The 144,179-nt window shown below is 43.3% G+C and overlaps 1 protein-coding gene across 1 annotated transcript; it reads right to left on the reverse strand.

Annotated features, from left to right (window-relative positions):
• Positions 1 to 10,413: 10,413 nt before the first annotated feature.
• On the reverse strand, positions 10,414 to 119,827 carry LOC144817805 (uncharacterized). Its single transcript, XM_078674634.1, has 5 exons — positions 119,626 to 119,827; positions 83,506 to 83,592; positions 14,205 to 14,714; positions 12,268 to 12,937; positions 10,414 to 11,694 (listed from the first exon to the last, which is right to left on the reverse strand). Exons 2-4 carry the CDS (start codon positions 83,549 to 83,551, stop codon positions 12,417 to 12,419), a joined length of 1,077 nt encoding a protein of 358 aa, XP_078530760.1. The 5' UTR covers positions 83,552 to 83,592; positions 119,626 to 119,827; the 3' UTR covers positions 10,414 to 11,694; positions 12,268 to 12,416.
• Positions 119,828 to 144,179: the final 24,352 nt, after the last annotated feature.

Genomic DNA, 144,179 nt, shown 5'->3' on the forward strand with positions numbered 1-144,179 from the left:
CCAACTCAATTTGAAGCTTTAGTTGAGTGGGAAGATGAGATGTATCAGTTACAAAGAGAAGCTAGTGGAATTAAAAGACCTTCTAAAAATCCATCATGGAAAAGAGAAACTCATGAAGATAGATTACGAATGTGGAGACAGGGAAACATGAGTGAAGGATTGTATTTAATTCATGAAATGGTAATGGGTTCTCCTACAGGGAAATTTATGGAAAGTGAATCTGAGGATGCAATTATGGAAGAAATATATACAACTGCTAGAAATAAACAGTCTAATCAGCCTTTGAGACCTCCTAGACCATGGTCTACTCCGGTGGTTTCTACTGAAACTTCACCGAGTGCACCTCCAATTAATGAAGCTCCTAAACTTTATCCAAATAATTGTGAAATCACTGAAACTCCTAGAAGACCAGAATTTGAGAATGCTCGAAATGAGGGTAGACATTTTTCAATGACTCCAAGGGCAAGGGAACCTCCAAAAGATTATACTAGAGAAACAAGAAATGTTGATGAGGTTGATTATAATGAATACTTAAGGTCTAAAGAAGAATTAATCAAAAGAATGACAAAAAGCATGGAAGCTGTTACAGTTCCAGTAACAATAGGTCCTGTTCAGCCTGTATTTGATCAAAGAAATACAAACAAAACTGGATTAACTATTCCTTTAAATACAGAAATTCAAAAACCTGCTGAAAAATTTTATTCAGACTTGACAGAATTAAACACTTCTAGATCGAGAATGCCTGATTTAACCTTTAATGAAGATTTATCTCCAAAAACACCAATGGGTGCTATGTCAGATGTAGGAAGTCCTGAAGTCAGGGTAACTACACCAAAGCTTGATGTGGCCAAATTAAAAGCAAATATTGAAGAACTAATAATTGGAACAATTGGCCCAGATAGTTTAAATTACTATCGGGATGATGAACTATTATTCATTTGCAAAAGTATTCAATGGAAAACGAAAAATAAATATGATCAATTAGAGGATCTAGCTGCAGAACTTGAAATCGATGTGAGTAAACAAAAGAATTTTGCAAAACATTACAGATTAGATTTCTCAGAAAGCGACATTGAGAGTTTGAACTCAATGGGAAGAATAGTTCACATTAAAGATTTAATTGTCTATATCAAAAAGCTAGGAGAACTGAACAAATGGAGAGTGAAATGGACTAAAAGGAAGGAAGATGAAAGGTTAGAAAAATTGTCAAAACAATTTCCAATGAGAGAAGTTGCAGGTGGAGGATATGTTCATGTCCCATGGTCGAGACAAGACATTCTGTTATTCACAAATGATTTTCCTAAATTAAGAGAGAAACCTGTTGAGTGGTACAGGCAAGTCGATAGATTTATCAAAGTGTCAAAAGTTCTGTGGATTGATTTGGATGGATTTTTTGACATTGTTGTTCCATCTGATCTTTGGACAGAATGTAAAATATCTATTAGTTGGCCAAAAACAGAACCTGAGCGAATCAAAGAAACAGGTGCCCCAAATCCACTCGTAATGGATTTTTACGAGAAAGTAATTGTGTGGATGAAAAACAAAATTCCACCCAAGGAAGTTGATTGGGTTAAAATAGAAAGAACAGAGCAGGAAACAAAAGAATCAGTTCATTCTTTTTATGAAAGACTACTGTTAATCTTTAAACAATACAGTGGTTATGAAAAATTAGATGAGAAAGACATGAGTCATTTTATCTATAGATTTGTTTATGGTCTAAAACCTGAAATTGGAGAAATGATCAGAACTAGCATTGTCGGATGGCAAGCACTATCTATTGATGATATTCTGAGAAAGGCAAAATATTGTAGCGATGAATTAGAAGTAAAACAGAAAAAGCTGAAGGAGAAAGCCATGTGGGCTCAGGTAAAGGTGGCTGAGCAACAGATTGCCAGCATGGGAAATAAGAACACTAATTTTGTTCAAACTGGAAATACGAACCAGATACAAGGAAAGTTTAAAGGTAATAATTTCCAAAAGAAATTTAGCCCAAAGATAGAAGAGCTGAAACAAAGATTACCTTGTTTTAATTGTGGCGAAATTGGACATTGGAGGGACGAGTGTCCTCATCCTCCTAGAAATTTAAAGAATCCCTTATTGAATCCACAGATGCAGAATGGTGTTAACGTGCAGCAACAGCTACAGATGCAACAGGGGTTAAATGAATTTAATATTCAGCGACAGTTACAACAACAGCAACAACAACAGGTGAATAATCGTCAAGACCAATTGCCACAACCACCTTTTCCGAATTGTGGGGGAGTTCAAAAATATAATCCAAACGTGGGATTTCAGGGATGTGAACAGGTAATAAAACCACAAAAACAGCAAAAGCAGCAAAGGGTTCAAATGCAAAATGCTTCACAACAGTTTTTATTAACAGAAAGCCAAGACAGTGATTCTGATGATTATTGCTGACGGTGCCCGAGAGAGGAGGAAGAGTGTGTTGTTGGAGCCACTCTTGAGGTTGACCAGTCTGGTCCTTATGTAAACGGGAAAGTTAATGATGTAGACATCACTTTTCTAGTGGACACTGGTGCTACCCGTTCTACTGTTAGATCAGTGGAAATTGAAAACCTACCTCTCTCTGGGGATACCATCCAAGTTGTCGGAGTAAGTAATCAGCAAATTAAAACAGACTTAACTGATCCAGTACCAGTTGAAATTGGAAATTACAGAGACAAACACAGATTTGTGGTTTGTAATAGTAGTCCAGTAAATCTATTAGGTAGAGACATCCTATGTAAAATGAATTGCAGAATATATTGTTCTCCTGAAGGAGTTGAATTACAAACAATGGAGGAAGATGGTTTGTATAGAATGACAATGATGATGATGGAAGCAGAAGAAACAAAATTGTTTCCTGCATTTGAAGAAAAAGATTTACCTGAAGAGCTAAAAGAAACAGTGAAATCTGAAATATGGGATTTTACTGGGAATGAGATGGGTCTGATGAAAAACGTAGATCCTGTTAAAATTGCATTGAAGCAGGGAATAGAATTTCCAAACACTCCACAGTATAAAATGAAAACAGAGACAATTGAAGGTATTACACCTGTAGTTGAAAAATTAATCAAGCAAGGTGTATTGGAAGAAATGAAGAGTAGCTCTTGTAATTCACCAATTATGGGAGTTAAAAAGGCTAACGGAACATTTAGGATCGTACAAGATCTGAGAAAGGTTAATCAAATTGTTATTCCATGTTGTCCTGTGGTTCCAAATCCAGCAGTGATTCTATTTCAGATTCCATATGATGCTGAATGGTACACAGTCATTGACCTTTGCAATGCATTCTTTACTGTTCCTCTACACCCAGACAGTTATGAAATCTTTGCTTTCAGATTCCAAGGTAAGACCCTTGGATGGACAAGAATCCCTCAGGGCTATACAGAAAGTCCTTCAATCTTTAACGAACTGTTAAAAAGATCATTAGAAGATTTAGACTTACCAGGTAGGTCTACGCTGGTGCAGTATATTGATGATTTGTTAATAGCTGCAAAGACAAGAGAAAATTGTGTAACAGACACAATAATTCTGTTAAATCGCCTTGCAGAAGAAGGACATAAAGTGTCCCCAGCAAAACTACAGTTTTGCAAACAAGAAGTGAAATATCTTGGTCACAGAATTGCAAAAGGAAAAAGACAAGTAACAATAGAGAGAATAAAAATGATTCAAGCAATGTTACCGCCAAGAACACAAAGACAGGTCAGAATGTTCTTAGGAATGGTAGGTTACTGTCGACAATGGATAAGTGGATTTTCAGTAATTGCGAAACCACTACAAAGACTGACCAAATCAGATGTAAAAGATCCAATTATTCTCAATGATGTTGAGATGGAATCTTTTGAAAACTTGAAAAAGAGCTTATGCCAAGCTCCTGCTTTGGGTATGCCAAATTATGAGAAAGATTTTGAACTGTATTGCAGTGAGAGAGAAGGATGTGCATTATCTGTGTTAATTCAGAGACATGGAAACCTAAAGAAACCTATTGCATATTTCTCTGCAGTTCTTGATCCAATTGCAAAAGCATTACCAGGTTGTTTAAAAGCAGTTGCAGCTACAAGTATCAGTCTTGAACAAAGTGAAGGAATCATTATGGGATTTCCTGTGAAAGTTTTTGTGCCTCATTCAGTTGAAATATTACTGACAAGAGGTAAGACTCAACATTTAACAAGTAGCAGATTGACAAAGTATGAGAAAATCATACTGGGAGCAGATAATGTTTCGATTTCAAGATGTTTGAATCTGAATCCTTCTACATTACTGCCTGATTCTGAAATTGTTAATGACATTGAGACAGAACATGAATGTTTAGATGTCATGGAATTCTGCACGAAACCAAGAAAAGACATCAAAGACAGACCTTTGCCTGAATCGGATTTTGTCTACTTTGTAGATGGCTCATGCTTAAGATCCGAAGGTGGTGTCTTGAAAGCTTCATACTCAGTTTGTACAGTCGAAAACATTAAAGAAGCATCATGTCTTGAAGGAGTTCGTTCAGCACAAGTGGCTGAATTGATTGCTTTAATTCGTGCATGTGAAGTATCAAAAGATATAAGAGTTACCATCATTACTGATAGTCAGTATGGATACGGAGTTGTGCATGATTATGGACAACTCTGGTCACAGAGAGGATACATGACATCAACAGGATCACCAATTAAAAATGCAGTTTTCATTAGAAGACTAATTGAAGCAATACAATTGCCAAAAGAAATTGCCATAGTCAAGTGTGCAGCGCACACTAGAGGAACTGATTATATTTCCAAAGGAAATGCCTTCGCAGATGAAACAGCAAAGTACTGCGCAAGGAAAAATTATTCTTACAATCGGAATAGAAGTACAGAAACTGATTCAAATTCATTAATGCTAACAACTGTTGTAGAAACATGGAATGAGATTAGAGATTTACAAAACGAAGCAGATGATGAAGAAAAAGACCAGTGGTTAAGATCAGATTGTAGACAACGTGATGAAGATGGAGTGTGGGTTTACAAAGATGGGAGAGTAGTTTTACCAAATTGCATGATTTCTGACATGGCCAGATTATATCATGGTCCTGCACATTTAGGAAGAGATTCCATGGTCAGACTTTTTAGAGAAACATGGTTCAATACCAAATTTAGAACCATTGCAGAATCTTTTTGTCAAAGGTGTTTATCATGCCAACAAATGAATCCAAACAGAAAATCAGTGGTGGGGACAGGAATAATTGGTCGAGAGGGTGGTCCCTTTACCAGGTTACAAATAGATTTCATTGAAATGCCCTTACACAACTGTTTGAAATATGTACTTGTAATTGTATGCTTATTCTCAAGGTGGGTAGAGGCTTTTCCTACACGACATTGTGATTCAATTACAGTAGCAAAACTAATGCTCAGAGAAATCATCCCAAGGTACGGTTTTCCAGTCACTATTGAGAGTGATGGAGGAAGCCATTTTGATAACAAACTGTTGAAGTTAATTTGCGAAGCTATGAGTATTGAGCAGAAAATACACTGTGCATACAGACCAGAGGCATCAGGTGTAGTTGAACAAATAAATGGAACTATCAAAAACAGAATTGGAAAAATGTGTCTAGAGACAGGAGTGAAGTGGACAGATGCTCTTCCACTTGTTTTGATGTCAATAAGAAGTACACCAGATAAAAAGACAGGTTTGAGTCCTCATGAAATTTTGATGGGAAGAGTTATGAGGCAAGCTTTTGTACCTGTAGGTAAACTGTTGAGCATAAATGACAGTGCAATTTTGGATTACTGTAAAAGGTTATCTGATATGGTAACTTCTGTGTCTAATCAGGTGGGAACTGAAGCACAATCAAATGACAAAGTTTTGACACATGATCTGAGACCTGGAGACTGGGTCAGAACGAAAGTACATCGGAGGAGGAATTGTCTATCTCCCAGATGGCAGAAACCTAGGCAGGTAATCTTGATCACTACTAATGCTGTAAAGTGCAGAGGATTGAAGCGCTGGATTCATCCAAGTCATACTATTCCAATACCAACTCCTGAGAATTCTGATGTTGAAAGTGATACCACAGATGACTCTGATTCTGAAGCAGAAGACAGAACAGAAGGTGAAGTAATTCCAGATTCTGAAGATCGACAAGAAAGTCGACATCTGGAAACTGTGCCAGTGAATGGAAATCTGACAAGAAAAGACTTAGAAATAATTGAAATAGATTCTGAAGGTGAAGAGAATCTGTTAAAAGGAAAGATAACTGAGGATTCGGTTGTCTATATTGAAGACAGAGAAGCTGAACCAAAAGAAGTTTCAGACCAGGAGAGTATCGAAAGGCAGAGAACAAGCTCTGAAGTAAGGAACAAAATTCCGAAATCTGGGAAACTAGAGGTAATTGAGGAAGAGGAGGAGAACGAATTACCGAGTACCAGTGATGGAAGACAAAGTGAAGTTCCTGAAGGAGTGAAATTGCCGTATAGAGAAGTTCCTGAGTCAATTGAAATTTCAGACTACGAAACTGAGGAAAGTGACGTGGAAGGTGGAAGTGAAAGCAGAAAGAAAAGGACTTGGAAATCTGAATCGAATAATTCTGAACCAAAGAAAAAGTACGTGAGAAAAGCAGACTACTGGCCTGGTGGAAGATTGAGAGTCAGATTGATTAAAAAGCCAATAGAACAAGTTGAAGAAATCAGTAGTCAAAAGAGTCCTGGAAAAGAGGTTGGAGTTGGAAGGAAAATAGAAGTGATATCGAGAAAAGGGAAGAGAATAATTAGACCAAACCAGAAATACAAGTCTCCTGAGTGGACTTACTTAGTAATTCCACCTGTTATAGACATATATGATAGTAGTGAAGAAGAAAACGAAATCCAAGAAATTAGTGACAATGATTGAAGTACAAATTTATTAAATTGGCATAAGGCTGAAGAAATCCTGTTAGTTGACACAAGGTCGAAGAAAACTGTCTAGTAGAAGAAAACTTATGTATGACATAAGGTCGAAGAAATCTTGTTTAGGGTTATAAAAGAAAAATATATTTTAAAAGGGGGGTGTATATAAATTTTAAAATTTATTTTTATTTTAATTTTTTTGAGACCAAAACTAACCTAAAAATGCCTTACATTAAGGAGAGCACTTCAAAATGCTCTGTTTTTAAAAGATGCTGTAAGATGACTCTGGTGTGTCTGCTCATTTTAGTTCTGCTCTGGTTGGTACTAGCTGTGATTATACCTTTAGAAATGAATAGAGAATTACACAAAGTTAACTTAACAAGCAAAGCTCTGGTTAGCCAAACTAAACATAGTGCATCTGCAAAAGTAATTGATCATCAGCCTAACATTCATCAAGATAAATCAATAGGTGATTTTTCAAGCAATACTTTCACAAAGCTTTTGAGTGAATATGTAAAGGTAATGGATGCAAAGGATTGTTATGTATGCGTTAAGTTACCCGCTTCTGTTTCTGAGGGAGTAACATATAATATGCTTCCTCTCACTTATGCTGTTACATGTAGTGTATTAACTAGTTTATTTTATCAAACTGGTCGTTTAGAATATTACTATTCAAATTATGATGAGATTTTTGCTAATATCAAGATTGATAATGCTTTAAATAAGCATAAGAAAGCTAAACAATTGAGAGAATATTTCCTTGTTACTAACGAACTCACTTATGAGTATGCTTACAAGAATAATCTAACATGTAAATTAAGTGCTGAAGGAAAGAAATTTTTGAATATGGTTGAGGAGAGAAGAGCAATTTATAAGAGAAATGAATTAGTCAAGCAGACTAAGTCATCCTTCTGGCAAAAAGAGGATGAGAAACTAAATGGCAAAATGCTTGAAAATATTGCAATTCACATAGACAAACCTGTTAGTGGAAAGCTTTGCATTAGAAGAGATAACACACTTTTTGATAATTATTTTGTAGGTGCAAGCAACTGTGAAGATACTTATCAAATTATGGGAGGTTGGGGATTTAAAGGTGGAAAAGATCCTATCTTTCCTGGAATTTATTTTGTTTGTGGTGACAAAGCCTACTACAACCTTCCAGACCATTGGTATGGAACTTGTTATGTGGGAATTGTTTTTCCTAAAGTGTTTCATGTTGACAGAGATTCAGAAGGATTATTTAAAATTCATAATTATGTAAATAGAGCTAAAAGAGAAACTTTTACTGAAGTTCTGGGAGATATTTTCCAAGCTGTAATACCTTTTGTTGGTATAACCCTAAATGCAGGGAGAATCAGAAAATTGTCCACTATAGTTGATAGATTATCAACTGACACTGCTGATGGATTTCAATTAGTGAATGTTGAAGTTATTGCTATTAGATCCATGGTAATTCAAGACCGTCTTGCTTTAGACATACTCTTAGCAAAAGAGGGAGGAGTCTGTGGCATTTTACATGTCCAACATTGCTGTACATATATACCGGATGAAAGTAAAAATATTGAAATGTATATTAAGAATATTACACAAATGCATTCTGAAATAATTCCTTTAGAAGAAGAAGATTTTACTGGGAAACTTTCAAATAGGTTTCAAGCAATTAAAAACTGGTTTCATAATATCGGAAGTTCAATTCTTGGCAAGATTCTGGCACCTTTGATTATAATTATATTTATTTTTATTTTGACTAAAGTAGGTTGTCTGTTGCATAAAAGAAAGAAGCATTTAAGAGAAAAGAAGAGAATTTATAAACTCAGAAAAGAAGAGGAAAGGGAGATTGAGTTGCAGGAGTTACATAGAGAGCGTCATGTTAATTGCAAGGATTATGCTGAAACAGACTTTTAGGTTTACTAATACAAATGAATTTGAATCGATTTCTTATAAATTAAATTTACCAAAATTTTGAGTGCTGGTGTGGTGATTTGTTAATCACCAGATGAGGGAGTTGATGGAGCGAGATAGAAAACAAAATTTTGTTTAAACTTGCAAAGTCACATTTCCATAACATGAATAAAATTATTAATGATTTGTGATATGTCGTGCTAATACAACCTAGATTAAACTTTACACGTGGGGGGACTAACATGTGTGCTCATAAACGTGCATAAATGTTGCATCTTTTTGTTCGTGCAAAATAATAAAATAATTTATTGTTTTCGTTTTTGTCATTACTAACTGCTGCATATTTAAAATAAGCATGTGCTTGTTTTGCTTTTTTTTGTCTGTGTGATGTCATTTCTACTATTCTAGGTGCATATGGGTCTCATTGAAAATCGGAGACTGGTAAATATAAACGCTGCTTTATTTGTTTGCAATGGCTAGGTAACATTTTGATTAATCGGGTGGGTTAATTAATTAGTAAACCATGGGGTGGATACAGAATATACTTTATTTCTTACATTAATACTTTTCTTGTGTTTGTTTTATACTAGAAATCATAAGTTGCCTGCTTTTGAGGCCTAGCTATTTGAGCCGCAAAATGAGAGTTGAACTATAATTCTGCAGAAAGTCACGAGACGCCCATTCTGAATTAAAACGTTTATTGAAGCTGCATCCACAAAGCAAAAACTGATGAGCTGACATCATTCTGTCGGACATGGCCAAGGTCGAAAGTGAACTTTTTGTCAGTCCTTAACTTGGCATCCGCGGAAGTTGCACTGTAAGACTATGGAAGCTGCGAGGATGACTTAAAACAAAGTTGCAATCGCAGGAAGCCTCTGGCTTCACGTGGAAGAGACAATGGTCTTTGTAAGACATGATCTTGTGGAACTTTTTAAGAATCGGGTGACATGTCACTTGTCACTCTCAGCCAATGGGACGTCGAGTATTTCTGAAAACTTTCCTTTGCTAGTTTAGTTAGCGTAGAAAGGTATAAAAAGTCATGCCCTTAGGGTTGGGCTGGCTGCTGCTTTCTGACTTTCCGATGAGGGTGATGTGCTGCTGGACTTTGCGTGGAGCACGTAAGAATCCTCAAAGAACTTTACTTTAATTTCTGTCTATTTAGCTCAGTTAGGGAAATAGGTTTAAGAAATGCTAAACTTTATATAATTTCTTTAAATTGATTCAATTGCTTAATTTGTATTTTTCTTATTTCTTACTATCATGCTTGCTTTATTGCAAATAATTTTCATTTATAAAACTTACAACATATATACTATTATTTAGAAAATAAAATCTTACTTTTAACAAACAAGCTGGTCTTGGTTATTTAGAAGTATAGGTTACCTTTAGCTAGATCACGTCGCCTATGGTGGTCGTTTAAATGGTTGGGTTTTATTCTAATGACAATATTCTTTCTGCAAATGTATAAAATGTTTATAGTTTGTAAATAATGTGTATATAGATTTATTCTGACCACCTGATTCAGTAGGCCCAAAAATATATCAGGTTCATAAATGGGTCCATGTATAGTTTAGAATTTTGTTTATAGGTTATGAAATTGGGTAGCGTAGTTTATGATATATTTTCTATAGCCCGCTGGATCAGTAGCTTTACCAAGTGAGATTAAGGCTTGGTGTATTTCCTTCATCACATTCCTGTAAAGTTCCTTCTGACATTCCTGCAGTAGCCTCCACTCCTCTTGGGATAAACAAGCAGAAGGATCAAGGAATGCAACCGATAGTGGGTGTATGCTTCTCCAGTGATCTCTGTCTGTGAGTAGGTACAGTCCAGGGGTTATCTGTGGCAGTGATCAGGTGCAGGTCAGTTGTGATCCCTTGCTTTGAGCAGGTACAGTTCAGAGGTGATCCAATGCAGAGACCAGGTACTCTGCAGGTGTGATGTATGGCGGTGACCAGATACAGGCGAGGTGTGATCTCTGACAGGGAGGCAATGCTGAGTACTCTCCTTTGAGAGAGCGTTGATGAAGGATGAGGCTAAGAAAGTATTGGGCATATTTATGCAGATGTTATGTCGTCCTTGTGCACGCAAGGGGCCACAAGGGCAATGCAAAATCTATGTAGGATTTATCAACCCATTCCAGGTCAATTTGTGTGGCCGCGAGTGGCTTGATACCACAAGAGTAATGAAATGCAGAACAAATTGCTGTGTTGCATTACTCTGCACCAGAGAGGCATTCCATGGGTGGACTGTGGGTGTTCCCGCAAATCCACCCATAGATTTTGACGAATTCCCAGATATACTATTAGTGCAGATCTGGGAATGCGTCCATAGGCTATCCCTCCCCAAGTGAAGCATAACAAGGAGAAATATATTTTTTTCGATATATCTTTATTTCTTTATATCTTAATTCGCTTTATTACTTCCTCTTTCTTTGTGAGCTGCATTCTGCAGCACACATAGAAAGAGGAATATGCCTTAAGAGATTGTTTTTGTGCAGGAAGGTGACCCTTTCTGGACAAAAACAACCCTGCTTACAATGCAGGCACTCTTGCACAATGGTGCAAGAGTGCCTGTGTTGGCGCGGGGCAGCACATTGTGCGTCAGCACCAGGAACTGACAGGAATGCACCAAATATTGTTAAGAATGGCGCATTCCTACACATTTACTTATCACGCAGCACAGGGCAGCAAGGTCACTTGCTGCGTGATATCTACATAAATATGCATGTATATTCATAAGAAATGGCTTTGAGCAAGTTGAGTATGATGGTGAGATCTGAGAGATAAGGCTTTGAAAGTTTGGGTGTTAGAGATGAAGCAGGGTTGGTGTTGTCAATGTGCTGTTCGATCTTCTGTATTCTTGATCTGAGAAGAGGTTGATAGTATTGTACTTTTCTGTGTAGTGAGAGTGGGTGGGTCTTACGGGGGGAGGCGATGAAGTCCTTGGGCCTCATTTATGAAAAGTGACGCATCGCTGCGTGAAAACAGCGATGCGTCACTTTTCATTGCGTCCTCCTTGCGACACCAATGATGCGTCATATTTAATGTATGACGCATCATGTCGCAAGGACTTACAGATACGTCAGTATTTCTGACGCATCTGTAAGCGCAAAAGTGACGCATTGCTGGAGTGTGTCACAAAAGTGACGCAACTCCAGCAATGAGTCCTTTCACATCGGGAAAGCCCCATGTGAAAGGGCTTGCGTCAATCTTACGCCTGCTGTGAGGCAGGCGCAAGATTTTGATGCAACAGCATCCTAAAAGTGACGCAGTGAAATCTCATAGATTTCACTGCGTCACTATTACGAGGCTTTTTGCGGGGGAACGCCCCCTCTGCATACATTATACCTGACGCAGGTATAATGTGGCGCAGGGGTTTAAAAAGTGACGCATCTACCTAGATGCGTCACTTTTTAAATATGGCGCAACAAGGCGCATTTTGTGCGCCGCTGGTGCGTCACAAAAAGTGACGCACCGGCGGCGCAAAACTGACGCAAGGCCTCATAAATAAGGGCTTGATTTTATGACATATCTAGGCTAAAGGGCCAGGTCGGCTAAGGGAACATTCACAACTAAGGAGGGATGAGAGCTCCACTCAAAGGTATAGCACAGTGGAATGTAAGAAAAAAAGCAGATTACATAGTGTGCCACACTGCAGAGAAAGTTATATGAAATCCAGAAACGCGCTTTTTTCAGACTCTACAGCTAACTTAATCCTACGGTTAGCCTCTTCCAGCTTGCCTATGATGGTCGGTAACCTAGCAGTGATAAGCAGCTGGTAATCGCTACTACTTTCAATCAGGGGACGGATAGCCACTACAATTTCATTCAAGACTGGCAGCAGATCATCGAGCGTCTCCGCGAGCCCCATCAACATGTTGGCCGCACTGGCCTTCCCAGCCAAGCTGCTCAGGAAACTAGTGCATCTTCTCAACGGGATGAGGAAATTCACGACCTTTTGTCGCAGAGCATTTTCCTGGCTTATGTCCCGCTGATTGTTTTGAATGCGCACATCGTTAGTCCAAAATTCGTTTATCGTCGAAGAGATTTCCTCTCTGGTGGACTGATGCTGCCGATCATACTGGTTCACAGCGTACTGCAGATTGTAAACACTTTGTCTAGCTTCATTAACTGCATGTTGAGCGTCTTGCGTAGCTTTTACTGCATCAACAATCATTTGAGCACCTAACAAAAATAGAAAAAAGACTACATTTTGTATTGTGACACTGTAACACTGAAGTGTGTAAATACATGTAAAATTATGAGATTATTCAGAATATGCATTACTAGTGGAAAAAGCATATCATTGCAAATCACCTTTTCAATTTGGCTATAAGAAAACTTCTGAACAGGATTATATGGTTTGGTAGAAGGATCACATGCTAACTTGTGTTATTTAGAAAAAAACTATCCATATCTTCAAAACAATTAAAACAACACAGCAGCTTTGGTTCAATCAAACCCGGTGTAAATAGTTTAGGGGACTCGGAGGACATGAGTGAGGGTAGGGTGTTTTTGTGTGTGCCGCATGCAAATGTCACATGCACTTTTGATTTTAGTCTATAGTCGACATGGCTCAGCTGATATTTCAATATATGTCGAACGTCGAGCTTGCATGGATTACCAGTAAGCGAAACTTAGCTTTTGGGAGAATTTGTGTCTATCTGTAGTCATATCTGGACATTTGGTATTCATGTTTTGTGTTCTCTGATTGTGTTTGTGATTGAGTGTGTGTTGCAGCCATGCCTCCTTTTGTGTATGTATCTATGTGTGTGAGCATAGCGAGCTTCAGCGAATATATCTTCCAATCAGATGTGCCTGCCTATGTGGTTGTGTGTTTGATAGATACCAAGGGTAAGACATACAATGATTTTGTGTGTGGTTTGTGTTACTGTTTTAACGCAGACATGGCACAATATTCTTGTTGTCATTAATAAAGTGACGCAAATGGCAATTTGCGCTGGTTTCTGATCAAAAGTAACGCAGTGCAACGCAATGTGCTGCCTTGAGTTCCTTTGCATCAAGGGGCTGTTCCCTGGATGGTGCACGTGCATTCCCGTGCATCCACCTGTGAATTTTAAAGTAAATCTATATCTGGTAAAACTTGAGAAGGAGAAAACTCCTCCTTGCACAAAAACGATGTTGACCACGATGCGCTTACTCTTGCACTATGTCCCAAGGGTGTCTACGTTAGCTTATGGCTGCAGAAAGTGTACCAGCAAATGGGGAGAGAATCACCACACAAATTCTTTGTCGAAACAATACACTTCTGTATTCCCAGCTGACACACCGCAGCACAGTGCAGCAACTTTACTTGCTGGCCTGTGTTGTGTAAAACTTTGTAAATCTGAGTCTACGTGATTATCTGTGTCTTGCATATGGATATGTGATATGAATGTGGGTGTGTTGTTTCTTTTGTCAAGATTCAAAAAGATGAAAGAACAATATATACCTATAAATGGCCCAACAAAAGGTATAAACAGATGGCCCACTGCCTTGCCAATTGAGTCCTCTGCCTCTCGCTTTTTTTGGAATGCTCTGTTCAGGTCATCGTTTGCATTGTCGAGAGCGCGCTCGGCCGCGTACAGCTGTTGTCTGGCGAGGGACGCCTGCTCGTTCAGTCCGGAGAGTTGCACGTTAAGACGTTGTTGCCGATCTTCTAGATTCCTCTGTGCATCATTCAGACGGTTTATCATGTTTAAGCGCTCTTCCGCATTTTCGCTCAAAGCTTTCACTTGTGCCAGGGATGACTCCTCTGCCTTCGACAGACTTTTCTCGGATGCCTCTAGGAGTTGGTGGACATTTTCAATGCCTTGCTGAAGGTCGGTGCTGGCCAGCAAGGTATCAGCAACAGACGCCAAGGAATTTAAGCCATCCACAAAGGGCGGCAGAACTGCCTGTTTATAACTCTCTTCTGTGACAGGAATGACAGCAAGAGTGTGTCCTGGAAATAGAACTGGACCTTAAAGGGGAAGGAGAGAAGAATGAAGGTTAGAGACCTCTTCAGGAGGAGGCAGGTGTGTTTTCCATTACATGTAGATGTGAGGATACAAAATACAAGCACACATATTGTATAAAACTTGACCATATTTTACGAGAAACAAAGCTGAGGGCCTGATTTAAAGTTCAGTAAACAGTAAGGCCCATTTCAAATGGATATCAGTGCAACGCTAAATCAGGCCCACGACTTTTCTGGTTTCTAATCAGTGTTGGAAATGCAGAGAATGCATCAGGATCACGGGTTTGGCAGCCATTACGAGCTGGGTCGGCCAGCCCCGGTGAAATATAGGGACTTTATCCTGGTGACAACACCAGGACACATTCAGCGGAGCAGCACTTTATGGGGCAGATTTATGTTAACTGGCGCATCCCCAGGGATGCGCCAGTTAATGTGCGCCACAGTGCGCCACTGCTCCGCCACCCATGGTGCGCCGAATTTACAATGCGGCGCACCATGGGGCATTGCGCATTGCTGGACGCGCGACGCAGCTCCAGTAAGGCTCGGGGGGTGCCCTATCTGACCAATGCTGCATCAAGACCTACGCCTGCTTCAAGCAGGCGCAGGCTTTTGACGCAGCATTGGCCTGAAAGTGACTGAGTGAAATCTTATAGATTTCACTCAGCCACTTTTGCGAGGCTCAAATGCCCCGGAACGGCCACCCTGCGCCGGAACGCCCACAAGCGGCGCAGGGCTTTACAACGTGACGCATCTGCCTAGATGCGTCACGTTGTAAATCGTTCGTAGGGATGCGCCACATTTACGCCGCCTTGCGTGACGCAACAGCGGCATAAACGTGGCGCAAGGGCCTCATAAATCTGCCCCAGAGTGCTTTGCATTTAGCGCATCAACATGTAGGGCGGGGGGGGAGAGGGGGGGGCAGGGGTGGACTCTTGATTTCAGTTCCACTCCAAAGGGACAAATCCTTTATATGGCGGCTTCCTCCTGGCTGAAGGCTAGCTGGAGCCCTACCATCTTCATGCCAGCAAGCAAACACAACCCCCTATCAACTTGTCACATAAAACTATGAATTTGGGGGACGTTTTGGATTTTCTAGGCTCGATGTGGAAGTAACGGATGCACTGCAAGAATGCCATAAAGCATTTATATGGCAATTACTAATATTTATTTATAGCACTCAAAATAAATTATTTTTTGCAACAATGCAATAACAGAACACCCATAATAGTTTTTCCAGTTCAAAACCATTAAATAGCATAATCACTGCATGACTGCAAATGACATCACATGATCTTTGCCCTAATGAAAACATCACGGTAAATCACATGACAAGACACGCAACACTAATCAGAGCAAAAAAGCCTTATGGTTGCAACTCCAAGGACATCTTGTGATCCACATACATGACCTTTCAGCACTGCAACCATCCTTTACTCACAAACACACATCTTCATCATCACCACACCTTAGTAATATATTACATTCAGTGAGTAACTCCAGGGAAACTTATTATTATTATTATAAGACATCCATTTCAGAAGACGGCGAAGCTTTTGTAGACGTTATGGTCATTTTGTTGTCCTACCCAGAGACTTATTTTATCCCCTTAATCATCTCACTATATGAATTCCTCAAAAGCAGTAGGATAAATGAATTATTTGGTAGGGTTTAGTATGTAGTAATGGCTGTAGTCTGTGTCCCAAATCAATAAATTGTGCAGGTACTTGGGAGTGAAAGTGGGAAACTAGCAGTGCAGCCTTATTCTCACATTCTAAGCCAAACCCTGTTTTAATTAACATAAAATACATTCAATACACTTGTGTAGTACTCTCCATATGGTGGATTGTACGAAGATCTTTGTGTCTAGGTCTTAATATGACCTAACATCTAATTACTTCAACAAATGAAGCATTTGGGAAAGCATACTCTCACTGGAACTAATAATTGTGATGTCTGACTACAAGTTGAGGCATTATTTATCACCCCTGATAAATAATGACACCCTGGGGTATATTATTTTTTGGGTGGGATGAATACCTATTATTAGTTTATGGAAAATAACATGCAGATGTTGGTGTTTAACATACCAAAATCTGCATGATATGGTAAATACCATATATTTGCCACTGTTGAATTTCAGAAGGTTTGACCAGTCGACATTTAACAAATGTTGGGTTATTTCACGCATTCAATAATGATCGCATCTGTTATATAAAACCAAACTTGTTCTTCCGACCCGTGCGTAAACAGGGGTATATTCACAGAACATAATTAGCAACTCAACTAGTAATCAGTCCGATAGTCTGGGAATGCTTACTGCTTCATTTTCTGTTTTGCAATTCCTGATTTCCAGTCTCACTCAGGCCTAACTCTAGTTTTGCAGTCATTTCTAGAGACTGGGGGTGGTATCACACGAGGGGGCAATGGCAGTGCTAATTTAAGAGATGGTATCTGCAACACAGTTTGACACAGTCTCCCAACCCAACCCATCCTCATCCAACATCTACATGACATATGAATCCAAAGACATGCACTCCCATGAACCTGCTCCTTCCTGACTTGAAGAGCTCAGTCAGTCAGAATGGCACCGTGCACTTCAGTAGCCCGCAACCTTTCATGTGGAGGTCTGCAAGGATCCTTCCTGAGCCTGCCCCCTCTTCAATGCATACATGATGCCTCGAGCCAGCATCATCATCTGCTCTCATGACATCAATGTCCTCCCCTAGGCCGTTAACATGCAACTCATTCTTCTCAAGGACAAGACCCTCCTGGTGGTCAACAGAGCTATAATGACACCCCCAACCTTGCCAAGAACCACGGGATCGTCATCAACAACAAACTCAACATGACTGCCCAAGTCAAGGATTGAGGCGGGGATTCAGGATACAAGAGATCTATACCAGTAGGGTGTCTAATCCCATATGACACACTAATAGAAGAAGACGGGTTACACCCAAGTCATTTCTCACTACATTGCTAGCTATTGGCTGCCCTTGCTTCCAAATGGGGAATTTAACCAATGGGCTCCAACCCATCTCACCATACAGTATTTGCAGATAATTGGGCGAGGAGGATACCTCACGCAATGGTTTGCTGCTTTGCTGAGACAACACACTGCAGTCAAATTGGCACAGCATCGGCTCCACTGGGAGGGAGACTTACACCATCTGCTCACGGATCCCGAATGGGCCTCAGTGCTGGAGAACCCTGTGCACATCCCAGGAATGTACGCCTATGCCAAATACAGTATTACATCACATAAAGAGCATATCTCACACCCGCTTGTCCCTGTTGCTGCCTCATTGATGCAGATCTACTGCACATGTTATGGGTATGCCCCAACCCGCATAGGTACTGGATTGAGGTAGCAGATACTCTTAGCCAATGCACAGACAATTCTCTTCCATTTAAATGGAAAATCTACATATTGCATATTTATCGTAGAAGCCTGAAACATAAAGTGACTTCTAGGTTTTTTTGATCTGAGATTTATCACCAGGAGATGGAAGGCTCCTGATCCCCCTCATATACTAGCGTGGAGATGCTCCTTGCTGGCGTGGGCTAAGGCTGAGAGTTTTGCACCCTGGGTATCCTCGAGACCCCACTTGCTGCAAGTTGGGACACAGTTTTACCCGAGCTGCAAAAAATACACAATACAAACACAGAGGCTTTACCCTCAGCTAATGCCACTGCGTAGGAGCACACCAGGCGGGTGAACCAAGGAACACTCCGGTTTTTTATAACACAATCAATTGTTATGTTTTAAGTTGTCCTTGTTATATTATTACCCGCCTCTCCAGTTCACAGACCACTACACAGAGAGAGCTAACATAACAGACATGTATCAGGCACTCAGGCACAGCAGAGCCTCCATGAGCACCAGCGATTAATGTTCAAGACTCAAATACACACTGCAGTCAGAAATGTGATTAAATCTTAAATGTTGATGTATATTCAATATAAATGTACCTACTAAATAGCCACTATCAAAAGGAATGTATACTGTGTATGTCTGTCCTGATTAAGAAAACCTAATAAAACAGATAAAAAAAATGTCTGCCTAAGTCAATGCCATCACCACCTCATGCTTGCCTATCCTGAAGGTGCTGAAGAAGGTTTTCAACTCCGCCATCCGCCCAGGATGGGGCATCGCCATCGCCCATAAAAGCACCCTCCGCATGATGACCACCGGCCCGGATAACACTACGACCCTCATGGAGCACCTCCACTTCCAGATCCAAATCAAACCTCAAACGACTCTCCGTGGAGCCCTCATCTACAGGCCTCCCCGTTCCCGTGCTCCTTTCACTGACACCACCACCGACCTCATCACACCCCACCCCCTCGCCTCCACAGATTGCATCCTACTCGGAGACCTACATTTCCACCTAGGCAATCACAATGACCCCAGCACCACCTCCCTCTTACAGAATCTCGCCAACATAGGACTAAAGCAGCTAGTCAATTCCCCCATGCACACAGTGGGGCGCAATCTCTACCCCGTTTTCACAGAAGGAAACAGCGCCTTCTACAGCCCCACCACAGAACTCTACTGGACAGACCACCACTTCAGCGACTTCTCCTTCAAAAAAACCACAGTACACGAGCACGCCCACTGCCTCCCCCTTAGAAGCTGGAACAAAGCTCACCTCTGCGCTCATCAGCACCCCACCACTGACTATGCCAGACACTAATGCTGCAACATGCAACCTCGACCGCAGGATCACAAACTGCACCAACACACTCGCCCCCTCAAGAAAGCCACAGGGCAACACAGCATGAAACCAAGCTGGTTCACCCCTGCCCTCCAAGAATCCAATTGCTCCTGCCAACGACTCAACAACAAAAAAAACTCAGAAACATGCGCCGCCTACAGAGCAGCCTCCGCAGCATACGACCAACTCATCAAATCCACAAAGAAGAAATACCTCCAAGACAGAATCCTCACCAAAGCTGAATAACACCAAATAAGTCTTCTCCATCATCAAGGAATAGGCCAAGCCCTGCAGCAAAACAACAGGCGTCCCACCCTGCCAAGACCTTTGCAACAGATTCAGCACCTTATTTCACCTCAAGATTAAGATGATCTATGACAACTTCGATAACCAAGACCTCCACAACACTCCAGCTCCCCCCTAGTAATGCCACCCAACAGGTCCTGCTCAATTGGACCCCACTCATGACAGAAGACACCTTAAAGATAAGGAAGAACATCCACTCCCGAGCACCCTCAGACATCTGCCCATCCCACTTCTTCCACAGTGCCGCCATGGCCATCATGCCGGAACTACGCCGGACGATCAACTGCTCCCTCGCGACTGCCACATTCCCTGACAAATGGACACATGCCAAAGTCAACCCACTCCTGAAGAATCCCTCCGATGAGATGAGACAGACCTTGAAAACTTCACCCTGATCTCCCTGCTTCCATTTACAGCCAAGGTCATAGAAACAGCCATCAACACCCAGCCAGCAAACTTCATCAAAGCTAACAATGTCCTGGTCATCTCCCAATCCAGATTTCATATCAACCACAGCACAGAGACTGCCCTACTTGCCGCCACAACGACATTCACTCCCCCCTCAACCAGGGCCGAACTGCAGCCCGGTGCCCGCTATGGCCAGTCCGGCTCTGGCCCTCATCCTCCTGAACCTCTCGGCTGCCTTCGAAACCATATCCCACCACACACTAGCCACCAGACTCCACGATGCTGGCATCCGCAGAAAGGCCCTCGAATGAATATGCTAATTTTTCACCAGCAGATCTCAGCGAGTCAGACTCCCACCTACCTCCCATAACCAACAGAGACCAACTGTGGAATGCCCCAGGGATCCTCCCTCAGCCTCTCCTTCTTCAACATCTACATGGCCCCACTTGCAACCACTGTTAGAAATCATGGCTCAATATTGTCTCCTACGTCAACGACACCCAGATTATCCTCTCCCTCACCAACGAACCCAACATCACCAGACACAACTTCCAAGAACGGATGAAAGCTGTTGTCACCTGGATGAAGAATAACTTCCTGAAATTCATTTCAGAGAAAACAGAAGTCCTCATACTTGGCTCCACATCCTCTGCATGGGACAACTCATGGTTGCCCCCTGCCCTCGGAAACACCCCACCCCAATGGAGCACGCTTGAAACCTCTTCATCATACTAGATGCGTCGCTCACAATGAACCGCCAGATCAATGCCGTATCCACGGCCTGCTTCAACACCCTCTGCATATTTCGGAAAACGTTCAGATGGACCCCATCCGAATCCAAAAAAACTGTCATGCACACTCTCATCAGTAGTGGACTGGTCTATGGCAACGCTCTCTTCACCAGAATCAACAAGAAACTACTTTGCAAACTCCAGAACGTCCAGAATACCACTGCCAGACTGATCCTAGACATCCCTCGTCACAGCCACATCACCCAACACCTCTGTGATCTCCACTGGCTCCTTATCGAAACAAGAATAATGTTCAAACTCCTCTCTCAAGCAGAAAAGGCCATCCACAACACAGGACCAACATACCTGAACAACCGCCTCTCCTTCCATGTACCCAAAAGACATCTCAGATCAGCTGACCTCTCTCTGGCCACCAGACCACGCATCTACAAGACCAGAACAGCAGGGAAGTCCTTCTCCTACCCAGCTGCTAAGGCCTGTAATGACTTCCCCCTCCACCTCCGGCAAGCCCACACACTGATCTAGTTCAGGAAGGACCTCAAGACCTGGCTCTTCGGATGACCCCAGAACACAACGGAGCCGACTCCCCTACCCCTAGTGCCTTGAGACCCTTGATGGTGAGTAGTTGCACTTTACCAACCTCTGCTGGATTAATTGATTGAAATGGCTCCGAAGCGGCAGATAGAAAAACGTCACACATGCCCTTGTCATAAGTAAGTTGGATAAAGGGAACACCCTCTTTGCGAGGATCATCATAAAACTCACCAGAAAAACTAGAAGCCAATTAGAACGTGGCAGCCAGAGAGCCTGGAAGCCAGACTTACTCTCAACCTCACATGCCACACTCACATCACACCACACTTGAATATACAAACAAGAACAATTCAAACTCCTCACCCTACATAATACTAGTCCACATACCTCAACAATTGTGACTGCTTGCACAAACCTTCATTCGTTTGGGCTCCTACTTGCACACATCCCACGCTTATGGGAAACCAAATGTGCCTGTTGAACCTTCTCCTCCATCACTCCTAAGGCATGGAGCCATCTGCAGCTACACATAGGTGCCTCCTCGTCTCTTCTTGAAATTTTGCAAACCATCCCACTAGACCCTGGGATAAGCTAGACTCATACCTGCTCACCGCCAAGATACCCTTTTGGGTGATAGTAGCTTCAAAATTCGCATAACAAAGCATAATATAACCTATAGGTTTGGCCTGACTGATGTTTTAAATATTTAAAGACCTGGAGCAGGGCTGCTTTACCACTAGTGGTGGTTGCTTGTCATGAGAACTTTAAAGGGAGGTGCACTAAGCTGGAAATGTCACATCATTTCTTTTCTTATCTAAAATGAGCAGCAAGACATAACACAAGAAGGTAGACAAAACAACACGATTAAAGCATAACAGAGTGAAATGCAGTCAAAGCACAATCCAACTCAACAACTACAGTACAGCAACTCAACAAAATCACCTTGTTATAATTCAGCATACAGCAGCATCACAAAAATAATAGAACACAATACAACAACAATCAATCAATCAATCAATCAATCAATCAATCAAAGCATTTATATAGCGCGCTACTCACCCGGAGGGTCTCAAGGCGCTGGGGGGGGTCCGCTACTGCTCGAACAGCCAGGTCTTGAGCTGCTTCCTGAAGGCGAGGTGGTCCTGGGTCAGGCGGAGGCGGGTCGGAAGGGAGTTCTAAGTCTTGGCGGCCAGGTAGGAAAAGGACCTTCCTCCTGTGGTGGCTCTTCGGATGCGGGGGACGGTGGCGAGGGCGTGGCTGGTCGATCGAAGCTGGCGTTTGGGAGCGTAGAAGTTGAGGCGGCTGTTGAGGTATCCTGGGCCTTGGTTGTGTAGGGCTTTGTGTGCGTGGGTGAGGAGCCGGAAGGTGATTCTCTTGTTGACCGGGAGCCAGTGCAGGTCTCTCAGGTGTCCGGAGATGTGGCTGCGGCGGGGGATGTCCAGGATGAGTCGTGCTGAGGTGTTCTGGATCCGCTGGAGTCTCTTCTGGAGTTTGGCGGTGGTTCCGGCGTAGAGGGAGTTGCCGTAGTCCAGACGGCTGGTGACGAGGGCCTGGGTGACCGTCTTCCTGGTGTCGGAGGGGATCCATCGGAAGATCTTGCGTAGCATGCGCAGGATGTTGAAGCACGACGAGGAGACGGCGTTGACTTGTCTGGTCATGGAGAGGGAGGAGTCCAGGATGAAGCCCAGGTTGCGTGCGTGGTCTGTTGGTTTGGGTGCGCTGCCCAGGGCGGGGGGCCACCAGGAGTCGTCCCAGGCGGAGGGTGAGGATCCTAGGATGAGGACTTCCGTCTTGTCTGAGTTCAGTTTCAGGCGGCTGTTCGTCATCCATTTGGCCACGTCTGTCATCCCTTCGTGCAGGTTGGCTCTGGCGGTGGTGGGGTCGTTGGTGAGGGAGAGGATCAGCTGGGTGTCGTCGGCGTAGGAGATGATGCTGAGGTTGGTCTGGCGTGCGATGGCTGCGAGGGGGCTCATGTAGACGTTGAAGAGTGTTGGGCTGAGCGAGAAGCCTTGAGGAACGCCGCAGATGACTTCGGTGGCCTCCGATCTGAACGGGGGGAGGCGGACTCTCTGTGTCCTTCCGTCGAGGAAGGAGATGATCCACTCCAGTGCCTTCTCCTGGATTCCGACGTTGCTGAGGCGCTGTACTAGGGTACGGTGGCAGACGGTGTCGAAGGCCGCGGAGAGGTCCAGGAGGATGAGGGCCGCCGTTTCTCCGTTGTCGAGCAGGGCTCGGATGTCATCGGTAGCTGCGATCAGGGCGGTCTCGGTGCTGTGGTTGGCCCGGAAGCCAGACTGCGAGAGGTCGAGGGAGCCGTTCGTCTCAAGGAAGGCGGCCAGTTGCTTGATATAACAGATATATACCCAAGCGTTCCTGTGACACATTACCATCAACAGAGCCAGGTAAAATGTTTAAAATGTGTTTGTACCAAGAACTGGATTAACTTTCCAAGAATCGTTCAAAAGGCCTATTCGGTCATCACTGTCTTCTAGATTGCCAGGGGAGCCAGAAAAGGGTGATATGTGTGCACTCACAAAGTACTTTCAAAAGATGTGTGCATACATCCAATATTGGCAAAGAGAAGTGTGTCTGTGAGAATCATAAACCTCCAGCTTGATGTGATAGGGTGAGGACCAGACAGAGGGGGAAGCTTATATGAAGTTTTTGTTTTGGAGGGCAGTGTGAGTGGGCACAATGTCCCTGTAGGTTCTTTGCAAAGTCACATTATGAATGAGAAGTTGTTTAGGGTGTTGAAGCCGAAACCTTTATCCCAATATATCTGATAAGCCCTTTTTAGTTAAAAAACAAGGAACTAAGGGGCATATTTATAAGAGGCTTGCTCTGGCCTTATGTCACGTGGTTAGATGCAAGACGGGAGCAAGTACTTAAATCATATGTAAAAAAGGATGCATCTGCACAAATGTGTAGTTTTTACAGTTTGCATGCAGCATAAGGTGTGCTGAATCCATCCGCTTCACCCAGGAAATAATAGGTCACATAGTGATGAAGGAAATTTATCACAGTGTAATTACCACAAACAAATCTTATGGTCAAGAAGTGGTGTAAAAACTCAAGGCCAACAAGTACGGATTCATCAACATTGAAATTACACATACATACATTTTCTGACTTGAATTTTACTGGACAGGTCTGTTGGACCAAGTTAGTCTTCCAAACATAATTAGGTATCATGCAGAAAAGGAGGACACATTTCTATTCCTGTGTTAATCTAAGTTCATCCTAATAACCTACCATGGTGAAAATAATACTGAAGGATGGTCATTCCAAACTGAAATAATCATGACACGTGTCAAACAAGAGAACCTTTTAATAAGCAATTTCACATTAAATTTTGTAACAAACAATGCAAATATAAGGCCCTGGCATACCATGTAGGCAACCAAGCACACCACTGTTGAAATTATGCCAGATTTATTTGTGAGTGCCAAACTTACTGTCACTATTCCAACCCAACGATCTCAATATGACTGCAAGAGACTCCCATCTACATTTGGAGATATTTTACACACATAGGGGCATATTACCAACAAGTAGCGATATTTATCGCTAAATAGGCTTAGCGACGATTTTTTTATCGCTGCCTATCACTGGATATGTTAGCGGAGAAAACATGCTATTAGCAACGTTTTTTTCCATTGTGCTAAAATATCCAGCGATAGCGGCGAAATGCGTGAATATCGCTGAGAATACAGCGATATTCACACATTAGTGACGAAATGCTCTTAGCCATGTTATCCACCTCCCATTGGATAACATGGCTAAGAACTGGTCTGGGCAGTTGTTAGTATTTGGAGATATTTGCGTTAAGCGCGAATATTTACAACGCTTCGCCTGCCTTGCTAATAGGCGATAGCGACGTTAGCGACTGCTTTCAGTGGCTAATTGGTTGGGTACGCCCACTTTGCATGTCATTAGTGATAAACATCGCTGACATGCAAAGTGGGCCCAAAACCGCTCGCTAACGCCTTAAACCTGTCGCTAACATCAGTTAGCGACAGCTTGCTAATAGGGCGATAGAATTATCGTCGCTTAGCGGGCGAAAACGGCTGCTAAATTGGCGATAATTGCCTATCACCCCCCTTGGTAATATGCCCCATAGTCCCCAATTTACACTTAGCAGAAAAAATAGACACATTTTCTTATATTGCCAAACGTCTGTCGAAACACATTAACTCTCATGTTGATGTGTTGTATCCCTTAAATGTGTACAATATATAAAACTATACAATATATAAAACAAAAAGTGCAACAAACATGTAAAGCAATGTTCTACAAAACATATCAGTGTCAATTAAATCAAAATGTGTTTCATACTGCCTGCATACAAATGTTACATAGGTAGTTCTGTTGAAGGCACAAAGAATACGCTCATTGACTTATGATGTTGTCTATTTCCAGGTGACCAGGGAAATGGTTTGCAGCCATGGCTGACGACTCCAGACACTAATCCACAGACAGAGAAGCAGAAGAAGTACAACACAGCTCTGTCCAAAACCTGCAATGTGGTGGAGTACATGTTTGGGGTACTCATGTCCCTCTTTAGGTGCCTCAACAAGTCAGGTGGCAGACTGCTCTATACACCTACCATGGTATGCAAAATAACATTAGTTTGTGCAGTTTTGCACAATATATGTGAAAGGACCCATGTCCCATGGGACTATGAGGGGGCAATTTCACATGAGCATGAAGAGGCAAGAGACTCTGAGGGGGAGATATCCATAATATGTCAGGTCAGCAGAGACGGACCAAATTGTTGATGATTTTTTTAACCAGTAAAATGGAAATGAGGTCAATAATGACAGAAACTATGTCAACTTCTCATGTATTAAAATATTTCTTTGGAACTCATCAATTGTTCTGTGTATGTGTGAATGTCAGTGTGTCTATATAGTCACCAAATTTTGTCAACTAGATGTAGGCGTCAACATGTACACTTTGTATAACTTAGCTGTTGATAAATATATCTCCAACTCAGAACAAATCAAAACAGCAAGTCAACTGTCTTGCTGTATTTTGCTGCATCAAAGTTTGTTAAATGTGGCACTCAGTGTATTATGGTTCACAAATCTCCCAATAAGTCATTCCCTGAGGCAATCCTCAAATTAATGTCTGTTTCACATACGGACTAGCAGGCAGAGTGACAGCACTTTGCTAGTACATATGTTGCAGCAGATTCCATCACAGATCATGGAAGACATATCCCATGGCCAAAGGCATAGCCTCAGATGTAGATGTCAAAATGACATTTGTAAAAAATCATTCATGCAGGTTTAGGGATCCACAAAACAGCACACATGTAACACTTTTCCAGGGCTAATTGATGTGAATACTACATTTGCCCACACTTGATAAAATACACATTTACCATGAATTGCACAGCAATGCGAGGAGGCTCAAAGGCACGTAGCAAAACATAATAAACTGCTGAAATAGAAATGCATGGGATCTTTAGGAAACAAAAGACAACGGAGATGTTTGCCAACCATCACATTAGAGATGGGTAATGTATGAAGCATGTATGTCAAAATGCAATCACAAATTGTTCTAGATGTACACAATGTAACTGAATATATAGTGCAATGATGGTGTTAGGTAATGCCTTTCCCTTGCATGGTAGGATTTGTGTACCCGTCACATGTCCTGAATGCCTTTAGAGGACAATGAATATGCATGTGTGCCATGACATAGGCCAGTGTCATGAATTGCTGGAGGGCCACGCAAAGACCTACTCTCTTAGTTGTTGTACTCTACTGCTTTTGCCAGGGTCAAAACAGAGCAAACGTGGGGGTGGCAGCATACTATGTAGTGATCAGTTGTAGTAAACATGACCATTCAACCCTGAGTCACTGCAGTGAGGCCTACAGGCTCACTCACCTCTTTTAAAGTTCTGCTACTGTGTGTTTAACTCACCCCTGGCCAACATCAGGTTGATCTGGAAGTGTGTGTGTGGGACAAAATCATGGGCAAAATTCATGTGCCTGTGCAGGACATACATAACATATAGTTTGAAGTTTGCAAAAGTATGCACATGGTGAATGTGTATGTCCCGGTAGCATGTGTTCAAAGTGGCATAAACTAGTACAGTACGACTGCAGTACTGAACAGTGTGCACAGACTGAGTGTGTGTGCTGCATGTAAGTAAGCTAGTGGTAGCATGATAAATGAGGATTGCAGTAATGGTCACCGAGGGCCTCATTTATGAAAAGTGTTGCTTCGCTGTGGTAAAACACATTGCACCCTACTTGCGCCACCGTGGATGCGCTGTATTTACTGTATAGCGCTCCATGTCGCAAGGATTAACAGATACAGGAATTGTGGAATATCAGTTGGCACAAAAATGCTGCGTTGCTGGAGTGTGTCTGGAAACAGATGTGACTCCAGCAATGTGTCATTTCACATGGGGCAAGCCCCATGTGAAAAGGTCTGAGGATTTCATGCAGTGAGGCCATAGAAATGGCACAGTGAAATCTCATAGACTGCAACACTTCTACGAGGCTTTTCTGCGCTGGAATGCCCACCCTGCATACATTATACCTTATGCAGATATAATGTAGCCAAGGGTTTGCAAAGTGACACATCTGACTAAATATCTGTAAATATGGTACAGTGTGGTGCATTTTTTACGTCACCGCTGCGTCACAAAAAGTGAGGCAAAGCCGATCTAAGGGCCTCATAAATAAGCCCCTGAATGTGCTGTGACCGTACCATAGGTACAGATGTGCCTACCCTGCTACATAACATGGAGGGCCTTGCTTTCATTTGTGGGTAAGACATGACTGTCTGAGGGAAACATGAGGATTAGATGAATTCCATCAGATGGAGTGCAATAGCCCAGCAAAGCTGGAAGCTGGATGGACCCTACATTGGAGTATGGGAGAGCCAGCCTGTCAATGTGCTTCCCTAAGTGAGTGACGAATCCTAGATACATCACAAAGAAGGAGCCTGGATACTTCACAGGGAAAGAGAGATTGGGCTGAACAGCGAATTTAAAAAAATGGGACAGAGGGCCCAGGATCAACCTTTTAATGCACATATGACTGTGGCAGACATCCAGGTGTACCCTGTGAATTAGGGACTTCCTCTTTAGGAAAGTAGGATCTGCTTTTCATGGTTACCGCCACTTTTTGCTGGATGTTATACTGTTTTTGAATAGTCTGAATGGGATCTGCTAATCAGGACCACAGTCTATCTGCTTTCTCCCTAAACTGTTGTGGTAAGTACCTAGGTACATCCCAGATTGGATACTGGGGTAACCTTGTCAGGCCCTTGTATATGGCACACATGTACCCAGGGCCAGAGGTCCCCCATGGGCTAAAGCATGTATTACGCTGCCCATGGGATACCAGCCAAATTAAATCTTCAGGCCTGCTATTGCAGCATGTGTAATGTGGTGCTATCACCCCTTTCTAAAGATATAGAGTTCCTGGGGCATATGTACAAGCCCCTATCGGCACAGGAACGTCACTTTTTGTGACGTTCCCGTGGCGATAGGGGCCTTGCCTTATGTACATGGCAGTGTTAAGCCACTTAGCATGGCTCAACGCTGCCTTGTACATAAGTTACCCTTTCACGCTATGTTTAGAGTGAAAGGGGCGTGCAGTGGGAGTTGCAGTGGGCGTTCCACCACAGCACCCATTGTATTTGACGCTGTCCCCTATGTACAAGGGTGGCGTACATAGGAGGCAGCACCAAAATTAAGACCAGGAAAATCCTGGTCTTAAGTTGGCGAAACGAGAAGAAATGCATTATTTCTCATCATTTTTTCCATGTGTACTGCCTTGTGCAGCACACATGGAAAAAGCAAAATGCCATGATTTGTTTATGTACAGGAAGGTGTCCATTCCTGTACATAAAGAAACCTTTAAAAAATGATTTCAGGTACTCTTCTCCAGAACCCATGAGTTAGTTCCTACAAACAATTTACTCTTCCTCTAGCAGCGGCTCCTTTCTGAGGTCCTCCATTGGGTTTGACTACAGTTTCCCACACCTCTTCAGTCCAGTGCACCCAGCTTCCCTGGGGCAGGTAACGTCGGTATCAGGATATCCACAGGTGTGGTGACTTACAAACTTGCTGTCTTCCATGGGTTGGCTTCAGAATCCATTGAGAAGGGCTCTTAACTTGTAATATTCCTACTGCGACTTGCTTGTAGAACTGTACGGAGTCCACAGTAATGTTCTCACACTGCACGCGTCCTCCATGGGGCATCTAGTTACTTACTTTGGATGGCTCCTGGGGGTTCCTGGGGGTCCCAGCGATTGTTCTTATACTACCTCCTTGATATATGGTTTGGTCCTCCCTGTTGCCCACTGGTTTTTTGTGCTATTTACTGACATTTCTTGCTTAAGTATTTATGAATATTGTGTTATCTCCTTGGGGGAGATACTATTAAGGGGCTAGTTGGTGTACTATAGTAAATACATATTTTTATACATACTGGTTCTCTTTTCATTTAACCAATACTATAAGATACTGGTAAAACAAGCTGCTTTACACTCCTTCAAGACTAAGCCTGAAGGCTGCTGTTCTCCACAGCTACCACTTGGACAGCTTTCTAAGGTTATCTTGGGCCTGTTATATCACCATAAGGTTTGTTTGGACTGTTCCAAGGTGCCCACTTTAATCAGTGTACAGCATATACCAGGCCAAATTCTCACATCCTCGAATTGATAGTGTATCTGGAGTAGATTGAAAATAGGGTAAGTATGCGAATGATTCTATTAAGTGTGAATGTTGGGTCTGAAACATAGAGAAGGATGTCATCAGCATAAAGGCAGATTCTATCCTCCCGATCAGCTTTTCACCGGAGTGCTCAAACCAGGGGATCCTGACTGATCCACTCTGTCAGGGGCTCCAAGATGATCGCAAATATTAGGGGCAAAAGTGGACATCCCTGTTGGGTGCCATGATAGAGCCAGAAGGGATTAGACACACCACCATTAACTGTCACTTGGGCCTATGTGTCTGAGTAAAGAAACCCTAGCCAAACCAATTACTGAGGGCCAAAGCCCATTCTATGTAGAACCCCAAACATATGTGGCCACTCAACCGTGGCAAAGGCCATCCTCGCATCAAGTGACAGGACTAGAGCACATTCCCGCAGATCTACAATGTGGCCCAACATGCCATGAGGATGGCTGGAGATTATAAGCGGTATTTCGACCTGGCATGAAGCTGGATTGATCAGGGTGAAAAAGTGTTCTAATAACATTAACTAGGCGAGAGGCCAAACCTTTGGCCAGGATTTTTCTTCGGCATTCAGTAGTGAAATCAGCCTGGAGAAAAAACAGTCTTCAGGTGGTCTGCCATCTTTGTGGATGACAACTGTATTGGTAAGTCTCTATTCATAGGGACGTATACAATTATCGCAACTTTCTTTGAATGTACAAAGCAGGTAGGGAGCTTGTAGGAAGGTGGAACCTGACTACATAGTTACCCCCAATTATTTTGGGGTGTTTTGCTGATTTTTGACTTTAGTCTGGCTGGGACCCTGCCATTCAGTGCCCCAGCCTAACTGCTTTCTCTCTAAGTTGATTGCCTGTAGTTTAGGTACACTCCAGATTGGATTCTGTCCCTGGTATATGGTACACTAGGTACCCAGAGCACGGGTACCCCAGAGGCCTACCAGGGGCTGCAGCATGTATTATGGCACCCCTAGGAAGCATTCCAAAATGACACCACAGGTCTGCTACTGCAGCCTGTGTAAGGTGGTGTATGCACCCCTTACCCAGATATAGGTTTCCTATATTTACCATAAACTACACATACAAACCTATCAGTCACCCCTATGGCAGGCCTTATCGATCCTGAAGGCAGGGTGCATGGTTTTATTTGAGAGGGTGACCATGCATGAGCAGAGTACCCCTACAGCCTTTGGAATCATTCCTCTGGGGTTGTTAGTGGTGCAGCCTGACCATATATTTTTAAATGCATTATATCCTTGTGGTAAAATGCAAGTATGGAATGGCTGCACAGAAACATGTCGTATTTGGTGTCAAACACCTTGGAATCATGCCTCCACCCAGGACTCGATGGGAGGCATGATTCCTCCCTTCCACTGAGACATGTGTGGGCAACTGGGTCACCTGCTACCAGCATTCTATAGCCCTGGCATCAGAAAATGGATGCTGCTGCCACAGACACAAGTCTAGCCTCCTGCTGCTGACCGAAACTCTGGCAGGGGAGGCCTGGACAATAGGTTTCTTGTCAGAGGGAGGTGTTAACACATCCCAGACAGGCTTTAGTGTATTGGTGCTGGGTGTGGGCACTGTCTTAGCACCTGAAAGTCTGCACTGGGGCCACACTTGGTGTCCCTGTGCATATCCCATTTCAAACCGGTTGCAGGGGCTGCCTGCCCCTGCTCTGGCATGAAAATAAGTGGTACAAAAGGGGGTGGTGATGGATGGACCATCTGAATCAATCAAACACTCACACCCAAACAACAGATCTGGGTTTATTCCATAACCGTTCTTTAGCCCACTCTTGCCACCCCAGTTCAGACATGGCAATATGCAAATCAGTCTGACCCTGTGCCTCATGGGAACAGTCCAGCCCGAACTGCCAAGCCATGCCTTCCCTGGGCCAGAAACAAGCTTCCGAGGACCGGTTTCTGGCATTTCAGCCGTCTTCAGCCCGCCTTGCTTGAATCCAGTGGCAAAGTGAGCAAGGGACTCACGTCTGAGCATACCCTGCCAACTTATGGCGAACAAAGTGGTACAAAAGGGGGTGGTGAATGACGGAGCATCTGAACCAATCAAACACTCACACCGAGTCAACAGATCTGGGTTTAATACATCACCGTTCTTTAGCCCACTCTGCCACCCCAGTTCAGACATGGCAATATGCAAATCAGTCTGACCCTGTGCCTCATGGGAACAGTCCAGCCCGAACTGCCAAACCATGCCTTTCCGTGGACCAGAAACAAGCTGCCGAGGACCGGTTTCTGGCATTTCAGCCGTCTTCAACCCAGGTTGCTTGATTCCAGTGGCAAAGTGAGCAAGGGACTCACGTCTGAGCATACCCTGCCAACTTATGGCGAACAAAGTGGTGCAAAAGGAGGTGGTGATGGACGGAGCATCTGAACCAGTCAAACACTCACACCCAGTGAACAGATCTGGGTTTAATCCATCACCGTTCTTTATCCCAGTCTGCCACCCCAGTTCAGACATGGCAATATGCAAATCAGTCTGACCCTGTGCCTCAAGGCATGAAACTAGGCAAAGGGAATGGGTGTAGCCACCCCTCTTCCCCGACTCTCCCATAGGTGGGTCCCCAGAGTAAGTCCAACCCCTTCCTTGGGTATAAGTATGGAACCACTGGCAACAGGAATTCAGATTACACCTGGATGAAACTCTGCTATGAAATCCTAGAACTTCGATGCTCTACATCACGATTAGAGGACAGAAGAATCTCCCTCTGGGTCAAGGAGTGACTCCCCTGCTTGGCAGGCACCAAAGAAGCAATCGTGGGTCTTCAAAGTTCCCGCTGGACTCCGAAGTACCTACAACCCAGGAGGTGAATTTTCAGATGACTCAGAGGCCGACACAAATCCCCAGCAAAGCTGAGACCCACAGCCATCGTGAGTGATGTGGAACCAGAACTCCTGGACACCATGGACGTTTGAAGTAGCAACAGCTCCCCGGCTTTCTGCGAGGCTGTGCTTTGGGTTACTTATAGCTCTGACCCGAGCAGCTCTTACCCGGAAGATTGTGGACCTACACTCCTCAAGTGTTATGTGTGCCTACTTTTCATAATTGCTCTCGGGGTGCCTTCATGATCCCTTTTCTCTCGACTTGCAGTTCCCTGCGAAGGATATCTTTGATTTGAATGGGCTTCCCTTGTTCCTCCTGGCCTGCCCTGACTCCCATTTGAAGAAGGAGTCCCCTGGACGTTGCTGGTCTTCACCAAAGCCGATTTTCTTCTAAATGCGTGGGTTGTGTTAGGCAAGGCTTGTTTTCTCCGACATGTTAGGTTTTACCTCAGCACTCGACCTTTCTGAGTGAGACAGCTCGCCTGCACATCTTGACCATCCCTGACGCTCCTGACCCTCGTGGCAGTGGAGTGAAGCACCACTTTTCTTTACCTGATGTACCCGACATCGGTGAGCATATGCCTATTGTGCCCCTGGTCACTGGCTAGTAGTGACCCAGACTCTGTTCCCTCTGCTTTCAGGTTCTTCACATCCTAGATCTAGGCTTGGATCTCTTCAGACACTTCTTCCTTCCACGGCATCAGAACTTTTCCACAGATTGCCATTGAAAACAACAACGCGACCCAACACCGTTTGACACCTATGCACTCGGCTTCCCTCGGTGAGGTAACTCGAGTACTCCAGTGCTCCCGTGGATGTGGGTAATAGAACCCCTTAAGTCTGAAGGGGTTTTCTCAAAAAACTAAGTGTCCTTAATCTGTAATTTTCCAACCGCGACTTTCCCCATTGAAGTTAACAGTGATTCGCGGCTGTGTTCCCACACTGCGCGCGTCCCCCGTGGGTCCCCTGTGTCACTACCTGGGGTGGTTCCTTGTGGTCCAAGCACTTCTACAGGCTCTAGGCCTTGTGTCTAGTTAAGTTGTGGTTCTTATGCCATTATTTTGATATATGGTTTGGTATGCCCCTAGGGCTCAAAATATATATGCTAACTTATTGTGATTTCTTTTGATTGTAATTGTGTACCTTTAACTTCTAATCTCATAAAGAGATTAGTACAGAGTGTTTAGCAATAAATACATTTTTTTTATGTATATACCTTGTGTGGTCTCCTTTCATTTAGTCACTCAGAGATTATAGACTGGTAAAACAAGCTGCTTTACATTCCTTCTTGACTTAGCCTTAAGGCTGCTCTCCATAGCTACCACTAGGATAGCTTTCAATAAAGGTTGTCTTTAACCTATCATCAATAAGAGTTGAATTGTACTGGTGCAAGGTGCCCACTTTAACTAGTGGACAGCATATACCAGGCCAACTTCTCACAGAGTTTTTTCATAGCCATTAGTTTATGAAGTTCTATGGGAATCTCATTAGGTATGTCCCGGATTGCTCGCACTGTCTCCTCTGTCATTTTATCTTCTAGGAGGTTCCTATCAGTAGTTGACAGGCTAGGGAGAGGAATATCAGCCAGCATGTTGTGGTAGGCTTCTGCCGGGGCGGCACCCACCGGGGACTATAAGTAGGCATAGTACTCAGAGAAAGCCCTTGTTACCTCCTGTTTCCCACTTACCGCTGCTGGTCTATACTTTCAGGACCCACCTGTTAGCCTTTTCATGGCCTTCAAGCCACGCAGGTAGCTTCACTACTTTGTCTACAATCTCGTAAATGCGGTGTTCAGTCGCTCGGTGACTATTCCTGGCAGCATCGGATACCATTTTGCGGTATTCCCAATGTTTTACGTGTATCATGTGTTGTATGACATCATATAGCTGGGCGACCAGTTTGGGCCAATCAGTGATTTCACATTCTAGTGTCTCAATTCTGTGCCCTTTTGTCTTTCTTGTGCCCTGAGATGAGTGAGAGGGCTTGTCCCTTTATGAATGTTTTAAAGGCCTCCCAGAGGGTTTGCACTGCGACCACTAATTGCTAATTTTCAGCAAAATATTTGTCAGTAGTGACTTGGAAATTCTCCCAAATGCGGAGTACCACAAAAAAACAGAGATTGAGTGTGATTTCACAGCAAGTTTGTTGGGGAGGCATGCCAAACACTTCCCATATTGTCAAGTGGTCAGACATGTCTCTTGCCAAGTGTGGATTTCATGGAAATGGGGGGGGAGGGGGGGGGGGTGTATTGCACCAATCTGCAGATGTAATCAATCCTTAACAGCAAGTTTGTTGAGGAGGCATGCCATACACTGCCCATATTGCCAAGTGGTCAGACATGTCTCTTCCTAAGTGTGGAATTTGTGGAAATGGGGGTGGGGGGTATTGCACCAATCTGCAGATGTAATCAATCCGTTGATTGACTCCTGTGTGCCCCTGAGTAGAATGTGTATGGCTGTGCAGGTTGTAGGAGCGCCACACATCCATGAGGCCACACACTACAAGGAAGACTGCCAGTGGGTGACGAGTAGTGGGCTTCAGTCTGGGTAGCAAACAGTCCAGCTCCTCACTGAGGGCGAAGTTAAAGCTGCCTCCCATCAACAAAAGGCCATCTTGCAGACAGAGAAGCAATGTACTTAAGTCAGAGAAAAAATATATTGGAGGGGTGGAGGTGTATAGACTGATATTATGTTGACCTACTTGTTTTCCCACAACCCCAAGATCACTACGTACCGGCCCTGAGTATCTTGCCATGTGTGCTGAGTACTCAGTGGTAATGTTTTGCGCACTAGGATACCCACCCCTCTCAATCCAGTGGTGGAACACGAGTGTGCAACCATCCTGTATCCCCAACAGTCCAAAGCCCAACAGAAGTTTCCCATAATATGGGTCACTTGAAAAAGGACTATATCCAGGGAATGTGTATTGATGTATTGCAAAATGACCCCATGTTTAATTCTATCTCCCAGCCCGTTAACGTTCCAGGAGAGCAACCTAAGAAGTGAGTCTGACATTGGGCTAGACATGGTCAAGGGGCAGAAGTATAGTACCACTTCCAAAAGCTGTGAGGGTGGTGAATGGAGGAGGGGATGGTCCCTCAGGGGGAGAGGTATCAGCATTGGTAGCAGTCTGTGAATAAAGCAAAAAGAAAATGTAATCATTACATAAACAGGTAGAACAATCCCAATACAAACCCGCCTCCCTGCCTGGCGGAATTTAAACTATCTGCCTCCCAACTCTGTGGAGCGTCTGTCACCCCATAACAGCAGACTAACTATAGGTGGCTTTGCTCTGTGCCCAGCAATTATCCAACCACATCCCCAGTAAAGGAAATGTTTTACAGTTAGTGATTGGTGTCCCCTGCATCTGTAGTATGAGGACAGGACCTCTATCAGCAATTTCTGCCAACACAACACCATGGTCAGACAAGTTCAAGGGTTCATCTACCATGCTGGAGTCTGTTGCCTAAAGCTGCAAGTATTGTAGTTGTAGATTGTCGGGAGTCAAGAGTCTAGTTCCTGTTGATTATCACAGTGCTGTTGCAGGTGTTCAGTTTTGTCGTTGTTCTCTGGAGTGTTGATGTTTCGCCGTCTCTGACTTATTCGATGTTGTGAATGGGAACCTGCCACCGCTCTCCAATCATCTAACCAGTACCGTGCCCCTGTAGGATCAGTGAAATACCATGTCTTATCATCTGCCACTTTTCTTAGTTTAGCCGGGAAGACCATTGAGGACTTTATATTACGTTGTTGTAAGGCTTTATTGACTTCCAAAGAGCTACGTCGTATTTCTTGTACATTTAACATGAATTGGGAAACAAGTAACAGTGGTATTGCCATAGGTTACTGTAGGAGCACTGCGAGCCTCCCGCAAGATGACATCATGGTCCCGATAGTTGAATATTCATGCTATCAGAGGACGGGGAGTTGCACCTGGTTTGGGCAGTGTGCCCAGAATTCAACTGAGAAACAATTTGAAAGGCCCCTAGGTTGCAGCACCTTCAGTATTAGGGCTTGCTGCTGGTCTCTACGGGATGCTAATAACATGAAGACAGTTGTGACTCAAACACCTTCAAAGTCCTCCCCTCGATCCTCCATGGTCTGGGTCCTCATGTGTAGATCTTTGACTTGGGATTTCAGGGTTGAGTTTTCTGTCTGCAGCGCAGCAAGCAAGTCCTCCACTTCTGACATCCTGGCCACCATTTTTTAGAGATCTGGTCTAACCAGCATAATCTCTGTACTCACTATATCAATTTTATACTCAAAAGAGAAGCAGACCTCCTGTATTGCTTTCATAATGTCATGTAGTGTCAGCGATTCTCTCTCTGGGGATGTTGGATCAGTCTGAGGTTGAGTCTTTTGGGGCTCTGTTGAGGAGGCAATGTTTTTAGGCACAGCATATTTGTAAACTTTGGTTGGGTGCTTAAAGAGGTTACCTTTACCAAGACCTTGGTTGTGTGAGGTAAGGTAGCTGTGGATAGATACAGTGCAGTCTGGTGGTTACAGCAAGGGGAAGGGGGCATTTGTTATGGTACTCACCATCGCCTACCTGGGGGTAGCTAGTGGTGCCCTGCTGAATGTCGGATTTCCATGCTTGACCCCATTGGGTCCACAAGACTGGCAATCGCAGCAGGTTAGGGGGTCTACCACACTGTGAAGTGGTAGCAAAATAGGTAGTTACAGTTGAAGGCCACTTCTAAGGCTCCCCAGCTTTGGAGGGTAGATGGCTGTCCAGTGTCAAACAAGTTGCTTGGTGAGTCAGGGGCAGTGGATGATGGTGGCCAGCCGGGGTCTAGGCAGTCATTGGGACTCAGGCCCCTTGTCTGGCTGGCAACAATGACTTTCTAGCCCACTATGTCTACCACAAGGCCCTCAACTTTACTGGTAATTCTCTCTGTTTGGTCTAAATGTTTATGCAGCACTATGAGGCTGCATATTGAAGTTTGGGGAAGTGTTAAATAGTCCAGAGAGAATAGTCTAGACCTCTCGTCACAGTGCATAAGTATCTGTCAGTTAATCCCAAACCTGGAAATGCCGTTAATGGCTGTTAGGAGAAGCCAGATCTCACTAAACTGGGCCTGGAATTTACCACTGGACACAGTGTAGGTGGCTAGCTCGCAGTTGTCAGGGAGCAGTGGGCAGCCTCTGGATAATGCATGCAATGGCCAACTCAGGATCTAAGAGAAGCCTGCTCATCCAGCTTCTCTGTGGGTATCATAGCTAGAGATCCAAGCACCATAGTCACAGCTCTTGCCAAGCTGATGGCAGGAGGAAAGACGAAGGTAGCATCACTTGTAGCGGGAGCGTTGGCCAGCCACTAGAGAATAGGATGGGTGAACGCCTCAGGGATTGAATAAAGGTTTGACCACTCTGCGCATCTGCAGGCATCGTGGCCTGGATCACAAACAGTGCAGCAGCAGCTGTGGCTGAGCTGGGGGTGGAGGGAAATGGACAAAGTATCACTTGCAGCAGGTGTGTGCAGCTGGCTTTAATGCGATCGGACACACAGTGTTGGAGCACTGCAGTCGCCCGGGCACGACGACTGGCCAAGCTGGGTTTGCCGGCCTTTACTGATCTCCCTCCATCACTAATAATCAATCACAACTCCTTACCAGTGCTCTGCAGAGCAGGTATATTACTGCATGCTATCGCCAGTTACTCCGGTAGTAGGAAAGACGGGAATTCACTCAGATGTTACCCTGACTCTCACTCAATCGCCACTGCCAGTCACATACTAGAGGCCATGGCTTGCATCTCACCTCATAGACCTCATGTTGATGTGCTGTACAGAAGAGTCACAGGACAGTTAAAACAGCTCTCCAGGTTTGTTTTGCGGCATAGTCTCTGATTATGTTATGTTATGTTATGTTATGTTATGTTATGTTATGTTATGTTAATAACACTTCTGTAGCGCACAGCTGCCCCAGCCAAGGGGCGTCCCGGCGCTTCAGGAAGAGTACCCAGACACAACACAACAGAGCAGGATGGAAGCACAAAGAACAGAAACCTAAGAACTATGAGGGAACAAATGCGTTTTGATAGCCCTCCTAAATTTCAGCAGCTCATCAATTTCACGAATGTAAAACGGAAGAGAGTTCCACAGTTTTGCGGCCAAGACCCGGAAGGAGCGACCTCCCGCTCTACATAGTCTAAACCGTGGGACCATAGCCAGGTTTTGGCCCAGAGATCTCAGAGGGCGCGAGGGCACATAGGGCCTCAGAAGATTGTCAAGAATCCGGGGAGAGGCCATCTTGAGGATCTTAAAAGAGAGGCACAAGGTCTTGAAGTGAATTCTCTGTGCCATAGGCAACCAATGTAGGGAACGGATGGTACTCTCAGCAAAACAGAACCTCGGTAGTCCCGCCAGGGCTCTGGCTGCAGCGTTCTGAATACGTTGCATCCGGGCGATTTCAGCCTGGTTGGCCCCTAATAATAGTGAGCTGGCATAATCGAGCCGGGATAGTATGGATGCTTGTATAATCAGCTGCCTAGTCGAGGCATCAAAGAACCTCAAAATGGGTATCAGCCCTCTTAGGATGCCAAAACAGGTGGCCGCTACTTTCTTTGTGTGGCCACAAAAACTGAGGGCAGGATCTTACCAAACCCCCAAGTTTTTGACCTCTGAGACTGGAACAGGGGTTGTCCCTAGCTCAGGGGGCCACCACATGTCACCCCAAAGATCCCGTTCGCTTGCCCTATCATGACCTCCGTTTTTTTGGCATTAAGCTGGAGACAGTTGGAATTCATCCAGCTAGCCACTGCCAAGAGTCCATCCCGAAATCTGGGGGCATCAAGGTCTGAGTCCCCATTCAAGGCGACCGCCAGCTGCATGTCGTCAGCATAGGAGACCATAGTCATACCCCATTGCTTGACGACAGCAGCCAGCGGCCTCACATATTAATTAAATTATGCGTGTATGCATTTCTGGGTATGGATAAATCATAAACGCACTTACTCACATTTAAAATGGTGGGATTTTACATTTTAATATATATACACCAGTAGTGGTATTTGTGGGTGATCTATGGAATGGATTTGTACCAACGTAGGTGAGCACAAGCGAATTCAAATTGGTTGGTATTAACAGACATGTGACAAGGACATTTCCACCCTCAATATACCTGACATACATCTTTACCCTGAATGTATTAAGTGTGCACATTTCCACACTGGATGTGGTTAGAATTTAACTCCTGATAAAGGCAGGAACACATTGTACTATGGTTAGGAATGTATGGTGAATATTTTCAACATTGGTAGGGTCTCAGGGGAAACAGATCCTCTATTGAAAAGAATTGATGGAAATGCACATATAGGTCATATGTGAAGTACATTTTGGTATTGTTGTTTCCCAAGGTAGGCTCAGAAAATGTCTTAAGCATGTTGCTTAAGTTTATTTTTTAATCTGTTTATAAATTATGCAAAATGTTTGCAGATTAAAGCAACGCAGAGCATTACACTGTTTTGCACGCATATGAATATACCTGCAAAAACATGAAAAGACAAGAGGTGTTTGGCAAAACAGGATCAAGTTGGTTTAATTAAACGCAGCAGCCAGGAGAGCATCAACAGAGTTGTGTCTTAAGACAGTCTCAATGAATAGCAGTTTTGTCCGGTAATACATACAGTTGATGAGGTAAAATAAATGATTACACATTCTTGTAAAGCATGTAGATACAGGCCTAGTCAATCAATCAATCAGAACATTTGTAAAGCGCAATACTCACCCACGAGGGTCCCATGGTGCTGGGGAGGGGGAGGGGGAAGGGAGCTGCTACTCCTCGAATAGCCAGGTCTTGAGTAGTCTCCTGAAGCTTAGCAGGTCATGGATATGCCGTTGGAGGATGGGGAGGGTGTTCAAGGTTTTGGCGGTGAGGTGGGAGAACAATCTACTGCCGGTGGTTGCTCTTCGAATGCGGGGGATGGTGGTGAAGGCTAGGTCATAGGAGCGGAGCTGGTGGTTCGGGGTGTAGAAGGTGAGTCGTCTGTTGTGGTATGCTGGTCCAGTGTTGTGGAGTGCCTTTTGAGCGTGGGTGAGGAACTTGAAGGTGATCCTCTTATTGACGGGAAGACAATGCAGGTCTCTCAGGTGGGGTGTGATGTGGCTGTGGCGAGGGATGTCGGGGATCAATTGTGCAAAGGCGTTCTGTATGCGTTGGAGTCGTTTCAGGAGTCTGGCCGAGGCTCCTGCGTAGTGCGTGTTTCTGTAGTCCAGCCTGCCGCTGACGAGGGCCTGGGTGACCGTTCTTCTTGTTTTGGCGGGGATCCACCTGTAGATTTTGCAGAGCATGCAGAGGGTGTTGAAGCAGGAGGACCAGACCGCGTTGACTTGCTTGATCATGGAGAGTGATGAGTTGAGGATGAACCCCAGGTTGCGTGCGTGATCGGTGGGTGTTGGTGCTGCTCCCAATGTGGTCGGCCACCATGAGTCATACCAGGCCGAGGGGGTGGAGCCGAGGATGAGGACCTCCGTCTTGTCCGAGTTTAGCTTCTGATGGCTGTTCTTCATCCACTCAGCAATGACTTTCATTCCATTGCGAAGGTTGGTTTTGGCAGTGAGGGGGTCCTTGGTGAGGGAGAGAGAGCATCAGCTGGGTGTCGTCGGCGTAGAAGAGGATATTGAGGTTGTGCAGGCGGGCGACGTGGGAGAGCGGGGTCATGTAGATGTTGAACAATGTCGGGCTGAGGGATGATCCTTGGGGTACGCCGCAGATGATCTTGGTGGCTTCGGATCAGAAAGGGGGGAGGCAGACGCTCTGGGTTCTGCAGGAGAGGAAGGAGGTGGTCCATTCCAGAGCCTTGTCTCGGATCCCTGCATTGTGGAGGCATGTGCGTAGGGTGTAGTGGCAGACAGTGTCGAAGGCGGCTGATAGGTCCTGGAGGATGAGGGCTGCGGTTTCGCTGTTGTCCAGCAGGGCCCTGATGTCAACTTGGCGGCGATGAGGGCAGTTTTGGTACTGTGGTTGCTGCAGAACCTGGACTGGGAGGGGTCTAGGATGCTTTTCTCCTCGAGGTAGTGCGTCAGTTGTCCATTGACGTTCTTCTCGATGACCTTCGACAGGAACAGGAGTAGGGAGATAGGTCGGAAGTTCTTGAGGTCCTTCAGATCGGCCTTGGGATTTTTGAGTAAGGCATTGATCTAGGTCTGCTTCCAACTATCCGGGAAGGTCGCGGTCTTAAAGGAGATGTTGATGGCCTTGCGGAGATGGGGTGTCATGGTGGCGCTGGCTTTGTTAAAGATGTAGTGTGAGCATGGGTCTGACGGAGAGCCGGAGTGGATGGAGTTCTGATTTTGATGGTGTCGTCATCGTTTATGTTGGTCCAGGTGAGCAGGGGACCGATGTGGGTGGTGGCCGTGGGGTCAGAGGTCTCAGTGGCTGTCAGGTCGGTCCGGTTGTTCAAGCTATCGTGGATGTCTGCGATCTTGCAGTGGATGAAAGGTAGCAAGGGAGTCACACAAGTATTGCTATGGTGGGATGTCGTTGGTGATGGAGCTGGGGTTGGAGAGTTCCTTCACGATGTTGAAGAGCTCTTTACTGTTGTGCGCGTTGTTGACTAGGCAGTCCTTGAAGGAGGCCCTTTTTGCAGATCTGATGAGATAATGGTGTCTGCGGGTGAGGTTCTTGTGTACTGCGTAGCTGCCCGGTGTCTGTTTGTGGTGCCATTTCTTTTCTAGTTTTCAGCAGGTTTGCTTGGAGGCCTGGAGGTCTGCGGTAAACCAGCTGGTTTTCTTGCTGGTGTGTCTGTTGGAGGGTTTCTTGATTGAGGCGAGAGTGTTGGTGCAGTAGTCGATCCACTGTCTGAGGTTGTGGGCGGCGGTGTCGGCGTTGGTGGCATTGGTGAGGTCGAAGGGTGGGATTTGAGTGAGGGTGATGTTTGCTCCAGCTGCGGCGGGGGATCTGCTGAGTGCGGTGATCCGTGGTGGGTTTCCAGGAGGTGAAGTGGGTTTAGAGATGGTCGGTCCAGTGGAGTTCGTGGTGTGGCTGAAGGTGACGTGGGAGCTTGTGGAGAAGATGGGGTCAAGCGTGTGACCGGCAGAGTGGGTGGGTGTTGTGATGAGCTGTCTGAGTCTGAGGTTGGCAAGGTTGTCCATCAGAGTGGTGGAGTTGGTGTAGTTGGTGTTCTCGAGATAGAAGTTCAGGGTCCCGAGGGGGATGTAGTCTGTGGAGGCAAGGGCGTGCGTACTGATGAAGTCGGCAATGGCGTAGTTGAACTGTGGCTGGGGGCCGGGATCGGTGTGTATCTGGAAGTGCAGGTTTTTGGCAGTGCTGCGGGTGTCATCGTTGATGGACGAGTCTCTGATGGTGTTCCTGTGGATGAAGGCGATTCCTCCTCCTGTTCCGTTGGTGTGGTCAGGAATGGCTATGGCGATGTTGAGTGCAGAGGAGGGGTTCATCCAGGTCTCTATCAGGAAGGCGACGTCTGGGGAGGTTGAGTCGAGTAGATCGCAGAGTTCGATGGAGTGTTTGCGGGCGGAGCGGGTGTTGAGTAGAATGCATCTGAGGTGGTTGTGTCCTTTCTCGGTGGGCGGTTTGGGGGCTCGGAGGCCAGTGAAGCTGCAACTCTGGCAGGAGAAGGGTCCATGGGTGCGCTTCGGGCGGCCAGGAAGCAGGTGTGTCTTTGTCCTGTGTTGAGTGCGTGGAGGGTGCTGGCATCGCAGCAGAGTCAGGCATTGTGGTGTTCGTGGAAACAGGGAGTTCATGGGTGCCAGGGGTTTTGGTGCTGGGCACGGTCCAGGAGCGGACGGGCACAGACGGGCTTGCCTTAGGCACGCCTGCTGCGCGTGGCCACACAGTGACCGCTATATAAGGGGAGGTGGGAGGGAGGAGCAGCTGGGAGGGGAGAGCGGGGAGGCGGGCCGCAGGGGACGCAGCAGCGGGAGAAAAAGGAGAATTAGAGCGGGCGGAGGGTACAGAAGGCAAAAGGGGACAAAACAATACAACAGTGGAAAACAGAAATAAAAGGAAGGGTACAGAAGCAAGAAGGGGACAACACAATACAACAGTGGAAAACAGAAAAAAAGGGAAAAATACAACTAGACACAATGCAGGAGCAGAAGCAAAATACAAAAGAGCTTTTGGCCTACCACTGGCCACCAGGGATGAGGTGCAGGTGGTAGCCTGCGGGTCGAGGTGGAACTTGAACTTCCAGCAGCGGCATCAGCGGGTTAGGGGGCACGGACACACAGGTGGTGCTGTGAGGTGTGAGGAGCGACCTGCCTGAAGCAAGGTCAAGGGTCATAAACCATAAATGCAACCATCCAATCAGGGGGGCACAGGTGGCAGTCGACCTCGGGTAGAGCAAATGTGTCCCACTGTGTAAGTGTCCAGATGTCGGGCATGGTGAGCGTGTGATCACTGTGTGTGGTATGCATGCTAACTACTGATTGGCTGAGTGTTTCCACTACATGTGGCATCTAACTTTGTGGTATCTTGAGAACGCGTGCCTTTGGCCGAATGTGTTTGGGGCCAAATTTCCTTGGACCTGTTTGTGGTGCAACTGCCTATCAGTGGGATCGATCAGGGTGTTCCCTGTTCACATGTTTGTCTTTGGGATAAGTGTAACCCACCAGTGATTTATCAATCGGTAGACTTGGGTTTGGGTCGCAGGTCCTTTCTGGCCACAAATCTCTGGCTCATGATTGATGGGGAGTTCATCTCGGATGAATGTGACAGCAATGACACAATCTCGTTATTGCATGTACATATAACATGGAGGCCATTGATTTAATATTTTCTGAAATTCTCATTATTATGTGTACATTTGTCATACCATACAACAACATTATTTTTACTGGTATTGACATTTCTATGTGTGCATAGAATATGGTGTACATTGGCATTGTATTTACTGGTATTGACGCTGTTATGCATGTATATATCATGGCGTGCATTTAAATCGTATTCTATATTAACAGCTTCCATGCAGTACCTTGCATCAATTAGGCGTTACATGGGTGCTGCATGTACTTTGAAGTAAACTCATATGTACATAGATATGTAAACATAGTTTTGTACCAAAATGGTGCGCCTATCTGAGGCTGGCATAATGAGGAGCAATAATATTTTTGTCCTTGGTTTTTTCTCTTTACATTCTGCAGCACATAAAAAGTGGAAATATCCTAAAGGTTAGTATTTTGCTGGAAAGTACCCCTTTCTGCCCAAGATCTATCCTGACCACTAGGTGTCACCTGGTGCAAGAAGCATTTTTGGCGTACCCCAAGTGACCCCCTTCTCCGATTCCTTCACTACCACCCTCACTATTACCTTCCAACAGTTCCCCTCATCTCCCCATAACACCTCTCTCACATACATTTAGTATTATAACGCTACTCATGCCGGTGTAGGTTGTCAGAGTGCTTTACATAGCACACACATTATACAGAGACAATGAATCATATGTGTGTAAATCAGTCTATAGAAAATATTACATACAACAAGGAGGATTACAAGGTGTAATAATCACATGTCATCCACTAGTAGGCAGTATATTTTGTGTTTGGTCTGGAGAAGCTCAAACTCAGATTTAAAATGTACCCTAGTGGTTGGGGTTGGCTTTGCTAATAAGTATATATTTACAATTTTTAGCTCCATCAGTATAATGAAAGACTGGGGAAAACATAATGTTCTAACGGATGTACGTTGTTACAACGCAGGTTGTAACAACGCATACCTTTACCACGTGGCTGCTACAACGCAAGTCGTTACCACGACTTGCGTTGGAGGGCGCGGATTTAGGATTTTTAGAATTTTACATTCCAACACCAGTCCCCGTAACAGTAGGGAAGGTGTTGAAATATACATTTATAAAATTCCTTTTCCCACAGCGCCCTCCAGCGCAAGTCATGGTAACGACTTGCATTGTAACGGCCGCGTGGTAAAGGTACCGCGTGGTAAAAACTTCGTGGTAAAGGTTGTTTACCGTTCTAACGCATACTATACAGTTTGCATGCAGCTGTTTAATGACATCTCATATGTCACTGTGCTGTATTAGGATTGTAATTTATGAACTGCAAGTAACAAAAGTATCTCTGGGACAAAAGCAGTAACGCGCACAAAATATAGTTCTTTGCAGCAGGCATATGAATCCTATGTGGTACTTTATGATGAGTCAAATCTGCCGCTAGACAAAACTCCTGTCTCTTATATCTTGGCATTTTCATTGTTGTCTGGAAACTGCTGGACACACTATAACTCTGCAGCAGGTGATTCTAAACTTATACGTTATTTCTGAACACACTGCCATTGCCCCAAACTCAGGACCAGGTGCAGCTTTACCAGTTGTATGACCTTAAAGTTGGCCCTGCTGACTGCAATGCAGGCCCCATTGTACCATGGCTTAAGAGTGCTTGAAAAGGTGTTAGCCAGCTCACTGAGAAAGCAGAACTATGACTTACCTACAAAGACTGTCTGCTCTCTCGAGTTGCCCCAATGCAGTGCAGCAACATTCCTTGCTGAGTTGCTTTGTGTCAATTCTTTGTAACAACATCCAGGACCTCTGCCAATCGGGATTCAGAAGCAACCACAGCCCCAAGACCGCTGTTCTCGCTGCTACAGATGACATCCGCACCCTCCTCGACTAAGGCAAGACTGCTGCCCTCATCCTCCTGGACCTCTCAGCCACCTTCAACACCGTCTCCCACCACACCCTCTGCACAGGACTCCACAGGACTTCACAACGCCAGCAAACGCTTCAAAGTCCTAGAATGGATCCTCTCCTTCCTCACCAGCCAAACGCAAGTCAGACTTCCACCATTCAAATCAGAACCCACAGAGATCAGCTGCGGTGTGCCTCAGGGATACACTGGAACCCCACCCTCTTCAACATCGACATGGCCCGCATGCAGCCATCATTAGAAGCCACAGACTCAACATTGTCTCCTAGGGTACTGGGGTCTGACAGTAAACCAAATAAGCCAATCATGGAATCCAATCAATATACACATTTTATACAGGGAGCACTTGCACTGTGGCACTGATTGGCAGTGGCACAGTGCTCAGAGCAGCTAACACCAACAAAACAGTAATAATAAGTGGAAGGGAGACCCACGGCCAGGTGCCAGGTCTAACATCAAGTATCACCACATTGTTTTCTGCTGAAGTGTTGAGGTTGTTTTTTCTCTTCAGACCTTTAGCTTGACTCACCTGATTGTTCGTTTTTTGTTCAGTGGCCTGTAAGAGATCCTCTTTCATTGAGAGGGTAATTGATCTCAACCAGGAATTTCCCAGGTCGTCCTGAAGTGCCTGTGCTGTAGATTTTATCCCCTGGGTTATTTCCTGTTTTGAGGTAACTCTAGGTGTGGAATGTGAAAGTTTTACCTCCTCCATATGTGTGTTAATTTTTGCTAAGTTTGATTTTGTCAGGTGATGATCCATTTGAAGATCTTACCAAGGAGGCAGAGCGTGTGGAAGCAGGAGGATAAAACTGCTTTGATTTGGCAGTTCGTTGAGAGTGAGGAGTGCAGGATGATTCCGAGGTTTTGTCCACGGTCCATGGCCATGGGTGGGATTCCAAGCACTGCGGGCCATCCAGAGTTGGCTCAGGTGGAGGGGAGGAGCCCAGGAGTAGGACTTCGGTCGTGTCTGACTTAAGTTTGTGACAGCTGCCTTTCATCCAGGTGGCGACTGCCTTCATCACATTGTGGAAGTTGCTGTTTCAGGGAGAGTGTTGTTTGCCTTCGAGACGGTGTTGAGTCTGTGGCTACTGATGATGGCTGCATGCGGGGCCATGTAGATGTTGAAGAGGGTGGGGCTCCAGTGGATCCCTGAGGCACACCGCAGCTGATCTCTGTGGGTTCTGATTTGAATGGTGGAAGTCTGACTTGCGTTCGGACGGTGAGGAAGGAGAGGATCCATTCTAGGACTTTGAAGTGGATGCTGGCGTTGTGGAGTCCTGTGCAGAGGGTGGGGTGGGAGACGGTGTTGAAGGTGGCTGAGAGGTCCAGGAAGATGAGGGCAGCAGTCTTGCCTCATTCGAGGAGGGTGCGGATGTCATCTGTAGCAGCGAGAACAGCAGTCTTGGGGCTGTGGTTGCTTCTGAATCCCAATTGGCAGAGGTCCTGGATGTTGTTACAAAGAATTGACACAAAGCAACTCAGAAAGGAATGTTGCTGCACTGCATTGGGGCAACTTGAGAGAGTAGACAGTCTTTGTAGGTAAGTTGTAGTTCTGCTTTCTCAGTGTGCTGGTGCGCTTTGAGCTAGCTAGCACCTTTTCAAGCACTCTTAAGCCATGGTGCAATGGTGCCTGCATTGCAGAGTACCCGAGAATGAGAGTGATAAATGGCAGAACGACGAAAGACATTCCCCCAAAGTTCACCGATCATGGAGCAAATGCACAATCCTTATTAGACTTCACAGTTGTCTCACTATCATTAATGCCATTCTTATCACAGTTCTAAATTGAATTTACCACCCTGAGTGATCACTCATATCAACATGCATATAATAGTCTAAACCCTCCAAAGCACAGTTTCTCCCCAATAATTGTCGGGAGCATACATTCAATCAACGTAAAGCGATTAAAGTGGACAAACAACACCCTCCAGGACCTGCACAGAACAATAAAGGAACTAGCAATGACCAGTTGAAACAAGAAAAACAACCTAATTGACACCTGAACCGAATTCACGCCAAAACCGACTTCATTAATGCTGGGTGACCACAGGCATAAGCCAAGAAAGGCCCATAACACATCACGTAAAATGCAAGAAATGAAAAGAGAATTAGGGAAAGCATTCAGGAAAATAAGATCAACTGACATTGATCAAACTGCATCGGAGTAAGTACTTCACCTGAGGAAGGAATGCAAAAATAATCATGGGAAGAAAAAAGTAATGGAAACTAGATATTCTGGACAATACTGCAGTTCAATGCAAAGCAAACCAACTCAAGTACCTTTTGGGACACAGTAAACAACCTGAACAGGCTAGCAAATGTAATGAACTTGAATGTCCAGGAGTAAGATTGGGCAGAATTCCAAAACAGGAGGTTCAATGGGGACACAACACTGGAATCATTCAACATCGCCACAACCAGGGAGTACTAACCAGTGACAACATGGGGCGGGGAACGAAATAACAGTATATCCCAGCACAATCAATGAAAGACACCAATGCTTTGCATGCAAATAAAACAAACTCGTTGAACTACTCAGCAGAAGAAGTAACCAACATAAACACAAAGGCAGAAGGAACGGTGCACCGGGACCAAACGGTATTCCCCAGGCCATTTTAGAATGAGACCTGTTTTTTTGGGAGGAACCATTTATCCATCGTATTAAAAGAAGTAGAACTATTAAGTTGCATGACACACAGTAGGCAGGGCTCAAATATCATGCCTGATCAGGTATATCCAACCCCCAAACTATAGACTCATAGCATTACTGGATGTAGAAGCAAAGTGCTACGCATCACTGATTCTAGCAGACCTCATTTACTGGTCCGACAAGCCCAACCTGATTCTGGCCAATCAGACAAGTTTCAGACAATGGACAGGAATGATTGCACATTCTTTTACACTTGCACTAAAGCGGACAATTATAAGAAAAAACTACACCTCTGCTTCATTGACTTAAAAGCAGACTTTGATAGTGTAGGTCGTCACATCCTGTGGGCAAACTAAGAAATTGGAACATTACTAATAGAATGCTGCGAGGAGTAATGTTATTTTATACCAATACTTGGATAAGAGTGAAGGTGGGTGACGGCTCCAGGATTTCAAGAACATTCACCACAACCAAGGGCCTGAAGCAGGGGTTAGTGCTGGCCCCACACCTGTTCATGTCCGATCTAACATCGCAGCTTGATCAGACCAACTCCCATCCACCACGCTTAGGAAAGCTAACCTTATCCCACCTTTCATATGCAGATGACCTAGTACTAATGAGTCTAACCCAAGTTGGCCTCCAGAGGTCACTGGCGGAAATGAATGAGTAGGTCACTACTAACAAGTTGGAATTTAACATATCAAAATCAAAAATCAAGCTGATTAGCAACCGCCAAAGCCCTTCCCGGAAAATCTGGTTAGAAAGAAAGCTAATTGAAGAAGCAACTAGCTACAAGTATTTGGGAGCCTACATTGACAGCAGAGTCAATCATAATGAACAGAAGGACTATATGTCAAAAAGAGCCATTGCACTTGCTTTTACTTTCAGCACACTGGCCCAAAAATTGGAGGGTCCATCTTACAAACCACTGCTATCGGCAATTGCAGCAAAAATGCTCCTAACGTTATGCTATGCTAGCACCGTCTTTCACGGAAAATACTCTGCATTCGTGAACAAGCGGAAGACCACAATATATAAACACGTCTTTCGACTGTCCCAGAATGTGGCAAAAGCTCAGGTGCACTTGGAATTTTGGTTGAAAATGAAACAATCGAGAGAATGTACACCCCAATAAAATGGTGGTACAAAATAAAACAAAATTCAGAACATTTCCCACTTACCAAAGCTCGATGGTCTAAAGTTGAAAACGCCAAAAAATCTATATAATACATTACTCGAAGGCCTTAGGTTTAAGCAGCACATTTGAGTTGTGGAATAAGAACTTTTCTTTTACAACTTTTAAACACATTTTAAATAAAGCCGCAAAATGTCACTCCCTGCTGTTAGATAAAAAAACTTTGGCCACAGATCACGTGCCTGGATGGTGATCAAAAATTATAAGAACTTAAAACTGGAAACTTACAAAACTCTTACATTCCCAGCACTCCTAAAGAAACAATTAATGGCACTTTGTTTCTGCCAGCTACCGTCAACAGTGTAGCAACCGAGGCGGAAGCAAAATGGATCAACAGCAAGCAGACTCTGCGGCAGCAAAAAAATTGATTTTATTCACCTGATTTGCATATGCCTCTATTTACACGCTGCACGCATCACTTTTATAAAAAAAAAAAATCATAACCAGAGGCAACAGGACTTGCAGGGCAGCCATTATACAAGGTCTTGACCCGTCAGACCCCCAAATGAACCGTAAACTCCTTAAATACCTCCTGGGGCCATGATTACTAACATTTGGCTCAACATAACTATAGGAAGGTGGAGTATTATGTGGTGATTCTGGTTAGGCTCACCATGCAATCATCTCACAAACCGCAAAGTTGGTCTTTGGGTTCACACTATTAAATCCTTAGCTCAGTCCTAGTAGAGTGGCAAAGAGCAGTCAGGCTTTACTAAAGGAACATGTGTTAAGCATTTCAGAGTACCACCATGAACGATAAGTAATTTACACAACTCAATAGAAACCCAACACCAATTTATCAAAATAATGTGTATTTTTCACCTTAATTTAGACACTAGAACCAAACAAGATAGCATTCATACAACCGGAGATATGGATTTTAGAAGCAATATAAATTCAGTGCACAATAATACAATTAAATGTTACAATTGCGGTCAATGCAAAAAACCACTAGTGACAATCAGTAACTTGCAGGTCGAGTTGCGTGGAACCCTTACAGGGTAAAGGTGATGTGGTCCCCAGGGCCAGGCTACCACAGTCAGTTCAAATTTACCAGGCCTGTAGAGACAGGGTGAGGAGATGTCCTGGCTGGCCCAATTGCTGAATGGGAGTCATAGGAGAGCTGCTTATACTGCTTACATGGTGTTGCTGAAAACAAGATGCAAAAACAGTACAGCGGGGCTGCTGCGGAAGTTGTATGAACATTGGATATATTTTCCTCTGGTTGCAGTGTCGAGTGAAGGAGTCAGTTACCAGACTAGCGACCAAAAATCCTTAGCAGAGTTAAAGAGAGCAGAAGGCTACTTCGACGTCTGGTGGTCCCGGGGAACACAATACCTGCCTGAAATTTCGTGGAAGGCAGAACTACAGTTCCCACAATGCATTAGACCATCTGATCCCTCAGAGGGCCTGATGGGTATTTATTCTTCAGATCCAAATCGTTGTTTAACCTGCAGTTTTCATTTATTTAATGCATTTTTATAAAGTGCGGACTTTACCTGAAGGAGTCAGAGTGCTGTACAATAGAACCAGTTACGTTACATAAGAGGACTGTTGCAGGAATGGAACAAAGAAAAGTAGCATGCCATAGAATCACAGCGACGCAGGCAAAAGGCACACCATCTCAAGCACAGCAAGCACAGACTGTACAAGCAAAAATAAGAATAAATGTGCCAAATTTTACAATGACTGAAGAACTTCCTGGCGAAAAATAGCAGGCCATAGAATCAAAACGATGCAGGCAAAAGGAACACAATTCAAACGCAGCAAGCACAGGATGTACAAACAAAAATATAAATATATGTGACAAATTAACAATGACTAAAGAACTTCCTGGCGGGGTCTGAGAAGGAGGGAATTAGTTCTGAAAGTGTCTTTGGAATAAAAGAGATTTGAGGTCCACTCTGCATGGAGGTGGTGGCACGGTTCGAAGGAGGAAGCGAGTTCCAGATTCTCCCCGCATTACCTGAGACCAATTTTGCCAACAATTTTTCCCTTTTGAAGGAGGGGGGTTCAAGAAGGAACTTTTCCGCATTCCGAGAAGGTCTTGAGCCTCCAGATAATTTCAGTTTCTTCGCCAGATAGCGAGGGGAGGAAGAGTGCAAAGCTTTGTGGGTGATGCACGCTGTTTTGTAGATAGCTCTAGCCTTGATGGCAAGCCATCGGAGAGAAGACAGGATAGGAGTGATGTGGTCATTTCGTGCCGACGACGACGACGACGGCTGAAATACCAGAAACCGGTCCCCGGAAGCTTGTTTCCTTCCCAGTATAAGAATTGGCTTGGTAGTTTGGTTTGCCCTGTTCCCATCATGCACTGGGACAGGAACAGACTAATTTGCATGTAGCCAGGTTCTGAGCTGGGATGGTGCAGTGAGCTAAAAAAAACGGTGATGGATCAAGCCCTGATCTTTGGACTGGGTAAGAGTGGTCTGCTTAATTCAGACACTCTGTTCATCACCACCCCCTTTTCTGAATCATTTTGTCCACCATAAGCGTCGAAGGGTATACTCAGATGTGAGTCCCTTGCTCATTGCACCATCAGGATTCAAGCAAGCCGGGCCGACGACGGCTGAAATGCCAGAAACCGGTCCCCGGAAGCTTGTTTCCTTCCCAGTATAAGAATTGGCTTGGTAGTTTGGTTTGCCCTGTTCCCATCATGCACTGGGACAGGAACAGACTAATCTGCATGTAGCCAGGATCTGAGCTGGGATGGTGCAGTGAGCTAAAAAACAGTGATGGATCAAGCCCTGATCTTTGGACTGGGTAAGAGTGGTCTTCTTAATTCAGACACTCTGTTCATCACCACCCCCTTTTCTGAATCATTTTGTCCACCATAAGCGTGGAAGGGTATACTCAGATGTGAGTCCCTTGCTCATTGCACCATCAGGATTCAAGCAAGCCGGGCCAACGACGGCTGAAATGCCAGAAACCGGTCCCCGGAAGTTTGTTTCCTTCACAGTATAAGAATTGGCTTGGTAGTTTGGTTTGCCCTGTTCCCATCATGCACTGGGACAGGAACAGACTAATTTGCATGTAGCCAGGTTCTGAGCTGGGATGGTGCAGTGAGCTAAAAAACGGTGATGGATCAAGCCCTGATCTTTGGACTGGGTAAGAGTGGTCTGCTTAATTCAGACACTCTGTTCATCACCACCCCCTTTTCTGAATCGTACTCTCGAGAAACATGGAGAAAAAAACCCAACAACCGACAACATAACCACCTTCAAGGCAGCCACCCGCAAACACCACCAGCTGATTCAATCCACGAAGAAATCAGCATTCAAGAATCGACTCGACAACAACGCCCATAACAGCAAGGAACTATTCAACATCGTCAAAGAATTCACCAACCCCACCGCAGCCTCAAACGACATCACTCCCTCCCAAGACCTCTGCGATTCGTTATCCTCCTTCTTCTACAACAAAATTGCCGACATACATAACAGCTTCGAAAACAGTTCCAACGAACAATCCTCTCCACCCCCCTCAGAACCTAAACCACCCTCTAACAACCTCAGCACCTGGAACCCAATCACCACTGAAGACACCATCCGCCTAATGAATTCCATCCACTCTGGCTCGCCAACCGACCCATGTCCCCACCACATCTTCAACAAAGCAGACTCCATCATCGCACCCCATCTCCGTGATATCATCAACTGCTCCTTCAACTCTGCTACCTTCCCAGAAAGCTGGAAACATGCCGAAGTCAGCGCCCTCCTGAAGAAACCCACAGCAGACGCCTCTGAACTGAAAAACTACCGCCCTATTTCCCTCCTCCCATTCCCGGCCAAAGTCATTGAGAAAGCCATCAATAGCCAACTCGCCGCCTTCCTCGAATCCAACAACTCCCTCGATCCCTCACAGTCCGGCTTTCGAGCCAAACACAGCACCGAAACCGCCCTCATCGCAGCAACAGACGACATCCGAACACTACTGGACAACGGAGAAACAGTGGCCCTCATTCTACTCGACCTCTCCGCCGCCTTCGACACTGTCTGTCACAGCACCATCATACAACGCCTCAGCAACATCGGCATAAAAGGAAAAGCCTTGGACTGGATCATCTCGTTCCTAGCTGGGAGAACTCAGAGAGTCCGACTTCCCCCATTCAAATCAGAGGCCACCCAAGTCATCTGCGGTGTACCACAAGGATCATCACTCAGTTCAACGTTTACACGAGTCCACTCGCTTCCATCGCGCGTCAACACAACCTTAACATCATCTCCTATGCTGACGACACCCAGCTGATCCTTTCCCTCACCAAAGACCCCAACACCGCCAAAACCAATCTTCACGAGGGCATGAAAGAAGTAGCCGTATGGATGAAAAACAGCCGCCTAAAACTTAACTCAGACAAAACGGAAGTGCTCATCCTAGAATCATCCCCCTCTGCCTGGGACGACTAATGGTGGCCTTCGGATCTGGGCTCAGCACCCATACCCACAGACCACGCACGTAACCTTGGCTTCATCCTAGACTCCTCACTCTCGATGACCAAACAAGTCAACGCCCTCTCATCCTCCTGCTTCAACGTACTTCGTATGCTCAAAAAAATCTTCCATTGGATCCCCGCCGAGACAAGAAAGACTGTCACCCACGCACTGGTTACGAGTCAACTAGACTACGGAAACACCCTCTACGCCGGAATTACAGCCAAATTACAGAAAAAACTCCAACGCATCCAAAACGCATCAGCCAGACTCATTCTGGACATCCCTCGCCAAGATCACATTACCGGCCACCTGAAAGACCTCCACTGGCTTCCCGTCTACAAGAGAATAACATTCCGTCTCCTCACCCACGCACACAAGGCCCTCTACAAACTAGGGCCCGAATGCCTCAACACTCGACTATCCTTCTACACACCCACCCGCCAACTAAGATCCTCCAATCAAGGCCTCGCCGCAGTTCCGCGTATCCAAAGATCCACCATGGGAGGTGTATCCTTTTCCTACTTGGCGGCCAAGACCTGGAACTCACTCCCCACTCACCTCCGCCTTACACAGAACCACATCTCCTTCAGAAAAGAACTTAAAACCTGGCTATTCGATAAATAATGAACCCCCTCCCCAAGCGCCTTGAGACCCTCTGGGTGAGTAGTGCGCTATATAAATTCTTGAATTTGAACTTGAACTTGAGATTGGTGATGGGGCAGAAGTTATTGAGGTCATTTGCATTTGTAGAGGTTTTTTTTTAGAAGGGGGGTAACCTGTCCTGTTTTGAGGACAATTGGGAGGTATCCTTGTCTGAGGAAGAGATTGACTAGCCTGGTCCAGTAGGAGAGAGTGTTAATATAGAAATCAATGGCGATGCCACTGGGCATGGGGTCAGAAGAATGGTTGGAGGGTTTGGTATCACGGATGCATTTGAGGAGATCAACCTCTGAGATGGCGGCAAAGTTCTGCCAAGTGACTAAGGATTTTCGCTCCTTGATGGGGGTGGTGTGGGTGACCTGTTTCACCAGAGATTTGACCTTTTGATCGAAAAATATAGAGAACTCAGTTGCTTTCTTTGATGCATCCTCAGGCTTGATGGTTTGGGGAGAACAATTTGGGTGTTTGATGAGGTCGAAAAGTTTTTAGCTGAATCGAGGAGGGATCTGAAATGTGATGTTTTTTCATGGAAGATGTGCCTGTGGTATATGGATCTTGCTGAACGTAAAAGAGAGAGGTTGAGGGTGGATGGAGATTGTCTCCAGGGCTTCTCCAAGATTCTAAGGTTTTTTCTTTCGTCATAGAGAGCTTTGTTGAACCAAGGAGCTGATGAGGTGGGTCTTTTCCTTTTGCTTTGGAGTGGAGCAACCTTGTCGATTTCAACTGAAAGGATTGAGAGGCAAAAGGGAGTGAGATTGTTGACATCCATATTGGGGTCTAGACTAGGAAGTGACTGCATAGCAGAATCACCTATAGTCTCGAGATCAATGTTTTCTTGTGTTGCGGAACCAAGTAGAGGCTCTTTTGGATTGGCCGAGAGATAAAATATGAGAGAGGTGAAAACAGAAGGGAATGAGGTAATGGTCAGACCAGTCAACACAGATGGGTGAAGCAGTGGTAATCTGGTCTGATTTGGATATCACAAGGTCCAGAATTGAGCCCTTGGCATGTGTAATTTCTGAGCAGTGTTGGGCAAGATCGTTAGCTGAGAGAAAGGTTGCAAGCTTGTTGGCAGACGAGTCTTCCACAGAGCCCCAGGAGAGATTGAAATCACCTAGGAAGATCTGCTTGTCGCACTGTGAATATTGGTTACTAATGAAGTCGATTAATTCCTCCATGATGGAAGAGCAATTACCAGGCGGGTGGTAGATGGTATGGAACCTGAAGGGTGAGCCATGATGAACTTGGAATTCTAGAGAAAGGCATTCAAAGGTGCGAAAGAGGGTGGTGGGAAAGGCTTTGATTTGGAGGATGTTTCTGAAGATAGTCGCAACTCCTCCCCCGATCTTGCCTGGTCTGTCATTTCTGAGGATAGAGTAGTCAGTGTGTAACAAAAGATCAAATGAGGTGTGAGAGGAGTCATTAAACCAGGTCTCAGTGAGAAAGAGCATGTCAAAATTGTGGTGAGTGATGGTGTCGGAGATTTCCAGTTTGTGTTTGGTTGCAGATCTGCAGTTATGGAGCATACATTGTAGCTCTGACGTAACTGTTTTGTTGATGTGAGTGTCTGGACTGATGAGGGGGATAGGGATTAGATTCTTCAATGAGGGTGCCCCTTGGGGGGAGGCTGGTAAGTTCTAATGGAAGAGATGGTCTGAATGGCAAATTGAGTAGAGTTGTTAGGAGAGGCGAGTGTAGGGGAATTGACATTGATGGTCATGTAGGTAGCCAATAAGTTGGTAATTTTTGTGGAGGACAGATTGTGATTGGCTCTATTGGGGCACTGGAGCAAAGAACTCCTCGGGAGGATATTCGGGGAAGGGGATATCTTAGCACATAGTGTCGTGTATTTCTATAGGTTCTGAATCGATCCCCCTATTCCTGACCCTATTCTGGTTAAACTACCTAGCTAGTTAACTAACAGTCAGCCCATGAGTCAAGAAATCCCCCATGATGCAGATACCGTTATCTGACGCAGTCACACTACGGCACAGGAACGTGTTATCTGATTAGGTCATAACGCTTGAGATCTAATTAGACAAGCGACATTCCTCCAGCCCCTGATAAGGCATACGACGTTCTCATAACAAATCAAACCTATGACAACCTGGAAAATCCGTGCGGTCATTGTTTTGATTTCACAGAGAACTTTTGCAAAAGAATGTGCTAACGAGCAAGTCGTATGACATCTTTATTGACGTACCTATGTCCATCCTTACGTCAATCTCGGCACCTTTAAGGTATAAATATTGCCGACCTTGCCCTATGCAAACACACGCGTGGTGACCAGACGGAGCAGCCATACTTGCCGAAGCCGAGAGCAGAAGCAGACCCCGCAGGCAGCAGCCCCGCCTTCCTGACGCGCTGAGAGACGCGCTGCTATCTCAAGCCGAGAGACCCAGCACCGGCGCTTCTGGGCAGCCCTCGCAGGCAGCCTGGAATATCGAGAGCAGAGAAAGAGATACCATTCCTCATTCATCCTAAATTCCAGGTACAGAACTGAATAACCCCTCCTAGAGAATTCTTTAGTTATTCACTTGGCAAAAACAAACTTAACTTAAACTGTAACTTTCTATTCCCGCCCACGCATTAGACTTAGGTCAGGTACACGGGGTAGGCGTATTTAGAAACACCAGTTGAGTACGTTTAGTCAAATGTATATGTGTATGTAAATATATTTTAATCATTTTAAACATCATATGGCTCAGAAACCATATCAATGTTTTTACAGTATTATTTTATACTATTGCTTCTAATGTATGCACTTTACTTAACTATAAGTATTGCAATAATATCGATCCATTTCTCTTGTACGAGAAAAGAGAATGATCAATAAATAACATCTTTTATTGAACACGCCCGTCTCTTCCTTTTCTCTACATTCTGATGAGACTAAGAATGCACGTACTGACTGAGTAAAATAATTGCCTTGTGCTCACACGACTCTTGAGATTGACTCTTGATTAGGGGAGAGCAAAGTTGTCATGTTCTATGGTTGTCAGAAACTAAATCCCTTCTTGTCTAATCAGGGGAGTTAATCCTTCCTTGAACATTCGAGAAAGTTTCTAGCGAACTCTGAGCTTAGCTGGCAAACCCAAAAATTAAGTCTAGTTTCGACAGTAGTAGACCTAGTTAACGTCTGGCCTAGGCCTTTACTGCTGTAGGTACTATTCCAATGCGCAGAGCCTATTGGGAAAATAGGAGCTACACTACATGGCGCCCAACGCGTTTGGAAAGGGCGATAAAACTAACGTAAGACATTTAGAGTAACTCAGTCATGCTTTCTCACTCAGACCCCTTTTCCCAAATACTCCAAAGACGTCTGGAGTGGGTGAAAGGTTATTATATCCTCCAAAACCTCGCAGGAGGGAACTCCTATGTATGGTTCTTGGTCTAGTCAACGTTGAAGGATAAAACAGTTCCAGAATATTGTGCATCTAATCTCTGTTTCCATAAGAAACCTGATCTGCAAACAAACATAATACCATCCTGTCTGTAAAATGGCAGAGAGTGATGATGAAAGAGAGGCAATTAGATTAGCTACTGAAATAGCAGATGCTGATGCTACCATGCAAACAGCAGACCCGGATATAATACTCATCCAGGTCGCCAAAAGGAGATCTATAACCTTAAAACTTATAGAAAATGGACTGACACCTAGAGGTGGCACAGTCATATTCGTAATCGAGGCACACGAATATCGGCAGACAGAGGTATACTATTCATGGATACATTTTCCAGCAGCGAATGCTGTAACAAAGTACTTCCACTATTACAAAGTAGAGGAACCTCCTAATGAGTACACTCCTTTCGAGGAGGTGGAAGTACCACTCAAATTCCAAGAGCATTTGCTCTTATTTGATGGCGCCCTAAAACATAACAATCACATTACAAGGCTCGGTCCTTTAGGAAGACCAGGAGCAACGTGGCCGGTCCTAGCCGGATACACACCACATCCAGACATCGAAAGAATGCCTGCAGCAGAGCTGTTAATACAGCTAAAACAACTACTAAAAATTCACAGACAATTAGTTCAGTATGTAATGCGGACTTCAACAATTCAGCCAGCGATTAAACTACCACAGCTGACCCCTCACCAGGGGAACACAAATAAAATTACACCACAGAACATCCAATCCTGCCTAGGTAAAGTTCCAGCTAAACGGGAACAAATACCATTCTGGTTGGCACAGAAAATTACCCAAATAGAGGCGGTGTTTCCTGACACCACCCCATTAGAAAAACACAGGATTCTGACTATATGTCTCCCAATGGGAATCGCACCACACATTGAGGACTGTGACACTTGGGGTACAGTCTTTGCTTCCATCTATACAAAAACGCACGGTGTTCCATCCATTTCGGTGATACCAGATGTGCTAAAACAAATTCAAGATGAATACGGTCCAGAACCTGCTTTAACTCTTGGTATGAAATTACTGAAAGACTTCAAGCAGGTCTCGGCTATATTATTAGCCAACATAAAAGGTGAAGCAGCAAACGTGGCGATCCGCCAGAGGTTAAAAGAGACAGATATAGCAGACCAACCAGCTGAAATTGCCAGAATCATAGAAAAATCCTATGAAGAACTAGGCAGAGATAGTCTAGGTGGAATACCAGTAAAACCGCAACTGACTACAAGTCCAGAAAAAATGTTTTTTAATAATAATAATAATTCACCAAAAAAGAACTGGGATGGGAGCAAACAATCCAATCCTAAAGAAAAGAAATTCCAGTCCAGAGGAAGGTCTCCTAGGCGAAGAGAGAAATCTCCAAACCCGAGACAAAGGTCACCCCAGAGTGACCCCTCTGGGAATAGATATAACCTTAGAAATAGGGATAATATTAAAAAACCTGATAGATATCAAGACATTGATACACGTCCCTCTCAATCTTTTCAGAATTCCTCACAGAAATCGGAAAGAAGAGGACGATCAGAAGAGCACGCCAAGTCCAAAGACAAGGAACCTGCTCAACTGAAAAAGAAATTACAATTTCCAAAAAAGAAGGTAGCCAGTATCAAGGTAGTTAACAATGCCGAGAATACTGAGGACACAACTGAAAAACGGAGAGTGGGCTCAGACAATGCTAGACAGCGCAGCAGAGGTGAGCATAGCTCGCAAAGTCCTTATGAATCATCTGGAGACAGTGGACACGAATGAATACCTTCAAGTGGAAACTGCAGATACCAGAGTTAGCAAGCCCCACAAAATATACGAGATAACATTACGTATAGAGGGAGATAAGACTAGGAAAATAAGGGGACTATTTTGGGATAACCTCTCCAAGGGTTATGACATCCTTCTAGCTGAAAAAGACTGGCCACCAGAGTTTGTCAGGGAGTGCCCTCATGGCGAAGAAGTAATTATGCCTGCCTTCTCGAATCAAATGCCGATTCATAAAAAATATACACTTGCTAGAAAGTGGGCAGTGGCCTTAGCACCTGCTTTATATAAAAATCATGTAGGATGGGATGAGGATTCTCCTCCTCACAAAATCCAGTTAAAATCACAACCAACTGCACAAAGGCAGTACCCAATTAAGCAAGAAGCTAAAAAACAAGTAAATGAAATACTAGATCAGCTAGAATACCAGGGGGTGATTGAAACTTGCACCTCACAAATGAACAACCCTTTGTTTCCGGTCTCCAAACCAGACAATTCATATCGTCTAGTTTTGGATTACCGACACCTTAACACATGTTGCAAAACTTTTGCAGTGCAAAACTCACACAGTGCTGCACTAATGAATAACATAGTGCGCAAAAAATACAAAACAACCTTGGACATCTCCAATGGATTCTTTTGTCAAAACATAGCACCAGAGAGCAGATATTTAACAGCTTTCTCAGTAAATGGCACTCAAAAACAATTCTGTCGGTTAGCCCAGGGGTACAAGAACAGCCCGGGGGTATTCTCAGCGAGAGTAACAGAATTACTACAACTATATGATGATGAAGCATTATCTTATGTCGATGACATTTACTTAACAGATGATGACTTGGAGACTCACTTGAAAAGAGTGAACACCATAATACTTGGTTTCGCTGCAGAGGGTTACAAATTCAACTTCAAAAAGTCCAGAATTGCCCATCTGACGGTCCTATTCTTAGGATATGAGCTATCAAGTGAAGGTAAAAGCCTGGCAGACAATTTCCTAGAGAAATGTGCCGTTATCCAAGCTCCTAAAACACTAAAAAACCTACAGTCAATTTTAGGCTTCCTAAATTTCGGAAGAACATACATTGCAAATTACGCAGAAAGGGTGAAACCCCTTTACGATCTAATTAAACCAGACTTTAAAAGATCCAGTTGGACTCAAACACACACAGAAATTTTGAGATCCTTACAAACAGACATGCTAATTAAGACAAAATTAGAAACCCGTGATAATACACGCAACCTTGTGATCCGAGTCATCCCAGGGAGATGCGGATTCACATACCTGACCTCTAATGAGGGAGAAAAGGTACCAATTGCATTCAAATCACACTTGTACACAAAAGCTGAACAGAGATTCAGCAACAAAGGAAAAATTGTTCAAGCAGTTCAAACCGCAATAGCTAGAGAAAAAGACATAGCTGACGGTAGACATATCACAGTCAGAACAGCTGAATCAGCCTTTGAGGCATTAACAACACCGTGTAATTTACCATCAACAACATTGGATCCAGAATGGATACAATGGGTGAATTCAATCACAACGGACAAAGTATACTACTACTTTGATCCAGAACTAGAAGAATTAAAAAATCTAAAATATGAAAAGACGTATCCTCTGCCAATCGACATTCTGCCTCTACGACATTACGCCTGTGTAATCTATACAGACGGACATGCTCAACCCTCCGTTTGGGGAGAACATGCATACAATCCCACATGTGAGATTACAAAAGAAGTGTGGCGCGGAGGTAAACTAAGACCTCTATTAACAAAATCACACTCAGTAGAAACTAATTCAGAACTACAAACTGAAATAATAGCTTTGAAAATGGCGCTAGATAATGCGGATCGCGAATTCCCGACACTTATAGTGTCAGATTCATATTTCTGCGTCAAAGCATATAACAAGGATTTGCAGACATGGATTCAGAACGGTTACAAAGATGACACAGATGCACCAATAAAGCAGAGACTGCTCTGGGAACAAGTAGCTCTTTTGAAAAAAGAACTACCAAAGACTCACGTGACACACTCACTGAGTCACCAGCGTGATGGCGTTCACGTTGTAGGGAATTCATTGGCTGAAACAGCCGCAGCGGCAGCCAGTAAACCGGCTCCCGTAGATCGAAAAAAGCGTACATTAAAATACATTGACGGCGAAACATTGCTGGCGGTGAAAACGTCATCAAAAGGCGACTGCTCAGCGTTACCGATCAATTATCCACTCAATTATACATGCATAATCGATGCAAACTCCGTCCCTTTTGCTCGAATCCCTGGAGTGGGGGATAGAGTGATTCCAAACATGGACAGGAGAAACTTGTTAATCGCAGACGCACACATGGGCGAGGGTCTCAGACACCTTAAATTAAAAGATTCTCTGGAAGAATTACAATCACGGTACTGGTGGCCAGGCATGAGCCTGCACTACACCATGTTTGTAAAAAACTGCCCAAACTGCAACAGAGATCGCAGTGGGGAGAGAAGCAGTTTAATACCTCGTCGTATCAAGGCAGATAATATTACCAACAAAAAGAATGGCTTGCGATTAACATACACAGGCTAGTTCCACTTATAATGTAGATCCACAGCACTCGGCTGACGTCCGGACTGTTATACAAGATTTGCGAGTCTAAATGGCATATACGCTAAGAGCATGCTACGTTTGACCATTTTTTTTCAATCAGGCAATCCAGCCTGGGGGGGGAAAGAATGGCCAAATGAGCACAGCCCAGCGGGAATCTTCTCACTTCCTTCCTGAGGGTATGGGATGGTGTAAAGAAAAAACCAAGGCAGAAAGCAATCTATAATGGAAAGGACATTAGGTTCGGGAGCTGGGTGGGTCAAACATCTAATAAGTGTCCAACGTAGTCTAAATAACTTGCCAAGAAATTCTCTGAAGGGATTCAGTCCGTACGAATTATTATTCGGAACTAGGATGTTGATCTCTGACCTTGATAGTCAGACTTCAGTGGTAATAGAAAAAACCTTTGATGTCAAAGACCGTTTGGCTATTTTGCAGGACTTAAACAAAACAAGAAAAGACCTGAGCAACATACAGTTGAAACAACAGCCAACAACCACTGAAGAATCACCACCTGTCCCAGCAAGACCTGTCTGGATTCCAAAAGTCGGGGATCTAGTCAGGGAGAAGATCGCGGTAAAGAAGGAATTTGGGCCTTCTTACAGAAAAGCAGTTCCTGTCTTGTCTGTCAACGGGACAAGATCAGTTGTACTACCGCCACTTGCTGGAAAAAAGGAGAACCGAGTTGTATCCATCGACCTGGTAAAACCACAACATGTGGCCGATAACAAACAGTAGGCCAAGTGGACTCCCAATAAGTAGCAGAACACCAAGGTTTGCTACCAGTACAGAGGTCCTAACAAAGAGGCTCATCACATTCGAAACGCCTAAAGAAGAACAACAAGGACTATGCAACAATGCAATAGAACTCAGACCTCTGAAAACCCAAATAAAGACATTTAGCAGAGACACACCAATCTACAATGAAGTTCCAAGTGAAAATGCAAGAGACAAAAATCCTGAACCAATTGGAACAATTGACAGAACTGCATCCGGTTACTTCATCAACTTCGATGATTCCTCTGAAGGTTTCAGCGAACAAAAGACACAGCCATCATCAAAATCCTTTAAAGACAAAGCTAAGGAACTTTTGAAACAACTGAAAGAAACATATCTGGTTACTCCATGGATTGAATTTTGGGTGGGTTTTGGTGCATTTATCCTCATACTTTGGCTCATTATGGTATTTACCTTGGGACGCTTCATTGAGGGAAAATATGCTAAAATGGACACAGCAAGTCAGAACATCAACTTGGTCCTCAAACCACACACATCTTCACACGTCGAGAAACGAGAACTTTCTTCAGAACTTTCTTCAGCCAACTTCACAGCAATTCCAATACCTGGTGGGGTAGCCTGGGACAACACTGACTATGAAATTTATGGTCCGGTCGAGATCCTGAAATATCCACACCAAATCAAGATCTCCTTGAGTGACTTTGCAAAACCAAACTCATTTGCTGATGATTGGGACTTTGAAAGTATAAACAATATGATGTCTGACTTAGTAATGTCTGCTAAATTTACAAAACATGATTATTTGCAAGCTTCTACAAATTATGATAGTATGTATTGCTATAACCATTATGGTAACCATTTCTTGCATAAATCTGCACAACCTAGAAATGTTTTAAATTATAATCAATGGGAACATTGTGCTACACCTCCAAAAGGGAGCTCTAGAACCGTTTATGACAAATATTCATATTTTTCAGGTTTTAACATAACTAATGCTGAAACATTTTATTACAAATTGTCAAACAAGACAGGGATGAAAACCATGATAACCAACACGAAATTGATATATTCAGATTCATTCTTTGAAAAAATGAATACTTTTGGATTTGATCATTGGGACAAAAATGTTGATTTGAAAAGTGTTTGGGGTACAAAAGAATGGCAAGTACAGGGTATAGAAGCTTTGTTTAGAGCCTGCATGATCCCAGAACAAATGATATTTTTAAATGACACTGTTCAACAAACCACCTGTCTTGGCTTAGCCAAAATCAAAGATTTAAATAACCTGTCTATTCCAAAGCCAACAATGTTTAGCAATAGCTCTGATACAGATGAAGAAATAGACATAAGCCATATACTTAACCAAAACAGAACACATCCTGATTGGAAACAATGGTTGATCTGGCCCACAGATACAAATAACTGTCAAGATAGATTCCTGAATAAAACACAGGGTTTCAAAATGGCCAGGCCAGACCCTAGATATCCTCAAAGACATCACCCAGGGATAATAACAACCTACAGTGTGGGCAAATTATGCCTTCAATGGCTACAAACTTCCACACTGCCTGAAATTAAGCAACACCTAACTTTACTTACTGATGGTGCTGACTTGCGTGATTTCATACTGGGACCACGCAAACAGCGTCAAAAGCGTTTCATAGCAGCCTCTGTATATGCAGCATACAATGAGGCCTGGAAGGTTACTCAAATTGAAACAGCAGAGAGAATACGTGAAATTGATCGTATTAATTTGGAAAAATCACTTTCTGTAGTGGACAATGGGGTAATGACTCTGTCCTCCAGAATATTTTCATTGGACAGCATTGTGTCTTCAGCAATCGACATATTATCGCAAGACTTACTGTTATTACAACATGGTCAGTCGCAATTGCGCTCTATTGTACAGCTTGGCTGGACGTTACAAAATCTGCGTTCAGGCTATGTGCCTTGGCGTTTAATCAACACAACGTCACTATTCCAAATCTTTAAACTTACTGATAGACAAATCGGTATGGCGCAGAAGGGTGCTGATTATACAATCTTGAGCATTGAAAAACTAGAAAGATTACCAATGACAATGTCAGAACGACCTGTCAGTGAATGGATAATCCACGGAATCATAAATATTCCAATCTCAACCTTCAGGTTTCAATACTGCCAAAAATATATACAGGCTGGCATGTACGAGAAATTGGGAAAGGGGTACCTTAAAACAACTTGGAACCTGCCCTATTCACATGCATGTGTCAGTAACAAAGGACAGAAAGTGTTTCTTAGTGGCAACAATTGTGCTATGTCACTAAGCGGCACGCTTCTGTGTAACGGTATTAGTTTGCACGGAGCCTGTGAAGGGAATTCATACAACCTTTCATGTCACCAGCAAGGCGCACCTGCAACTGAAATAGAACCATTCTTTCAAAGACTCTATAATGGGAGTTACATTCTTATTGTAGACCGCAGATGTCGTAGTCTTATGCCCGGGACTCCTTATCTCGTCACCACGACGGCGAAGGTCAAGTGCTGTGGACGTTCTTTGTTCCCCAGCTCCTTACCAGACAGGGAGGCAAGGGCATGGCCCGGTTTGAAAATTACTTCTATTCGAATAGACACTTTAAGCAGAATGAAAACAGTGCTTCTTCAGACGCCTACAAGGCTCACGTCATCTAAAGAAACGTATGATCTACAAGTCGCAAGGACGACTGCAGAGATACATACATTATTATCAACTAATTCCCCCGTACATTTCGCGGAAATCCTGAGCGAAATCTTAAATATTTCTGATACCACTGGGGTCTCAAAGGTATTTAAGACAGTATTTTCGATGGCATTAACACCATTCAAAGCCATACTGGGTATTTTTCCAGATTTCGTCCATTCGATTTTTGGCGGACTTCCCCTGATCCTGGGACTAATTGCAGGAATCCTATTCCTAGTCCTTATTTTTCGTTATGGCAACCCATGTCACAGATCAAACTCTCGCGACAATGGAAGATACGATCCTAGCCATTGGATACCGGGACCGGATATCAAAAATCCTGGGACTCTCCCGGCTTAGAGACCTAAACATGACTTGGTTTCTATCATTTCGACCAATGTGGCAAAGGTGTGTTTTACCTGTACTAAGGTGTCTGCTATGCGGAGAAGAATGCGTGTTAGACACCTGTCTGACGCTACAATCGGATGCGCCGGTGGATGCAGATACACTGTTGGTTCCTACCAAGGTTCACGCACTGTGCTGCCCTCAAAGGCTGCCAATTCTGATGACGGCATTCCTGGAATCTTCACCACTACGATTGAAGAGTAGTGAAGTTCAAGATGAAAGCAGCATCGAACAGGTACGACCTTCTGTCAGCAATGCAAATCAGAATGTCAATGGAGACAATCATGCGCACGAATGCATGGTTACCCCTATTTCCGACTTAGTGGAACTTTCCCATGAAGCTGTTGACAGTTTTTTCGAAAGCTTGAATGATATGATGTTCTCTCCGGAACAGAAATAGAGACTTTTGAGTAAACTCGCACACGGCGTTCCCTGAATTCGGCCTTCAACCTTTAAAAATAAAGTCACATGAACAATTACAATCCAGTTCACGGACAGCTACTTTTTTCAGCAAGCCCTTAAAATATTTTTCTATATATATTTTTCCCCGGGACACTGATCTTCTGCTTAAAGTAAGAAACTATTCCTAGAGAACTAAGATTTCTATTTTAGATACTTTATATAGACTTTAGCTGCCCGCTGGTATGTTCACAAATATTTTTTTATGTGATGAAATGGTCTCGACCTTCCTTTCTGTATAGCTATATTAAGAGCCATTTCATGTGTATTTCTCATATACCAAAAAGCAATAATGCATTACAATGCGTGTTTACTTTTGCATTTAATTCATAGCTTAAGTGCATACAATATATATGACTGCAATTTTTCAGTATATTTGAAAATTTCGAAATGCATTTATGTATTTTGGGGTGGTAAGGTATACACTATACTCTATAGTATGTTGTACTATGTTATACTATGCATAGATTAGTAGATATGACCATAGTTAGCGTGGAGTGGGTGTCGTGTATTTCTATAGGTTCTGAATCGATCCCCCTATTCCTGACCCTATTCTGGTTAAACTACCTAGCTAGTTAACTAACAGTCAGCCCATGAGGCAAGAAATCCCCCATGATGCAGATACCGTTATCTGACGCAGTCACACTACGGCACAGGAACGTGTTATCTGATTAGGTCATAACGCTTGAGATCTAATTAGACAAGCGACATTCCTCCAGCCCCTGATAAGGCATACGACGTTCTCATAACAAATCAAACCTATGACAACCTGGAAAATCCGTGCGGCCATTGTTTTGATTTCACAGAGAACTTTTGCAAAAGAATGTGCTAACGAGCAAGTCGTATGACATCTTTATTGACGTACCTATGTCCATCCTTACGTCAATCTCGGCACCTTTAAGGTATAAATATTGCCGACCTTGCCCTATGCAAACACACGCGTGGTGACCAGACGGAGCAGCCATACTTGCCGAAGCCGAGAGCAGAAGCAGACCCCGCAGGCAGCAGCCCCGCCTTCCTGACGCGCTGAGAGACGCGCTGCTATCTCAAGCCGAGAGACCCAGCACCGGCGCTTCTGGGCAGCCCTCGCAGGCAGCCTGGAATATCGAGAGCAGAGAAAGAGATACCATTCCTCATTCATCCTAAATTCCAGGTACAGAACTGAATAACCCCTCCTAGAGAATTCTTTAGTTATTCACTTGGCAAAAACAAACTTAACTTAAACTGTAACTTTCTATTCCCGCCCACGCATTAGACTTAGGTCAGGTACACGGGGTAGGCGTATTTAGAAACACCAGTTGAGTACGTTTAGTCAAATGTATATGTGTATGTAAATATATTTTAATCATTTTAAACATCATATGGCTCAGAAACCATATCAATGTTTTTACAGTATTATTTTATACTATTGCTTCTAATGTATGCACTTTACTTAACTATAAGTATTGCAATAATATCGATCCATTTCTCTTGTACGAGAAAAGAGACTGATCAATAAATAACATCTTTTATTGAACACGCCCGTCTCTTCCTTTTCTCTACATTCTGATGAGACTAAGAATGCACGTACTGACTGAGTAAAATAATTGCCTTGTGCTCACACGACTCTTGAGATTGACTCTTGATTAGGGGAGAGCAAAGTTGTCATGTTCTATGGTTGTCAGAAACTAAATCCCTTCTTGTCTAATCAGGGGAGTTAATCCTTCCTTGAACATTCGAGAAAGTTTCTAGCGAACTCTGAGCTTAGCTGGCAAACCCAAAAATTAAGTCTAGTTTCGACAGTAGTAGACCTAGTTAACGTCTGGCCTAGGCCTTTACTGCTGTAGGTACTATTCCAATGCGCAGAGCCTACTGGGAAAATAGGAGCTACACTACAATAGGAGTTAAATGGATGCTTCAAGCTGGGAAATGGACAAGATGAGAGAATCAAGTGGGGGACTGGGGGGAGAGATGTGATGTAAGGGTCTGAGGGGGGGAAAGAAGGTGGTAGAAAGGAGTGAATGGAGTTAGTAGGATATTTTTACTGGTGTTGAGCAGAGGTGAATAATAGAGATCATACCTAGGAGGAGAAAGTTGAGAAGTAGAAATGGATGGCTGGAGGAGGAGGGGGGAAGGAGGGGGGTTATGGGAAGGCCATGGATACGGTGAGATGAGAGGAGAAGGGGCTGAACAGGTAGAGGAGGGAGGTCAAAGGGAGGCCTCACAAGTGGGGAGAAGAGAGAGGGTGCAGGCCAGGTACCATGGGTAATGAAAGGTGAATGTAGGGGTAAAGGCACCAGGCAGAGTGGGGGGGTCGAGCAAAATGAAAGTTGTGGGAGGAGTGAGGGACTGAGCAGTCAAAGGGAGGGAAGAGGGAGGAATTACCAAGAGGTGAAACAGGGTTGTGAAGCATAGGGGGGAATGTAAGATGCGGAGAGATGGGGGGTGTGAGATCAGTGGGAGGGAAGATGATGGGATTACCAATAGGGGAGGCAGGGATGTGAGGCATGAGAGGGGGGAGAGAAGGTTGTAGAGAGATAGGGGATGTAAGAACAGAATTGAGGGTACGAGAAAAGGAGAAGAGCGGCGAGGGGAGGGGAGCAGAGGGGAGGGAGGGGAGAGGGTAAGGTGAGTTGATCGGTAGTTCAGATAGTAATAAAGGTTCATTAAAAAGGGGGAAATGGGAAGAAATATGTGAGTTAGGGGGTGGGGGAAGGCAGTGGAATAATAGGAAGATGCAGGATGTAGAGGTGAAGTGGGGTGTAAAGCAGATGAGGTAAGGGGGAGGTCCAGTTGGGAAGGTGGCAGAATGGGAGGGGAGGGAACGAGGAAAGGGGGAAAAAGGGTCGACCTGTGACTCCCGGGAAAGCGGTCTGAAGGAATGTGTGGGGGTCAAGGGGGGAGAAAGGGAGAAAGAAGACAAGCTAGAGGAAGAAGAAGAGGAAGAATCTAGAGAGATAGTAGTCGCAGAGGTGAGACAAAGGGAGTGGAAGATGTGGTCGAACAGAGAGAGACATGAGTCAGAAGCTTGGATCATGACAGTGCCATTGTTATAAAGTGTAATGGTGAGAAAGCCATTAAAGCGAGCGGAGGGAGACATTTGTAACCACTTCCCATGTGGGAAAGAAGAGGAGGAGGATACGTTGAGGGAATTTGAGAAGCTGGAGGACCAGGAAGGGATGCCATTAGTGAAGAAAAGGAAGTCATTTTTAATCTTCCCTAGGAGACCATTATGGAATTGGTTAACAAAGAGGGAATCTGGAAATTGTTCAATGATGTTATGTTTGAACCGTTTAGCTACTGCTTTGGACATGTGAGGGGGACAGATTACTTTGAAGCAGTTGATTCCAGACTTAATTCCACTGGAAGCCATGATAAGGAGATGAGGTGAAGACGTGGTGTGGTGGACAGAAAAAAGGTGGCCACTAGGGTAGTGATGGCGCAAAGAGGTAAAAAAAGAGGGGGTGCGCAAATTCCGGAAATCAGTGAGAATAAAATCAATAGGAGTGAGGTCAAAACAAGACCAAAGGTAGATACAGGTACAAAGGTACAGGGGAGAAGCAGCATTGAATCATGGGTGCATACCTCTTCAGTTTCTAAAAGAGGAAGAGGAAGCACCAATCCAAGATGGCCATCAAAAATTTGAAACAGCATTCTTTTTTCTGTTCTATGCACTGACTGGTGGCAAAGGCCGCCATCTTAGGGACATGCATCCAGGTTCTGGGCTTGGGTGGCCTGAGAGGTGGTGGGGAAATAACATGGATGACTGGGGTGTGGAAGCAACACAGCTACAACTTCAAGCTCAAATCCTCTTTCTATTGTTGTGGAAGCCTGGATCAGACCGCTTTCGCTTGCTGAGAATGGGGCAAGTGAGCTTTTAGTGCAGTAAGGGAGTTGGAAAGGTGGTTGCGCAAATGCCCATGCCAAGATGGCCACTGTGGAGGTCCTCGTTCTATTACTGTAGGTAGTTCAGGCTCAGTCCGTTTTCTATTTTTGTGGAATCACGGACCAGTCCTATGTCACTTGCTATGAAGGGGCAAGTGAGGAAAAGTCCACTTTCGCTTGCTATGACTAGGGCAAGTGAGGACAACTTCTATTGTGCATACAAGCAGCCTCAAAATAGCTGCACCAATACAAAAAAGACAAGGAGGTCATCACAAACGGCCTCAGTCCAAGTATGGACATACAGCACGATTCCCATAAGTGTCTGACTCGGCACATGCAACCACTGTCCCCATAAGGGTATAGTCACACCACAACGTTCAGTGGGTGATATGACTTCAATGGCAGTGAAATGAAAATGAAAATGTCATGCAGGGCGTTCCCTGTTCGGTTGAGTGAAGCAGAGAGTGCTCCTCGGCCCCTTACATATATGAAGAAGGGCTCTCCCCGTGAGTAGATCAGGCTGCAGCATATACAGCAGTGGATGGAGAATGATGTTCTCTCCCGATATTGTACCTGATTGGAGCTGTAATGAGGCCGTTTGTGTCCCCAGTCAGTCCCAGCAGCTCCGGTGTTCTGATATGCAGATTCTGCCCTCAATGCAGAAACTGGATCGTGCAGCGCTTTGTCTCCGGTCACATTCAGTTTGTGTGCTGCGCTTGAAGGGGGTCGGAGCTACTAACACATCCGGCTGCTCTTCTTCACGCACTAGTCCAGGGGAGTCAGAGGGGGCTTCAAGCTCTCTACAGAATCCCTCTGTCTGGGGGTGCCAAGAGATTGTTGAGTCTGAGTCTTAGTCAAGAAGTTCCAGGAGCATTGCCACAGGGACAGAGTATTCATCTTTTGCTTTTGCGCAAAGTCTTGTTGCTCTTAATACTGGTCTCTTCTGGTGTCCTCTTCAATGCAGTTGAGTCAGATCTGAGATGCTGGTAACGGGGGGTCCCTTAAATCCTAGATTTAGGTAAATTTGGGGACCCCAAGTTTTAAAAAAAAGTTACGCTGAAAATCTTACGAGGTATGGCAAGAACCTGGGCCCAGATATCCAAGGCTATTAAAATAGGGTACTATGGAAGTAGGACACCTCTGTGGGACCTTCCAGACAGCCCTGCCTGGTTGGGGGACGTACTTGCCGTACCGATAAGAGAGGCGGGGTTGGAGGTTTGGGGTGATCTTTTCGTTGAAGGGGACTTGCTTCCTTGGGACAGTTTAAGTAATAAAATTTGTCTAAATTTTTCCAGGCTTAAATATTTGCAAATTTCCAGCTGGTCTCGTGCATACTCTGTTCAACTTCCACGAGGAGGTACATTTCCCTTGGGTGTGTATAGTTACCTTATAACCCTTCTAGCTGACAAACCTCCCGCCAAAAAGGAGATTTCAGTCTGGTATAATTTAATCTTGGAAGAAATGGATGGAGAATTCTTATTGCCGGATACGCTTTGGTCCTCGTTTGTCTCTAATTTGCAAGATCTTTGGAGTGCATCATGTAGAATGATGTGGGACATCGTGAAACCTGCCTGGTTACGCAGGAACCATATTTTTACCATCCACCGAGCGTATTATTCACCACTTAGGCTTTCTAAATTCACACAGGGAAATGCGGTGGCCTGCGCGAGATGTGGGCTTTTGGCCGCTTCTGACATTCATATGTTTTATGAGTGCCCTCACTTATCCCGTTTTTGGGATGACATAAGTAAGACTCTTTCAGTCAGGGGAAACTGCTTTAACTTACCTGCCACGCCACACGCCGACAGCTACAGGGGCAGCCAGGAATTCAAGCCGCCACCGCCGAGAGTCATCTTGCCACATAGCTTTGCGCCACCGCTCCGGGAACCACAACACCCGGCAGGCTTCGCGGCGGCGCGTGATTGACGCGGCAGGAGAGCGCCGCCGGCCCATAAAGCCCCTGACACCCCGGCAGAGCGGGGGAAACTGCTTTAACTTACCTGCCACGCCACACGCCGACAGCTACAGGGGCAGCCAGGAATTCAAGCCGCCACCGCCGAGAGTCATCTTGCCACATAGCTTCGCGCCGCCGCTCCGGGAACCACAACACCCGGCAGGCTTCGCGGCGGCGCGTAATTGACGCGGCAGGAGAGCACCGCCGGCCCATAAAGCCCCTGACACCCCCACCTCGCGGGACGCGAGCGGGACGCCCGGGGCTAAGCCCCGGCAAAGGGCGGGCCCTCTACGGCCCTCAGCGACAGGACCAGGGCCAGAAACCCTGCTTGAAGCATGAGAGACGTTTCACTATTCAAGTAAGACATTGTTGCTTCTAAATCATACTCAATCGTGAGTTCGAGGATTTAGTTTCTTGTTTGTATTGTCAGGATGTCAAAAGAAGGTACTGCGCCCATAGTAAATACGATGGAAAATTATATGGTTCAAACAGTGAAAAAAATTAACTCACAGAGGAGAGAATCTTTGGGGCTGAGCCAATCACCTGATTTACGTTGTCTGACTCCTACCTTACATCCTCCATCTTATGACATTGTATCCTTACAGACTCAACCTGAAGCTTGTTCTAATTGTTCTATTAACCAGGATATTGGTACTTTCAATGAAAACACTCTGTCTGGACCAGAGGTACTTATCGTGGATTCTGTGAATAACATAGCTAGTGACTTGGATCAGGACATACATGTTGATCCTTCAGAAGATGATCATTCTATTTCAGACCAAGCTTCTCGGTCAGATATTTCTAAGGCGCAAATTCCGCCAAAACGGGGAGGTTTAAGGTCAGGGACAAGAAGGAAGAGGGCAAATACCCCAAAGGCTAATTTGAAGGAAAATGGAGAGGGAAGAGCTAAGTCGAATGTAATTGTTGATGATGAACTGTTTGTTAGAATTGCCGAGCTAATTGAAAGTAAAATGAAAGTTTTTGTTAACCCTTTAATTACTAAAATAGACAAATTACAAACTGAGGTTAAAAAGTTAGGTGGCCAGCTGAACAAAATAATGGAGGGTGTTGATAATGTTACTACGCTGGTAGCAAACTTGGACAATAATGTTGTAGAGCATGATGATCTGGAGGGTGGGGATATAGACGGTTCATTACTTAATAATCCCCCAACCCAGATACCGGTTTTGACAGCCAATGAAACAAACGGTAGAGGGGATAGTCCTCTAACAGTTGAAATTCCCCCTGCACAAGTTCAGCTAATTGACCCTCTACAATTCATAGTCTTAAGCCTCACCGGTTGTCCTAGTACTAGCTAATGTACCGCCCCTAGAAGCTGGCATAGTAGAATCTCCCTCCTCTTTGTCTAATAAGGCGTTACAATGGCTCACAAATAACATTAACTTAGCCCCGGGGGGGGGGGTCAACAGTTGGCCCATGAGATCAAGACAGCTAAAAGGGTTTCCTGGCTAGGAAATCGCCCCAAAAAATGTAAAGGGGATTGTGTGGCAGTAAGTTTTTCACATACTGGTGTTTTGCCAAACATCCTCACAAATGTATTCCCACCCCAACGTAGGCAGGGTTCTGTTGTCCCATTAACTTTAAAAAAAAATTATGGAGAACAGCAGAATGTCACCTACCCTAAGACCCCAGCCTTTGGATGGGATAATAATTGGGATCTAAATAAAAGACGGGGCTGGGATCAACATCAAAACAATGTAAACCATCTAGCTCCTCCAGTTCATCAAAATCCTTTTGCGCAACCTCTTTTGTTGTCCAACAGATATGCCCCCTTATCCTCTTTGGATCAAAACGACTGACTTTTTCCTGAACATATTTCGTCTGAACATATAAGTCGAGAAGAGAACAATGTGCCAGTACTCAGTATGCTTACTTGGAATATTGCGGGTATTAGGACTAAAGTAGGTAATGTGACATGGACAGATTTTATGATTAAGTTCGATATTATTGCATTTCAGGAAACCTGGGATACAAATAATAGTTTTTCTTTAGATGGCTATAGTTACTTTTGTATTCCCGCAGTGTCCAGCACAGCGGGAAGAGCCAAGGGAGGATTGTTAACCCTCTTTAAACTAGACATCAAAGGTAGCCTGAAGAAATGTGACTCAGGATTAGAGCAATGTTTAATTGTTGAACTATCTTCAGCAGAATTTCCCAATATTTTATTCATACATTTTTATAATTCCAATGCATCAGACTGTACATCATTTAGCCTAGATAAATTGGATCACTTTTTGTCAGTCTATAGTGAAGATGTTAACTCTTTTGAAAATATATTTCTGGGTGATTTCAATATACACCCTTGTTCACTAATGTGTGTCTGCGATGACTCAGAATCCCCTCCTAATTGTGCACCTGTCCATCTTGAACATAACAAACAGGGGGGTTGTTTAGAGAACTTTCTAGCAAGATGGAATTTATATGAATCTAGTTGTGGGGAGGGGGGGGAAGGGTCCCTACTTTTAAGGGAACAGACAATGGCTCTATTATTGATTACATTTTTATTTCAGCATGTTTTTTAGCTAAAGTTTTAATGTATACAACTGTGGTCTCTGCTTTCAGTGATCATAACCCTGTCTCCCTGGACCTAGTAATTCATGATTCTATAGGGCGTAATCATGGTCCCCGTAATGACAAATTAACACTTAAAGTTAAGGACCAGGGACGCAGACTGAAATGGGAAAGCATAATCCCGGAACCCTTCGTACAAGAGGTACTCTTTGAGGCCTAGGACGAGGTCGGTGTGTGTCTATCCAGTGAGTCCAATGATAGGGAGGTGATACTTGCATTTGGTACCATATGCAGCAAGATAAATTGTAGGCTTTCTGTGACCTCTAAACCTAAGATGATGCCTACTAAAAGATGGTTTGATCGCAGATGCTCAAAAGCACATTCTGCCCTGCTCAATGCTTTAAAAACTGTGCCCAAGAATCGCGAACTCATCACCACTAGTAGAGCCCTGTATAAAAAGGCCATTTTAGATAGGAAAAAACAGATTAAAGACGAAGCCTGGACGCAACTTTCAGATCCAGCAATACTAAAAAATAGTGGAGAATTTTGGAAGATTGTCAACCAACCCCTATTTACAGGGGAGGAAAATTCCCCCCTTGAAACTAACATCCTCGATGAAGGTTGGATTAAACACTTTAGTGACATCTATTCGGGCTATAATAATGAAAAACCCAGGGAGCAGGAGGTTGATGTCAATACTATAAGGAACCAACTGCACATTGAAGTAAAGGAAGTATTACATGCTATAGACTGTACCCTGAAGAAAAAGGCACCAGGACCCGATGGTGTTCCTGCTGACGCCTTCAAATGCTTCCCTAACTTTTGGTCAAGATTACTTTGCAGGGTCTTTAACGCCTTAAACCATGATAATATTCCCGAAACATGGAAAACATCTATAATTATCCCTGTCTTCAAAAAGGGAAATAGGCAGGATCCTGCATGTTACCGACCAATTTCACTGATTGATTCTTCAGTCAAGATATTAGGGAGAGTTATATTAGCAAAACTGAATGAGTGGGTTACAGAGAATAGTATTTTGACAAATGTGCAATACGGTTTTAGACCTAAAAGAAGCACCCTGGACCAATGTCTCAATCTCCACTTGCTGATCGAAAAATATACTAGGGCCAAGGAGGGGTCCATGTACCTAGGTTTCATGGACCTCTCCTCTGCCTTTGATTTGGTTAACAGATCGAAGTTATGGTTAAAATTACTTGAAATGGGCCTGGATAGGACTATAGTTAATTTATTGGCTGACCTCCATTCTGGCCTCACTGCAAAAATTAGAGTTTCCTCGAGTGGAAGGTGTACCAACGCTTTTGCTTCGGAAAAAGGAGTCAGACAGGGGTGCATATTGGCACCCCTGTTGTTCACATTATATGTGAACGCGCTGGAGCCTGCTCTCAGGGGCGTGACCCGTGACATTCCGCGTGCGGGGGAACAGGGGGTTCCTGTTCTCCTTTACGCGGACGACGCGATTCTTCTGGCGCGCACCGGGGTGGGGCTTCAACGTCTCCTGGATGCTTTTAACTCTTTCATGGGTTCACTTGACCTGAAAATAAATGCTAAAAAATCTCAGGTCATGCTTATGGGCAGGGCTGCTAGGAGACCTTTTCACAAAATCTTTCTTTGCGGACAGGAAAAGCTTGTTCGCGTAACCTCCTTTCCCTATTTAGGGATTACCTTTGATGAAAAGGGTAACTGGGGTCCCCATGTCAATAATAGAGTAACCATGTTGGCTAGGACATCTGCAGCCCTTCAGGGGTTCTCTAAAAAACTTGGGGGAAGGCCAATTGCAGCTGTTAATAAAATCTATAAGGCCAAATGTATCTCAGTGGCATCATATGGTCGTTCATTATGGGGATATAGGGGAGTGGAACCTTTACAGATAATAGGAAATACATTTTTTAGATCCGTTCTTGGCGTCCCACAGTCAACCCGTCTTATACTGTCCATTTGGAATTGGGGGAAAGCTACATCACAGACCTGATAAAAATAGCACCTTTAGTTGCTTGGTTAAGGTTGTGGCTCAATAAAGAAATTCCCCTAAACCATATCATATTGAGAGACTGTTTGTCTTTGGACAAAGCTAATAACATTAGGTGGTTGACTTACATTAAGGAAACTTTTTGGAGGTTGGGAAGGCCCGAGCTTTATACTGTAACTGATTCTATAACACCCAAAGATATTGTGTTTATAAAACATGCAATGAAGGAGCTCCTATCCCTGGAGAGGGAAGAATCTGAATTGAAAAAACCCAGTGTCAGGGCCAGTTTAATACTGTCCATACCTAACGGCCCAGAAAGTTACCTGAACGTTGTTACTCATCCATACCACAGGATTATTTTAACTCGCTTTCGTTTTAATTTGATACATTTTAATCTTGTTCGCTTAATCACGGGTCTACCCAAGTTTGCCTCCGTTTCTGGGGAACTGAGCAAATTGCACTGGCTCCCAGTACGGAAACGTATGATGTTCAAAGCATTGTGCATAGTGTTCAAGGCAGTGAATGGACTAGGTCCATCTTTCCTTCAACAACACTTCCAGCTGTACAAGCCAGGTCGACATTTAAGATCATCTAACAAATGGCTTGTCAAGACTGATCGCATTAGGAAAGTTCGATGGGGAGGCCGCAGTTTTATTTCCGGAGCAGCGGATATCTGGAATAAGATGCCCCTCCCCCTAAAACAAAGCACTGACCTAATGACATTTAGGAAGAACATTAAAACATGGCTTTTCAATCTATAGGGACTAACATCGCATGGAGAAAGCACATCATTTCAGCGCCAGGACACCTGCCCGGTAACAGTGCGCTTAATAAATGGTAAAAATAAATAAATAAATAAATATCCGGTATGGAGTACCCCAGAAAAGGCGCCACCATGTTCTTGTGACCATTTCTCTGAACAAAATACTATGCATTTTGTAATGTTTTGCAGTCATTATACTGATGCTCGGAGAATGTTCCTTGTGCCTATACTCAAGGAAGCTGGATTTATTCTAGTTAAACCTGCTCTTATCTTTTTACAATTGTTACAGACTCCCAGGATTATGTTCCACGTGGCTAGTTTTCTGGTGAGAGCTATTAGGAGCAGGAACATTAGATTAAAGAATGTGTCTACCTCCCTTTGTAGCACGGATTGTGCACTCTGATTAGGCTATTTGTAATTATATTGGGACTGCAATTATAAAAACCATGGTATTAGGGACATTGGTGTTGGTAATGATTATTATCTGGGGTTTTTATTCGTATTTTGTTCCTTTTTAAGTTTGTTGCACATTAGCACTTTGCACTTTATACTTCATACCTGATATGAACTGTATTATGGTCTATAATGATTCTTATCTTGTTGTATTTTTAACTGTTTTTAATGTACGAATTTTTTGTATTTGTCTCAATGTATCATGTATTTTGCAATTGTCTTTGTATGATATTAAGTTATCGCAATAAAGTATTTTGACTGACTGACTGACTCTTTCAGTATCTCTCGGCTCCAATATTGTCTTGAATCTTGTCTCAGTAATTTTTGGCCTTTTTGAAGGGGTTCCTTCTTCTGAGAGGAAGTACATTTTTTATTCTATTCTGCTCGCCAGGAGGGAGATATGCAGGAAATGGAAAGACTCTCTTCCTCCCTCTATTAATGATTGGTATGCTTCGGCCTTGCAGGTTTTTAAGTTGGACTTGGCCAGAGCAGGGAACCCAGAAAAAACATCTTTCTGGCATTTGCTGAAATGGGACCATTGAGTATCTGTTATTTTTTTTTTTCCCAGGTCCAATGATTAAGCCATCGATCCCATTATTGGGCATAGCCGCGTCTAGATGCTCTCACCAGCATCTTGGCTGTACTCCAGTGACCTCCGTATGGTTTTATTCCGGCGATCATTGTGGTTGAAGTTTAGTTGCTGAGGGACGAGGCCCACGCTCCATTACTGTTCCCACCAGTTGAAACAACTGAGGCAGCACAATGTTTGTAAACCTATAGATTGCTTATTTAGAACCTAGGTGGCAAATGAGGACAAAAAAAATATATATATATAGATTTAGGGGAGTTTATTAGTATAGGAGCCGGTGGCCAATGGGCTGCTGATCCCTGCAGCCAATCTGCACCTGAGTTGACCAAATACCTGGGCGGTAGAAGTATTCCTCAGGTCAACAGACCAGGTGGCTTAATCTAGAGGTGCGGCTAATCTACTGGGGGTGTTCACCTCCTGGAAACATAATTTTGCCTCCTGCCTGGGTAAAAATGTGCCTGGGTCATAGGGAGGGCTGTTTACTCCTCTCAGAGACAGCCTGGATGCATTTCAGAGGCGATGCAGCCTTTAACGCTCACCATTTTGATGCCTGGCAGAAGGTCAGAATCTGTCTTGGTGGCACAGAGCAGGTGGGGCAACCAGGTGGGCAACCTCTAAGGGTCCATCTGGGTGCATGCCACATCGCCTTGGTGCGAGAATCATTTCAGGGGGGAGAAGGCACTTTGTTTTCTACCAAACTGAACATATTTAGGCAGTACCATAAGGCGCTACCAACCCCGGGTCTACCGGATGCAAGTCCATGTTATCCTATGGACAGCCAATCACTTATAGTGTAATTTAAAGGTAAAGGGCACTATGGGGACATATAAGCTTGCACTTGCATGTCCACACCTTGAATATAAGTCACCCTGCCTCCTGGGCTCAGAATGCCTTCCTTATGGGTGACTAACATACATTAAAAGCAGTTCATTGACTTTGCAAATATAGTGAGGGCAAAGTCAAAAAGGAGCAGTTTACACTGTCCCTGCTGCCTGCAATGGCAGGCCTGCTGTCATTAGTTTACTTGGGTCACTCAGGGGGGCACAAACAGTGTTGCAAGCCCTGGAGACGCTTTTGCCAACCATGTCCTCGGTATCACTAGTACCATATACCAGGGACTTATAAGGGGGGGTAAAGTCCTTATAATTTCGAAATGCTAATTCACACATAACAATTTGGGGAGAGAGCACTGGCACTGGGGCCTGATCAGAAGGCTCCAGTGTACTTCCAGAGTCATAACTATCAGTATTGGAGCAAAAGGTGGGGGTGGGCATCCAAAAAGGTCCCTTTGCTTCAAGACAACTTGCTATGCAGTACTAAATCTAACAGAGACGGCAGGAATGCATCATATTTGCTAAAATATGGTACATTCCTGCACTCTTTGTGCACACTGCAGCACACTGTGTGCTGCCTAGAGCCAACGTAGACATGCTTGCACCATGGGGCAAGGATGGGCACCTACGTTACAGGCAGGATTGTTTTTGTACAGGAAAGGAGACATTCCTGCACAAAAATACCCGTGGACATATTTTCCTCTTTCTATGTGTGCTGCTAAATGCAGCACTTGTAGAAAGAGGAAAAAAATAAGGAGAAATAAACATATTTCTTCTAGTTATGCCTCTGTTCGTCTGATGCACCATTTTGACGCATTCCTAAGTTTACTATTCTTAGTAAATATAGGAATTAACCAAAATCCACCCATGGAATTCCTTCCCAATCCAGAGAAATGCAAGGCAGCATCTTGCACTGCCTTGTTTAACTCTAGATTTACTTAGCCATGCTGAGCCACGCAAGGTAGCCTTGCGTGGCTTAGGAAATCTGACTTAAGGGTTTGAGTTGCCTTGCGTCACCTTACATCACTTGGCCCCACGAACAGTTTATGAAAAGGTGAGGTCACATCAGCCTCATGAGCCCATTCAAGCCAAGTGGATTATCTAGAACTCTTTCATTCCATTATTGTATGCACCATTACCAGATTGTTATTTGGAATCACGGGGGATGATGTTCACACTTCTCTGCAAAGGGCTGCACTTACTCCTGTTCCAGAGTAGGAAAGAGAAGAGATGACTTTCAAACTTGGAGAAGATGGGGTTTTGTTGTAGACGAATCTAGGGCTCTAGTGTAATTTTCCCGATTCATGCCCTTATATAGGTATAACTCATCATATCCTGATATGGCATCAGAATTATAACCATATTTAGACACAGCCAATGTAGTCCAAATACGGCATGGCTACTTCCACAGATTCCTAGAAATCACAACGAGTTCTTGGAGAGACCAAACCTCCTGCAGTCCGGGACTTTCCCCTGCTTCTGTATTGATTTGTCCTAGAACTCCTGGAGTCCTAAAAGAACTGCGAGTTCTTAGTGACATATTATGTCCAACCTTACGTCAAACTCTGCACCTTCCAGGTATAAATATACCAGCATCTGCCCTAGCAAAACACACAGTGGTTTAGAGCAGATCGACTAACTACTTGCCTGACACCCTGCTGTAGCGAGTGCCGAAGGAAGCCGACCCTCCAGCTGACGCACTGAGAGAGACGCTATCTTTTCTCTTGCCGAGAAATCCAGCTCCGGGGTTTCCCGACTACCCTTGTGGGTTACTGGGAGATCAAGTCCTTAGAGAGAGATACAAGACCTCCTACATTCTATAAACAAGGTACGGAGCTGATAAGACCCTTAAAGAATTCTTGGATAGATTCTTGGCAGAAACTATTTAACTCAAACTAAATCCCACTTACTCCTTCCTATGTACTAGGCTTAGGTTAGGTATACCGGGGTAGGCGTATCTTAGAAGCACCAGTTGAATACGTTTTAGTCATCTTTTATCATTGTATGTATTTTATCCATTTTAAGTATCTTATGGCTTAGAAACCATATAAATGCTTTCACAGTATTATTTCATAATACTCTTTTTACTGTACGCACTTTACTTTACAAGTATTGCAATTGTAGCAATTCACTTCTCTTGCATGAGAAAGAAGACTGCTCAATAAATAACCTTTTTATTGAAAACGCCCGTCTCTCTATTTCTCTGCACTTCTGGTGAAACTAAGCATGCACGATTGTGAAATAGCCATCTATTGTTTCTGCGACTCTGGAGATACATTCCTTATTCTTGGGGAACAAAGTTGTCATGTTATATGGTTGTCAGAAACTAATCCCTTCTTGTGTATTCGAGAAAGTTTCTAGTGACCTCTGAGCTGGCTGGCATTCACATATAAAGTCTAACATATTCAATAGAGACCTAGTCGACTTCAGTATTACGTCTAGACTATCATTTATGTTATTCCAATGCACAGAGCCTATTGGGAATATAGGAACTACACTACAGTTTTACAATGGAGAAAAAAAACGAATGGGAAAATATGCATTTGCGTATCAGGTTGGATTTCTCCAGTGTATAAATCAACACTGTGCACAAATGCTTGGAAAATGACAGCCTAGGGAGTATGTCATATGAAGTACACAATAAGAAACGCGGACATGCCTGTCTGATGCAGCATTCCAGGTGTGCTGCTAGACATAATTGTGCAATGGAAAATAAGTCTGAAAGTCTGTACAAGTGGAGCAATGCATTTCTAAATATACTTTTTTTTATTTACCCAGTTTATTCACCACTGATCATTCAAACTCTGTATAAGCAACGAAATTCTTTTAAATTAATAAAAACATCTTTTTATAAGGTTGTTTAAATGATAAAGTACCTGCTATTTAATTCCCCTAGGTGAGTCCTCATTGTGTACCTATGCACATTTGTGTAACACCTGACATGGGAAGTCACTGACCTGTGATCACCGTTAAAAGAAAAGAGCAGAGCCATGTGGAATCCATGCCTTTGCTTTGTTTCACTCAGCTCCAGGGAATCCTGACTCCTGAAAAACATTAAAAAAAATGATTGCTGTCGATGATGCCTCAAGCAATGGAATCTAGGAGGAAGTTTGAACTGCTTGGAAACTATAGTACAGCACTATGAATATTTTTATTTTAGTGCAGTGTGCCAAAATTCAGTGACTAGATCATCTGATTTTGAATGTGATAAAAACTAGAGGAGAGTTTCTACTTCCTTTCTGCTAAAATGCAAATGTTTCGTGCTCATATACTGCTATAATGCATCAACGCATGCACACATATTCAATCTGGAATATTTCATAATGTTAGTATATTTATAATATATTATTATTTATATATATTTCTCTAAGCCTCTATATATACAAATATGTTCACTAAAAAAACAAATGTAAAAGAGATGTTATAGTTAGGTGAAAATATTAGTTTAAACGTAACATTTTACACTAAACAACACTGAAATACATCAGGTATAGGTTACTGAAGTAAATATAACTTGCACCCTTCCCATGCACACTGTTTTCATCATTTCAAATGTTATCAGAGATGTGATCTATGATGTCATAGAACATATCATGAGTGATATATATTTCAGATCATAAGTAGAGCACAGTGAAGGCATGGTAAAGCCCTGTGTCCAAACCCCATGCAGGCAGCCAACCCCTCCCCATCCGACATGCATGTCTTTGTCTGTTAATGGGGGCCACAACATTTCCCTTCATTTCTCTGCCGGTCAATCAGGGACCAAGAGCCTGTGGGTCTTGCAGAAGCTTCTTGCTACTGTGAGAGTGAGGAAACTAACTGGAAAATTAGCCCCCTCAGCCAATCAGATAGCTCTTTTGTTTGAAATTGCGTACCCCCACATGAGTAGTGCGAACATACTCGTTTAGAAAATTATCTATACATTTTTAGCCTTAATTGTGCAAAAACTATGGAATGGATTTGCAACAAATCATGCTTTCTGGGTAAACAGATCTAGCTTTCTGCCAATTGTGATGTAATCCTGTACAGACATTTTAGTTGTAGCAGAATCTAAAATTCTTTATGGAAATTGCATTAGGAAATTGTGTTTTGGGACCCCAATTGGCTGGATTTCTGCTTGACAGATCACTCCGGAACTTTCAAGGAAGGAGCTGAGGTGGATTAATCTCTTTAAGAAAGTTTCATCAAGATTTGCCAAATGGTGTCAAAATCATTAGCAAAACTAAAAACTAATTTCCGATAGTATCCCAGTCCTTAATATAATTACACAGTCATCACTGTGGAAAATACATAAATATTAATATACCAGTTAAATGGATGTGTAGCATGACAAGGGAATGCACAGGGACACTGTTTCCTTTGCGACGGGATTTGGAAAGAATAGAGGCGCTGCAGGAGATTAATCAGTGCATGGAAAGCATGTAAAATGAAATAGAAAGTCTGCAGTGTCCTCGCAAAAAATAAATTAACATGGAAAACAGAATTGTACACTTTAACGAAATAAAATAAAATACAACTGTACTACTTTCCTAATGCATTCTGGACATTGAAGTATATCAAGACTACGTAGTGACGCTGTGGTCTTGAAATCAAAAGACAAACAATTGATGGATGGAATGCAGAACAAATCAAAACATTCACCCCCAGTCAAGAGATCTGGGTTAAATCTATCATTCTTTTGCTCACCATGCCACCGCAGTTTAGTCCTGGCCATATGCAAATCAGTCTTGACCCTATGCCTCATGGGAACAGCCCAGCCTGAACTGCCAAACCATGTCCTCCCTGGAATGTTAACAAGAATCCAAGGACCAGTTTCGGGGTTTCACCCCTCTTCAGCCAGGATAGCTTGATTCCAGTGGCACAGTGAGCAAGGACCCATGTCTGGGCATACCTGGCGCACTTAGGGTGAGAAAGCAAAAGACACAAAATTGATGGACGGGGGTGAATGTATGACATTGTTCTGCATTCTGTCCATCAATTGTTCTTTTTGCATTTGTCACCCGAGTGCTACAGGTATGCTCAGACGTGCGTTTTGTGATCTCCATGCCACTGGAGTCAACCTATCCTGGCTGATGAAGGCTGCTTGTTTACAATCCAGGGAGGACCTGGCCTGGCAGTTCAAGCTGGACTGTTCCCATTGGGCGCAGGGTCAAGCCTGATTTGCATATGGCCGGGTCGAAACTGGAATGGCATGGTGAGCAAAAAAACTATGGATTTAGGCCCAGATCTCTGTACTGGGGTAAATGTATGACATTGTTCTGCATTCTGTCCATCAATGGTTATTTTTGCATTTGTTATCCCGAGTGGGACGGGTATGCTCAGGCGTGAGTCCTGTGGTCTCCATGCCACTGGAGTCAATCTATCCTGGCAGATGAGGGCTCAAAGCCCAAAACTAGTCCTAGGATGCTTGTTTCCAGTCCAGGGAGGACCTGGCCTGGCAGTTTGGGCTGGACTGTTGACATTGGGCGCATGGTCAATACTGATTTGCATATGGCTGGGTCCAAACTGGAATGGCATGGTGAGCAAAAAAAGATGGATTGAAGCCCAGATCTCTGTACTGGGGTGAATGTATGACATTGTTCTGCATTCTGTCCATCAATTGTTCTTTTCAGTTTTCAGTAGTTTTGAAAGGGCAGGTACAGGGCAGATAACAATCCTTTGGTTAGGTCCCAATGGTCAAGATGGCTCACCTGTGAACAAGGCTCAACTGGAGCCGAAGAGTGCCAGGACTGAACAGCTCAAAAGAAAGCTGCCATTCTGGTACTACAGCATAAATCTATAAGGTGTTTACCTATAGTATACTATAATACCTCCGAAGCACTTGAATGTAACATATCCATATAAATATGCAACAAGTCTATGCTTCAATTTGCACTGCTGGTTAAACTGCCTGGGTGAATTTGTATGTGTTAGGGGTGAATTTACAACCCCCTTGTGCCTCTTTTACACATCTGTTGTGTCACTTTTGTGATGCAGCGGTGGTGCAAAAGCTGTGCCATGCTGTGTGGTATTTACAATGTGATGCATATGGAAGGTGCATCACATTGTAAAGCCCTGCACCAGAAGGAGGCTTTCCTGCGCAGGGAGGGGAGTGGGAGTGTTCTGGCACAGGAAGGCCTCCTAAAAGTGACTGAGTGAAACCTTTAAGATTTCATTCAGTCACTTTTAGGATTTATGCTGCATCAAAACCCTGCATCTGCTTGAAACAGGTGTAAGGGTTGATACAGCATTGTAAGCATAGGGCCCCAAGAGCATTGCTGGAGCTGCTTTGTGCTTGCAACGCAAGTCAAGCAATGCACCACCTTCACAACACAAATACATCACATATCTGTGCCGTTTTTGCCCCATAATACACCACATTGTAAATACGGTGCATCCATTGTGGTGATGTCACAGTGCACAATAACTGGCAAATCTCTGGGGATGTACAACTTATTGTACATCTGCTGATTACTGTGTGAATGTAGTGAATGTATTACTGCACACTGATCAATGAGTCACAACAAAACTATAACAGGAAAGTTAGAGTGTTTAGTGGAACTTTAAGGATAATGACTGGGAATTGAACATATAAAAGGTAAATTTGCAGGTGCATAGAACAGTGCATGCATAGTCTATATGAGTTTGAAGCAGTCCATGCCCTAAGGCCCACTTTGGATAATGAGTACTTGGGTACTAGCTGAATGATTCCAATTCTGCAAGGAGAGTGTGTGGCTGAATGTATAGCAGCTTTACTTTTACAGTGTATAGATAAGTACATAGTGCTGTATGGTTCACTACAATACTGAAACAGTAGTGTAACAGTGTTTGGTGAAAGTGTAATGATACAGACTGGGCAATTGAAGGTATGCAAGGCACGTTTTCCAGTGTATAGATCAGTGAATGCATAGTCTACAGGGATTTGAAGCAGTCCATGCCGCAAGGCCTACTTTGGTGCATGACTCCTTGGAAACCGACTGAAAGCTTACACTTCTACAAAGAGATTGTCTACCTGAATATATAGCTTGTTCACTTTTAAAACAGTGCATACATAAGAACATACTGATGTATAACTCACTACAATACTAAAATAGCAGTAGCAAAACACAGTCAGGTTTCAGGTCTGGCTTCAGCACCGAGACCGCCCTTATCGAGGTAGCTGAGTCGATTAGGTGGTCCTTAGGTGGTCAGCCGCATTTGATACGGTGGATCATGGCAGATTGCTGCTACGGTTGAAGGACATAGGTCTGGAAGATAGGGCACTGAGCTGGCTCCGGTCCTATCTCACAGATCGTTCCCAGAAAGTGGCATTGGGCACCTTTTCCTCAAAACCTAAACGCCTTTGGTGTGGCGTCCCTCAAGGGTCGGCACTCAGCCCTCTACTTTTTAATGTTTATTTAGCCCAACTTTTTACCTTAATTGCCAAATGGGGGGTCAAGGCGATTTCATACGCAATTAGTCTTCCCCTATTTGGATGCGTCGGAGGCAGCTTTTAGTCAAATGAGGGGCTGCCTTCGAGAGGTGGCCAGTTGGATGAATGCAAACAAATTAAAACTGAATGCTAGCAAAATGGAGGTAATATTCTTTGGTAAAAACACACATCCCCCTTCGGACCTGTGGTGGCCTCTGGAAATGGGTCCACCACCATCCCCCGGAACCAATGCGAAGAATTTGGGAGTAAGATGGGACGAGATGCTTTCTTTTTCCTCTCACATACAGCAGGTCACTACTGGCTGTCTGCACAAACTCAGAAACCTCCGCAAGTTCCTTTCCTTTCTACCAGAAGAGTGTCGCAAAATGGTAGTCCATGCGACAGTTACATCCAGATTGGACTACGCGAACGGCCTTTATCTCGGCCTGCCTAAATATCTAGTGCAACGCCTGCAGATCGTGCAGAATGCGGCTCCGAGACTGATAAAGCACATTCCTTTTAGACAGCATGTCTCTCCGCATCTGCGCGAACTGCACTGGCTCCCAGTGACAAGTAGAATAAAATTCAAAGTTCTTACCCTGGCGTTTAGAGCACTAAGAGGGACCTGCCCTAACTACCTAAAACTCAGACTCCGCCGATACCATCAGGAGAGGCACTTACGATCTAACTCCCTGCTTCAGATACTCGTCCCACGAGCTAGAAAAGCCAGACTTGGGGGCAGGTCTTTTTCTGCCGGCACGGCGAAACTCTGGAACGCCCTGCCTTCTGCCATCCAATCTGCCACGACAGAATCGAGCTTTAAGAAGCTTCTAAAGACCTGGCTCTTTATGCAGAAAACCTAAGCAATCCCCGTGCCTCCTGCCTTGCTGAAGTACTCTACCAGCGCCGGGACACCTCCTCGCGAGGTAGCTGTTCGCGCTCTACAAGTATCAGTATTATTATTATTATTATTAAAATGTTTGGACGAAGTGTCAGGATACAGACTGGGCAATTCAAACTTTAAAAGCCAGGGGCCTCATTTATGAGGCTGTGCGTCACTTTTACGCCACTGGTGGGTCACTTTTTGTGACGCATCAGAGGCGTAAAAAATGCACCTTGTTGCGCCATATTTACAAAGTGACGCATCTAGGACATTCTGCTGAATAGCTCAATACAATACTGAATCAGCAATCACAGAGAGTTTTCCTTGAAGTGTAAGGTTATAGACTGGGAAATAGAAGCTATAACAGACAAGTTTGCCGGTGAATTGAAGAGTACATGCGAAGTATATAGGGGTTTGAAGCAGTCCATTCCCTAAGTCCCACTTTGCACCATGAGTACTTGAGTACTAGCTAAATGATTACAATTCTGCAAGGAGAGTTTCTGAAACCATTATCATTATATAATAATATATTTATTCTTGTAACATCTCATAATTTAATAGAGTTTCTAAAATATTTTCAGAAAGTATTTCATTTTCCTGGTAATCAATTTCAAAAGTCATACGATCAAACTCGATGTCATCTAATGCTTTCACAAAATCAGCATCCAAGGTTTCGTATAGAAAATCGCAGCTGATATCTGCAGCATTCATTTCTTCCTCTTCATTCTCGCTACTTGTAAAAGGTATGTTCAGCTCTTCTGTGACCCTGTTACTAACTTCGAAACCGTCTTCCCTATTGTATTATTGATTTTCCATACTGAATTTCTTATGGTGTAGATCCTTGTACAAAAACATAAACACTTCATTTCATCATTTTTCCTAATACAGAACACAAAACTAGCTTCATCAACTTTTTTGCCCTTTAAAAAATATTATACAAATAGCATTCTCAACTACTTTATAAGATTATATGAATATAATTATTTATATGAATGTTCTGTTTTTAAAGTTTATTCAATTTTCAAACCAGTCACTCCTTATCACTATAGGAAAAAACCCAGGCTGTTACAATAAAAGGCAGTACTATAAAAAGTACAATATGTCTATTCAATCAATCAATGAATCAGTCAGATTTATATAGCACGCTACTCAACCGCTAGGGTCTCGAGGCGCTGGGGGGAGGGGTCCGTTACTGCTCGAAAAGCCAGGTCTTGAGTTGCTTCGTGAAGGAGAGATGGTCCTGGGTCAGCCGAAGGTGGATGGGGAGGTAGTTCCATGTCTTGGCCACCAGGTAGGAGAAGGATCTTCCTCCGGCGGTAGCTCTGCGAATGCTTGGTACGGTGGCGAGGGCGAGGCTGTTCGATCGCAGCTGGCGAGTGGGCGTGTAGAAAGTGAGGCGGTTGTTGAGGTATTTGGGGCCCATGTCGTGGAGAGCCTTCTGTGCGTGGGTGAGGAGCCTGAACGTGATCCTCTTGCTGACGGGGAGCCAGTGCAGGTCTCTCAGATGGGCGGAGATGTGGTTGTGGAGGGGGATGTCCAGGACGAGTCTTGCGGAGGCGTTCTTTATGCGCTGGAGTCTTTTCTGTAGTTTGGCTGTGGTTCCAGCGTAGAGGGTGATCACCTTACCTGTTCCAAACTAGTAGATGTGTTGTAGTAAAATGCAAAGAATACTGGTACACTCAGTATATATATATTACCTTTTTCAAATGTATATAAAAGATACAAACCATCATTGCACACTTATGTACTCCATCCATGTTTTGTTATTTCAGCTCTGTAGAAGCACATTCCATCAACCATTTTTAACCGTTATTTATACTTAACTTACACATAATAAATAAAAAGATATATACATACTATAAAATTAGCATCTGTGGAAGACAAAAAAAAATACAGTTACAATATATCTTTTACAGCACAAAATAATTTGTAAAGAATTTCATTTGCCTTTTTTGCTATTCTCAGAAAATATTGAATTTCACTATAAACAGTGCGTTCAATAATACTCATCACGTAACAGCGGGCAAAAAAAAGATAATCAATAAGATTATCTTAAAAAAAGCCATTCAATATTCTCAATACAAATCTAAAAAATAGAAATAAAACATAAGTTAAATGTTTTTTTTCAACAGCAATTTCTTACTTAACTATGAGATATGTCAAACAATCTTAAATTAACAAAACACTATCATTAATTTTCATACACTGCAAATATATTCTGACAAAATATACAACAAATAGCCCTTAATGGTTTTACATACTTTTCCTCATGGCCAAATATTATATCTAAATTTCATAGCTTGGAAGTTCTTCAATACTAATCCTCAGCATCCGTCTCCCACCTTTCTGATCCAAAACCAGCGACATCATTTTCAACATCCCCCAGGGCTCATCCCTCAACTTGACTCTACATAGCACCCTCACACAAGTGGCCCACCATCACAACCTAAACATTATCTGCTAAGACAACAATACCCAACTCATCTTCTCCCTCAGCAAGGAGCCACATAACACTGAAAGACGTCACCAACTGTATAAGGATCAACTCTCCTAAACTCAACTCAGACAAACACCTACAACGACTACAACGCGTCCAAAACACTTCTGCCCGACTGATCATCAATGTCCCCAGCCACATCACCCACCACCTGAGAGATCTAGACTGGCTTCACGTAAACAAGAGAATCACCATCAAGCTCCTCACCCTCACTTACAAATTAAGCTACAACACCAGACCAACCTACCTTAATAGCAGTATTCCTGAAAGGCGAAATTTTGTTCCTAAAATTTTGGCTTTAAAAATATTAGGTAAGATTTTGGTAACTCTTTAGGCAAACGTTGCTTAAAAACCAATTGACTATCATTACAATGTATCCAACCTTTCAGACATTTTAAATGAACAGTGTAATGTCCAGATGTTGTAGAAGGTCCATCATAAAAAATAATTGCAACAGCTACAGAAGTTCTTCCTGATATTGATACTTGAGTAGCTACAACATTTTTAATTAAAGTTTCCAATTTTCTTCCATCAGCTCTACAACGTTGCAGCATTAAAATTACATACTGTCCATATCTTTGTATAAATAATGTTGATGACATTTCTGATTTACATTGGCTACACTCAATGTTTTGACTTGCTCCTCTAACTAGATTGTTAAAAGACACTGATTCACAGTCAGGTAAAGTCAAATATATGAATCTTTCAGTGTCTATCTTAGTGGTACATGTAAACAAACAATGTTCACAGTCATGTTGCCATTTATAAGAAAGGCCAAAAAGGTTTTCAATATCTATACCTTCATCTTCCAATACAACAAGCATAAACAATAAACATTCCTGACAATCTTGCTGAATATTCTGCGTAAATTGAGTAGAACCAGAACACATGTCCAAAACATTTCGAATATCAGAAACACTTTGTATTTTACTTTTATCACTACTACATCTCTCATGAACAGAATACAACAACAAACAGAATCTTTATTCACGATTTTCAACAATTTGCTGTTGCAAACTTTCAGGAAAAAAACAACATTAACAACTACATTAGCATAGCAGTTGACACCAGAACTATTTTCAAACTGATAACCAAAATTCTCTTCAACACTGTCCTTTTTCTTTTTGCTTGCAATTACAACTTCATCTTGTTTTTTTTCTTTCTCTACAGCTTCACTACAGATATTCTCAAATATTCTTTTTCTACCTATCGCACGCTTTTCAGATATTTGATATTGACCTAAATTGGGGGCATATTCTCTTCTTAACCTGTTATACTCTTTCACACAATTTGCATCCGCACTAACCTTTGTCTCATCAAAATCAATCAAGTACAATACAGATAAAGTTCTCACTCGAGAAAAAGCGACATATGCCACACCCTCTTTAAACACTTCCAATATTCACGAAAGCACTATCTACACTTAAACCTTGAGATTTATGAATGGTCACTGCATATGCCAAAGAAATAGGAAACTGTTTTCTGCGTACATACAAATCTTTTACAAGCAAAAACCGAGCTGAACAACAACTAAATTGTTGTACTTCTGCAATTTCATCAAATTTGATTTTCAAAAAGTCAATACCATCTCTATTTACACAATTAACGAAACAACAATTTTACCCATTGCTCCATTACTAAACCTTTTACGTCATAAAATTACCCAACAGTTTACACATGCTTATAAATTCTTTTCTAAAGCAGCAGTTTTACTTATCGATTTCTCTAAAGAATCCAATTTCCTCTTCAACTTTTCAAACAAAATAATAGCGATTCCTTCATGTTTTATTTTATCAATAGCTTTCAATTTTACAATTTCCTCCTTTTCCAACGTTAAAATGTCTTCATTAAATATAGAACATTCATGCAGTGTTGGCATTAAGCAGATTACAGATTTGTTTTCTGCAAATCTCATATATATTTTCTCAGGAACAATATTTTCATTTGGAAACAAATTGGAAAGTAATCGTCTCTGTAAAGCTTCTTTGCCATGTTTAGTCACTTTTCCAATTCTTATATCTTGAAGAATAGTACCATAATCAGCATCATTTGCCTGTCGCATATTTGTAATAAGTTCCTTATACTCAAAATATGACCAAATGTTACCATTTCCAATACTCCCCAAAGACTTTCTGGTATCTTCATGCGCCAATGTTTTAAACACTGGTTGTCCTTTTACAGGAGAAAGTTGTAGTAGATCTCCAAAAAGGATGACGTGTTTTCCTCCAAATAACACGTCACACTCTGTTTTATGAATTTGCTGCATTCTTAAATGCACAAAGGCAAGCATTAAGTTTGATAACATGCTTACCTCATCAATAATGAGAAGTTTCTTTCTCTTCAAGACTCTTGAAACTTGACAACAAGCTTCTCCAGATAGCGTGTGGTATTCCAATTTGTTTTCATGCTCTACTGGTAGCATTAATAAATGATGTACAGTAATTCCTTTAATATTGTGTGCTGCCAATCCAGTTGGAGCAGTGACAACTTTTTCCTGTTCCAGCTTGTCCACTCACGTACATTCGGATAGGTTGAAATGATGAGCAAGAGCACTCTTTCTTCTCATGAAGTAATACATGGTCAATCTGTTCTCTCACTTGCTCATATATTTGTTTATGCTCAACATTTAGTTGTTCTTCCAAGTTTCCTAAGTTTGGTACATCTTCTTGAGCTTGATATATTGCTGTTTCCACCTCTTCCATAGCAGTTGCTGCTTCATTTTGAACAATTGGTTGTCCTAATGGATCCTGACTCAACGGAGCAGAAGTTTGACTGTCTTGAGAACTGTCTCTAGCAATCTCAGCTGCAATTGTAGCTTCCTGCTCAATTTCGTCGTTCAACATTTTCACATAATTAGCAGAAACAGGACATTCTATAGTATCTTTACTTGTGTTGAACGAATCTTCATAGCTCTAAAAATCTCCAAGTAATTCCAATTCTGAACACAACGGCTTGAAAAGTTGCAAAGTTGAAAAGTTGCAAAAGAGCTAAATAGTAAAATTCCCTTTCGTCAGGAGTTTCGCAACTCAGTTTACGGTGATTAATCAAATTTCCTTTTCTTTGTTTCACCAAACATCCTTCAGAACCAATCACGGCATATAAACCATTATTGATGCTTTCGGTAATATTCCGTTTAAAAATATAGTTTTGCAGTACTTCATAGAGACACATGTTCTCAAGATGATGATTTCTATTTGGATAATCTGTATCCAACATATTTGTTTTCACAATATCTGTACTTTCTGGCTCTTTTTCTGCTAAATATTCAATTTCTTGTACAGATTTAAGTACTCGATTTCGTGTTGCAGCAAGACCCAAATGATTCTTCTGGATTTGGAGCATAGACTTGCAGATGATAAGCGATTGGAACATTCATACGCTCCAATTTCTCGATGAGATAACATCTTCAAACTGTAACTATATAATTTCTTACTTAGATTCTTCTCGTGGAAAATCTCTTCCCACATTTCCTTCAATTCTGTCTTTTCTGATTTGGTTATGTAGGATGTTACATATCGAGCAACAGCAATGGAATTGTCCGCAACATATTGAATACCCATGTTAGCATTCCACATGGACAAAACAACTGGGTTGTAGTCATTTATGTATTTTGACTCCTCATTTCTTCTTAAGTTGTAGGTTTTTTTTGGAGACTTTCTTGTAATAGTATGTTGCAAAGATGACATAAAACTGTTCACTCTTCCTTTCGATATTACAGGACATGGAAATCCAAAACGACATTTGGTGTAGAATTTGTCCTTAGATTTGTACTTTCAACAACAGTATTTCCCACAACAATGGCTTTGGAATCGTTAGACTTGTTGTCTTAAGTCCTTATCTAGTGTAGGTTTGGGTATATCACATGTAGCATATTCTTCAATAAAAGACAACACAGTATCATCTGAGTCTGTTCAAAATTTGGGAGCATAAATATAACAAAAGGAGGGAGGGAGAGAGACAAGTGGATTCAGTCTCCCCTTGTAATTTGTTTAAACAAATTGGAATCCACTCAGAAAGTGGTAGTGATCCCTAAAGTGATGGGGAGCACACAGTGTTGTTTAAATGCCCCTCACACACCAACAGGCCCCTTGGTGTCATGCTTCATCATCGGGGCCTTCGCACCCCTCTACGGGATGCGGCGTGCTACGACTCACGGATACGTAGGAGCACTTGATAGTGAACTATGTGTTTGTGTGTGATAGGGAAGGAGTGTGAGTAGTGAGGTGAGGTGAAAAAGTGAAGGTTAATTAAAAAATACCTGGCTCGCAGGAAAAAATTATTTATTATGTCCTCGGCTGGTATTGTTAAAAGGGTGCAAAGTGAGGTTGACAAATATACGTATTAGGGTATATCAACCTCTGAAAAGCGTCGACATGTTTCGGAGTACATCGACTCCTTCTTCAGGACGAGGATATGCACGTTTATCCTCACCTTACTCACATGGATGTAGAATGTAAAAGTGTATTTTACCAAAAAACGAGGTGAAATGTACCTATCAGTGTTTATTGTAGATAAGCTCTGTTGCGCCCAATTGGCGTGAGAAGAACTTATATTTCAAGATTGTCTGACCTCATGAGCCTAAGCGTGGTATTGGAGGGTTCCTTCCTCACTGCTCAGTATAGCAACGGTTACTGCACGGTCTAGTAGACTGCCTTCCCCTCAACACAGCTCATGAGGTCAGACACATTATCTTTCTGCAGTACTTTATCCATGAATTCCTTTGCCAAAACATTTTACAGATGTACACCTGTTTTGAATATATGGTGTACTGCATAAGAAAGTCCAGACAAATCACTCTCAAACAAAAGATGAAACAAATACGGAATACATTGTCGAAATCTTGGATCTTCTGCATACAATCTTGATGTCCGGTATTCAGGTGCAGGAATCTGCACAAGTCAGTCATCATATCGTCCTCCTTTTCCTGTGGGGAAAAACTGAGGGAAACAATGAGCTTCCAAGCTTTTTTCCCATACACTAATGGGACTTCCCTTTGTGTCTTTCATTTGAAACAACTCTATAGTATTCCCCATCACTTCTTTAGAATGAAGTGGATGAACACTGTAATGTTCATAGATTTCTTCAGTTCTGGACACATCCACTTTTTCAATTTGCCCAGATGCCAGTCACTATCTTCTTCTACAGTTATTTCTTCTTCTCTCACATACACATTTTTATAATATTGATTATTTTTCACCAGATACAACGTTGCCTTTTTCACTTTCCTAACATCCAAAAATTCTTGCCAGATTTTCCTACCCTTAGTAGGAACGCCATTAACAAGAATACCTACAGGTTCATCTTCTACATTTTCTACACCAATTAATTCAATATTTTTCTTTAAATCTAGAGGCAAATATACAACTCTTCCCTTTAATCCTCTTTGTAAATCTGAAGGAGACAATTTCCCTGTCTTAGGCTCCATATGAACAATAGCCTGAAATGGATGCACACATTGAATAAGAATAGACTCATAAGTATTTAAATCCATCAGTTCAGAAGGAATATTTACCAACTCAAGATTATTATGCACAGCTCTAGCAGGCATTTTGTTCTCATTTAATTTGTTATAACAATATTTACAAAATGCACAGCTCTAGCAGGCATTTTGTTCTCATTTAATTTGTTATAACAATATTTACAAAATCGCCGATCAAAACTCAAATCAAAACAATTCTCTACCAACAAATAAGTTGCAAATTCCATCCACTCATTATTATTTTCCTATTCACGTTTTAAATACAGATCAACAGTCCTGGTCTGATTTTTATAATGAGTACGTCGACAACAAATACAAGAATAATTTGGCCTTTCACCTGAAATCACCTTAAACTTTGTCATTTCTTGCTCAAAAATTTCTGTACTACAATGTTGTACATTTTCTTTTACATTTCCTTCTATTAATATATCAATTTCTGCACTGTCTTCCTCAGGACCAAAGTAACTAACCTGAATTTCATCAAAAAAGGTTCATTACATCTGATACAGATCCACGCAAAAGAGCACTGTTCAACTTTTTTATCATTAATGCTGGACTTTTTATATAATACAATTTTTTGACTAATTTCCTCATTTCAGTATGATGTACTACTAACATCCTGAAATGATGAAAAACACTTCGACATAGTTTTTTGGAAAGACAAGACAGAGAATGACCTTGCAAACCAGTATTTTCTCTCACTCTGCAAGGGTCTAGTCCTTGCAACATCTTAATCTTTTGTTTAACACTTTTCTTAGTATAGTTACGTAAGAAATTGTGTAAAAAATCAATAGATTCCTGCCGGACACTACAAATACTACTACAATTCCAAGTGTACACTGGAGCTTTAGGACGTCTCCCTAAAACTTCACCAGCTAACACCTCTTCTGCATTTCTAAGAACAATTTTCTCTTACTCAGTAGGACAACAATTTGTAACCTCATAAGCACGACCAATGGTGTCAACTGCATGCAACAAATCATTACTCTGAAGATAACTCTCTTCATTAAAAAAGGCTCAGAACTTGAACTATGTCTCCATTCACCCCAAAAAACATCAGAAAAATTACTTCTATTAATTCCCCTTCTCCACTTACTTTTGGCCTTTATTAAAATGATTGGCTTATCTAGTGATCGAATTCTATTGATTACTAAAACAAATCATTTCTTTTTCAATTCCAAAGCTTTCTCAACTACATTTTCTATCCGTTTCTTATTCTTATAAAATGCTGTTTTTTTTTTTACATTTCTTAACTTCCTTAATCAATTGTGACAAAACTTTATTATAAAACATTCTCTTTCTAATTTCCTCAAATTAACACTAGCAAAACAAAATTGATGACACTATCCCCATCTAAACGCTTCAGGAACGGCATTACACTTAATGGCACTCCCTTAGACACTGTAGAGTACTTTGATTATTTGGGTATTCGGGTCAATAACTTGATGAAGTGGAACACCCATTTGGCCAAAATGCTCCTTAACCATAAGCGGGTGTCAGGGGCAATCCTAAGAGAGCAGCATCTTTCCATCAGTAGACCAGTCGCTCCGGCCCTCATAGTCTATGATGGTAAAGCACTACCTCAGCCCTCCATGGGTCGGAACTATGGCGTTTTGAGAACATCAGTGACATAGAGAAATCAGAAAATAAGTTCTACAGATGTCTGGTTTCTCTTCCACCTTCTACCCCACTGATACCACTTCGCAAGGACTTTGGGAAGCATTCTATCAAAGACATTGCAAGACTACGCCCATTACTTTTTCTGGTGCGTCTAAGAAGTACCCCTGAACTGGCCATCTATGCCGCTGCACTGAGTGAGATCATCAATTTAGATACAGATAACAAGATCAAATGGATCTGTAAATTAAAACAGTTGGTAATAGAAGTTGGTTTTGGGGAGGCATGGGCCAGCCAGACTCCACCAGCCAAGCAAATTATTAAGAAAGCATATTGGGAAAGGGTGAAAGGGGAGGAGGTCGGCAAACCCAACCAGGGGATCCTTACTGAACAGTTCTTGGATCACAAGTTTGATGACAAATTAGAACAGTATCTCGACTTTATACAATCTCCACGAGATAGAATGCTCTACCTGAAGTTCAGGTTAGGAACCCTCCTGTTCCACGACCTGGTAGCAGGCTGGAAAAAACACAGCTTAACATCTGTTTGTTGCCCTGGTTGCCAGGCCCCCACTGAATCCATTCCCCATTTCCTCTTTGCTTGTCCAGCTTATAGGTTTGCAAGGAGGAAATGGCTTAAACCTATTTGTAAAAATGTGGGTTTTAAGGATTACAGGGTGGCGTTATGTACCTTTAAAACCAATGCCTCCTCCCTGACCATGGTTTGTGGGGTAGCCAAATATTTGGGATGTGCCTGGTTGAAGCGTACCAAACTGCTACGGCATAATACGTGTTAGGTTGTCAAGGATCGAATGCTGTATCTTTACTGCCTTTTAAGGAGATGTGTTTTATACTGTTCATATTGTAAATACTTTTTTAATGCATATTTTTAGATAAGTGTACATTGTCACTAGCTGTATGTAATGATGTTTTTTTTTATGATTAATTAGGTTTGTACATCTTTTGGGATATTTTTATATCGAATAAAGTACATACAATTTCCTCAAATTGATTCTTCCTCCTTTTACTATACACAGTTTTTTCACCAGGCGAATTCCCACGGTTGTTCTCTTTTCTCTTAGTTGCAGATACACTAATACTATTTTACTGTGTGCACACTACTCTTAGTGTTTAATAATTTCCTCAGAAAAGTCTTTGTTCTCTTACCAGGACTTTTTTTGTTTTTGTTAACACATTGTTCTTCAGGTAAATCTTGTGGATGGCTTCTCTTTAAATAAACAGCTTTCTTTTGTTTTTTCCTCTTTTCAGTTTTTGTAGGCATGATGAATTTTTTTCAGTGTTGATAAATAGAATCTATTATAAAAAATATATACAACATTACAAAAATAAATATATGAAATATACTATTATATTACTTATAAGAAGAGAGGAGGGATTATGAAGACAAACATGGGAGTATGAAAATAGAAGGAGTTACAACAAGAGAAGAAGGAGTATGAGACAAGGGTAAATATGAGGAGAAAGGGGAGTATAAGCAGACACTGCAGTATAAGGAAATAAAGGGAATATGAAAAGACTGGAAAGTATGAACAGATAAGGGGGAGTATGAGGAGAAAGGTGGGAGTATGAGGAGAGATGGGAGAGTATAAGAAGAAAGAGAGAGAGTGTGAGGAGCGAGGGGGGCAATATAAGAAGAGAGAGAAGGACAATAAAGAGAAAAAAAGGAATATGTGTAAAGAGGCACTAGTATAAGGACAATAAAAGAATATAAGGGAAGAGGGGTGTGTATAAGGAGAGAGAGGAGAGTACCAGAAGAGAGCAGGGAGAATGTGAGGAAAATTGGAGGATATAGTATGAGGAGAAAGGAAGGAGTATAAACGGATGGGGGATTATGAAGAGTGAAAGAAGTATGAGGAAAGAGGGAGGAGTATGACAAGAGAAACAAATATAAAGAGAGAGGTCAGTATGAAAAAACAGGGAGTATGAGGAAAGTGCTGCAGAGTGTACGCAGGGAGTCAAGGAGGAGTAAGAAAAGAGAACAGGCAGTATGAACAGAAAGGGGAAGTATAAAAAGAGAGAAGAGTAAATGAAAAGAGAAAAGGAATATGAAGAGAGACAGGAGAAGATGAACACAGAGAGAAAGGAATATAAGAAAAAGGGAGTAGTATGAGGAGACAGGGAGAAGTAAGAGGAAAGGGAAGAGAATATGAAAACAGGGGGAGTATAAGGACAGGGGGTAGAATGATGAGAGGAAGGTGACAATAAGAAAAGAGGGAAATATCAGGACAGGGTGGGGACTATAAGAAAAGAGAGGAGAAGTGTGAGCAGAGAGAGGGGAGTATGAAAAGAGAAAGAAAAGTATGAGAAAAGGATAGGGAGTATGTGCAAAAGGTAGAGTGAGAATATGACAAAAGGGAGAATATAAGGAGAGAAGAGTATGTATGAGGAAAGAGGAAGGAATATAAAGAGAGAGAGAGAAAAAAATGTGGAGAAAAGACAAATATAAGGGAAGACTGACTGTATAAGGACAGAGGGAGTACTATGAGGAGACAGTAAGAACTATGATGACAGGGGTGAATATGAAGACAGGAGAGAATATGAAGAGCAGGCAAAGTATGCAAAAAGAGGGGCAAGTATAAAGAGAAAAGAGAAGTATAAGGAGAAAGGAGAATATAAGAAAAAGGAGGTAGTAATACATTATTTCTGCCAACATTACATCAAAAAAAGTGACACAATAAAACAACAAAGACGCACTAGGGGCTTGTAAATCTGCCCAGAGTGTATGCAGAGAGAGAGAAAGGAGAAAGAGAAGAGAACAGGGAGTATGAAGAGAAAGATGAAGTATAAAGAGAGAGGGAAGAAAATGAGGAGACAGCAGGACTATGAGGAGAGACAGGGAAATATAAACACAAAGATGGGCAGTATGAGGACAGAGGAGAATATAAGAAAAAGGGGGTAGTATTAGGAGAGAGGAAGAAGTAAGAGGAGGGAGGAGGAAGTATGACAAGAGAGGATGGAAAATATGGAAAAAAAGGGCGAATATAATTCCTTAATGTACACAGACACACAGTGTGATATGAGACACAAAAAAATGACACAATGCATTGTACCAAAACACTTTTACTACTGTAAAACATTGAAGTGACTGGACTGTACACATTACATGTACATAACTACTACATTTCAGTGAACAACCCTGACTCTTTATGCAAATACATTTGCAATTTACTACAATATTTCTGCCCAACATTACAACAAAAAAGTGACACAATAAAACAACAAAGACACACAAGGGGCTTGTAAATCTGCCCTGGGTCTACAGAGAGAGAGAGAAAGGAGAAAGAGAAGAGAACAGGGAGTATGAAGAGAAAGATGAAGTATGAAGAGAGAGGGAAGAAAATGAGGAGACAGCAGGAATATGAGTAGAGACAGGGAAATATAAACACAAAGAAGGGCAGTATGAGGACAGAGGACAATATAAGAAAAAGAGGATAGTATCAGGAGAGAGGAAGGAGTAAGAAGAGAGAGGAGGGAGTATGACAAGAGAGGGTGGAACATATGGAAAAAGGGGCGAATATAATTCCTTAACGTACACATTTAGTAACACTATTAACTACTCTACAACTGAAAAAGTGACTGCACACATTATACATTTTTTAGTACTGCACTTTATTGCACACTTTATTGCACGAAGGTGACTCACTAAACAAATTAACTTACCAAATGATTTTATCACAATAATTATCCAAATGCAGATAAAGTCAGAATATAATTCTCCACTCTTCGGAAGGATGAACACATTACTCTTACTAAAAACAAAATGTACCACATAAATTCCCTTACAACTTATCAACTCACCTTTGAAATTGATTTCTAGATTAAGAACAATGTCACTCACACAGCAGATATTCTTATACAGAATCTCTCTACTTCAGTGTTTGCAGCAGAACCAAGAAATGGCACATTTTCCCTCTCAATTTCCACATTTATACATGTAAATAACATATCAAAATCCTTCACCCATTAATTCAAAACCAAACACAAATTTCTATTGGTTCAACATTTCAAACCTTTCCAACTGACATAACTTTCCACCCTACGCCCAACAGATCATGCAAAAGTCAACTGTCAACAAAGGTCAAAAGTTCAGCACTCTATAAAACACTGCTCCTTAACAAGTTTAGACTATGCCTAAGTACTTACTTATAAGTACCAATAAAAAAAAGGTCTCATTAGAACCAACCAACATATAAACATATAAACTTGATAGATATCTGTAAAATATATTTTTTTAATTGATTTTTTCTTGCTTTGGTACGCTTACGGGACGACTTACAAACTTTGCACCGTACGTCGTACGTATGTGCATGGTACGCGTACCGTAAATCTACAGTTAAAGAAAAATAGCCTCTATCACAAATTTGTTATAATCCCCTGAGACCCCATCCCCGGGGCTAAAAAATAACGTTGGGGACCGTGGGGGGAAGCCCAAGGCCCCCCCGGTCCCAGCCGGCTTACTTGCTGCTCTCTCTGACGAAAAGCAATCTGCTTTCCTACTTGAAAGAGAGAGCAGGTTAACCTGCTCTCTCTTTCAAATAGGAAAGCAGTTTGCTGTGGTAGGGCGGGAACCACGAGCCTCCCGCCCTACCATAGCAAACTACAGTGTCCTGAGGGTCACTCAAAAGCCCCAGGGGTGGTGGTCCCTGGGGCTGAGGGCTCCGTCACAGAGCCCCCTATTTTATATTTTAGAGCACCAGGGAGGTGGCACTCCCTGGGGCGTGAGCCCCCCCCCCCCACACACAGGTGGTTTGCAATTTTTTTTGTTTAAAGAATCCCCGGGGATGGGGTCCCCGTGGATTATAAAAATTACTGATAGAGGCTATTTTTTTACAGTAGATTTACTGTATGCGTACCATGCATGAATGAACGAAGTACGGTGCAAAGTCTGTAAGTCGTCCCGTAAGCGTAAGTAAGCAAGAACAAATAAAATATTTTGTCCTTGGGGTTCATTGTAAAACCCCCTAAAATGTAAAATGTAAATGTCAAGGTATTTGTAGAGCGCACTGCCACCAAGCGGTTTCCTGGCGCTATTACTCATACCGCTGTGGAACCCTTCCTGGCTTTCCCTGTGAAGTGTCCACTCCTGGGCACCCCCAGGGTGAAGCCAGGCATCCTAGCGCTGTTGGGGCCGGTGTGGAGGTTAAGCAAGCTATTGCCCAGAGTTGCCGCGTGGGGCCCATGATTAGAATAGGCACCGAGGCGAGAATTGTCAGGTCAGAGGAAATTGAACCCAAGACCCGCCGAGGCAGGAATTGAACCTTGGTCCCGGGCCAGAACTCTGCATCAGGGTCTGCCGCTCTAACGATTGAGCCACACTCCTCCTCCTAAGCAGCCCTAGGGGGTCAGGAAATAGCAAATAGCAAACTTTTCCTGTCAACCTACACACATATACAAATAAATACCAAATCACATTTGTTCCCACATTAAATCAAAACGAAACACACTTTTCTATTGCTTGAACTTTTGAACCCTTTCCAACTTACAAAACTTTCAACCCTTACCCCGTTCCACATTCTGCCAGTTACCATAGAAACACTTCAGGGAACACCTAACTGAGCAAACAGGTGACAAGTTCATCATACATTGTTGCAAATCAAAACAGCAATTGTGCTTGACTTGACAATATACCAGCTTATCTTATGTAACATTCTTTTCAATCAGTTTTTCTTAACCAATAAAAATCAGGCTTTTAAAAAACAGAAACATGCACCCTAGTTTTCTGTGTAGAATGTTGTAAAACAACCAATCATTTATTTTCTTTTTTCAAAACTGCATCTTATCCACCATTTTAGAAAAATCTTACTTTTCAAACTGCCATTTCATTTACAGAGACCATCTGAGTGCATCCAGACCTCTCTTCAATATGCTTAGAGTGTGGATTGTGGGACACAGCTATATTTTCTGGAGTCAAAGGTACGCAGAACAGAAAGGAATTCACAAAGACTTAGGTTTACTAAATGTAGACATTAAGTGGATTGGACAGAGAGGGTTAAAGTGGCACGAATTGATGCCTTTGGTGAAAACCTTTTTGCATCTCCAACACCCTGACCTTATAATTGTGCACTGTGGTGGCAATGACCTAGGCACTTTGACTGGGGTAGGTCTGGAAATGTTTATCATGGATACCTTTACAGAACTGATGTCACTTTTCCCCTCTAATATATGCCAAAGGCAGAAATGGAACTGGTCCAACCACTATTGTCCACAGATTGAGAAAGCTAGGAAACCTGTGAATAAATGTGTTTCTGCCTTTCTCCGAGACTATAGAATGGGGTCCATCTACCACAACATCTGCGTTTCAATATGCATGACATCTATAGGAGAGACGGTGTACATTTTACAGATGATGGGAACAGAGTCTTCCTCTTGAACTTTAGACTCTGCATTGGTACTTACTTGTAGGTACTAAAATCTCCCAATAAACACAAGGGCTCTTTTTAGAGCCACCCAACATCTAAACACATACACTTCATAAATCTCTGAAAATATTTTTCTTTTTCTTGCTTACGTACGCTTATGGGCCGACTTACAAACTTCGCATCGTACGTCATACGTACGTGCATGGTACGCGTACGGTAAAACTACCTTAAAAAAAACTAGCCTTTATCACTAATTTTTTATAATCCCCGGGGACCCCATCCCCCGGGGCTCAAATATAATGTTGGGGACTGTGGGGGGAGCTCCAATGCCCCCACGGTCCAAGCCGGCTCCCCGCGTCCTTCGGGAGCCGGCATTGCTTTTCATCAGAGAGAGCAGCTTATATGCTGCTCTCTCTGATGAAAAGCAATCTGCTTTCCTACTTGAAAGAGAGAGCAGGTTTCCTGCTCTCTCTTTCAAATAGGAAAGCAGTTCGCTATGGTAGGGCGGGAGCCACGAGACTCCCGCCCTACCATAGCAAGCTACAGTGTCCCGTGGGTAGGCACTCCGGGACACTGCAGGACCTAGCCCTGGGGGGTGGCTGTCCCCAGGGCCACCACAAGGCTCCAGGAGGGGGGGGCGCATGGCCCCCCTCCCAACATTGAAAAGCCCCAGGGGTGGTGGTCCCCAGGGCTGGGGGGTCTGTCACGGACCCCCCTATTTTAAATATTAGAGCCCCAGGGAGGTGGCAGTGCCCAGGGCATGTGGGGGGCTTGACCCCTGACACAGGTTTTTTTAATAAAAAGAAGCCCCGGGGGTAGCGGTCCCCGGGGCATGCGTGGGGGCCATGAGCCCCACCGCATACATATAGTTAAACCCCCGGGTGGTGGTGGTCCCCGGGGCTGGGGAGGCCCTCGGGGCACTCATTATGGGAAAAAAATGCCCCTTGGTGGTCCCCGGGGCTGGGGGGCCCCTCTGGGCCCCCCATTATGGAAAAGAAATTGCCCCAGGCATTTGGCCCTCCCAGGGTCCAATTAAGAATAAAGTGGATTTTTTTTTCTTTTTCACTGTGTACGCGTACCATACGTGTACCCCGTTGAGCCTTAGGGGTCCTTGTAGGACCCCCTGAGCAGGCCTAGGGGGTCAGGGTATGTCTACCCTGCATCTTAGCATGTTTTTCACGTTTCTTTTGCTGCCTTTTTGTGCCTCAGTTCACCGAGGCCCAAGATGGCTGCCAACACTTCCTGGTTTGGAGTGTTGACAGACAGTTGATAGCCAATCAGCATGTAGCTCGTGCTCGTAATTGTACGGTTTTAGGTATGCTTACAATCTATTAAGACTGAAGAAAAAACAGATACGGACCGATTTACACGGACATTTTTTATTACAACATCTTCGAGCCGGCACAATTCCAGCAGGACTTCAAATAAAAAATGTTCCAGTAATTTTTATGGAGGATCCTGTCTATAAAAAAGGATACAGCTACATTGAAACAAAGTGCAGCCGGGATCTAATGGTCTTAACAGTGGAGACTGCACAAAGACTTTCCAAACTTCAATTAGAAGAAATATCCAAATTAGAAAAGGCCATCTCTACAAATCAATTCATTACGGATGCAAAAACTCTCTTAGAAAAAGTTGAAAAAGAAATAGGAGAATTCAAAGATTACACCATCAATCAAAAGAGTTCTCAGTTCGAGAAGGACAAACGTAATTTCAATATAGATAAAGTCTACCCTTATTTACAAACAGACTTCTACTCAAGACCTGAGGCTCGTAGACACCTACAAGAATATCAAGGGAGGTCATCCAATAATTATACCACATTTTCAGAAACATCTTCCTCAGGGAGTAGTAGTGAAAGCGAAACCCCGGAGCCCCGGAGGTTTAATAACAGAAGAGGATCTCACCAGAACCATCAAACGCCTTTTTTAGGAAGAGGCCACACAAAACCCAGAGGAAAAGTTCGCTTCAATCAGCAGCCATGGGAGATGTCCACCAGGAGACAGAATTACAAGAATTAAAACAATCTTCAATTGTCAATCTGTCAAACAAAATTTTAACACAAGATGAAACTAGGATCCAGGAGAAAGGTCTATCTTTTGTTCCTTCCCATTTCACAGACTTTGTCAAACTCAAAATGGAAACTCTCGAATTCTGTAGAAAAGTTCGGCTTAAGGCTTTCTTTTTTGAAAATTCTTTTGATACAACTTTAGAGAATACAGGCCTAAAAAATAAATCAGCATTTGTACCCTCAAATAACAAAATTCCAAAGGAAATCATCACTTTTGAGAGAACATTACTTTCATTGATTTCGGATATGGAACAAAAAAGGAAATGGACTAGATTTAACATATCAAAAAATGAATCCTTGGCACTTATGGACTTAAAGAAAGACACGTCAGTTATTTACAAACAAGCTGACAAAGGCGGCGCAATAGTCCTCTGGGACAGGACATTGTATGTCACTGAAGTCAAACGCCAATTGGATGATAACCGCTGTTATAGAAAAATTAACCATGATCCTACCAGTGAACTAAAAAATGTTCTGCACACAATTGTGGATGAAGGCCATGCCCAAGGCTTCCTTGCAAAAAAAGAGTCAGAGTATTTGAAAATAAAAAATCCAAGAATTCCACTTTTTTATGTACTGCCTAAAGTGCACAAAAATGAAACGCAACCACCTGGGAGACCGATTGTCTCTGGATGCGAATCCCTCATGGAACCAGCTTTAAAATTTGTGGACTACTTCCTTAAACCCTTTATGGTTGACGTCATATCTTTCCTTAAGGACACCACGGATTTCATAAATAAAATCAGTCAGATCGATTTTGAGGCAAATAGTCATTTTCTAGTGACAATGGACGTGGTGTCATTATACACCCAAATACCCCAAGAGGAAGGCCTTCATGTTCTGAAATATTTCTTAGATTCAAGAATAAGACCACATAAAGTTCCAACTGATTTCATTCTCAAACTAGCAAGCTTTGCACTTAAGAAAAACTATTTTAAGTTTGATGACAAATTCTACTATCAAATAAGCAGAGTGGCGATGGGATGTCCATTTGCCCCGGAGTTGGCAGTACTGTTTATGGCAGTCTATGAGGAAACTTTCATCTATAAAAAAAAAACATTCTCCCAATATATTGGTTATTGGAATAGATATATAGATGATGTATTTTTTGTGTGGACAGGACAGGAGGAAGAACTCAAAGAATTTCATCTATGGCTCAATAATCGGACAGAGGAGATCCAATTCAGTCTGAATTATTCAAAAGAAAAAATACCCTTTCTGGATGTGGAAGTATACCCGGCTAATGGAGGACTTGTGACCACTTTATACAAAAAAGAGACCGATCGTAACAAATCACTCCATTACAAAAGTAATCATCCGAAGAGTATGAAGGACAACCTACCTTACGGACAATACTTACGAATCCGGCGTAATTGCCACTCGAAAGATGAGTTCATGGACAATGCGGCCAAGTTGACAGATAACCTCCTGGAAAGGGGGTATCCAAAAAAACTCCTCAAGAGATCACTTAAACGCGCATGGTGGACACCACGCTAGAGCCTATTAGAGAGGAAAACAAAAAAGAAACAGACAGAATAGTCTTCGTCTCCACCTACTGCCCCAATTCAAATTTACTCAAAAAAGCGGTCGCAAAAAATTGGCATCTAATTAAAAACCTACATACTGCATTTAATGCCACACCGTTATTCGCCTTCAAGAAAAATCGATCCATTGGTAATCATCTAGTCAGAGCAGCCCTACCACAAAAAGAGGCCGTCTCAGTCAGAAGCTACATAGGACTCCCTCTAGTAATGGGACACAAAAAGTGCGGAACATGCGTTTGTTGCTCGTCAACAGAAGAAGGCTCAGTTTTCCAATACAAAAACATCTCCTTGAAACATACTGCCTTCACAAATTGCAAGTCACGTAAATTTGATATACGGGATCAAGTGTCCATGTGACTTGTTATATATTGGTAAAACCAACCAGGAAGTTAGGTCGCGCATAACGCAGCATAAGTCACGAATAAGAATGAAGGCATTGACAGCGCCATTGGTCAACCATTGGTTAACAATGGACCACAAAGAAGCCGATTTGAAATGACTGTGATTCTAAAGGTTGACAAAGACCAAAGAGGGGGTGACTTGGACCAAAAACTGCTGCAAAAATAAGCGATGCTAATCTTGAAATTTAACACAGTTGCCAAAGGGCTCAATGAAATGTCTGAATTACATAACCTAAACTGAATCCCACACGTAGTCCACACTGGACATAAAATGCCAACCTCCAACAAGACATTGCCGAATATTATATCCTTGGACGCGGCATAATTGCGACCATATTGAAGCAAGCCATTAAGACCATTCCACAACACAACCCTGCCCACATCACAAATACCAAGACCAAGAATGCTTGTACATACCACACTTTCAAGTGGAAAACGAAATCTGTGAAAATAGGACTATGAGTGACATCAATAGGAATTGCAGTTTTAGGCCTAATATGATTACCAGTCCTTGCCATAATGGACGTGCGATAACTGTGACCAAAGGCACGCGAGCCAGTAAGATCAACACAAATAACAGTTATAAACACCTTTACACATTGCACTTAGAAATGAAGATCCCTTATAATCAAGACATTCTCCCACAAAATTGGCAGTATCACGTTGTACATGTGCCTATAGATGTTCAGCATCTCTAAATTGGTAGAGAAATAAATACATCCGAAAGATGGAGGCAGACTAGTGCCATAAATCGCTAGCAAGCATCCACATACAAGCTTTTCAGCGTTTCCACTACCAGTGGAACTACAGTTCCCAGAATCCTGGATATCGCGGAAGTAGATGTGAAATATCCGAACCGCTCAGGGCGAGAACACTCGGATTGTGTTTCGCTGACTTCAATACAGAGGACCGGCCGCGGCTTCAATTCATGGTATGTGCAAGCCTGCACCAAGCATGTAATGTAAGCTCAAACGCAAAACTCTTTCCGCTTACATCGAGGCCCACACGCGACTAACGTGTGCTCTTTCTTTCACCCACAGGCCCGTGATTGATTCAATTTGAGCATCGCTGCATTCGAAAAGTTCCCTATTGTGAAATAAACGAGCACATCTTACAAGTAAGCGAGGCGGAACACGCCGTATGTCAAAAAATTGCGCCTTCTCCAAAACCCTCCCTAGTGCTCATTAAGTCATTTTTTTACCCACAGATAATTCGTTCAGCCCCCACCGTTGTGTATGTGAGTACAACCTTGGTTTTATATTTAACACTGGCACAGTAGTTTTGAATACTTGATGTTAGGCTGACCTATTGTCCCAATTAATTTGTCTTTCAGTCGGCCAACGTCCGGGTGTCCATTCACAGTATGAGTTCTCACACAAGGTAGGAAGCGAAGGCCAGTCCAGACAGCTAGAAATTAAACCACCCTACATAATCCTCCCCTTATTTTTTTCTCGTTTCCAGCCATGAGATCCTGATGAGAACCCCATGAAAATATTAAGGGTTTGAAACGCGTAGACCATTCTACAACACCATAAGACTGTCAAGTTTAAACAATTCTTTTTTAGAAATTATAAAAATAAGCGGATTTGCTTTTCTAGAGCTGTTGTCTATGGTGCTCTCTTCCCTCATTTATTTGCATTCAAATAATTCGTTTGTGACATTACAATTGTATATATAGTCCTGAGTGTGTGTTGTGTATGAGAGAATGAGTTATGATTGCAAAAGTTGATCAACTTGGTATGATAGTATGTTTTTTCACTAATTGTTGTGCTATCAATGTTGGTTTTAAGAAAATGTCATTTTTATGAATATTGTTCCCTGTATTGTTTGTGTTCTAAATTGTGTTGAATCTTTGGTAAACTTTGAACCAACTAATTCTTTTCAAAAAATTTATTTCATAAATAAAAGAGATTTAATCTGTGAACTGTGTCACTGTCCCGCACTTAGTTTAATTCTTTGCGCGTAGGAAACTTTAGTGAAATAGAGGTCTCAGTATTGGCTTTCTGGTTGTTTAGTTGTATTGATGAGGCTTGGCCTTACTGTGGGAAGCCCACACCCAGTGTTGTTTTTTCACTGATACAGTCCCTGACATGGTCAGGTTGCCTGTAGATCTTATTTTTCACAGGCAGACTGTCCTAAGTTTCCACTTCATGAGTGCACCAGGTAGTCTGACTAGGAGTCAGAGAGAACATATGTCAAAACTGTTTGAGAAATTGTCTAGAATCAGCTTGCTGCTGAGCAATGAGGCTGCCTGCCAAGGTCACACCATCAACTGATCTATAATCAGGGTTCTGTGAGAGCAGGTCAGGGAGTTGGTCACTCTCTTTCTCCTGTCCCTCATCAGTAGCCATGAGCAAGCCCATATCTGCCCTGTCAACATATGGTTTCAGTCTGTTGACATGGAGAACCCTGTGGGGACTCCAGGGAGTTCCAAGGTCTACCAAGTAGGTGGCCTTTCCCTTCTGTTCAACAATTGTATGGGGGCCACTCCATTTGTCCTGAAGGGCTGCTGGGCCCAACACCCACACCTTCTGCCCTGGCCGGTAAACAGTCAGCACAGCCTTTTGGTCATGCCAGGCCTTCTGTAATTCCTGACTGGCCTCCAGGTTTTTAGTTGCCTTTTTCATATACTGAGATATCTGGGAGCGGAGACCAAGTACATAGTCCACACCACAATATCCTGTTTAGGAGATTTGAGAGGTAACTCCCAGCCCTCCTTCACCAGACACAATGGACCCCTGACAGGATGCCCAAACAGAAGCTCCAATGGGCCTTTTCCAACCCCCTTCTGTGGAACCTCCCTGTAGGCAAATAAAAGGCAGGGCAAAAGTATGTCCCATCTGCGCCTAAGGTTCCCTGTGAGACCTTTAATCATGCCCTTCAAGGTTTTGTTGAACCTTTCAACCAAACCATTGCATTCTGGGTGACAGGGTATGATGAATTTGTAGTTCACTCCACACTCCTTCCACATTGCAGTCAAGTAACTAGACATGAAGTTTTTCACCTCGGTCTGATACTACCTCCTTAGGGAAACCCACTCTTGAGAACACACCAAGAAGGGCGAGGATGGCGGCGTATGCCTTCGTCTCCTCCTGTGAAATGCCAGAAACTGCATTTTCACCTATTTCCCACAGCATTTGTAGACATCCCTAACAGCAATAATGCGGCGGAACCTCGGAGTCATCAGCAGTACCAAAATCAGGTACTTTGATCAGTGACGGGCACAGCGGGCAGTTACATCATCTCTACGGCTTTACCGCTGTCGGATCGCTACATGGCCCGACTGTGTTCCATGCTCCACCGCACCATCGTCCCTCACGGCACTCTCGACTCCAGGAGAGGATGAGAGCACTTTCTGCCCACTGGTCCGACACCGTTTGTGAGATGGGCCAGTCACTATGATCTGGGACGACACTAGTGTAAAAAACCACAGACTTCCAGCTACACAGTAAAGTAAGATTGCGCAACTGGCTCAAGATGGCGTGCATGCCTCAGACGTTCTTTTAAATTAGATTTGCGCAGCTGAGCTTTAATCCACAAAACGATTAACATTCACAGATCTCAGAGATCTTATATGCACCCATAATCTATGCTCTTGTGATGCTACTGTAATGTGAGTTATGACTATAACAACCTTCAAACTCTATCAGTACCGGAGCTAGAGAAGCTCTGAGCCGCGTGGGCAAAAGCAACCACAACGCAATCCTCAAAAAAACGGCTGCGGCTGATGCCGAGCTCGACTTGTGGAGATGTGAGGCAAGGCTCAAGATGGCGGCGCGCGGCCTCATATACTGATCCAGAGCTGCGGATCTGAAGTGAGGATAGCGTCACGGACACAGCTTTACTGCCAGGCTCCATGTGCCTCCACCTCAATCTGCGTTGATGAAGCAGATAAGTAGACGCCCGCAGCTCCACTTACCGACATGAGGCTCGGCACTAAAAGCAGCGGCGGAGAATCTGGCATTGATCCGGTGCTAATGAGAGGCTCCTGATTCACTGGAGGTAGGCAAGGGCTCCTACCTCAACTAACCGGTCCAAATCACCCGTGGGAGACAGCATCAGGAAGCCATGGGGGGCCCGTGAAGCAGCAGCAAGGTAGTGGGGACCCCTTCTTCAATACTGCCTGACTCCAAAATGGCAGACTCAGGCCCACAAAGCTGTGTTTTCAAGCCCACAACACAGGGCACCCAGCGCAAGCACAGAAGCTTAAAGATACTGACGATTGGGGAGTAGCTTGCCTCCATATGGGAACCATTGATAAATAGGGAGTGCCTGACCCTAAGATGGCCACCACAGTTTGGTCTTCCTCCTAAGCATTCTCTCCCCTTTTGGGGCTGTGGGAGCCAGAATTGCTTATGGGGCCACAGGGGCCTTTTAAAGAGTGCTTACAACGGCACAAGGGGAACTTTAAGGAGAAGCTTGGGAGTCTGAGGCAGCCCCAGTTCCTAATAGAGACCGCATCTATGCCACCTAAGAAGGTGACCTCTAAGGTTTCCATGCTATTTTACACCTGCGGAGAAGAGGCAAGTCCAGAGAAAGAATCCCCGATCCAGTTATGGCCCTGACCAAGGAAGACCTGCTCAGCTCTTTGATGTACTTTAAAGCAGAACTCTGCTCTGAACTTAAAGGAGACCTGCAGGCCTCCATGGCTCTATTGAAAACCGATCTCTCTGAAAAAATGACCTCTCTACAGCAAGACGTGGACTCCAGCGGTACGACACTGATGGACACAGAGTCCCAAACCCAGGAGCTCGACAAGCGAATGACATCAGTTTGCAGGCATGCTACCAGCTACCAGCGTATATTATTACGATGTCTGAAAACGCGCTGTGACCACTGATCTTATGGACTTTTTTAAGAACTATTGGGAGTCTGGCCCTTCCTTCCCTGTTAACCTCTGTCACACTCACGGTGTGGAAACAGGTCCCAGGATGCCCAACCCCAACATGGCCAACAGTGGTGCCTTTCTTTCCCCCTTGCTGATCTTTTACTTTTACTTACAAAACCCTGCCAGGACTGTGCCTGACCTAAAGAGGATGTCTGGAATTCTCTCGGACCATGGCTCCCGCCCCCCCACCCAGCACTATAATAACATTCCCCGAAGTACACCTGACTCCTACCCGGACAGCGGAGTTCGAGCATTTTGTCCGACGCCCGGTGGAGCTGCTCTGTTCAGCTAATTGAGGAGATTGGCCTTAGTTCATCCCCTGACCGTCAACTGCCCAGCCGGACACCGGACACAGTTTCTCCCCTTCTCCCTGTCTTCGCCCTGCCCCCTCTGTGTATTTCTGATGTTCTGCCTTTTCCTTGTTTCCTTTCTTTCTGACAGATGCCCGTTGGAGCTTTCTAGATGGCTATAAGGAAGACTGGCTTTGGATTTTCTCATTGGCAGTCACCTACCCTTTCAGGCTTTGGGCAGACTTTCCCTTTATCTCTTATTCCATATTCCCCCTCGTCCACTCCCTTCTCACTCCCACTCTCCTCCTTCCCTCTCTTCTTATCTTGCCCGGAGTGCACATGATCTCTACCCTGACAGCGGAGTCCGAGCATTTTGTCCGACGCCCGATGGAACTGTTCTGTTCAGCTAATGAGGAGATCAGACTTGGTCCATCCCCTGACCGTCACCTGCCCAGCCGGACCTTGGGTACAGTTTTTCCCTGTCTCCCCCACACCCCCTCATCATATTTCTGGCGCTCTGCGTTCTCCGATAAGGTATGTGCATACAAACCAAATTTGTGATTTGGTAACATGTTCCAAATCACAATTTGGGTTTTGTACATACCAAAAGGTCTTTTTGTGGTCACTCATAGCCTGGTTCTGTGAATTGTATCTTGCACAATAGCTAAAAGCCTTTGTAGATCAGGCCCCAAATCATTGCATGTCCACCCTACATGTTGAGGGAGCACCTTTCACGTATCTGCTTTAACATGACCTGTTATAAATTGGTGTTTGTGCAATAACATGTACATAGTCTAGTGTTCACATTGTGCCCGCTTATTCCATACACAATCTTTGTGCAATATGCTTACACTTGCATATTCTCATTGTGTTCAATAATCCAAAGAATGCATTGATGATTGTGCAATAATATATCCACCCTTCCTTGTTCAAATTTCGACCACATATTCTATATAAATTAGTGCAATATTAACATGAATAATATGATCATCCTTCCATGATAACTTTGTGCCCATTTATTGTAAGAAAAATCTTAAACAGAAAAGGCATTACCTCCTATTACTAGTGTTTTACTTTTAGGATTATGAATGGCTCTCTCATTGCCCCTCTAGCCAATTTTGCATTAAAATATATATTTAGATACTTAAGGCTCTGCACAGAGGACCTATCACTTAAGCTGTGCACATCTTTGGAATTCAGTCTCTGCTCTGAAGACAGGTGCATCTAGACTGCTGAAGATGTAGCATTTCTAGCGGTAGCCTCCCATACATTGTGGTGGAGGGCGTGGTAGTGCAAGAGTGCCAATATGGAGCACACTTTAGTGGTGTCCTCATATTGTTTGTGGATGGTTTACAAAGTTTATTCCCAAAGAATAATAATGCAGCACTGCTATGGTTTTATAAATATAGGCATTTATGGCATCTGGGCATTTATAAGGCTTTTCAGGGTCCGAGCATCGCATTTGTACCTGGATCTCTCTCCTGTCAAACCAGAAGATCCAGAGTGAATGATCAGCTGATGATGGTAGACCATTGCCACAAACTGTCTTTGGAAAGAAAAACGCCACACTATCTCATGGTAAGGCAAATATATAAATATATGCTTGTACGTAGATGGTATTTCTATACCAAAAACTTGGACAAACAGGAATTGTTGTGGTTTTCAGGGTCAAAGGAAAGCATACAGACGAGTGATGGAAGAGGTCACTGGTTTCTTGATTGTTACTCTATTGTGATTGTAACTGTTATTGTATTTATATAGCTCCGGATGAGGCGTTAAAGCGCTTTTCAGCAAGTAGCACGCAATTCCAGGACCCAAAAAGGATTAGTGGTGGATTCGTAAAGCGAACTATGAGTTAATTTGAGCAGTGGACATGTGAGTTTGTTAGTTGGATTGAAAAGGATAATAGAGGAATGGAAGAGGGAAGAGTCTAGAAAGTGTTTATTGGGAGATCATAGAAGAGGAGGTTTGGGATCAGTAAAAGAGAAATGGAGGAGAGAAGAATCTCTACAAATGGATTAGGGAGATCATAGTAGTAAATTGAGCTTTGGTATGAGTCAAGGGAGGGATATATAAGGGAAGAATTTAGAGAGATTTTTGGGAGTTCATTGTATTAAAATGAGGTTTGTGTTGAGCCAAAGAGGGATAGAGGAGGGAAGTCTAGAAAGGGTTATTTTGGAGATCATAGTAGCAGAATGAGGTTTGGGTGAGTCAAAGAGTGGAGGTAGAGGATATATTGGGAGAGGTGTAGGGTGAGACATACAGTAGTGCATTGGAGAGGGTCATTTTTTTTTCTTTAGATCATATTGCAGTGCGCATGTTTTTTGTTTTCTGCTGCAGTCAAAAAACATCCTCCAGTCCATCAGTTGGGGGCATTAACCATATCTAAGCAACATTGCCTCCTTATTCAATGCTTGAATAAAATCAATCAACAGCTGAAAGATGTCAACTTCTGCAAAGTGTGAAAGGCAGAGTCCCTGCGGTTTTAATACATTTTGATCTGCTTAAGTGAGAGGACTTTTTTTATTAAAATATTTTCAAATTATGCAGCAGGCTGGCTATATGGCAGCGTAGCAAATTTGTGCTGAAGAGGGACTACGTTTTCCAGTGGCTACGCCAAGACCATGCCTCCAAGACAGCAGTAGAGCTTGGCCTGAGCCAATGGGTCTGTTTGGCAGAAGTAGGGTGGACAGGTTTAGACCCATCCTTTCTCTCCTTCCTCTCTAAGGAAGAGGAATTAGTGATTACATTGGATCAATTTTCTCCAGAGTACAGCTTTAATCAGAATTCCTAGTTGCACACCATAGTACAAGTGTACCATACCCCACGTCCACTTCAGCATTCCAAATGTGTGAACAGTCCAGCCTCTGATATAAACCAACACATTCCCGTAGTACCTTGCATATGCAAGCCTAGAGCTTTGGGCCAGATATACAACCACCGAATTTGCGACTCGCAAATTGCGTTTCAATTGTGATTTGCAATTTGCGACTCGCAAATTTGAGATGTACAACAGTGTCAGAGACACTGTTTGCGATTCTCGATGAGGTTGCAAATTAAACGCCTCATCAATATTCATGAGGCACTCGTAATTTGCGACCCCTTTGGGAATGGCTGGCCCTCCCAGGTATAGTGGCCTGCTGTGCTCAGCAGACCTCCATGTCTGGGACTGCTTTTGAATAAAGCAGTTTTTTTTTAATGCAGTCCGAAAATGGGCTGCATTTATAGAAAGAAAAATGAAACATTTTTGCTCCATTTTTAAGGGCAGGTAGTGGTCCCTGGGACCATTGCCTGCCCCATGGAAATATTTTCCCCTGCATTTGCAAAGGATCCCTTCCCTTTTGCGAGTGCATTACCACCCTCTTGAAGAGGACGGTAAATTGCAAGTTTTTTGCGACCGCAATTGCGGTTGCAAAACAGATTGGTCGCCCCAATTAAGACTGCTAGCCGTCCAATCACAGCAGAAGGGGACAAGAGGGTCAAAAGGGGACCAGGGTCTGCGTTTTGGACATATGAAGACCCATCGCATCTAGGGCAACCCAGAGAAAGATTCGAAGGGGAAGGTACCATAGGTTGAAGTGCTGCTCACACAGTGTCTTTGGGATGCCACACAACAGGGGTACTGAGGAGCAGGCGAGTGGCCAGCAAGGGTCCAGGGAAAGCGGAACGGCACTTGCACCCCGGGCCAGACCAAACGGACGCCAACAATGTCAGTAGCACGGGAAGCCTTGATCCGCAAACACTGAGACATTAGCAAAAAAGGGCCCCTGGAACGGGGTAGTACTGTCATACAAGGACAACGCCAAGCAGGGGGTGGACAATGTCTCATGTAAAGTAACGTGGATGATGGTGACGGTTCAACCAGTCAGTTGCAAGATGTATAATCCATGTTCTAAGTAAACTGCGGCCTTTCTATGCACCATAACAGGTTGTACCTGGAATGAGTTATGGGGGAAAGGGAGGCAGGAGGACAGGGCACCAAAAAGAAGGAGCGAGCTCGCCGCCTGGGAGGGGTTCCAAAAAGGTTGGTAATTAATCAAATGCATATATGCACAATCCAGGGAATCAACCCTGAGTCCATTCATGACTGGAAAGTGAGTTTTGTGGATTAGTGGCAGCGAAAAGATGGCTAGCAGTACGAAAATAATGAGCGTGGAATTGGCTTTTTGGTACTAAACGCAATCTCTTGTTACCCAAGACGGAGGGGTTCCCCTCAAGTAATTATCAAGACCTCATTTTAAGAGACAGAAGCCACTGCCCAGCACAAACTCCCCACTATCCAACGCCCCGCATGCTTATAAGTAATCCCGCATTGCTGTAAGGTATGTAGTGCTAAACCAATTCTTTGCATGTAACAAGGAGTCAATGTGCATTGTGCGTCACCTGCAGAGAGGTAATCACAGCGTTTTAAATGAAATAAACATATGGATACACATTCATCTCTAGTAACCCTAACAGGAACCAGCGGGCAGGTGAAAATGAACTCCACAGCATTCTCCAACACGTGTGGCGCCCAATTCACTCATCACAGAATGCGGAGAAAGCACGGACGAACAAACACTTTTGTCAGTGCAGCATAGGAGAGGTTGGAAGTGGCATTTTCCAAGTTTGCACAGCTATCAATCTACAGAGAAACGAGATAAAGGGAGATTGAGGAACTCGGGGTACCTGCAGTTTCGGAGACTGGCACGGGGTCATGGGTGCAATGCCCCATTCACTGTGGAGTGAACGTTCAGTGTTAGTGACAAGAACACATCTGCTGGTGCAAGAGACCCAGAAATGCTGAGATTTCAGTCCTCGGTCAAAGTTGTTTCTAACAGGACAAAGTGTGTGTTCATCCTGCGCAAAAACACGATTCCCCCAGTCCTCGTTTCGCAAGCTCCTGTAAACATGCATGCCGGAAGAGCTTCACTCAGTGGAATGACATCACAGTATCCATCAGGACTGACTTCCTTCCAAGTTTAGGAAAGCGCAGAATTCTCACATCGTGAAAGAGCACCACTTACTTATGCAGTAACAGTCTGGCTACATTCCTGTTTTAACAAATCCCACAACACACATATTCACTCGTTCACTCACTGCCTCTCTCATTTTCTCGATGGAGGTTCTCAACATAAGTGGAGATGCCACATTACTTCAAGAACAGGTGGAGTGGTCGAAAACGTAATGTTTTGTAGCGTCGAATCAACATGGAAAACATATTGCTCTTGATTAAGAAACAAGAAAAAAAGTGCCTCTATCTCGCTGGACAAGGGAGAAGAGATTACGGGCGAAAATGTGTTATTTTCATTGTCACGTCTAAATGTAGTTTGTAGTTAGAAAGGACTAAATCGACGGTGAGCATAGGCGTGCCACTCATCAAAATATAAAGATTTGGAGATTTGGCACCTGGCTCTCCCAACATCTGCACAGCTAAAACGCTTTCTCTATTTTGAAATAAAACTGGTTATAGTGCACAATCGGAAGAATGTTGGCGCTGTTTTCAAGTGTTAACCAGAAACCGCGAAGTATGAGTCGCCTGTCCCTGCTTTCCCTTCTTAAGTCACTCAGGACCAGTCCAGTGCCTCAGGGACCGGTCAGGGTTAGTACCTGCAGCAGGGGCGCTGGTCTGGATTCCCGCCCGTTGCTTGTCTCTTACCTGGTGCGTAGGCAGGTCACAGCAGGTACGGGTGCTTCAGTCCGTGCTCGAAGGGCCTCTGCACAGTTCATGCCTCCTTGTGCAGACTCTCTTCTTTTAAAGAGCCTGGAATGCAACCGTGGGAGGAGGCAGGAGGAGGGATGTCCCACTGCACATCGACCCCTCCCCTGCAACTCTCTCCCATCAAATGCAAAATGTCTTCTCTGTGAAAACAGAAAATGAACACTGAAGCCCTGGAAAATAAATCAACAAGGGCATAACAGAGATGTAAATGAAGAGGTAAACAAGAGAAATACAATGCATTGCTTGTGAGGCCAAAGCATGGCAGCACAGCAGAGAAACAGTTCCCGTCAGCAGAGTGGCAGTCCTTGTACCAGCACAGCAGTCTTTCCTCCTGGAAGAGTTCTTCATAGGTCCAGTAGTGTACTGAGGTGGTAGGGTGAGATGCCCAGCACACCGTCGTATCTTTGAAATGGGGAAGACTTCAAAGAGGATCTTTGAAGACCACAGAGGTCTCTCCTTCCTAGTCCTGGCTGCAGACCCATTACAGCTGTGCACACAACCCTTTGTGTGGGGACAGTACACAGACTATTGAGGTGTAAGTGTCAGCTCCTGTTAGACCTGGCATCGTTTGTCATGTTTCGCCTTTCTTTTTGCAGTCTGGCCTCCATGTTTTGACTCTTTTTTTGCTGGTTTAGTGTCTATGCACACTTTCTCACTGCTGTTCATTGTTAATGTGAAAGTGCTTCTGCTATAAAATATATTATAGGTTGGTGTTTCCATGTTTGGCGTATTTGATTTACTAGTAAGTTCCTAGAAAAGTGCAAAAGGAGTGCCAGGGCCTGTAAATAAAATGCCTGTAAATAAAATGCTGCTAGTGGGCTTGCAACACTGGTTGTGCCTCCCACAAGCAGTCCTTCAAAGGTTTCTCACACCTGCCACTGCAGTGTCTGCATGTAGTTGTGACTGCCATGTCAACCTGGCAAGTGCACCTTCCCTTTTCTTGCATGTAAGGTACACCACAGGTAAGCTTAAGCTACCCCCAGGGGTAGGGTGCAGTGTAGATGAAAGGTAGGACCTGTACTGGTGTATGTGACATGTCCTGATAATGAAATACAGTGTATTTCGCTTTTCACTATTGAAAGGCTATCTGACCCATACAATAGAATGGGAGATGCTTTGTAACATTTTAAGTATAACTTCGCACTGGGAGAAGAAAGATAAATGCAGTTTAGTATACTTAAACTCAGAATGTAAAATGGCATCTTTTAGTAAAGATGTTTTTTATGTTGTGTGTTTGAAAATACAATTTTTAGAACGTGGGTATTTTCTTGCTTGGTCATCCTGTGTGCCTCTGCTGGTTTGTGGATTGACTTCCTGGCTTTGGAATGACAGGGCCTGGGGATGTGCATTCTCTTTAAACAGCCATTGGCGGGGTTGAGGTGTCTGGGCTGGGTTGAATAGACCTGGGCTGCATTTACAGTAGCGGTAAGAGATTAACTTGCACCTGAATAGGCCTAGTCTGCCTTGTACAATGCTATATACACCTCCTTCTGGGAATCTGGGCCAGAAAAGACAGAACTGGCTTGGACTGAGCACAGACACTCTCTGCCACAAGGGAACGAAAGGAAATGTGGTATAAATATTGTGGTCCGGACTCCAGAACATTAGAACTCTTGTGAACCAAGAAGAATGCCAATAAGAAGAGCGGGAGAAGCTGTGAGGAGGAACTACCGCTTTTCTGAGCGCTTTGTTGTGTTGACCTGGAGGTCTATGACTGAGCCCGGATCGGACCTAGGCTCGATGTTAGACCTGGCACCATTGGCGTGGGTCTCCCTTCCATTTTTCGCTTTTGTCTCCTCTGTGTTTGCTGGTGTTAGATGCTCTGGGCGCTATGCCACTGCCATTTAGTGCCACAGCACGAATGCTCTCTATTATAAATTGATTGTATGAATTGGTGCGGGCTGCATGAAATTAGATTTGCTGGCAGTGTGGCTGTATTGATCATCACAGAGATTTGTTGCCAGGGCTCGGCATAATGTTTCAGGAGTGCGGCTCAGATTTGCTGCCAATGTTGGTTATTATGTCTATTGAACATGAGACAGATTTATGGCAGTGCCTCGATATTTAATGCAGTAGATGTTCTTTTTCCAGTGGTGTGCCTGATTACATGTCTGTGGATTATTTAGAGATCACGAGCAGAGTATCGAGTTTTCACTTTGAGTCTCCATAGCTCGGTGTCTCCATAATGTCTTGTTTACACGGGTACCAACTGCATGCATACGTTTTTCTGTCCCTCTTGTTTGCGATGTTTTGGTGCTTGCAAGAAAGCCATATGACAATGGCAGTCCCTTTGCTTTAGTTAATCTGAAAGATAACAATTCATATATGTGTCCATTTATCCACTACAGCACAAAAGTCCAAACGACATGTGGAGCAGAGACACTCAGGGCTTTAAGTGGGATGAAAAAACTTTGGGGTCTCTGAAAGGCGCGTGGGCTATGGAATTAAGGGCGTGGCTTAAAAAACACATAAACTACAAATCTTTGCTTAGCATAGTGTGCCACCCGATTTATATATTTTGATGTTTTTGTCATTGCATCCAGATATATGATACAACAAGTAACATCATACCTGCAACAAGTCAGGACTAGTGGCTTTGTCAATGGTTGTTAGTTGCAAAGTATAAATAAGCAGCAACTATGGCTTGTATACTATTAAAAAAAACTTCCTCTTAAAGCCCTGGTGACACCACATTAATTTTGCTGCTCCTGAGTTTGAAAAAGGGAAGTGAAATACAGAGAGAAAATGACTCTCTTTAAAGGATTTCCTTAATCTCTTCCCCCACAATGCTCAGGAAATGACGTCATGCCGTAACTTCTCCACTAGTGAGAAGTGAGCAGTGTGAGCAGCGCACATCACTGCAGTCCAGGAGAAAATGGACCGCCTGTGCCAGGGCACAAAACAGAGCCTGATAGAGACCCGTTTTTAGGCCCCTTTTAAACAAGCATTGGCATAGCCAATAGGTCTAGCCTTTGGGACCAAATAAGTGTTTAGCCATGCAACAGTTAATGTTGTTGCACCAAAGATATTGTACCTTATAACTAAATACTTATAAGTTTCTAAAAGGCGAGAACTATTGTATATATCAATTCTTGTTTTATTTTAAAGGGGGCTGCGTGGCCCCCCTACTGAGGACTTGTCATATGAAAAAAAAAGAGACCCCCTCCCAGGCAATTTTTGGCCTCATGTTGGGGACCACGGGTGGTGCCCCAATGCCCCTGCGGTCCCTGCCAGATTCCTGCCTCCTGCAGGAGCCGGCATTACCTTTGGACAAAGGGAGCTGCTGACATGCAGCTCCCTTGACCCAAAAGCAATTCTGCTTTGCTTCATGGAAGCGAGACAGTGTTCCTGCTCTCCCTTCCATAAAGCGAAGCAGATGTTTGCTATGGCAGGGCAGGAGCAGTGCTCCTGCCCTGCCATAGCTGACTGCAATGTCCTGGGGGTGGCCACCCGGGACATTTCTAGAGCTGGCCCTGGGGGGGTGGCGGTCCCCAGGGCCAAGGAAGGCTCCAGGAGGGAGGCCGATTTGCCCCCATGCCAGCATTTGCATAGCCTCGGGGAGGTGGAGGACCCCGGGGCTCAGGGTCCCATATTCACTATAAAAACAAAGATGAAAGTGTGACAGTTGTAGTTAGGCATTCAAAAAACCTTAAGCATTTAGAAAATCAATGAAAAAAACACAGGCTGAAAAGACATTATAGTTAGGCGAAAAACATATTGTTTATCGTTTGCTCAAGTGACTATTAGTGGTGCCCTTAAGTAACTAGAAGATACAACCTCAACATGCACTGCTAATTACCTTACATTTTACATCACTCAGGACATGGTCTATGACCTCATTGATAACATCACTAAAATAACTGAAATTATATCATTGATGATAACTAGGGGTGGACAGAAATCGCAGAGATTTAGCAGAGTTCCGCCAATGAGCAGTAATAGCCATGTTACGCTGCTCACGCTATGATTTAGCGTGGGTAGCACATTCTGTGCTGAAAAATCAGAATTAGTGGCACCACGCTGTGAGCAGGAGTATACGCCCACTCAGGTTGATTTTGTTGCCTCTCAAGTAGAAAATAAACTTGAGAACCAGCCCTCTAATCTGCCAGTGCTCACAACCACCTGCATTAGAATATCTCACCTGAAGCCTTTCCTACTGACCGGAAATGGCACTCGGGATGCCAAACCTTGCTTGCGCTCACCAGTGGAGCCTTGCAGGAGGAAGAATTGCACCACACGGTGAATGGAGGAATTTAGTCAGAACTCTGTGTTACTCTTCTAACTCTCTATGACCAAATTCTGCTAATATTGCAAGTGGAATATTACATTCCAACCTGGCCTAATGACAACAACATACATGACAAGGGCACAAAAAAATGTAATCTTTTTAAACATATGTAACTTGATAAGTATAGTTCTCTTTTTTCTATTGCCGACAACAAAGCAGCATAACTTAGTATTTTAGTTAATATTCTCAAAAACATGTCCCTGTTGAAAAAACACCTCTCAAAAACGATCTCATATTACAGAATGGGTAACATGTAATATGGTTTATTCTGACCATGGGGCTCTAGTGAAATAGACAAACAACTAAGCCTTTGACCTTATGATATGATATGACATGATATGATGTCACCAGACCATATTGCATGTAACCTATTTGCACGTTTTGGTGATTTGGGGCCAGATGTGCATAGACTTCAGTTTACGGTTACCTAATAGTGAATTTTTGTAATTCTCCATTAGGAAATCGCAAACAGCTATGTACAACAGTGGGTATTTTTACTGTCAGCAATTCCTAGTTGGTTGGCAATTTACCTTACTCCTTAATATTCATGAGGTAGGTCGCAATTTGCGACCCATTGGGAATCGCTAAAAACACAGGTATGCTGGCCTGCTGGGGACAGCAGACCAGCATGTCTGTGTTTGCTTTTAAATACTTTAATTTTAAATGCACCACTTTTTCGAGAAAGGAAAACAGTATGTCTTTCAAAAAGAAAAATGAAATGATTCAGTTTCATTTTTTAAGAGTAGCCAGTAGTCCATGGGACCACTGCTTGCTTTTAAAAACATTTTTTCAAATGGGTTACCACCAAACTGAATTTGGTGGTTAAAAGCTGATGTTATGCAACTGCATTTTGTTTGCAACACATTCATATATATCACTGTGAGTCGCTTTTAGGAAGGGACTACCGAATCACTAATCCATTTTGCCATTCAGTAATAGGTTACCAGATCGCAAAATAAGGTTTGATACATGTAAAAATGCTTTTTTCCAGTTGCAAAAGGGCCAATTCTGTGAATCGTGCGATTGTGAACTGAAAAAAGCTTCGTACATCTGGCCCTTGGTGTTTTATTGAATACATTGGAGTGGTATACACATATTGAACCAATATTTGACTTACCTGCTGCAATCAGCCAACCCAGCTGTGTGCAACTTTTAAGCACTCACAGTGGGCACTCCCTGCAGTGGTTGTGCCCTACCTACCAAGTCTGGCCAATACTCACTGATCAATGGCAAAAAGCAGCCAAGCAGAGGCTGGTCTCTTTTTTGGATTGTGAAAGTCAGTGTGGTCTCACAAACACATAGAGAATCATATACCCTTGCTAGACCTCCCACAGATTTGGCAGATTCAGTTTTGGGTCTGTAAACCACATTGGAGGTTGATTTAGGGTCCAAGGGCCCTTGCTGCAGGGTTGCAGTTGCGGAACCAAGGTCTGCAAGCCATTTGTTGCACTTTGTATCAGAATCCAGAACCCCCAGGTAAACATCTAGTTTTTTATTTACATTTCGATCCTTTAGGCTCACCTGCCCTCCTATGGCTCTTTCACTTGGTTTTAGGATGTAGGGACTGACTCCATGTCCTGTAATAACAACATTCTATCTGTATGTCTATGAGTTGTGGACAATTCACATTGTTTATATATCCAGAGGCAAAATAGACATGGACAATTTACTCACACGTCAGTCCATACTTCTTTTTTTTGTTATATATTTTTATTGAGAAATACGTCAGTTTATAAACAATACATTAAGAGAATAAACTATAAATCAAATTAGGTTCACACAATAAATTACGATGAAATGTTAACTTCTCAGATTTCTAAACACAAAAAAGATAATACAGATATCGAAAGATACAATTTCTGAGATACCTATAAAACCTGGAAAGGAAGAAGTAGGAAAGGTGGACTAGGGAGGAGATGATGTAGATAGTATACAATATGCAGTAAGCCATATGTTATAGATATTTGGAAAATAGTATCGATAATATCATACAAATATAATATTTCAAGTGGAGATATTCCTACTAACTCAACATTTTCCAATAGGTGAACAGTAAGTCCTAATTAAAATAACAGTGTTAATGGCTAAAGCATCAACAGTCCTAATGATAACAGCAACATCATGAATATAAATAATGATGGTAATTATTTAATAAGGAAACAAAAATGGAAGTGATTCCCTTTTTGTAGTTCCTAATTAGAAGAAAAAAATCTGAAATATTACCAAAAATATTACAGAAATAGAATATTTATTAGCTAGAAAATGGTTCCAAATTTGGTTGAAAGTTCACATTGTCCTGCAATCTATAAATTTGTTTTTCATATAATGCCATTTCAAACATTTCAATAAGCCATTCATCATGTGTAGGACATTGTGGTGTTCTCCAATGTCTTAATATACAATTGTTTCCTATGGTGAGTGCAATAGCTGTCAATCGTATTGAATGGTTTGTTAGATTTGGGAGATCAGTAACATCATGTAATAGAACACATTTTTCTGTTAAAGGAATGGACACTCTGTATAGAGAGGCAGTTATGGAAGACCAATATTCCTTCAAAATTGGGCATCAGAATAAAATGTGTAGTATATTGCAATCCTCCTGTGGGCACCTCCAGCAGGTAGATTGGTGTAGTAAACCTGCTGTCTTGAGATGTTGTGGTGACCAGTACAAGTTTGAAGAATTTTAAAGAGAGTAAATTTCCTTCTGGCCTCTCTTATTCCCTTATCCATGTTCATAATAACATCCGCCCATTCCTCATCGGAATAAGCTACAGTAATTAACACTTGCCATTTGACATGATGTTGTGCTAGTAATGGATATGAGTGTAATGTATGCACTATGAGATCATAAAATTAAGGATTGTAACACCGGGGAATCCTCAGCGATCTAAGGATATAGACCTAGTCTATGAAGAAGGGCTTGTTTTAGTTGTAAGTATTTCACCTCTTGGGAGGTAGGGTGTTGAAATTCTATCTAAAGTATTTCGAAGGTTTTAAGCTAACCTTCTAAAGTGAGTAAGTGATCCAAAATTAGAATACCTGCTATCTCCCACATATCCCAGGAAATAGTCTGTTTACCTATTCTAATATCAGCGTTATGCCATATGGGGACCTTTCCATGTAGTCTCAGGTTACTCTTGAGGAGTTTGTGGGCATGTATCTAAATCTTAAGCATAAATTGAATAACAGGGTTGGAAGGTTGTGAAGCAGGTGATTTCTGAGTGTAAAACATTTGAACACCTGAAGTTGCCGGTCCAGTTTCCATTGAAATTTATCGGCCAAAATAGCTGCTTTTGTTTTACCCCTGTACAATGGGAGAGCTTCACTCTTATTCCAATTGACTTTGTAGACATAAATGATCGAGAAGCAAGAAAAGGTAGACATGAGTGTCGGGAGTGAAGTAGGCAGATCAGTAAATGTGAGCAATATCTCATCTCCATAAAGAAATATTTTTTCGATCCCTGCTGGTGTAGGAATGTCTGCTATTTGTGAACAATTTCTTATTGCCGCAGTCAGGCGTTTAAGTGCAAGATGGAATAAAAGGGGCAATAAAGGGCAACCCTGGTGAGTTGCTCTTTGGATTAAAAAATATTTTGAAAGGAAACCCCCACAATTCACTTGTGCGATTGGTGTCTCATATAATCATTTGACTTTAGAGATATATTTATTGCCTAATCGCAGCCTATGTAGTGTACGGAACATATAGGTCCATTCAATATGGTCAAAGGCCTTTTCAGCATCTAAGGATAAGGCTACTCTGTCTTCTCCAGCATCCTTGGAAAACCAGAGTATGTGAGCCAAAGTGCCTAGATGGTTGCTAGAGTTTCTGCCTGGCATTAATCTCACTTGAGAATTATGTATGTGTTTAGCGATAACTTGTTTGAGTCTCTTGGGGAGGGCGGTGTCTAATATCTTTGAATCTGTATTCAGAAGGTAAATTGGACAACAGCTACTACAGTATAATGGATCTTTCTTAGGTTTGGAAAGGACTGTTATGATACCTTTATTTGTGAGAGAGGAGAGGCTATCAGTTACCTCTGCTTCTTTATAGGCATCATAAAGGGTGTCTATTGCTTCTGGTTTTACCCAACGGTGAAATTCCCGAGGAAAACCATCTTCTCCCGGTGCTTTATTGTATGGAAGATTGGAGATTGTTTGGGCAATTTCATCCTTCGTTATTACGCCTGCCAGTATGAGCCAATCCTGTTCATTGAGGCGGGGGAGTGTTATTGTATCAAAAAATTCCTGATCTTTGTGGTGATAATTATCAACCTCTGAGCTATATAACTTCTCATAATAATCTGCAAATGTATTAGCTATTTACTGAGTCTCAGTTATTAGCTTACCTTCAGAATTATAAATAGCTGGAATAGCTGTCGTAGATTCTCTCTGTTTTAATCGTGCGGCTAGTAAACAACCAGCTTTTTCTCCTTGTACATCATTTCGAGCCTTAAGTCTAGATAACATATATTCTGCTTTCGAAGCATATAGTGTATTAATCTCCATTTCAGCCTTTTTTCAATCTACATCTGAAAGCTTTGGTTGGGTTGGTAAAATGAGTATGTGTCAGAGTTTTTATATCATTTTCTATAATATTCTTTGTTCTGTTCTACGTTTATTGGCTATAGCAGAATCTCTCAAAATGTGCCCCCTAATGGTGGCTTTTGCAGCTGCCCATACAATTTGTTGAGAATAAACTGAACCTTTGTTGTCTTTCATATGAGTAGTCAAATGTGATTGTAATTGTGATTTTTCTGTCTGTAGTTTGTATTGGGATATGTTTGAATGCCATGGTTTCCTACAAGGGCGTTACAGACCCCAATCAAGAAGTAGACTGATAGGAGCATGACCTGAAAGTGCAATTTCAAAAATGTCACAATCAAGTACGTGTGGTATGATAGAATTTGAAATAGTATATTCTAGAATAGGAATCATGTATAACAAAGTGACATGTAAACACTTATCTGAAGTATGTAGTAAACGCCAAATGTCAGTCAACCCATGATCTTCACGGATGTCTCCCAGTATCGCCATATCTCTGCCATGTTCTGTCTAAAATCACATCCGGGGCAAGATTCCAGTCAACCCAAAGCTATTTTGGAAAGTCCCATCTACGTTAGAATTCCAACTGACCTTCTTCATCTGACCAGGACTGTAGTATTTGACATTGCAGTGTTTTCCATATCAGAATGGCTACACCACATTTTCTAGTAATAGTATGGGATATAGGATGACCTGACGTGTGAGAAGGAGGTTTGCAGCTGTAAAGTATCTGGCCTACCCAATCTTGTTTTAATTTTCTGATTATATAATGGATAGATGTGTCTCTTGAATGAGATCCTTATCTGTATGTTTGGAGGCTAAATAGGAAAGAATCTTCTTCCTTTTAATGTGATTAGTAAAGCCATTGACATTGATGGACACAATGTGCATAGGACTAGTTGTCATGATGATGATTGGAGTATGTTTGTATTTTTATTTGTAAAAAAAAATACAAACATACTCTAACATTTCCAATCATCATCATGACAACTAGTCCTATGCACATTGTGTCCATCAATGTTATTGGCTCTACTAATTACATGAAAAGGAAGAAAAATATTTCCTATTCAGCCCCCAAACATACAGATATTGCTTAAAAATGTTATAGTATGTTCGTATTGTGTGAGAATGGATCAAAAGGGTGAAAAAGAAAAGGAAGATTGATAAATGATGTGGAAATGTGGTAAAGGAAAATTACTGAAACGAAAAAGAAAAAAAAATATCTAGAGTATAATTAGCCTGTAACCAATATGTGCAAATATAATCACAAAATATTGTTAATACTAATCTCTAATTGGTGTAAGTACACCGTTCTAACTGCTAGAAAGGAAAAGAACACTATACAGATCAAACTATGTATATCTTTCGTCGATGCGTCTGAACCTCAATGCGAGACGCAAAATCCACGGGGGAGAAAAGAAAACCACTTGTGTTAAACATATTATGTAAAGAACCACACCATGGCGTTATAAAATCGATCGAAGAGATTTGCATATACAAATATAGTATGAGATGTACATGGTGTATTTAACAACAGTGTAGGAGAAAAGGAAATTAATCATATCCATCAGAGGTAATAACTGCTGTAAAAGAGTAATACAATTACATTAATACATAGCATGCATATATACTCATCTAGCTGGATGAACCAACAGTGGAAGGTTTAGCAGGAGATACTTTATCAAAATATGTGGATGACTTCGATTTGTCTCTAGTATTTTACTGTGTGAGTACTTTTACACAGTAGATCACTTTATCTCTGTCAGACTGTTTCTTAAAGGTATGGGCGTGTAATCTACCATTGAGGATCATTCTGTAAATTAAGATGACTGTTCATAGTTGTTTTGGTCAGGGGTGGTGTGTTAAGTTATGTGTTGGTCCTCCAAACTGTCCAGGAAGTGCACCAGATACTCAGGCTCTGTGTAATCCCTTAATCTCCCATTTGTTGCGATCCACATTGTAGCAGGTTCTAAAAGACCTTCCAAGGCATAATTACCAGTTTTATGAGCAGTTGTTAGAATTGACAGACCTGTTCATGTCACAGGAGACATAAAATAATTTGTCTAGGTCTAGATTCAAGGGTTGAAGTTGAAGTTCTTGACCGCATCCTGTGAGCTCTCTGCAATTCAATGGGCAGCTCATAAGATATGTTCAATAGCCTCAGTATTAAAGTTTGTAGCAAGCTCTTCACATCATTATTCATTTCCATTTTTTCTGGCATTCCATAAAAGCTAACGCTATTTCTTCAGGCCTTGTCTTAATCTATTACTTTTTGTTTTAAATGCATGATATCTGGGCCCCAATACTATGCATGATCTAATCTTTCTTCCAAAAGGGTGGTTCTAGAATTTCCACTTTGGTATGAAAGGAGTTTAGGTCCATTCTTATTGACTTCATTTCTGTCGTGAGATCTGAGATTTTGACCTCCATGGATCCCAATATTTTAAAATAAGGTCCATAGATGCAGTATCTTGTGGGACAGTAGTAGAAGTGCCCAAAGGTAGAGTGTTCCCTATTACCTGTGTAAACATAGGCTTTCTGTTAGGTTTTCCACTGGCCATGCTGTTAATCTTCAATGTTAGTGAAGACAAGAAATAAGTACTGCCTAGTAACCAAATATATCCAGTCGCCTCACAGAGCACTTAGGTAGTAATACTATTTGCGCAAATATATATTTGGATATGGACAGACTTCTGGGATTCTCAAAAATGATGGCTGTATGTTTTCAAACAAGGGGTGCTGAAAAACAGTCTATCAGAAATGTCACACAGTTTTATCTAAGCTCGTTCTGCACCCTTTGCTGGTAGGTATTCCCATGTCTACTTAAATGTGTAGCAGAGTCTAAGTTGTCAAATGAAGAGAAAATCCTCAGGTTTGAAAGTTCTCATACGCTTCCCCTGTGCCTTGTGAGAAGTACAACAGTAATTTAAAAACACCCAGCAGCCTTTCCACTTCAAGAAAGGGAATTCAACTTAACTCTTCAGAATCAGGTTGTGTTTCCTGACAGAACGAGCCATTTTTTCACAGACTTCTGTGATTCTTGAAAATTATGGCTGTATGTTTTTAAAACAGGGGTTGCTAAAAAACAGTCACCCAGCAATCAAAAATGTTGCACACCTTTCCTCTGCTGTGTTTCCTGACAGAATGAGTCAATTTTCTTCAAAGACTTCATGGGATTCCAAAAATTATGGCTGCATGTTTTCAAACAGGGGTTACTGAAAAAACAGAGGGCCTCATTTATAAGAAGTGTTGCATCGCTGCGTGAAAGCAAAGATGCAACACTTCTCAGTGCGCCCTCCTTGCGATATGATAGATGCATCATATTTACTAAATGTCACATCATGTTGCAAGGAATGACAGATACGTCAGTAGTACTGACGCATCTGTGGGCGCAAAAGTGGCGCATTATTGGGGTGTGTCTGAAAACAGACGCAACTCCTGCAATGTGTCCTTTCACATGGGGCCAAGCCCCATGTGAAAGGGCCTGCGTCACCCTGATGCCTGCCATGAGGCAGGTGTAAGGTTTTGACGCATTGGCGTCCTAGAAGTGGTGCAGTGAAATCCTATAAATTTCACTACGCCACTCCTACGACCCTTTTTGGTGGGGGAACACCAACCCTACATACATTATACCTGACGCAGGTATAATGTAGCGTAGAGGTTTACGAAGTGACGCAACTGACTAGATGCGTCACTTCATAAATATGGCGCAACATGGTGCATATTTTACACCACCGCAAAAAGTGATGCAACAGCGGTGCAAAAGTGATGCAAGCACTCATAAATAAGCCCCAGAGTATCAGAAATGACACACAGGTTTTTCCCTGCTTAGCCAAATTCCCTCTACACTCTCAGCTGATAGGAATTTCCAAGTTATACAGCAGAGTCTAAGCTGTCAAATGGAGAGAGATAAATGCCTCAGAGTTTTAAGTTTTCATATGCTTCTCCAGTTTGGTGTAAGAACATGGGCATCCGCAGAAAGTTTTCCAGGGGGGTGCTAACCTGGCAAATGAAGGGGCGTGGCTAATGTTAATCAATAGGGGCGGGGCTAAAATGGCAGACAATCAGGATCGGGTAATGCTCAGGCCAAGCTGAGAAAAAACAAGTGGTGAATTCTGCATTTGAAACTGGACAACAATTAGAGCACACTTATAAACCCTACTATAACCCCTCTTGCCCCTGAAAACTCATACATTCCCTGATACCTAAAATTAGCCCCCTGGCACCCCAAAACCCATAACCCATACCTGCCTTGACCCATAAAATTGTCCCCCTGGCACCCCAAAACCCATACACGCCCTGAACCCTAAAATGTTCCCCCTTGCAACCCAAAACCCATACCCACCCTGAACCCTAAAATTACCACCTTGGTACCCCAAAACCGACCCCCTGAACGCTAAAATTACCCCGTCCCCCAAAAACTCATACGCCCTGTACCCTAACATTACCCCTGGCACCCCAAAATCCATATCCATCCTGAACCCTAACATTTCCCCTGGAACCCCAAACCCATACCCACCCTGAACCCTAAAATTACCCCTGGCACCCCAAAACTCATACCCACCTTGAACCCTAAAATTATCACTGCCACCCCAAAACCCATACCCACCCTGAAACCTAATATTACCCCACTGGCATCCCAAAAGCTGAACGCTACGGGGCAGAATTACTAGCCCCTTGCGCCACTTTTGCGTCACTTTTAACATGGGAAAAGTGCCGCAAAAGTGGCCCAAGGGACTTATAAATCTGCCCCTACAAGCTTACACTACATTTGCATATTCGGAGGGGACGGTCCTCTTTGACGTTTCCATGCATGTAAGTCTAAAACACCGTAACCTAGATATCCAGCCAGTAGGTAATGCTGGTGATGCTGTAGAATGCATTAAAGTTACTGGAACTTACTTAAAAACTGCTGCCTGCTCTTCTGATACTATTCAGTGGAGTCGGGCTGCTCAGCGGCACTGTCGTCCTGGCATCCAGCCTCTCCCGAAGGTCTCACTTTCTAGATAGGTGTGGGTCAAATGTCTCCTGGATTCTCATTGGCTGGGCTGCCTCTGCTTCTTCATCGGTGCCCTTGGATGCAAAAAGTGACAAATCCATAGCCCTGTTCACCATTTATCTGGTGAGCAGCGCCGTGGATGTGTATTCCATACAAGTGCACAGACAGCAGGGTGAAAGGGATGGCAGTGCAGGTGACACTTTTCCTTTGTAAAGTAATTCCTGCTGGCGTCATAGCCCAGGGTGTGCTGTCTGTGCACTAGTATGGAATACACATCTATACAAGTGCACAGGCAGCAAACCCTGGGCTATGATGCCAGCAGAAATTCATATACAAAAGAAAAGTGTCACCTGCACTGGCCATCCCTTTCACCCTGCTGTGCACATCTTCCCACTCCCACCCCATGACGAGGCAGCTAGAAGTGGTGATTTGTCATTCTGAGGGGTGTGAATGTTATAAGAATGTGTGTGCCAGTCTGAGACAGCTTCCCGGCACAGCACAAACACACAGCCGCACCCGAGTACTTCACACAGGTCTTTAAAAGACCATTTACTTGGTAATGAGGCTTTGTTGTGTGTTCACCCCTACTTAGAGCCCCTGCATCTCCACTCTGCACATGGCTTTGGCTGGGTGAATTAGCCCACCTCCTCCCGAAATTTGAGAGAGACGAGTTGACGTGAGGTTTAAAAGTGGGGTGAACTAGAGATTGAAGACGCAGAGTGGTGACCGTGATGGGGAAGACATTTAACGCAGTTTCCTTTTCAAATGGGTTTATTGTACAAATCTAATTTGACAGACTCACAAACAGCAAATGCTGCTGCCTTTCAATGGCGTCGGAAAGTTTTTTTTGGGAAGTTGGGTCGACGAGCTGATCGGGTTCTTGTCTTCCTTCATGTGATGAATGGGTTGCAAAGCCTGTACTTGTTGCCTCTGTCATTGGTAGCCCCCTGCTACCACCTGAACGCTGAGTATCATCACCTCTCCCCCCAACCACCGGCACCTGGAGGGGTCGGCGGGAAGTCCAGGTGACCAACTGGTATGGGTGCAAATTCAGGACAGTGAGTGTTAAAATTCAGAACAGCGGGTAAAAATTCAGGACAAAAATTAGGGGCAGAGGGTCAAAATTCAGGACAAAAGTTAAGGTTTACAGACACATCAGAGAAGGTTTCCCAATAGTATATAAATAGACAACCACTAAAGTACAAGTGAAAATAAGTTTATATTAGGTTGAGACAATTGTGCACTTCATGGTTTGTCAGTATACGCGCAGCTTTAAGCAAATGTACAGGTCTTTTTGTGGTAATAAAACCGCCCTCACCTTTCTAGCTCCCAGAGAAAACACCTGATGCCCGGTCCGGCCAGTCTGGCCTTGATACCACTCATCAATGGCGCCCCTCATCTTCACATAGACCCTCTCTCAAGTGTATTTAATTTCTTCAATAGTACTACTCATCCCAAGTTGTTAAGAAAAGAATTAAGAAAGATGGTGAAGAAAAACAATACAAAGAAAATCCCTGAACATACATGGCAGGATATAAAGATCACCAAGAGGCAGTATAAAATCCAAATTTGGAAGGATCATAAAGTACAACAGGAAAGCCTCTGGACGAAATTACTTTTGAGTGCCAAACAAGTCAACAAATTGATAAGAACAAACAATGTGATTAACAACGCATCGGTATCAGAGAAGGCATGGGCATCCCATCTAACTAAAATATTTGAGGACCAAATAACAACTGTGAATCAGTTATTCACTTTGAGTAGCAAGGCTTTAATCACAGTACTCACTGTGAAGAATCTTTCAAGATTGTTAGACCTTGGGACCACAATAACCCAGGAATGTCAATGCAATTCAGCAGAAGATATTGCAAGAATAATAAAAAAGGGTTGCAATGATGGCGCCCCAGGTCCAAATGGCATCCCTCATTTTCAGGATGGATCCAGACTACTGGGCAAAATCGCTACAAGGTCTTTACAATGAAATCACCATAACAAATACCCTCCCCACAAGCTGGAAGGGGTCAATCATTAATCCGATCCACAAGGGTGGTGACCGGGCAGATCCGGCAAATTACCGGGTAATTGCACTCATGGACGTGTAAGTGAAATACTTTGCCAAACTAATCCTGGAAGACTTGGTGGAATGGTCTACTACAAATGGCCTGATTCCTGTAAACCAAACTGGATTTCGTAAAGGTTGTGGCACCACAACAAATATTTTAGCTCTTGCAACGATAGCAAATAAATGCAAACGCCATCGAAGACCACTACAAGTGTGTTTTATAGACTTTAAATCGGCATTCGATCGAGTGAAACGTGGGCTATTATGGACCAAACTACACAACCTGGGGCTTCCGGAAAACAATATTACGCCCCCTCATACAACTCTACACAAATACGTGGGTCCGTGTAAAACTGGCGAATGGAACAAAATTATCCAAAAAAATACCAACTGAGATCGGATTAAAACAAGGCTGCGTATTAGCCCCCCATTTATTCAATCTTTTTATGGCTGACCTCTCACCTCGATTGTATCAAGCAAATGCACACCCACCGCGTCTGGGAATATTGCCCATAATGCATCTCTCTTATGCAGATGACATCGTTTTGTTTAGCCTGACCCGAGTAGGCCTACAAAGAGCACTTATTGAACTACTGCTGTTTGCCAACACCAACGCACTGGAGATTAACGAGAAAAAAACAAAAACTATGTCGTTTACGAACTGCACACAACATCAGTTTCAATTCAAATTAGGAGAAAAGCGCCTTGGAACAGTAAAAACCTATAAGTACCTGGAGGTATATATCGACAAAAGTCTGAATTTTCAATCGCAGAAACAATATCTTGAAAAAAAGGAAACGGAAATATTTATGCCTTCTGCGCTATCGCGAAGAAGCTATATGGCCCCTCATTTACGCCTCTAATCTCTGTGATGGCCGCAAAACTACTACCATCAATCACATATGGAAGCATAGTGCTAAATAGAAAAGATGGTAAAATCTTAGACTCATTCCAAATAAAGGCATATAAAGAAGTGTTCAGATTACCCCAGTCAGCAGCCCCGGCACAGGTCCGGCTTGAATTTGGCCCTATCAAGCAGGAAATTGGGAGAAAGTACGCAGCAATCAAAACATGGTATAAATTATGGCAGAATCGATCTAATCTGCTAAATGATGCCTTGTGGCAAGCCCAGGAGAATCCAAACTCAAGCTACGGTAAATTTAAAAAAAGGCATTAGATGACACTGAGACGAAGGAGCTATGGACAAAGAACCCGTCATTCCAAGCCTTCCGTAGCTTAGCAAACAAGGCGTCAAAACTGCAATCATTATTGGCAGACAAAGCTACCTTAGCAAAAAGATCGCACTGATGGATGGTGCTCCAATCATATACATCACTTCGACCGGCGGAATACCTCGGAGCAACATACTTGCCTCACTTGAAACTCAAGTTAATGGCAACAAGATTTGGGGTAATACCAAGCCTAGCAGAACAACCGTCGTGGAAATATAGTGGCATCAAATCTTGTGGTTTATGTGGTGAAGCCTGGCAAGAAATCTTCCATCTAATATGTGTCTGTCCCAACTTAAAAATGCAACGTATGCGACTACTGAAAAAGGCTTTTAATGACAGGGTGTAGAGGTGTAATAATAAAAGGACTCGGCAGGACAGACCCTCAGCTGACTTGTAAAATAATTTGTAATTTGTAATTTGTAACTGGGTTTTGTATCGCGCCAGCTCACCGACAGGTCTCAAAGCGCTTCTGACCAAGTACAGCAACAAGAAACAAGATGAAAGTATAAGAGTGTCTGAAGCTAGTAGCCGACTACTGAGGTGTAAATGCGTCTTTGAAGAGTAGGGTCTTCAGGGACTTCCTAAAGTGGAGGAGGTTGGGTTCTCTACGAAGCGCCTCCGGTAGCTTGTTCCAGATAATTGGAGCCTGAACTGAAAAGGATCTGCCTCCTTTTGTTGCCAGCTTAAAGCGTGGGCAAGATAGCAAAAAAGAACCGGACGATCGCAGGGCGCGCTTAGGTTCGTATATTTCAAGCCTGTCTTTTATATAGGCTGGCGCCTGTCCGTGGATTGCTTTGTGGCAGATACACATACTCTTGAATGCGACTCTTTATACTATAGGCAGCCAATGTAGCCTATAAAGCAAAGGGGAGGCATGAGTCCGCCTCGGCACTCCGAATATCAAACGCGCTGCGTCATTCAGAATAACCTGAAGACGGTTGATGGAATTTTTTGGGAGGCCAAGGTATAACGCATTGCCATAGTCAATTCTAGACACTATTGTGGCAGAGACAATGGTTCTAAGCATGTTCCTTGAGAGTAGGGGGGCGAGCTTACGCAGTTGCCTGATCAAATTGGTACAAGAACCAACTACAGCGGACACTTGGTTAGTCATCGAGAGTTCCTGATCGATTTTCATACCAAGGCTCTTGACACTAGGGCACGGTTTTGGAGTAGGTCCAAGTTCTTGTGGCCAAAACAAATCATTCCAGGGGGAGGCGGAGGTTGAAACTACTAGAACCTCCGTTTTGTCTGGATTGATTTTCAATAGGTTGGACGACATCCAATTTACTGTAAAACGTAATATGTCTTGAGCCTTGGACTGAGCCGATAGTGTGTTGTCGATACTCAGCAGCAGCTGAGTATCATCGGCGTAGTTAAAAACTTTACAGTTCATGTTTGCCAGGGACTCTATCAATGGCTGTAGATAAAGATTAAATAGGAGTGGAGAAAGCGCAGAACCCTGTGGAACTCCACAAGCTAAGGTACCCACATCAGAGACCTGATCTGCTAGCTGGATCCTCTGCGTCCTCCCCGACAAGAAGGCTGTTAACCACTTGAGGGCTTGCTCTCCTATCCCAAACCTGGCCAATCTACCCAGAAGCAGTGCATGGCTGACAGTATCAAACGCCGCTGAAAGATCTAGTAATATCAGGGCGCTTGGCTTTTTACTGTCAGCCATGCATCTGAGCTCATCTAGTACAGACAGCATTACTAGTTCCGTGCTATGGTGGGCACGGAAACCAGCTTGCCGCTCCTGGAGGAGATGGTGAGATTCCAGGAGGGATGACAGGGATTTTAGCACGTGCTGTTCTAGTACTTTTGCCAGAAATGGCAGCTGGGAGATTGGCCTGTAGTTCTTCAGGCTGGTTGGATCTGCCCCAGGCTTTTTTATCAGGGGTCTGACGCGTGCCTCTTTAAAGGAGGTAGGTAATGATCCAGTAGCTAGTGAAGTGTTTAAGAGGTCTAAGATCTGATCCTCTAAAATCGGAGTTGCTAGTCGAAGGATGTCGGGTGGGCAGGGATCAGCGGGCGAGCCTGACTTGGTGGATGCTATAAGTTGTCTTAGGATGGTAGGGTCGATTTCGGGGAATCTGGTAAAGATAGGGATTAAGGAGTTTAAAGGAGGTAGTTGTTCGGTGTGTGAGACTGGATTGTTCTTCTTGATATCAGACAAGATGGTCAATACTTTTTCAAGGAAATATCCTTGAAAGGTATCACAGTCGATCAATATGTCTGCCTTTTCCTCCTTCTTGCTTAACTCTTTCAGGATTTGGAAGGTTTCTCTCTGGATGTTTGTAGCGTTATTTATGCGTATCTCGTAATAATCCTTCTTCGCTGAAACAATAAGCTTTTTGTATATTTGAAACGATGTTCTATATGATTCCCTATCAGTGTCCTTTTTGGATTTCCTCCAACATCTTTCGAGATAGCGAAGCTTTCTCTTTTGTTCGCGTAGACTTTGGGTGAACCAAGGGGCTCCTTTCTCCGCACCCTTTACTTTTTGTGTCTTTTCGGGGGCTAACTCATCAATTGATTGCCTGAGGGTAGTTATTATCGCATCATACTTTGAGTCAAGGTCAATACCATCTAGGGAGAAATTCTGTTTGTATTTGGGCAGGGTTTTGGCCAAGGTATCGGAATTCACTTTTTTCCATTGGCGCACTTTTTTAATTTTTAAAGGGAGTTTGGTCTGGAAATTGTTTTGCGGTATGTCATATAGGATTAGGTGGTGATCCGACCAGATGCAGGATGTAATGCTTGTGATGGCCACCTTTGGCATAGAAGACCAGATGAGATCTAAAATATGGCCCTTTATGTGGGTTGGAGCTTTCACAAGTTGTACCAGTCCAAGAGCGGTCATAGTGGTCTGTAATTTCTGGACTAACGGATCTTGATCACCTTTATCCCAATGGACATTGAAGTCGCCAGTTACCAAGATGTTTTTATAACGTGTGCATAAGTCTGATATTATAGGAAAAAAGAGATCATTGAACATTGAGGTGCTTTGAGGTGGACAATACACTGTTAGGATAGTAAGACAGGAGTTGTTCATAGTAATTTTTATCCCTAATAGATCAATGGTATTTATGGTCTCCGATAAGATTTTGGTTACCATAAGCTGCCTTTTAAAGATCGTTGCTACACCCCCACCTCGGGCCCATCTGGTCGATTATACCAGATCATATCATACCCGCTAGGAAGGGCGGCGATAATATCCGGGGAAGAGACATCACTCAACCAAGTTTCGGTGAGTGTCAGGATGTCGATCGTCTCATCCTGTAAAAGGGTGAAAATTTCCAGGTGGTGTTTCTGCAATGACCTGGTATTAAGGGTAGCTAGCTTTAGGGGGGGTGGAAGACTGAAGTTATTACAGCTGTGAAAGTGCAAGATGTTATTCTCCTTAAGAGTGGTACATGTAATAGGAGATAGGGTGTGCCTGTCAGATTTCAGTGCTAGGAGATCCGATGAGGTATAGCAGGTACGTGTGCCAGAGTTTCTGAGCCCTGAGCCCGATCGTGCGCGGACGGGCGCAGACGGGCAGGACTCTGGCACGACTCCGGCACAGGTCCGGCGCGTCCGCTGGTCGCGTCCGCTGCGCGGAGCCATCACTGTCTGTTTTTATAGTGCTGTCGATGGCCTCACCAACCCAGCCCGACCCAAGATGGCCGCCAAAACCGGCGCCCAGCGCTCTCGGCGTCAATACTCAGCGGAGCGCGGGACCGGAGCTGCAGGGAGGGGGTAAGATGATTTCTAGGCGCTGCTGAGCGCTAGGGGGATCTCAATACACCTTTTAAGCTCAGGTGTGATAATTACAAATAACGAGTGTCACCGAGTAAAAACACGATTATTATTATTAAAATAGGAAAGACAAGAGACCTCCCGGCTTCAGCCTCGGGAGGGGAAAGGTGCGTGCAGTATCAGAATTACCTGCTTCCTACTACTGGCGCCTTTTATAGCGCTGTCGGTGGCCTCACCAACCCAGCCCGACCCAAGATGGCCTCCAAAACCGGCGCCTAGCGCTCTCGGCGTCAATACTCAGCCGAGAGCGGGACCGGAGCTGCAGGGAGGGGGTAAGATGCTTTCTAGGCGCTGATGAGCGCTAGGGGGATCTCAATACACCTTTTAAGCTCAGGTGTGATAATTACAAATAACGAGTGTCACCGAGTAAAAACACGATTATTATTATTAAAATAGGAAAGACAAGAGACCTCCCGGCTTCAGCCTCAGGAGGGGAAAGGTGCGTGCAGTATCAGAATTACCTGCTTCCTACTACTGGCGCCTTTTATAGCGCTGTCGGTGGCCTCACCAACCCAGCCTGACCCAAGATGGCCGCCAAAACCGGCGCCCAGCGCTCTCGGCGTCAATACTCAGCCGAGAGCGGGACCGGAGCTGCAGGGAGGGGGTAAGATGATTTCTAGGCACTGCTGAGCGCTAGGGGGATCTCAATACACCTTTTAAGCTCAGGTGTGATAATTACAAATAACGAGTGTCACCGAGTAAAAACACGATTAATATTATTAAGATAGGAAAGACAAGAGACCTCCCGGCTACAGCCTCAGGAGGGGAAAGGTGCGTGCAGTATCAGAATTACCTGCTTCCTACTACTGGCGCCTTTTATAGCGCTGTCGGTGGCCTAACCAACCCAGCCCGACCCAAGATGGCCGCCAAAACCGGCGCCCAGCGCTCTCGGCATCAATACTCAGCCGAGAGCGGGACCGGAGCTGCAGGGAGGGGGTAAGATGATTTCTAGGTGCTGCTGAGCGCTAGGGGGATCTCAATACACCTTTTAAGCTCAGGTGTGATAATTACAAATAACGAGTGTCACCGAGTAAAAACACGATTATTATTATTAAAATAGGAAAGACAAGAGACCTCCCGGCTTCAGCCTCAGGAGGGGAAAGGTGCGTGCAGTATCAGAATTACCTGCTTCCTACTACTGGCGCCTTTTATAGCGCTGTCGGTGGCCTCACCAACCCAGCCCGACCCAAGATGGCCGCCAAAACCGGCGCCCAGCGCTCTCGGCGTCAATACTCAGCCGAGAGCGGGACCGGAGCTGCAGGGAGGGGGTAAGATGATTTCTAGGCGCTGCTGAGCGCTAGGGGGATCTCAATACACCTTTTAAGCTCAGGTGTGATAATTACAAATAACGAGTGTCACCGAGTAAAAACACGATTATTATTATTAAAATAGGAAAGACAAGTGACCTCCCGGCTTCAGCCTCAGGAGGGGAAAGGTGCGTGCAGTATCAGAATTACCTGCTTCCTACTACTGGCGCCTTTTATAGCGCTGTCGGTGGCCTCACCAACCCAGCCCGACCCAAGATGGCCGCCAAAACCGGCGCCCAGCGCTCTCGGCGTCAATACTCAGCCGAGAGCGGGACCGGAGCTGCAGGGAGGGGGTAAGATGATTTCTAGGCGCTGCTGAGCGCTAGGGGGATCTCAATACACCTTTTAAGCTCAGGTGTGATAATTACAAATAACGAGTGTCACCGAGTAAAAACACGATTATTATTATTAAAATAGGAAAGACAAGAGACCTCCCGGCTTCAGCCTCAGGAGGGGAAAGGTGCGGAAAGGTGCGTGCAGTATCAGAATAATGAAATTCTTACTGTATTATGAGACACATTTTAAATTGACATCATGAGAAGGACACTGCTGTTGCTCTATTGGAAGTATATAATTAATATGCTTGTTCATGTTTTTAAAATATCATTTTTTTAATAAAAAATTTATAGGGACATTATATTTGTATTATGATATTGTTATGGTTTTAATTAACTTAAACAATAAAGACATTCATTGATTCATTCATACTCATCCCAAGTATGTGGGGCAGAGTTTTGGAGTGTGTTACAACACACACGTATTATAAAGAGACAATCACTCTTATAAATGGGAAAGTCAATGTATAGGAAATGTTGCTTAAGATAATAGGGCTTACAATGTGTAATCATACTTTCATCCATCATTCAGTCTTTCACCATTCATTATGTCCTTCCATCTGTGTGCCGAACAATGTCCATATTCATCCATTTACAAACCTATCCATCACGTTTCCTTCCATCCATCATTTCACTTATCTATCCCTCAATCCACCCTTTTACTCATCCACCATTCATCCATCCACCCTTTCACCCTATCCATCCATACACTCATCCATCCACTCTTCCACCCATCCATCCATCCATTAACTCATCCATCCAGCCATTCACCCGTTCAGTCATCCATGTACCCATCCGCCTTCTTCTTTCAATTCCCCTTTTACTTAGCCATCCATCCTTCCATCCACCCACCCATCCATCTACTCATCCACTCATGAATCCATCCATTGAACCTATCATTCATCCTTCCTTTCACTTGTCCATCGACCCTTTCACTCCTTCACTTATCGATCCATCCTTCTGTCCATCTACCCGCCCTTTCACTCACTCATCCAGCTCTACATCCACCCTTTCACTCGTCCGTCCATCCATTCACACTTTCACTTATCAATTCATCAATCCACCCTTTCACTTATAAATTCATCAATCCATCAATCATTTCACTCATCCATCCACCCATTCACTCGCCCGTCATCCACCCTTTCACTCATCCACCCATCATTTCACTCCTCTATCCAGCCATCCATCCACCCATCCCTTCACTTACTTACTCACTCACCTTTTCACATTATTTATGAGACCTATCAAGAACTCCACCCTCGCTGTTGGTCCTAAAGCAAGGGGTGGGGTGTAGCAGGGTTCACTATGCCCCTGCACATAGGCAATCTGAAAAAGTGGAAGACATTAGTCATGCATGATGCACAGTTCCTTGAAGTGGGGCGACTGTGACATGCTGTTGTTTCCAGAGCTTTAAGTGGGATGAAAAAACTAGGCGGCTCTCTCCAAAAGGGTGATTGATGTAATAAAATGCATGACCTAAAACACATAAGCTAAAAATCTGTGCTTAATTTAATGTGCCGCCCGACTGGTATTTTTGTTGCTTCTGTCTTTGCATCCAGATATATAATACAACAAGTAACGTTACACTTAGAACAAGTAACCTTACACCTACAATAAGCCAGAACTATTGGCTTTGTCAATGGTTGCTAGTTGCACAAAATAAAAACGCAGCAACCATGGCTGCTATACTATAACTATATTCCTTTCCTTTGAACTTCTTTCTCTGCCTTCCTCCCATTAACTGGATTGACACCTAGCAGCAGCATGGGCGTTTTTGCACTTACATGTGACCCAATGCCCTGCCCTGGTCTGAGGCTGGAGGAAGCCACCACATGCTGTGTCAGCCCAGACTGACTCATTGTCATTCTGTATGTGGCAATCAGCCGCATACAGAATGACAATGGGCGGGGTGGGGCTGCTCTTGT

This window comes from Lissotriton helveticus, chromosome 2_1 (assembly GCF_964261635.1).
Source record: "Lissotriton helveticus chromosome 2_1, aLisHel1.1, whole genome shotgun sequence".
NCBI lineage: Eukaryota > Metazoa > Chordata > Amphibia > Caudata > Salamandridae > Lissotriton > Lissotriton helveticus.

Bases quoted from the DNA above. Each gene is read 5' to 3' on its own strand.
- LOC144817805 (XM_078674634.1), bottom strand. From the start codon at position 83,551: ATGGATTCCACATGGCTCTGCTCTTTTCTTTTAACGGTGATCACAG. The intron at 14,715-83,505 runs GTCAGTGACTTC...TTCCCCTTTAAG, and splicing joins TCTTTTAACGGTGATCACAG to GTCCAGTTCTATTTCCAGGA. The intron at 12,938-14,204 runs GTATATATTGTT...TATTTTTGTTAG, and splicing joins TTTTGTTGGGCCATTTATAG to GTGCTCAAATGATTGTTGAT.